We start from the raw sequence: 144179 nt of genomic DNA on the forward strand, positions 1-144179 counted from the left end.
ATATAGTAAACCTGAGGAAGACTCAAGATGCTGAGCACCTTGCCTGAAGTGGGTGGCATAATTAATTTGTGAACGGTGGAGCAGGATTCAAAGGGGGCTCTGTGTGGTTCAGTGACCCACCCTCACCAGGCTAAGCTGTATGCGTTGGATTACCTCTATGGTCCCAACCTTTCCCCTTTGTCCTCTTTTCATAAAAAATACTTTTCCAACCCCCTTGACTCCCTCCAAATGAAATTCATAGATGAGGCAATCTAACTAAACACCTAATTTTTAATAAAGTGTACAAAATGTTTTAAAAGGACAGTTACTTACAATACAGTATATATTTCACATGTACGTGCTTGGCATGACCACACTGTTACATGATAATGTAGCTGTCAGGTGTACATGCTTGCTTTATTTTTTTATAAAATAATTTTATTTATTTCTTTGTTTTTGCTTGTGCTAGGTCTTCATTGCTGCTCAGGCTTTCTCCAGTTGCAGCTGAGTGGGGGCTATTCTGTAGTTATAGTGCTTAGGTTTTTCACTGTGGCGGCTTCTCTTGTGGAGCACCAGCCACTAGCACCACCCGGGAGTGGTTGCAAACAGTACCACCAGTACTTGGTTGCCCCAGCAAAGAGTGCTTTTGTGGTAGACTGTGTCGCTGCCTCCAGTCCTTCAGCCCTTTGTGACCTATTCCCTTTGCCTTGTAACTTATTAATGTTTGACCACATGACCTGCTTGAGCCGAAAGAATGAGGTAGAAGTGACAGTGCAGCTGGAAGCCTAGGCCTTGAGAAGCTTGTCTGTTTCTCCTAGCTCTACTGTGTTTCTGTCATTCTCACGAGAAAAATGTGCCCGAGCTGGCCACTTGGTTACAGCAGGAGGCTGAGGCACACGTGGAGAAGAGCTGAGTCATTCTTGTCAAGGTGGATGCAGATCACCTAGACAATGACTTAGCTTAGGTAAGATTAGAGAGCTGAACCCCTCCGCTACAAGAAATCGCTGAGATGACAAAATGGACCTGTAACAGCTTCTTTTGCAGGCATTCCAGCAGAAGCTCCAAGTCATCTGCCCAAACCCAAGCCAGTCTATACGGTTCTTTGTACTCTCAAACTACAATGGACTAAGGACTTCCCTGGTAAAAGTGGTTAAGAATCTGCCTTCCGATGCAGGGGATGCAGGTTTGGTCCCTGGTTGGGGAACTAGGCTCCCACATGCTACGGGGCAACTAAGCCCAGACGCTTCAACTAGAGAAACCTGCATGCTGCAACAGAGAACCTGAACTTCAAAGACTTAGCACAGCCAAAAAAAACCCCAAAACTACAATGGGCCAAAACTAAGGATGGTTGTTTTCCCAAAGGAAAACCGGAAATCTGTTAGAGAAAGTAGAGAAGACAGTCAGAGAACCACTACCAAATGCTTCACCCATGTTCTATGCAGGAGATTTAGGGACTTAGGGCTTTTTATCATGGCTTCATCCATGTTCTCTGCAGTAAATTTGGGGACTGAGGGCTTTTATCCAGAAAGTCAAGGAGTAAGACTTCCTGATCTCCATAGGAAGATCACCAGTTTGTCCTCTGTTCAGGGTGGAGTACCAAAATCGATTGTTTCTTAGCAGCATTAAAGATCATGCTCTGAGATGGAAATGTGACAAGGGTCTGTCTCAGAGTCCTGCTAAGACTCGAGCTTTTCTCTACTCAAGGATTTTTGTGTACAAACTAAAAATATTATGAAACAATAAAATGAAACATTAAATTAATGCTCATATGCATGGCCTCTCTAGCAAAGAACCAACATATGCTATTTAACATTTTGTTGTTCAGTTGCTCAGTCATGTCCGACTCTTTGTGACCCCATGGGCTGCAGCATGCTAGGCTTCCCTGTCTTTCACCACCTCCTGGAGCTTGCTCAAACTTATGTTCATTGAGTCTGTATGTCAGTCAACCACCTCGTCCTCTGTCAGCCCCTTCTCCTCAGGGAGCAGGTTCAACCCCTGGCTGGGGAACTAAGATCCCATGTGCTGCAACCAAGACCTGGTGCAGACAAAGGTGTAGTCTCCAAAGGAGAGTAGAAGCAAGCCTGGAAGACATTTAAAGAGGCAGAGGCCGGCATTTGAGAACATATTTATTAACCTCCCACCCCAAAATTGGTAATTATTTCTAGTGATATGATTTCATGAATTCAATTGCAAATTTTGCAAACAAGCCTTTAAAAGATTACAGATATGTACCTATAAGCCAAAACTTTAAAAATAGAGGTGTTACTGCTAATGTGAATGAATAATTAGGGCTTGAGATACATCCATAAGTACCATCAACAGCAGGTCCTGAAAGTTTCCTAACTGGAAATGTAGAAGTGCAGATAATGTGCTCCAGAAATCCATGCTAGAGAACTTGAAAAGGGGCATTGTTATGTCAAAGACCAGATGCTACAGGTGCAGGTGAAGATCTGAGTGAAACTACTGCATAAAAAGTGCAGGAAAAGAGCAGTATTTCTAAATTAATATACATTAGTATTAAATGAGTGAGTCTAAATATGTATGAATAGCATCATTTTTTTTTACATACTATCAGTTTAGTTCAGTCGTGTCCGACTCTCTGTGACCCCATGGACTGCAGCACACCAGGCCTCATTTTCTATCACAAACTCCTGGGGTTTACTCAAACTCATGTCCATTGAGTCGGTGATGCCATCCAACCATCTCATCCTCTGTTGTCCCCTTCTCCTCCCGCCTTCAGTCTTCCCTGCATCCGGGTCTTTTCCAATGAGTCAGTTCTTCCCATCAGGTGGCCAAAGTATTGGAGTATCAGCTTCAACATCAAGTCCTTCCAATGAATATTCAGGACAGATTTCCTTTAGGATGGACTGGTTGGATCTCCTTGCAGTCCAAGGACTCTTAAGAGTCTTCTCCAACACCACAGTTCAAAAGCATCAATTCTTTGGCACGTAGCTTTCTTTATAGTCCAGCTCTCACATACATACATGACTACTGGAAAAAACATAGCTTTGACTAGATGGACATTTTTCGGCAAAGTAATGTCTCTGTTTTTTAATACGCTGTCTACGTTGGTCATAACTTTTCTTCCAAGGAGTAAGCATCTTTTAACTTCATGGCTGCAGTCACTATGTGCAGTGATTTTGGAGCCCCCCGAAATAAAGTCTGTCACTGTTTCCACTGTTTCCCCATCTACTTGCCATGAAGTGAAGGGACTGGATGCCATGATCTTTGTTTTCTGAATGTTGAGCTTTAAGCCAACTTTTTCACTCTCCTCTTTCACTTTCATCAGGAGGCTCTTTAGTTCTTCGCTTTCTACCATAAGGGTGGTGTCATCTGCATATCTGAGGGTATTGATATTTCTCCCAGCAATCTTGATTCCAGCTTGTGCTTCTTCCAGCCCAGCGTTTCTCATGATGTACTCTGCATATAAGATAAATAAGCAGGGTGACAATATATAGCCTTGATGTACTCCTTTTCCTATTTGGAACCAGTCTGTTGTTCCATGTCCAGTTCTATCTGTTGCTGCCTGACCTGCATACAGATTTCTCAAGAGCAGGTCAGGTGGTCAGGTATTCCCATCTCTTGAAGAACTGTCCACAGTTTGTTGTGATCCACACAGTCAAAGGCTTTGGCATAGTCAATAAAGGAGAAAGCAGAAATAGATGTATTTCTGGACCTCTCTTGCTTTTCTGATGATCCAGTGGATGTTGGCAATTTGATCTCTGGTTCCTCTGCCTTTTCTAAAACCAGCTGGAACATCTGGAAGTTCACGGTTCATGTATTGTTGATGCCTGGCTTGGAGAGTTTTGAGCATTTCTTTACCAGCGTGTGAGATGAGTGCAATTGTGCAGTAGTTTGAGCATTCTTTGGCATTGCCTTTCTTTGGGATTGGAATGAAAACTGACCTTTTCCAATCCTGTGACCACTGCTGAGTTTTCCAAATTTGCTGGCATATTGAGTGCAGCACTCACAGCATCATCTTTCAGGATTTGAAATAGCTCAATTGGAATTCCATCACCTCCATTAGCTTTGTTCATAGTGATGTTTTCTAAGGCGCACTTGACTTCACATTCCAGGATGTCTGGCTCTAGGTGAGTGATCACACCATCGTGATTATCTGGGTCATGAAGATTTTTTTGTATAGGTCTTTTGTGTATTCTTGCCACCTCTTCTTATTATCTTCTTCTTCTGTTAGGTCCATAACATTCCTGTCCTTTATTGAGCCCATCTTTGGATGAAATGTTCCCTTGGTATCTTGAATTTTCTTCAAGAGATCTCTAGTCTTTCGCATTTTATTGTTTTCCTCTATTTCTTTGCACTGATCACTGAGGAAGGCTTTCTTATCTTCCCTTGCTATTCTTTGGAACTCTGCATTCAAATGGGTATATCTTTCCTTCTCTCCTTTGCTTTTTGCTTCTTGTCTTTTCACAGGTATTTGTAAGGCCTCCTCAGACAGCCATTTTGCTTTTTTGCATTTCTTTTTTTTGGAGGGATGGTCTTGGTCCCTGTCTCCTGTACAATGTCATGAATCTCCATCCACAGTCCATCAGGCACTCTCTATCAGATCTAGTCCCTTAAATCTATTTCTCACTTCCCGTGTATAATCATAAGGGATTTGATTTGGGTCATACCTGAATGGCCTAGTGGTTTTCCCTACTCTCTTCAACTTATGTCTGAATTTGGCAATACGGAGTTAATGATCTGAGTCACAGTCAGCTCCCCGTCTTGTTTTTGCTGACTGGATAGAGCTTCTCCATCTTTGGCTGCAAAGAATATAATCAATCTGATTTCAGTGTTGACCATCTGGTGATGTCCATGTTTAGAGTCTTCTCTTGTGTTGTTGGAAGAGGGTGTTTGCTATGACAAGTGCGTCTTCTTGGCAAAACTCTACTAGCCTTTGCCCTGCTTTATTCTGTACTCCAAGGCCAAATTTGCCTGTTACTCCAGGTGATTCTTGACTTCCTACTTTTGTATTCCAGTCCCTTATAATGAACATCTTTTTTTGGGTGTTAGTTCTAGAAGGTTTTGTAGGTCTTCATAGAACTGTTCAACTTCAGCTTCTTCAGCATTACTGGTTGGGGCATAGACTTGGATTACTGTGATATTGATTGGTTTGCCTTGGAAACGAATAGAGATCTTTCTGTCATTTTTGAGATTGCATCCAAGTACTGCATTACAGACTCTTTTGTTGACTATGATGGCAACTCCATTTCTTCTAAGGGATTCTTGCCCACAGTAGTAGATATAATGGTCATCTGAGTGAAATTCACCCATTCCAGCCCACTTTAGTTCACTGATTTCTAAAATATCAATGTTCATTCTTGCCATCTCCTGTTTGACCACTTCCAATTTGCCTTGATTCATGGACCTAACATTCCAGGTCCTATGCAATATTGCTCTTTACAGCATTGGGCCTTACTTCCATTACCAGTCACCTCCACAACTGGGTGTTGTTTTTGCTTTGCCTCTGTCTCTTCATTCTTTCTGGAGTTATTTCTCCACTCTTCTCCAGTAGCATATTGGGCACCTACTGACCTGGGGCATTCATCTTTCAGTGTCCTATCTTTCTGCCTTTTCATAGTGTTCATGGGGTTCTCAAGGCAAGAATACTGAAGTGGTTTGCCTTTCCCTTCTCCAGTGGACCACGTTTTTTCAGAACTCTCTACCATGATCCGTCCATCTTGGTTGGCCCTACATGGCAAGAATCATAGTTTCACTGAGTTATACAAGGCTGTGGTGAATGTGATCAATTTGATTAGTTTTCTGTGATTGTGGTTTTCAGTCTGTCTGCCCTCTGATAGAGAAGGATAAGAGGCTTATGGAAGCTTCCTGATGGGATAGATTGACTGAGGGGGAAACTGGGTCTTGTTCTGATGGGTGGGGCCATGCTCAGTAAATCTTTAATTCAATTTTCTGTTGATGGGTGGAGCTCTGTGTATATATAGTATATATTACATACTATAGATATTGACTATTTCATCACAACCATTCATGTGTTTACTGCAGTTACATAATAAGTCTTGAAACTGGGTAAACTAATTTCTCCTACTTTATTATTTTTCAAAACTGTTTAGGCTATTGTAGTTTTCTCACCTATCCTTATGAATTTCAGAATAATATTGTCCAAATCTACAAACATCTGACAAAGATACGCTGTAAATATGGGTATAACTGGCATCTTTACTAAGTTGAGCCTTCAGCTATTTTTATCAGTCGTGGCTGGTGGTGGTAGTTATGTTGCCTTTTGGATTTTTAACCAGACAAAATCTTTGCTGCACTGCTAAGAGTCATCTGTGGTCATAACCTTCAAAGAGTGTAAGAGTGAAAGTTGTTCAGTTGTGTCTGACTCTTTGCGACCCCATGGACTATACAGTCTGTGGAATTCTCTAGGCCAGAATACTGGAGTGGGTAGCCTTTCCCTTCTCCAGGGGTTTTTTGCAATCCAGGGATAGAACCCAAGTCTCCCCCACTTCAGGCGATTCTTTACCAGCTGAGCCTCAAGGGAAGCCCAAGAGTCATTTCATCTCCTGGCTATATTCTTACGCAAGGAGGGTACTCACGGATCCTAAGGTATTAAGGCTGAGGCAGAAAATAGGTGAGCTTACTGCACAGGGTCCAACAAGATGCCTGTCAACCCATCCCGTCTCCCACTCACTCCCAGGAGAGGGACCTCTTAGCCTCCAGCTAGCTAGGGACAGGGTTTAGGGGCATGACCTCCGCTCCAGCGGCCGAAGTTCCTCCTAGGCGCGTGGGGGCGCTCTAAAGTGGCTGCAGGTCCAAGCGGCGCTCTTTCTCAGCCTCTTTGGTCCGGACTGAGGCTTTCGGGACGGCGGTGGGAAGATGGCGACCTCCAGGGACCGGCTTGGAACCTTGGAGGCAGAGGGGAGCTCAGGTCGCCAGGGATACTCGGGAGTCGAGGTGGTGCTTTCTTCTGATCCCGCCACCCCCGCCCCGCTGTGCCCTCACGGTGGGTCCGCGTCTGGGCTCTGCCTGGCTGTCGAGCGCCAAGGGGCGTGGTTAGCCTGAGGGCGCCTGGGGCATTTAGGGCTCCCAAATTTTTATCTGCCTCTCTCTCCCACTGAGTATAGTTCTAGAAGACGCTCCTTCCTCGGGAAGTTGAGCTTTTCCACTTACTTAAGAAACCTTCAAAGAAGCCTTCCTGTTGTGATTTTGGCTCCATCGCGGTGACATCTTTTTTAAAGGGACGAGGCAGAGGCTAGGCACAAAGGATGTGTGTTATTGAGTAATTCCCAGTGCCAAGTACTTGGATATTTCATTTGTTGATTTGCTTTATTTTTAGTTAAAAAAAAGTTAGGGAGGCGCGAAATAATGAATTCTTGCTTAGAAACCAGACCCAGGTTTTCTCTAACTCGCGGAGAGAGAGTGTGTCCAAATCTAAAAGCTGAGGGTTTCACTGAAAAAATAACTGAGCGGAGGTAACAGTTGTTCGAACTCTGTTGTGTCAGGACCTAGACGGTTCACCATGTGGACTGCAACTGTACTGGCACTAGCATTTTCTTTCTGGAGAGACTGGTTTTCAAAATATATTTCCTAAGTAGTCGGTGCCTGAATGTTGTGACTTTCGGTAAAAAAAAAAATATCTATATCTATATCTATCTCAAAGTATTGCATTTAAGCTCAGAAGGTAAAGCGTCTGCCTGCAATGCGGGAGACCCGGGTTCGTTTCCTGGGTCTGGAAGATCCCTGGAGAAGGAAATGACAATCCACTCCAGCACTCTTGCCTGGAATATCCCATGGACGAAGGAGCCTTTTAGGCTACAGTCCATGGGGTCGCAAAGAGTCGAACACGACTTCACTTTCACTTTCATCCATAAAACTAAAACATTTTATTTAAGGTCGGTGAAAACTAGAAATTTGAAATTTGATTGATATCGACTGTTTGACATGTTTTTTCTCTTGGAACTAGGACCTACTCTTATGTTTGTAAAGGTGAACCAAGGGAAAGAAGAAACACGGAGGTTTTATGCCTGCTCAGCTTGTAGAGACAGAAAAGATTGTAGTTTTTTTCAATGGGAAGATGAAAAGGTATATCACCTTTTTGGATATATTTATTTATTTTTGACATGTGTGACATTTTGTTGAGAATGTATGAGATAAACCTCTTAAGAGATGAAGATACCATGTTTTTTGGTCCAGAGATTGGAATTTATATTTACTTTGAACTTACTCTATTGATGTCTTAAACTACTGTCTCAAAGAATGAATTTCCTTTAAAACTTTCTGAGGTATTAATATTGAGTTTGCAAATATAGATTTCTTTGTGAAGAATGCAAGTCATGATCATTCCAGGAAATGTTTTAGAAAAACCCTTTTTGGGAAGTGTTTGCATCAAAGATCCTTTTTTCAGCTACTGGATGGCTGAGGAAGGCACTTAGAGATACATTTATGAGCTTGGTATCCTCTTGGCTCAGTGCCAATTCAAGTTTCTGAAAGTTTTGACTAGAAAACTTTCAGCTTTGTTAGGTTTATTGGCAAACAATCTGTGTGCCACTCTTTTGTAGACTTGTTAAGATCACCATGTGTGAATTAATCTCTCAGTGCTTCAATACGTTGTTTACTATTTGAAACTGCTCTAGAGTTTCCCCAGGTTAATGTCTTTTGTTTTCCCCTGAAATGAATGCCTGTTTACCGCTTTGAGCTGCTTGAGTTTCTGGCTTCTTGGTGTTTGAATATGATACCACTTTTTCTAGGATATTAGCCAGTTTGATGATTTACTAAGTGGGTTTTGTACTTTCTTTCAGTTGTCAGGAGCCAGACTTGCTGCCCGGGAAGCCCATAACCGAAGCTGTCAGCCTCCTTTATCCCGATCTCAGTGTGTGGAAAGGTACTGATGGGATGTCACTTTTAATTTATTATCCCATTGTTGATTTTTTTCGCTGTGCCTTCAAGTTTACTTTAAGTAATTAGTGTATTTTTGTTGTGGTAAAATGTATGTTTAACATTTGCCAGTTCAGTTGCTCAGTCGTGTCAGATTCTTTGCGACCCCGTGAACCACAGCACGCCAGGCCTCCCTGTCCATCACCAACTCCCAGAGTCCACCCAAACCCATGTCTATCGAGTTGGTGATGCCATCCAACCATCTCATCCTCTGTCGTCCCCTTCTCCTCCTGCCCTCAATCTTTCCCAGCACCAGGGTCTTTTCAAATGAGTCAACTCTTTGCATGAGGTGGCCAAAGTATTGGACTTTAAGCTTCAGCATCGCTCCTTCCAATGAACACCCAGAACTGATCTCCTTTAGGATAGACTGGTTGGATCTCCTTACAGTCCAGGGGACTCTCAAGAGTCTTCTCCAACACCACAGTTCAAAAGCATCAATTCTTCAGTGCTCAGCTTTCTTTATAGTCCAACTCTCACATCCATACATGACCACTGGAAAAACCATAGCCTTGACTAGACGAACCTTTGTTGGCAAAGTAATGTCTCTGCTTTTTAATATGCTGTCTAGGTTGGTCATAACTTTTCTTCCAAGGAGTCAGCGTCTTTTAATTTCATGGCTGCAGTCACCATCTGCAGTGATTTTGAAGCCCAGAAAAATAAAGTCTGACACTGTTTCCGCTGTTTCCCCATCTATTTCCCATGAAGTGATGGGACCGGATGCCATGATCTTCATTTTCTCAATGTTGAGCTTTAAGCCAACTTTTTCACTCTCCTCTTTCATCAAGAGGCTCTTTACTTCTTCTTCACTTTGTGCCATAAGGGTGGTGTCATCTCCATATCTGAGGTTACTGATATTTCTTCCAGCAATCTTGATTCCAGCTTGTGCTTTCTCCAGCCCAGCATTTCTCATGATGTACTCTGCATACAAATTAAATAAGCAGGGTGACAATATACAGACTTGATGTACTCCTTTTCCTATTTGGAACCAGTCTGTTGTTCCATGTCCAGTTCTAACTGTTGCTTCCTGACCTGCATACAGATTTCTCAAGAGGCAGGTCAGGTGGTCTCATAGTCCCATCTCCTTCAGAATTGGCAGGTCAGGTGGTCTCATAGTCCCATCTGTTTCAGAATTTTCCACAGTTTATTGTGATCCACATAGGCAAAGGCTTTGATGTAGTCAATAAAGCAGAAATAGATGTATTTCTGGAACTCTCTTGATTTTTCGATGATCCAGCGGATGTTGGCAATTTGATCTCTGGTTCCTCTGCCTTTTCTAAAACCATCTTGAACATTTGGGATTTCACGGTTCACATATTGCCGAAGCCTGGCTTGGAGAATATTGAGCATTACTTTCCTAGTGTGTGAGATGAGTGCAATTGTGTAGTAGTTTGAGCATTCTTTGGCATTGCCTTTCTGATCACGTGGACCACAGCCTTGTCTAACTCAATGAAACTGAGCCATGCCATGTGGGGCCACCCAAGATGGCCAGGTCATGGTGGAGAGGTCTGAATGTGGTCTACTGGAGAAGGGAATGGCAAACCACTTCAGTATTCTTGCCTCAAGAACCCCATGAACAGTGTGAAAAGGCAAAAAGATAGGACACTGAAAGATGAACTCCCCAGGTTGGTAGGTGCCCAATATGCTACTGGAGATCAGTGGAGAAATAACTCCAGAAAGAAAGAAGGGATGGAGCCAAAGCAAAAACAACACCCAGTTGTGAATGGGACTGGTGATGGAAGCAGGGTTCGATACTATAAAGAGCAACATTGGATCAAATCAGATCAGTCTCTCAGTCGTGTCCGACTCGTTGCGATCCCATGAATCGCAGCATGCCAGGCCTCCCTGTCCATTAACAACTCCCGGAGTTCACTCAGACTCACGTCCATCGAGTCAGTGATGCCATCCAGCCATCTCATCCTCTGTCGTCCCCTTCTCCTCCTGCCCCCAATCCCTCCCAGCATCAGAGTCTTTTCCAGTGAGTCAACTCTTCGCATGAGGTGGCCAAAGTACTGGAGTTTCAGCTTTAGCATCATTCCTTCCAAAGAAATCCCAGGGCTGATCTCCTTCAGAATGGACTGGTTGGATCTCCTTGCAGCCCAAGGGACTCTCAAGAGTCTTCTCCAACACCACAGTTCAAAAGCATCAATTCTTTGGTGCTCAGCCTTCTTCACAGTCCAACTCTCACATCCATACATGACCACTGGAAAAACCATAGCCTTGACTAGACGAACCTTTGTTAGCAAAGAAATGTCTCTGCTTTTGAATATGCTATCTAGGTTGGTCATAACTTTCCTTCCAAGGAGTAAGCATCTTTTAATTTCATGGCTGCAGTCACCATCTGCAGTGATTTTGGAGCCCAGAAAAATAAAGTCTGACACTGTTTCCACTGTTTCCCCATCTATTTGCCATGAAGTGATGGGACCGGATGCCATGATCTTCATTTTCTGAATGTTGAGCTTTAAGCCAACTTTTTTACTCTCCACTTTGACTAGGACCATAGCCTTGTCTAACTCAATGAAACTAAGCCATGCCCGTGGGGCAACCCAAGACGGGCAGGTCATGGTGGAGAGATCTGACAGAATGTGGTCCACTGGAGAAGGGAATGGCAAACCACTTCAGTATTCTTGCCTTGAGAACCCCATGAACAGTATGAAAAGGCAAAATGATAGGATACTGAAAGAGAAACTCCCCAGGGCAGTAGGTACCCAATATGATACTGGAGATCAGTGGAGAAATAACTCCAGAAAGAATGAAGGGATGGAGCCAAAGCAAAAACAATATCCAGCTGTGGATGTGACTGGTGATAGAAGCAAGGTCCAATGCTGTAAAGAGCAATATTTCATAGGAACCTGGAATGTCAGGTCCATGAATCAAGGCAAATTGGAAGTGGTCAAAGAAGAGATGGCAAGAGTGAATGTCAACGTTCTAGGAATCAGCAAACTGAAATGGACTGGAATGGGTGAATTTAATTCAGATGACCATTATATCTACTACTGCGGGCAGGAATCCCTCAGAAGAAATGGAGTGGCCATCATGGTCAACAAAAGAGTCCGAAATGCAGTACTTGGATGCAATCTCAAAAATGACAGAATGATCTCTGTTCGTTTCCAAGGCAAACCATTCAATATCACAGTAATCCAAGTCTATGCCCCAACCAGTAACACTGAAGAAGCTGAAATTGAACGGTTCTATGAAGACCTACAAGACCTTTTAGAACTAACATCCAAAAAAGATGTCCTTTTCATGATAGGGGACTGGAATGCAAAAGTAGGAAGTCAAGAAACACCTGGAGTAACAGGCAAATTTGGCCTTGGAATACGGAATGAAGCAGGGCAAAGACTAATAGAGTTTTGCCAAGAAAATGCACTGGTCATAACAAACACCCTCTTCCAACAACATTGCATAGGAACCTGGAATATTAGGTCCATGAATCAAGGCAAATTGGAAGTGGTCAAACAAGAGATGGCAAGAGTGAATGTCGACATTCTAGGAATCAATGAACTAAGATGGGCTGGAATGGGTGAATTTAACTCAGATGACCATTATATCTACTACTGTGGGCAGGAATCCTTTAGAAGAAATGGAGTAGCCATCATGGTCAACAAAAGAGTCCAAAATGCAGTACTTGGATGCAATCTCAAAAACGACAGAATGAAGTGGCGATAATTATATTAACAGTGTTGTGCAACCATCACACCACTATGTTCCTCACCCCAAAGAGAAATTCTGTCACTGTTAAGTAATAACTCTCCATTGCACCTTCCTCCAGTCTGTGATAACCTCTGATCTACTTTTTGTCTCTATGAATTTGACCATTCTGGGTACTTAAGATAATGGAATCATCCGTATTTGTCCTGTTGTATATGGCTTATTTCACTTAGAGTAGGGTTTTCAAGGCTCATCCATGTTGTAGCATGTATCAAAACTTCATCCTTTTTATGGCTGAATGATATTCCTTTGTATATGTGTACCACATCTTGTCTATCCATCAGTGGACACCCAGATGTTTCCACCTTTTGGCCGTTGTGTGTAATAGTCAACACATGTTGGTGTATAAATAGTTTGAGTCCCTGTTTTCATTTCTTTATATATATCTCTAGGAGTAGAATTACTGGATCATATGATAATACTGTTTAGTTTTTTGAGAAATTACCAACCCGTTTTCTACAGTAGCTGCACCATTTTACATCCCCCCCAGCAGTGTAGGCAATGGCACCTCACTCCAGTACTCCTGCCTGGAAAATCCCATTGGACGGGGGAGCCTGGTAGGCTGCAGTCCATGGGGTCGCTACGAGTCAGATACGACTGAGCGACTTCACTTTCACTTTTCACTTTCATGTCTTGGAGAAGGAAATGGCAACCCACTCCAGTTTTCTTGCCTGGAGAATCCCAGGGACGGAGGAGTCGGGTGGGCTGCCGTCTATGGGGTCACACATAGTCGGACACGACTGAAGTGACTTAGCAGCGGCGGCAGCAGCAATGTAGGAGGGTTCCAGTTTCTGCATGTCTTTGTTAATGTGTACTATTATTATTTTTTGCTAGGAGAGACATCCTAGCCGTTGTGTAGTGGTATGTCATTATGCTTTTGATTTTTGTTTTCCTTCTGTATTAATGGTGTTGACCATCTTTTCAAATGCATTTTGGCCATTTATATATCTTCTTGGAGAAATGTCTATTCATGTCCTTTGTCTACTTTAACAAGGTCATTGCTGTTTTTGTAGTTGAGCTGCAGGAGTTCTTTATATGTTCTAGGTGTGTGTGTGTGCATGCATGCACTCAGTCGAGTCTGACTGTTTGTGACCCATGGACTGTAGCTCGCCAGGCTCCTCTGTCCATGGGATTCTTGGACAAGAATATTGGAGTGGGTTGCCACTCCAGGGGATCTTCGCAACCCAGGGATTCAACCTGAATCCCTTGTGTCTCTTGCATTGGCAGGGGGATTCTTTACCACAGGAGTGTATCAAAGGGTCTCATCTTTCAATTTTTTTTGTTGTTGTTGTGTGTGCTTTTGTTATCATAGCTAAGAATCATTGCCAAATCCAGTTCCATGAAGATTTACTGTAACCTTCTTTATTGAAGTAGTATTAATAAAAGAACTAAACAAATTTTTTAAAGCTATAACATCTGTCTTTAAAAATCTACATTTTTAAAATGTTTTATTGGGTTAACTGGAATTGAGTCACAGGTTTAATTTGTTGGTAAACTTGTGAAGAAAATTCATCCTTTCCTTTGTGGTAGGCATTGTGCTGTATGTGCTGGGAGATGCTTACAAAGCCTCTAGTCTGGGTTGCTGATGACAAACAGGTTTTCACTCTCGTGACAGCTCTTTCTGGTTACCTGGGCTGCTGTGTTGAGAAGGATTCTGAAGTCTTGTCTAGGTTAAGTGGAAAGGATACTGGGATCTGTTAAAAATGTCTTCCTGAGCTTTTAATAGATTTTAAAGTCCTTTGATGGAGGTGACTTTTTTTAAGATAACTCGATTGCCCCTTAACTACAGTACTTAGTCATATCTACTTAATTTACGGGAATTAACTTGGTATCTACTTAATTTATGGGAATTAAATCAATAACGAAAAACGTTGAAAGGAGAATTAATGAAAATTGGGTATCACTGAGCCAGGCATTATGTGAGGTGTTTTCCATGAGAAGTGAAGTGAAAGTCACTCAGTTGTATCCAACTCTTTGCGACCCCAAGGACTGTAGCCCACCAGGCTCCTCTGTCCATGGGATTCTCCAGGCCAGAATACTGAAGTGGGCTGCTGTTTCCTGCTCCATGAGATACTATTTAATCCTGCCAAGGTGGTTTACTTAGATGAAAATTGAGGCTTGGAGAAGTTAAGTTAACCTCATCAACTTCATACTACTAGAATGACTGAGTGGTGACTCAAACTTATGCCTCTCTGATTCTGAAGTGGTATTTTTAAGCATATAGTTCAGTTGAGTTCAGTTAAGTTGCTCAGTCGTGTCCGACTCTTTGCAACCCCATGAATCACAGCACGCCAGGCCTCCCTGTCCATCACTAACTCCTGGAGTTTACCCAAACCCATGTCCATCAAGTCAGTGATGCCATCCAACCATCTCATCCTCTGTCGTCCCCTTCTCCTCCTGCCCCCAATCCCTCCCAGCATCAGGGTCTTTTCCATTGAGTCAACTCTTCACATGAGGTGGCCAAAGTATTGGAGTTTCAGCTTTAGCATCATTCCTTCCAATGAATACCCAGGACTGATCTCCTTTAGGATGGACTGGTTGGATCTCTTTGCAGTCCAAGGGACTCTCAAGAGTCTTCTCCAACACCACAGTTCAAAAGCATCCATTCTTCAGTGCTCAAACCAGATAGTAATTAATATATGATGTGTAGTAATTTAATTTAAGGAGATTTAAGAATATAAAAGTTATATAGAGATATATTATTATGAGGTTATTGTAACGAGATAGAATAAATGCAGAAAGTAGAAAGTAGGAAAGCATCATTGTGGTTTCTCCTTTTGAAGCCATCACTTTGGTCATTTTCTAGTACTTCTGGCCTTTTTCCTGTGCAAAGGGGTTGTGGTCATAATGTGTACTTAGTTTTGTACTCAACCATGTCACTTTTAGCTAATAAGCATGTATTTCATGTTATTGCATAAAAATATTGGTGATTCAGTTAAACTCCATAAGAAAATTTAGATGATCTTCTTTCCTTACATAATAAGATTTTAGCCTGGAGCTAAACCACTGTGCAAATCTTTGTACTGCCAGAGTATGGATTTTGATACTGAAGAATTTTTGAAATGCATATTTCATGATAATTAGAAATAAAAACACTGGCTAGAATATGAAAATATTAAAATTTTTTCAAAAGGTTATTTCCTGGGGGCCATAATTTCATCTGTTCCAGTGCTGATTATTGAGAGCTTGTCTTAAATCATCTGTGATCCAAAACCTCAGATTTTGTTTCCCAGGCCTCTGTCCGTTTATCTATCCTTCCATCCATCCAGTCATTTATTCATTCTTTGGCGAGGACTCAAAAAGAACTTAAAATGCTAGTAATAATGGAGTTGAGATATATTTAAAAATAATACAGTTCAAAGAAGAATGTACTGTGTTGCCAGTATTCTTAGAAAAAACTGGGTATTTTGGAAGGTCAGAAGCTTTACAGATTACTTGTGCCTTCACTAACTGATTTCAGTTTAAGGATATGGTATTTAAATAGGTTTTGGAGGATTGGTAAAAGTTTCCACTTTTTAAAGTGTAGTGTCATTGATTTTACTGTATCACTTTATAGCTGATGCTCTTATGCTTTCTTATTTGCTTGCTACAGAGTGAAAAGTTTGAAATTAGTCATTCTTCAAAATTAAAAATGTTGCCTTTCTAAAACCAAAGCTTATTAAATTACCTGTTCTATGCTATTAATTGCATATTCTTTTAGTGTGTCTTCAGTTTGAGACTAGCAAATTATTTTTGTGTGTAATGGACCTAAGGATGACATACTATTACTTGAGATTATAATTGTTTTCTAATTTAATTTTATACAACTCATTTGTGTTATCTTATTAAGTAACTATATTTGAAAGTGTTAAAATGCATTTAAACATTATATCTATTCTATAAAGCACACTTTTATCTGTTACTGTGACATAGCATTAGCTTTTCATTGATTTACTTTTGAAGTTGTTAGAAAAGAACAATTGTAGTTATTGAGATAAATTGACCTTTGCTACTTGATTTTTATTATGGAACTGGCAGTGCTGCACAGACTTCTAAGTTCTACAATATAGGATTTGATAATCATTTTCCTAATGTTACTCTTTGAACCATGCTTTATATTTCATATGTGTTCAGCTGACTGATTTACATTTTGTGCCTGAGACTTGACTTTCCTTACAGTTTTTAGCTGCCTGGTATGTATTCTATTATGTAGTATGGTGGCATCTTTATCATGATCCCTGAAGTCTTAGAGAAGATATATTTTAATGCTAAAATCAGCATTAATTTATGTGCATCCAAATAGTTTTGTTTAGTTGATAATTCATTTGGTTATATTTTTTTCAGAGCTCATTTAAACTCAGATTTTCAAGGTCTGCTATTAGGGAAATGCCATAAACATAATTTGTCTACTCCTGGAAAGGCAAATGGAACGTCAAATGGAGATCAATAAAAGTGACATTCAGAATGCTAGCCTGCAGTTTGTGAGTCATGCTGAGCCGTGCAGCAGAATGAATTTCTTCTTGCCCCCGGGTGTGTGTAGTAAGTACAAATGAGGAGGGAGCGCTGAGTAATCCTTCGCTCTGGAGAGTCTCATCTTCTTCCTACCAAGCTTAAAAAAACTCTTATGTCTGAATGTTACATAAAGCCATGTCTTTGAATGATGATGTAATTTTGAATAGAAATATGCCTAAGATCTCAGTTGTTCTTGTCAAGAGAAGGTTACTAAACTAGCAATAAAAACTTTCTGAAGGATAGTTTTGACCAGACACAAAATATGTAAGTGGAGGTTCATTTAACATTGTTCTTTTTCTTTTCTTAAAAATAATTATACTAAGTGCCTTAAGATAGTCCCATGTAGTTAGTGAATTGCCACACTAGCCCCTGGCTTTGAACTTTAGTCTCTTCCTGGTGATTTGCACTTTCTCCTGCCTTCAGTTGGCTTCAATGGGTGTGTGATAGGCAGTCTTTTTGACTGTTTTTAAGTAGCAGAAGCTGACATATCATCATGTCTTTGGGGAGCTTCCTTTCTCCTTTTTCCTGTAAAGCCTTTGATTGTTTTTGTCATTCATTCAATGATGAGTATTTACTTCTCTGATATCAAAAGTGTGCTTCGGTTCCCAGGGCTTCTTCAGGCGGTGCTAGTGGTAAAGAACCTGCCTGCCAGTGCAGGAGTTGTAAGAGATGTGGGTTTGACCCCTGGGTTGAGGAGATCTCCTGGAGAAGGGCATGGCAACCCACTCTAGTATTAATGCCTGGAGAATCCCATGGACAGAGGAGCCTAGCGGGCTACAGTCCATAGGGTGGCAAAGAGTCAGACACAACTGAAGCAACTTACATGCCTCAGCTCTGTTGCTCTGGTTTGGTCCTTGACTGCAGTACAATAACTTTGTGTTTCGGGACTGAGTCATAGGATGATGGCAGTGACACTCCACCTACAGTCTGGCTGGTGGCAGTTTTAAATCATGTCTCAATATCCTTGATGCTAAAATATGAAAATATATGCATCTTAGAAGTGATGAAATAGGCTGATTGGATTTTGCTTTTGTGATCCAGTCTTTCTTCTAATGGGTGGGTTTATTTAGCCTGTTTGAATGGTAGGTACGATAGATACGCTTGGTCCTGGTTTTGTTGTATGATTTTTATTGCTTCTTTTTATTCTCTTTCACTCTATGGTCTGTGTTTGCTTTTATTTTTTTAATGTGTGTTCCTTCTGTATTTTTGTTTTCATGGTTGCCTTTGTGGTTTTTTAAACCAGATTTAATTTTTTTTTTATGTTGCCTTCCTTCATCTAAAAATGAGAAATGGTGACTTTATATATTTCTCCTTCTTCTGTCTTTCCTTCTCTGTAGTTACTATCTGATTTCAGTTGATTATTTCTTTTTAGGGTTAACCTCATACCTTTGATTATTGCTTATAGCACTTTTACTTGATTTTTCAGTTTTAAATTATATTTGGCCTTTGGCTCTAAAACATGAGAAAATCATCACTGTACTTCTGCTAACTTCCCCTTTCTCTTCCCCTTCTTCTGCTGGTTTTATTTGGATTTTTATTGTTTCCATTTTATACTCTGATACTCATATTTTTTTCTCATATTAGTCTGTGGTCAAATGGATTTAGTGCTGACTGACAGTCTACTGTTGTTTCATTTGGCTGAAATTTATCCTCCAGCAGTTTTAATTCTTTCATAAAAAAGGCTTTTATTAATTAAAAAATAATTTACATCAAAATATCCATGTGGCTATTGTGTGATTCCATTTATATTAAAACATGTATTAATCATAATAACTTCTTTTCTGTACAACTTTTGTTTTCCAACTAGCTAATAACAGTTTTGAGTTTATTTGTTTTGTAATGACTGTCTGTTTAATTATTTATGTGCTTCAGAAATGATTCAACTGCGAACTCTCTGCCTGTTGTCCGAACTCCCTCAAAACATTTAGATGTAGCATAATCTCTCAGCTTCACCTTCTTGAAGAAATCTGTCCTCAAACTTTCTGAACTGCTCCTGACTGGAAAAGTTGCCCTTTCTCCTTGACATCCAACTGACCAGCAGTTTCTGCATGAAGTACCCAGATTACAAAACCGTATAACCCGTATTCTTCCAAGTCCAAAAATATTTAATGCCTTTATTCTTTGTTGTTTTTTTTTTTGCAATTAGAAATTTAATCTCTGTTTTTTTCTTTTCAGTCAGTTCAGTTCAGTTCAGTCGCTCAGTCATGTCTGACTTTTTGCGACCCCATGAATCGCAGCACGCCAGGCCTCCCTGTCCATCACCAACTCCTGGAGTTCACTCAAACTCACGTCCATCGAGTCGGTGATGCCATCCAGCCATCTCATCCTCTGTCGTACCCTTTTCCTCCTGCCCCCAATCCCTCCCAGCATCAGAGTCTTTTCCAGTGAGTCAACTCTTCGCATGAGATGGCCAAAGTACTGGAGTTTCAGCTTTAGCATCGTCCAATAACAAAACTTGCTTCCTAAGGCACTTTTATCTAAGAAATTGCTGGGAGAAATATTAATAACCTCATATACTCAGATAACACCACCCTTATGGCAGAAAGTGAAGAAGAACTAAAGAGCCTCTTCATGAAAGTGAAAAAGGAGAGCAAAAAAGTTGGCTTAAAGCTCAGCATGCAGAAAACGAAGATCATGGCATCTGGTGCCATCACTTCATGGCAAATAGATGGGGAAACAGTGACTGACTTTATTTTTGGGGGCTCCAAAATCACTGCAGATGGTGACTGCAGCCATGAAATTAAAAGATGCTTACTCCTTGGAAGGAAAGTTATGACCAACCTAGACAGCATATTAAAAAGCAGAGACATTACTTTGTCAACAAAGGTCCATCTAGTCAAGGCTATGGTTTTTCCAGTAGTCCTGTATGGATGTGAGAGTTGGACTATAAAGAAAGCTGAGCACCGAAGAATTGATGCTTTTGAACTGCGGTGTTGGAGAAGACTCTTGAGAGTCCCTTGGACTACAAGGAGATCCAACCAGTCCATCCTAAAGGAGATCAGTCCTGGGTGTTCATTGGAAGGATCGATGTTGAAGCTGAAACTCCAATACTTTGGCCACCTAATGCAAAGAGCTGACTCAATGGAAAAGACCCTGATGCTAGGAAAGATTGAGGGCAGGAGGAGAAGGCGATGACAGAGGATGAGATGGTTGGATGGCGTCACCAACTCAATGGACATGGGTTTGGGTAGGCTCCGGGAGTTGGTGATAGACAGGGAGGCCTGGCGTGTTGTAATTCATGGGGTTGCAAAGAGTTGAACACGACTGAGCGACCAAACTGAACTGAACTGAAGTTTGTTATTAGTCTTTGTTAGTTTGATTAGTATGTGTCTCGGTGTATTTGTCCTTGGGTTTATCCTGTGTGGGACTCTCTGTACCTCTTGAACTTGCTTATTTCCTTTTCCATGTTGGGGAAATTTTCAGCTATAATCTCTTAAAAATTTTCTCATACCCTTTCTTTTTCTCTGCTTTTGGGACCCCTATAATTTGAATGTTAGTGCATTTGATATTGTCCCAGAGGTCCATGACACTCTCCTCAATTCTTTTCATTCTTTTTACTTTATTCTGCTCTTGAGGAGTTATTTCCACCATTTTCTCTTCCAGCTCACTGATTTGTTCTTATGTTTCAGATATTCTGCTATTGATTACTTCGAGTATTTTTAATTTCAGTAATTGTGTTGTCTCTGTATGTTTATTCTTTAATTCTTCTGGTCTTCGTTAATTGATTCTTGCATTTTCTCCATTTTGTTTTCAAGATTTTTGATCACCTTTACTATCATTATTCTGAATTCTTTTTCAGGTAGTTTGCCTCTTTCCTGTTCATTTATTTGGACTTCTGTGTTTCTAGTTTGTTCCTTCATTTGTGTGGTATTTCTCTGCCTTTTCATTATTATTTTTTTTTTTTTAACTTACTGTATTTGAGGTCTCCTTTTCCCAGGTTTCAAGGTTGAATTCTTTTTTCCTTTTGGTTTCTGCCCTCCTAAGGTTGATCCAGTGGTTTGTGTAAGCTTTGAATAGGGTGAGGTTTGTGCTGAGTTTTTGTTTGTTTGTATGTTTTCCTCTGATTGGCAAGGCTGAGTGAGGTGGTAATCCTGTCTGCTGATGATTGGGTTTGTATTTTTGTTTTGTTTATTGTTTAGATGAGGCCTCCTGCACAGGGTGATACTGGTAGTTGGATGATGCCGGGTCTTGTATTCAAGTGGTTTCTTTTGTGTGGGTTCTCACTATTTGATAGTTCTCTGGTAGTCAGGGTCTTGGAGCCAGTGCTCCCACTCCAAAGGCTCAGGGCTTGATCTCATGAAATGGGCTGTTGTCCACCATAAAATGCCTGTGGTACTGCACACAGTTCCTAGTCTCCAGGTTCCAGTAACTCATTGTCAGAAGATTGTTGGCACAGGATCAAAACCAAATTTCTCTGCTTAACTTTAAGTGCTCGAGAGATGAAGGATTCCTCTGAGTCCTCCAAAGTGCTGGCTTAATGAGTTACTGGTCTCTGTGACTCCAGCTCCAAAACCCTGTGGAGCAGCAGAAAAGCCCCCGAGAAGGGCACTTCTGCACACCAGCCTGTGGAACCCCAGAGGTCAGCAGGACAGAATGTTTTGCTGTTTTGCACGTGAGCTTCTCAGAACTGCCTCCATCAATAGTGCTAAGAATAGAGGAACTTTGTGGGAACATTTTTTCTTTTAAGAGGTAATTTTTCTTGCTAAGTATGCCATAAGAAATTGAAGAATGATCTTAATTTCTCATTTTAAAATGACTGTCTTACTGAGCCAGACTGGTTAACACTTCCAAGTTGGAATACATGGATTTGTCAATAAATTTAAAGGTGATAGTAGTCTCCATTACTATTAAGTTGTTTGAGTAATATATTATATTCACATTTTAAATGAATATTGATCTTTATCCAGTGGCTAAATTGGAGCATCTCAATTCTTACGAAATCGCTGATCCTTTTCTACTTTAGGTATGCAGCCAGACATAAATTCTAGCCAACATTGTACAGTTTTTTGTACCTTTACTTCCTCATACAGCACTCTTTGGGCTTCCCAGGTGGTGCTAGTGGTTAAAGAACCAGTCTGCTAATGCAGGAGACATAAGAGACACAGGTTTGATCCCTGGGTCGGGAAGAGTCCCTGGAGGAGAGCACAGCAACCCAATCCAGTATTCTTGCCTGGAGAGTCCCATGGACAGAGGAGTCTGGTGGGCTACAGTCCATAGGGCTGCAAAGAGTTGGACACGACTGAAGTGACTTAGCATGCATGCTTGCACGCGCAGCACTCTTTAAGAAGTAATACTTTTTGCATATTAAAACTGGCAAAAATCAAATGCCTTTAAAGTCACCAACTGAGACTGTATTGCTTTGTGTTTTGTCACGTCTTGAAGGTACTTGAAGTTTATCGAGTTGCCCTTGTCTCAGAGAAAGTTTTGTCAGAGCTGTCAGCAGTTGCTGCTGCCGGATGATGAGGAGAAGCATCATGAACATCAGGTAGTGGGTGATGTTTCTATCACCCAGTTAAAAAGGCCCAGTAAACTCCTCTATCCACTGGAAAACAAGAAGACAAATGCCCAGTATTTGTTTGCTGACCGGAGCTGTCTGTTCTTGGTAGACCTGCTCTCGAACCTTGGATTCAGAAGAGTACTGTGTGTTGGGACCCCAAGGTATGTGATAACAGTGTTTTAAAGGCTTCTCCCATCACCACTTTCTAAACTGTAAGAAAATGTAGTGAGTAGTTATTTGCTGTATAGAGGGTACAACGTGCAACCTTAAGTATACAGTGTAGTCCTTCTCTGAAGGAGTTTGTAATTTTTATTCCATTCAAGAGAAATCTTTCCAGATTTCTGATGTATGGTAGAAGATTCTGGTTTGAATCTTCAGTTATTTACTATTAATTCTAGAGTTTTCTGTTTTAGATGAGATCCAGCATTTAAAAATACTTCAAAATTGAAACTTTGCCTATACCTGCCAAATTTTCTTCAGTGTTTCATTGAAATGTTAGAAATATCAGGAGACCACTGATGGGTTTTTTGTTTGTTACATGTGACATTAGTCGTTTCTTACTAAATTTGCTTTCACTAATTGCTTTAGGTTACATGAGCTGATCAGGTTGAAAGAATCAGGTGGCACGAAGTCTAACATTAGAAGCCTTTTATTGGATATTGATTTTCGGTAGGTTTACAAAGTATAATATTTATTCTCCTTCATTGTGTTCTGTTTTTTTTTAATGTTTTCCTTTTACTAATCCTGTTATAATCCTTTACTTAATATAGAAGTAGTAATTGTTTATAAGGTATTTTTTCAGTTAGATAAACTCAACATGTAAAAGTGAAAGGCACTCAGTTGTGGCCGACTCTTTGCGACCCCATGGACTATACAGTCTGTGGAATTCTCCAGGCCAGAATACTGGAGTGGGTAGCCTTTCCCTTCTCTAGGGGTTCTTCTCAACCCAGGGAGTGAACCCCAGTTTCCTGCATTGCAGGAGGATTCTTTACCAGCTGACAGGGAGGCAGTAGGCTTTTTGCTAGTATGCTTCCTAAATTTTTTCTGTGAATGTATCTAGTTGTCTTTGGCTTATAATTTAGACATACATTTCTACTGAGTGAAATTTCTTCTTATATACTTACTTTTCAAGGGTAATTCTGAATTTCGTCTAGGATTTTGTTTTATCATAATGTCTTAAATGGGATAAGATGTGTATTTTAATATTTTTAATGAAGGATGTGCATACTACCTTTCACTGGGGGAAGCCTGGAGTGAAGGGAGTGCTAACTAGGAAATAGGTTCTGAGGCGGAGGCTAATTAATAAGCAAACAGATAAGCTTTGTGGGAGAGAATCAGAATTTAAACAGCACCTGATATGTTCGAACAAATAGATGAGACAGTGGACCACGTTTTGAGTCTTCCCTCTGGTTGTAATTGAGAAGATACAGATTTTTGATTTACAGCACAGGATGGCAGATGTGTCCATCCACGGACTCTCTGATTCTGTAAACTTGAAGCACTCTTCCTGTTTTCTGTAATTGTTTGAATTCTAGGAGTTCATGGTAAGTCTGTGAGACACCATGTCCTTAGTATATTTTTCTTGTTCTTGAGTGTATTGAAGGAATGAGTCTTTAAGTTTTTTTTTTAATCTGATAGAACCTATTTGGCCAATAGTCCAGTAGTTGTTGTGTTCTCTCCAGCGTTACTCAGATTCTCTGTGAAATTACATATGCTTTTTCTCCCTAAAAACAAGGCAGACAGAATTTTAAAGTGTAGAAGTCACAATAAAAAGTACAACTTTCATCATTTATTTTTCTTTAGATTTCCAGGTTAGCTTTGGGTTATCTACTGTAAGCCTGTATGTGTCTCAGAAATAACCCACATTTTCTGCAACTCATTCCTTATTAACAAGACGAGCACACTCTTTACAAATACCTATTTGATGTTAGTAATCTTTGGGAAAATGAAATTCCATGAGTGATAATACAGACTTCTTAAAGATAAAGTCAATTTATTTTTTTAAACTGAGATATAACTCATTTAAAATAGACCATTTTAAAGTGTGTATTTTAGCAATTTTTGGTATATTCACTGTTTTGTGTCTGCAATCTATCACCCATAATTGCAGAACATTTTTAATCATGCTAAAGAGAGACTCCTTACTTCTCCTGATAAGCTCCTTACTCCTCCTGATAAGCGTCAGTCTTCTTTCTTTCATTCGGATTTGTCTCTTCTGGATATTTTATATAAATGGAATCATGCAATATATGCCCTTTGTGTCTGACCTTTTTCACTTAGCATAATGTTGTCAAGATTCCTCCATGTCGTAGCATCTAAGTGTACTTCCTTTTATGACCGTATACTATTCCATTGAGTGAATATATCAATTTCTTTTTTAACTACCTTGTTTATTTCCTAAAGTATTATTAAATGATTATAAAGGTATTATTTTAAAGGTAGAAATTTAACTTCTGAATTCTTATAATAACATGAAATATTAACTATAACTGATATTTAGTAAATGCTTGTCACATATCAAACCCTATTCTAAATTCTTTGGTCCCCACAGTAGCCCTCTAGGATAGATACTATTAACATTCTCCTTTCCTCAGAACAGAAAACTGAGGTACAAAGAAATTAAATAACTTGACCAAAGTCACAGTCATAATTGTCCTATGGTAATCCTATGTTTAACTTCCTGAAGGACTCCCAAACTGTTTTCCAAGGTGACTGCACAGTTTTTCTTTCCCAACAGCAATATATGAGAGTTCCAATTTCTTCACATGCCCATGAACACTTGTTACTGTCTGTCTTTTTGAAATAGTATCTCATTGTGGTAATGATGTTGAGCATCTTTTCATGAACTTATGGCCAATTGTTTATCTTTTTGGAGAAATGTCTATTCAGTCATTTGCTCAATTTTAAAAATTGATTATTTGTCTTATTGTTGAATTGAAAGAGTACTTAATGTATTCTGGGTACTAGACTCTTATATATAATTCATAAATATTTTCTCTCATTCTGTGAGTTGTCTTTTCACTTTTATGTAGTCAAAAGTTATTCTCTTTTCTTTGGTTGCTTGTGTTTTAGGTGTCATACCAAGAAACTATTACTAGTCTAAAAGCATGAATATTTATACTTCTTTTCTTCTAAGAGTTTTTAATTTTTAGTTCTTACATTTAGTTAATTTTGAGTTAATTTTTTAGTAGGATGTGAGGTAGGGGTCCAGTTTCATTCTTTACATGTGGATATCCAGTTGCCTTGGCATCATTGTTTAAATGATTATTCTTTTCCCGTGGAATGCTCTTGGAACCTTATTGAAAACCATGTGACCATATATGTGTGGATTTATCTGTAGACCTTAGATTCTGTTCCATTTATCTGTGTCACGTGACCATGTATCTGTGGATTTATCTGTAGACCTTAGATTCTATTCCATTTATCTGTGTCTGTCCTTATGCCAGGCCCATGCAATCTCAATTGTTGTTTTGTAGTGAGTTTTGAAATTGGGAAGTGTATATCTTTCAACTCAATTCTTTTTTGAGATTATTTTGGCTATTGTGGGCTTATTACATTTCTGTATGAATTTTAGAATTACCTAGTCAGTTTTTGTAAAAAGCTAGCTGAGCTTTTTAATAGGAGTCACATTGAATTTGTAGATCAATTTGAGGGGTTGTTGTTTAGTTACTTGGAGAAGGCAGTGGCAACCCACTCCAGTCCTCTTGCCTGGAAAATCCCATGGACGGAGGAGCCTGGTAGGCTGCAGTCCATGTTACTAAGTCGTATCCAACTCTTTTGTGACCCCATGCACTATATAGTCCACTGGGCTTCTCTGTCCATGGGATTTCCCAGGCAAAAACACTGGAGTGGGTTGCTATGTCTTTCCCCAGGGGATCTTCTTGACCCAGAGGTCAAACCCACATCTTTCCATCTTAAGTGTTCTGTTTCATGAATATGAGCTATCTTTCCATTTATTTAGCTCTTCTTTAATTTCTTTAAACAATATTTTATAGTTTTCAGTGTGCAGGACTTGCACTTCTTCTTTAAATTTATTCCTAAACACTTCATTCTTTCTGTTGTTTTTGTAAATTAAATTTTAAAAAAATTTTATTTTGTGTTGTTCATTGCTCATGCCCTGATTTACTTGCTTTTTTTTTAAAGTTGCAATAAAATATACATAGTATAACATTTACCATGTTAGCCAGTTTTTTAAGTATACCATTCAGTAGTGTGAAGTAAGTGAAGCATATTCCCATCAGTGTGCACTGTTCTCCAAAACTCTTTTTTGCATCTTATCTGATTTACTAGTATTATTTTTTTAAGTTAATCATTGTCACATTAATTTTTAAAAATTGCTTAAAAAGAAATTCTAAGTCTTATTACTGGTTTACTTTTAACTTGAAAGATTTATATTGTGCTTTGACTCTTTTGCCTTAAATGCCATACCTTGCAGTTTCACCTTTCTTGAGCCTATAGTTAAATCCCCTGGTCTAAGTAGGGAGTAGGTAATGTAGATAAAGTTGTTTTATAACCTATGGAACACACAGATGCTTTTTTCTTTCTGTGTCTGCAAACCTCTGTGTGTTGCAAACAAAAGCTGAAGGTATTGAACTATGGTCTCTTGGCTTAGCTTCTTTGAAAGCTACTCTATTTTTGAGTCAGTTCTGTAAAAGGTCAGCACTGAGTGCTAAGAGAGAGCAGGTTTAACTGAAATATGTTACTAGTCAGAATGAACTCTGCCTGTTGCCTGTATTTACGTTATGATGGAGTGTGGGGTTGGTTCACATTTTTCACAGAGACCACAATTAAATCAGGGAAACATTCCTGTGTAGTATAGTGTGGCAGTAGATAGTTCCTTCGGCACTTTGAATTTGGCTTGTTGTTGCCCTACAGAAGGTCTTTGCAGAGCTGCAGAGAACCATCTCAACTCTAGGGCTCTGTGTATACGTGCTGTACATGTTCTTTCCTTTCCTTCCCTCCCTCCTTCTATTTATTTTTGCCTGCATTGGGTCTCTGGGTATGGGCTTTCTCCAGTTGCAGCAAATGGGCATCTTATTGCAGTGGCTTTTCTTGTTGCAGAGCACAGGTTCTAGAGTGCAGGCTGAGATGCTGTGGCTCGCAGTCTTAGTTGCCTTGTAGCATGTCAAATCTTCCTGGACCATGGGTAGAATCCATGTCCCCTGCATTGGCAGGTGAATTCTTAACCACTGGACCACCAGGGAAGTCCTAAATGCCCTTTTCTGAACATCTAAGATATGAACTTCATAAAGAGATGGAAATACCAGATCACCTTACCTGTCTCTTGAGAAATCTCTATGCAGGTCAAGAAGCAACCGTTAGAACCGGACATAGAACAATGGGCTGGTTCAAAATTGGGAAAGACGTATGTCAAGGCTGTATACTGTCACCTTGGTTATGTAACTTATATGCAGAATACATCATGTGAAATGCCAGACTGGATGAATCACAAGCTAGAATCAAGATTGCCAGGAGAAATATCAACAACCTTAGATATGCAGTTGATACCACTCTATAACGGCAGAAAGCGAAGAGGAACTAAAGAGCCCCTTGCTGAAGGGGAGAGTGAAAAAGCTGGCTTAAAACTCAGCATTCAAAAAAAGAAGATCCATGACATATAGTCCCATCACTTCACAGCAAATAGATGGGGGGGAAAGTGGAAACAGTGACAGATTTTATTTTCTTGGCCTCCAAAATCACCACAAACAGTGACTACATGAAATTAAAGATACTTTCTCCTTGGAAGAAAAGCTATGACAAACCTAGACAGTGTTTTAAAAGGCAGAGACATCAGTTTGCTGATAAAGGTACATATAATCAAAGCTGTGGTTTTTCCAGTAGTCATGTATGTATGAAAGTTGGACCATAAAAAAGGCTGAATGCCACAGAACTGACTCTTGAATTGTGGTGCTGGAGAAGACTCTTGAGAGTCCCTTGGACAGCAAGGAGATCCAGCCAGTCAATCCTGAATATTCATTGGAAGGACTGATGCTGATGCTGAAGCTGAAGCTTCAGTACTTTGGCCACCAGATGCAAAGAGCTGTCTCACTGGAAAAGACCATGATGCAGCTGTCTCACTGGAAAAGACCATGATGCTGGGAAAGATTGAGGGCAGGAGAAGAAAGGGGTGACAGTGGATGAAATGGTTGGATTGCATCACTGACTTGATGGACATGAGTTTGAGCAAAGTCCAGGAGATAATGAAGGACAGTGAAGCCTGGCATGCCGCAATCCATGGAGTTGCAAAGAATCAGATGTGACTTAGCAAGTGAGCAACAAGAAAAAGAAGATATGAAGTTAACATTTGCTAAGATGGATTTCTGTATGCTCCAATTTTAGCATGAAAGATGTGAAATTCTGTTTGGCAAACTACATCCAAATAAAGTTATATCAAAAAGCTGAATTTCTTAAGTTCATTTCGTGAACTAATTTTATTCAGCTCTTGATTACATTTCCTGTGTGTAGAACATGTTTCATACTTGGTAACTGGCTCTCATTTAAAGAGAATGAATGGCCAAATTAAATGGATGTCCTTTTGAGCAGTTTTCAAGTGTATGCATTTCTGATTGGTTTTGTTTGCCTTATTCAATGGAGAGAATAATTCTTTGTGGCCAATTTCATTTTAAGAGGGTAATGTTGAGTGCTTTTTCGTAATTTAAAATATGAATAATTATGCTCCCTTATTTGTGTTTGATGGAAGCTTAGAGCTGAAACCTTGGCTTTTTTCTCTCTCTGGCTCTGCCCACTGCTACTGAGAACATTTTGGACAAGTGTGCTGTGCTGAATTTTATGTAAATAACATTTTCTTTTTTAATTAAAAAAAATATCTATTGCATTGTGAAGCAGTGAAAAAAGTGGAGGGCGGTAGAAATACATTTAAAAAGGGATTGTACACTGGGATGACCCAGAGGGATGGTATGGGGAGGGAGGTGGGAGGGGGGTTCAGGATTGGGAACATGTGTACACCCGTGGTGGATTCATGTTGATGTATGGCAAAACCAATACAATATTGTAAAGTAATTAGCCTCTAATTAAAATAAATAAATTTAATTAAAAAAAAAATTCCCACTGTTGGTGGGAATGCAAACTAGTACAGCCACTATGGAGAACAGTGTGGAGATTCCTTAAAAAACTGGAAATAGAACTGCCTTATGATCCAGCAATCCCACTGCTGGGCATACACACTGAGGAAACCAGAAGGGAAAGAGACACGTGTACCCCAATGTTCATCGCAGCACTGTTTATAATAGCCAGGACATGGAAGCAACCTAGATGTCCATCAGCAGATGAATGGATAAGAAAGCAGTGGTACATATACACAATGGAGTATTACTCAGCCATTAAAAAGAATACATTTGAATCAGTTCTAATGAGGTGGATGAAACTGGAGCCTATTATACAGAGTGAAGTAAGCCAGAAGGAAAAACATCAATACAGTATACTAATGCATATATATGGAATTTAGAAAGATGGTAACAATAACCCGGTGTATGAGACAGTAAAAGAGACACTGATGTATAGAACAGTCTTATGGACTCTGTGGGAGAGGGAGAGGGTGGGAAGATTGGGAGAATGACATTGAAACACGTAAAATATCATGTAAGAAACGAGATGCCAGTCCAGGTTCGATGCACGATACTGGATGCTTGGGGCTAGTGCACTGGGACGACCCAGAGGGATGGTATGGGGAGGGAGGAGGGAGGAGGGTCTAGGATGGGGAACACATGTATACCTGTGGCGGATTCATTTTGATATTTGGCAAAACTAATACAATTATATAAAGTTTAAAAAGAAAAGAAAAAAAAAAAAAGGTAGCCTTCTCCAAACAGACATGAGAGCCTGTGGAAGGCCTGCATGCAGCCACCTGTATGCCAGGGATTGACTTTTTCACTCACTGTAATTTCCTTATGATCCATCCAAGTTGTTTGAATTTTTATTACTGAGTTATGCTTCATTTATTATTTTGTTTCTTATTATTGCCAAGTGATGCTCTATTGTAAAGAGATATCAGTTTATTCACCCATTAAAGGATATTTTGGTTCTTCCAAAAAAAAAAAAGGGGGATTGTATTTTTCCCTTGCTCACACAAGGAAGAACACCTCAATGATGGTTGATCTACAGCTATACTGGTCTTAATATATATGTAAATTAAATAATTGATATGGATATATTATCAGCTATTTGGGATTTGGTTAAAGAGGAAGACATTTGTTAAATAATGGTAATTGACATTGTCCCACAGTTTTTGGAGTATTCCTTAGGTTACAGTGTATAGTTTAAATATTTTCCGTTATTTAAGCCTTCTGTTTATTTCTTCAGTTTAAATTTATGTCAGCAGATGTACTAACAGTATCTTAAATGATATTGAGGGATATTGTATTGAGAATGGTGAACAGATGTTCTTCTGTCTGCACAGAATAAGAGGAAATGGGTTTAGATTACAGGAGGAGAAATTTTGGTTGGACATAAACCTAATTCCTTAATATTAGAGACATTGAGACATAAATCTTTATAGCTGGTATTTATTAAAATAATGATACCTGAAATCTCAGTATGTGCTTTATAGCTGGCATTGTATTAAACACTTTACATAATTATCTTATGTATTCTTACCTAGTCCTATGGGGTAGAAATCATTTTCCCATTTTGCAGATGAAGAAACTGGGGCTCAGATAGGTAAAATAAATTACTAAAGTTATACAGCTAGTAACTGAGAGACTTAAGAGTTTGAAACCATGCCCCTGACTCTCGAGCTGTACTCTTAGTCACGGTGTAATAGAAAGAAGATAAACTAGGCTTGTCCATTGTATTAAATACTCAACATGGTTGGTGATTATGCAGATGGTATTAAATAACTATCAGTAGAAGTAGACGCAAAGAAGTGCCTCTATCATGATTCGGTAAAGAAGTTGTATAAGTAAATATGTGTCCATGATTTTTTTCAGTCTTTCCACTAGCTTATGTGTTCTGTAGAAGGATGGTGTGGTCCTGTGTGAATCGTTTTTGACAAAACTATGAAAGTTCAGAATCCTATTGAGATGAAAGAGGTTTCTATATTACACAAAGAAAACCCTCAGAAGTCAGCAAGAAAGACATTAAGACCCATAGACATAAATGGGGAAAACAGAGATAGGCAGTACAAATAAAATTAAGGAAGAAAGAAATTTCAGTTTTGTAAGAAATCAAGTAAATGCAAGTTTAAGCCATAAATGTGATATGAATTTTGCCTAGTAAATTAGTAGAAATTATAATGTGTTAATACCCAAAGCTGGTGTTCCCATTCATTAGTGATTGCATTTTCAAGTACTATGTTAGAAGAATAAAATGATTCAATCAGTAAATAAATATCCTCTTTCCTGGCACTAATTCAGTAAATATGAAATGCACATAAATTCTTTTTCTTATGTATTAAGAAGCATATTTTATTAAGCTAATGTGCAGTAGACAAAAAAAACTGTATTAAATACCTTTTTTGTTAGCCACAGAAGAAAATAACAGCTATTGAGCAGAAATGTTGATTCAGTATTTTCCTTAAAGTTATTAGCTTTTAATATTAGAGACATATTTTAACTGCCAAACCAACTCAAGCTTAAAATGCGTAATAATCTATCAGGAACATAATTATTTATTTATAATCTTCTGGTCCATAGGAATATGTGTGTTTTTTGTGTATGAGTTTTCTGTAGTTTTCCCACTGACTTGTTAAAACTTGGGACCATAATCTAAGTTTGTTATTCATCCACTATTGTTAGCTTCTTGAGGTTTGGGGAAAGTATTCTTTATTTCAGAAACCTGAAGGATGATGAAATTGATTTTATTTAAGGTGTGATTTCATAATTTTAAAATTTAGTTTACATTTATTTACTATATGTCTGTGACCAGACAAGTAACTACAGTAATAAATTATTTTACAGGTATTCACAGTTTTATATGGAAGATAGTTTTTGCCATTATAATATGTTTAACCATCACTTCTTTGATGGAAAGGTAAGAGTTATGACCATTATCTCTTTCTTCTTTTCTTGTATTTCCTTCATTATTTTTCTACAGTCTCTCAAGAGCAAATGGTGACTGTTCCTCTATTTATTGATATTTACTTTTGTTTGTTCACTGAGTGTTATCGAGCATCTAGGGGTGATCATGTTATTCACCTTTCATGCATTTCACTGCTTCTTGGGTAAAGACCTACTTTCTCAGCAAGACCCATGTAGCTTTGTGTGATTTGACCCTTCTGCCCTCCAGCCTGTCTTCTTTCCGTTCCTGCTTTGCTATTTGTATTCAGGGCATATGACATTCGTCTCAGGCTGGCCTTTCCATCACAGGGGCTTTTGCCATGCTGTTCCCTCTTTCTTCCACTCCCTCTTTGCCCTGTTAATTTCACCTCATCCTTCAGAACCCTGTTCCAAGTTCCTTTCTCCAGCTTCTCCTACCCTCAGACAAGGTCAGGTTCTCCTTTGTAGATTTACGATACTGTAATTAAATAATTCTGTGGTTAGTTGTTTGATGTCTTCCTCTCTGATAAATTTCATGTCCTAGTTAAGGGGATTTATGGTTTTATTAAACTAATCCTTAAAAAATAGACAGTGTCACGAAGAGTTAACCCCAATATATGAACTCTAGGTGATAATGATGTGTCAGTTTAGGTTCATCACTTTTAACAGATGTCCCACTCTGGTGGGGGATATTGGAATAGGGGAGGGGTAGGAGCAGGGGGTATGTAGGATATCTTTGAACCTTCCTCTCAGTTTCACTGTAAACTTAAAACTGCTCTTAAAAATTAGCCTTAAAAAAAGGAGAGTGGCTTAAAAAAAAAACCTTCTTTCAGTATGATGTTAATAATGTCCTTGTGAATAAACAACATAGCAAGAACTGATATTTCTAATCTTGTTTTGAACTCTTTGTTAGTCCCATTACAAAATAAAATCTGTAACCAACAAGTAATCATACCTGACAGAAGGCTGGCCTAAAATATTTGAAATTATCAAGACTACCTGAAGCATATCCACACATGTGCTGTGCTGTGCTGTGCTTAGTTGCTCAGTCGTGTCCCACTCTTTGTGACCCCATGGACTGCAGCTCTCCAGGCTCCTCAGTCCATGGGGGTTCTCCAGGCAAGAATACTGGAATGGCTTGTCATGCCCTTCTGCAGAGGATCTTCCCAATCCAGGGATCAAACCCAGGTCTCCCACATTGTAGGCAGATTCTTTACTGTCTGAGCCACCAGGGAAGCCCGAGAATACTGGCTGGAGTGGGTAGCCTATCCCTTCTCTAGGGGATCTTCCCAACCCAGGATTGAACCGGACGTCTCCTGCCATTGCAGGTGTATTGTTTATTAGCTGAGCAATAAGAGAAGCCCATGTCCATACATATATGCATATATATTTATATTTTTTAAATGGTGAACTATGCTTAAGTATATATTGTGCTTTAAGATATTAACTGACAGACTGAAAATCAAGAAGACCAAAAGACCTATGCATTTAGGAAATGAAAGTAGATTCTAAATTGTTGGTTGGGATTGAAAAGTGAGTCTCCTGATTTAATAGGTATAGCCAATGAAGTACTCCTTCCATCAGAATCAATTTAGCATTGGGATACACATTCTTCAGCAGTGAAAGCTATGAAAACCAAGTATTGAAGTAAATAGCAGTTACAATTAGATGTATTTCACTGTTTCCTGAAGGGCTTATGTGGTTGATAATCAGCAGAATTTGAGGACTGATTAGATGAGCTTTAAGGAGAACAAGAAATTGAAAAATCACTTGACAGTAGATGAAGAGGGGCTTTTCACCTCAGACAGTGACAGTAAGAAAAGGAGAGGAAAGAAGTGGATTCTGAAGACATTTCACTGATGGAAGCCAGCAGACTTGATGTAATTACTATGTGTACACATGGAAATTATACCTCATTTGGAAAAAAAAGATGACTTGGTGATACCTGTGTTGGGGAAGAGATCAAAGATACCATGGGGCCATGACCTGGGTTCATCTTTCACTCTTCAAAATGCAGAGTGGGAAGTTTGTAAGTGACATTTGGAAATGTTGAGTTAGTGGGGCTGGCAGAACATTGACATGCAAGTGTCCAGGGTGGCCTCTTGGAATTGTGGGGCCTTGAGCTCGGGGGTGCTGTCAGTGTTAGTGACACAGATGAGGGAGTAACTGAGCTTCTGTTACTGCTTGATGGTAGTGGTCAGGTATTCATTTGTTCTTAATACTAGACCATGACTTTGCTTTTTATTTTGAACCATAAAGACGAGTAAAATTATATTTAAATATCTAACAGTTGGCCAGCAATTTTGTATATTTCAAGAAAGTAACACATAATTAGCATTTCTCTAGGAAATTCTGTGTAAGTTTTATTGAGAGTTTATAGAATTACATTGCAAGTTTCTAGAATAACCGTTGGAATAAGCTGTAAAGACTGAGCTCCATGTTTTCTTTCCTTAAAGAAAACAGTCATCCAACTCAGGCTCTCCTTTCTCTGTGTTTTAGGAGCAGCCTCTAAATAGCACTGCGGTTGTAGAGAATGATCTGTAGAAAACTATTGTTTAATGATTTTATTGTCTGCCCCTTTTCTACCTACTGGGAGTCAAGGTTTTCAGTAGAGATTACCATGTAATAATCACTAAAGTATTTAAGTGTCTACCAGGTGCCTGTCTGTGAAGGCATATAAGCCTTTGAGGCACCAAATACCTTTGAGGATCTAAGCCTCTGCCACTGCACAGCTCTCCACAGTTGACTGGATTAAAAAGCAGAAGTTTACTGTACAAGATTTTTTTCATAACAATATAGTCTCTCGAAAAATAAAAAATGTCATACACCTTAATGGTTAAGTTGGTTAAAGTGTATACAGAGGGTGCCTATTTAAAATGCCAGCCACAAGTCGCCAGTCCAGGTTCGATGCACGATACTGGATGCTTGGGGCTGGTACACTGGGACAACCCAGAGGGATGGTACAGGGAGGGAGGAGGGTGGAGGGTTCAGGATGGGGAACACATGTATACCTGTGGCGGATTCATGTTGATATATGGCAAAACCAATACAATATTGTAAAGTTAAAAAATTAAAAAGAAAAAATAAATGCCAGCCACTGAGATGAAGAAAAGAGTTAAGTTATTGTCAGCTTTGGTGGCATATGCAAGCATCTTATTTCCCGCCTTGTTTCCTAAGGTGATCAACCTTAGGACCTTCAGCCACTCAGAACAGTACACCTCACCATTGATTCTTACCTGGAAGGATACTCTTTAATGTTTTCTAAAAATTTGGTTAAGTGTTCAGGCTTTGTTTACTTTTTTTTTCCTACTTAAAACTCTTAGGGATTTGAAGGTTTTTCAATAACATCATCTGTAATTTTAGTCCTTGATCATGTAGGCAGGTTAAGGAAATGCCAGGCAGCACTTGAAAAATGATTAACCTTCTTGACACCATCCTTTGCTGTAGGACTTCCAGGAGGAAGTTAATACTTTCTTAGAGAAAAGAGATTAGGGTGTTGTGATTTTTCCTTTCTTCAATTGGGTCTTCTAAGTTGATTTAATAGTAGAACAAAAGTACATATAGGTTTATTAAAGTTTAAATGCCATTAAACTTTAAAATCTACTGTTTTGTATACTAAAAGTGTTGATTTGGTTTTATAGATGAGTACTTGAAAGCTACTACAAAGTCAGTAGACTGGAGCTAGTATTATAGGTCTGTCTCTTGTTGATCTTTCCAGAAGCAAAAAAGGGATAAATATACTGGACAGTTTTTAATGTTAACTTTGCAGTTACTGGTTCAGTTCAGTTTAGTCACTCATTCGTGTCTGACTCTTTGCAACTCCATGGACTGCAGCACACCAGGCCTCCCTGTCCATCACTGGAGTCTACTCAAACTCATGTCCATTGCATCAGTGATGCCATTCAATCATCTCATCTTCTGTCGTCCCCTTCTCCTCCTGCCTTCAATCTTTCTCAGTATCAGGGTCCCTTCAGATGAGTGAGTTCTCTGCATCAGGTGGCCAAAGTATTGGAGCGGCAGCTTCAGCATCAGTCCTTCCAGTGAATATTCAGGACTGATTTCCTTTAAAGTGGACTGCTTGATCTCCTTGTTGTCCAAGGGACTCTCAAGAGTCTTCTCCAACACCACAGTTCAAAAGCATCAATTCTTTGGCTCTCAGCTTTTCTTTATAGTACAACTCTTATATCCATACATGACTACTGGAAAAACCATAGCCTTGACTAGATGGACCTTTGTTGGCAAAGTAATGTCTCTGCTTTTTAAAATGCTGTCTAGGTTGGTCATAACTTTTCTTCCAAGGAGTAAGCGTCTTTTAATTTCATGGCTGCAGTCACCATCTGCAGTGATTTTGGAGCCCCCCCCAAAATGAAGTCTGTCGCTGTTTCCATTGTTTGCCCATCTATTTGCCGTGAAGTGATGGGACCAGATGCCATGATCTTAGTTTTTTGAATGTTGAGCTTTAAGCCAAATTTTTCACTCTCCTCTTTCACTTTCATCAAGAGGCTCTTTAGTTCTCCTTCACTTTCTACCATAAGGGTGGTGTCATCTGCATATCTGAGGTTATTGATATTTCTCCCGGCAATCTTGATTCCAGCTTGTGCTTCATCCAGCCCAGCATTTCTCATGATATACTCTGCATATAAGTTAAATAAGCAGGGTGACAATATACAGCCTTGACGTACTCCTTTCCTCATTTGGGACCAGTCTATTGTTCCATGTCCAGTTCTAACTGTTGCTTCCTGATCTGCATGCAGATTTCTCAGGAGGCAGGTCAGGTGGTCTGGTATTCCCATCTCTTGAAGAATTTTCCAGTTTGTTTTGATCCACACAGTCAAAGGCTTTGGCATAGTCAATAAAGCAGAAGTAGATGTTTTTGTGAAACTCTCTTGCTTTTTTGATGATCCAGTGGATGTTGGCAATTACTAAAAACACTTTAGTTAGTTTGTTGGGAAAATATGTTAGTAACACAGTTTCATGGCCTGGATAAGCTTTGTTATTTGTGAACTTGCATTTATTTACTTTTCATTTTTCAAATATGCCTGCCATTTACCTGGCACTCAAAAATACATGCGTGTTTAACTGGTGATTTGGGGCTCATTAAATTGAAATTATGGTGGTGGACAAACCAGATAGGAAAAATATGTCTTATTCATCTTTGTGTCTCCAGTGTTTAGTACAGTCCCTGTTTGTTGTTTGTCGTATAGTTTCTGTTTGTTGAATTGAATTTAGCATTTTAGATAGTCTTCATGGATAGTGAGTTTCTCTCTTTTAGGTTACTAAGTTTAGTTTTTTAATATAACTATTTGAAATGTGTAGTCCTCTGATAGTGATGGTATTTGAATTTGCAATTTTATAAACCCACTTATCAAGGAACCTGAAGATAAAATCTTACGAGGCCAAATGAGAGAGGCTTCAGGATGTCACTGAGGGACTCTGGGGTGATAGGGTGGGTGAAGTTCAGGATGAAGAGAGAGACTGAGCCAGTGCATTCTCCTTGAAGTAGGGCGAAGTACCTGACTCTAGTCCTGATTTAGAAATGAGTTTTTGTTTGTTCCAGGCTGCCCTTGAAGTGTGCAAGACATTTTTACAGGAAGATAAAGGTGAAGGAGTCATCATGGTGACAGATCCTCCATTTGGTGGCTTGGTTGAACCTCTGGCTGTTACATTCAAGAAGTTAATTGCTATGTGGAAAGAAGGTCACAGCCAAGGTGTGTGATTTATTATTTACTGCAAAATAAACATGTATATGCATCTACTTCCTATCACATATTAGCAAACCTTAGTGAATCAGAGCACTGAAAAAATACACATGCCTTGAGTTCTCTTCTTTGTTGAAAAATAGGCTTATTTGATGATGACTTCATCATGATACACTTAGTTTTATTCTAATTATGTGTTTGAAAAATGGCTCATAAGTAAAATGTTTGATTTTGGTGGGCATAAGGAGGCATTATCCGTGAACATTTAACAGAATATCAGTGAACTCTTGTCACTTATTTACTATTTACTAAATGGGCACTATGTTCCAGATACTGTTTAGGTACTGGAAATGGAGTGGTAAATGGACACTCACCTCTGCCCTCATGGACCTTATATTTCATCTTCCAGAAGCCTTACCCACAACTCCAGAAGGGCACCTAGCCTCTGGGCCAAAGCTCTGAACTATGCACAGATTTGTTGGGGAAGGCTGGCCATCAAGTAGCCTAGCAGCCACGCGTGGACACCTGACTCTAGAAATGGGTTAATGACTGGGGGATATTCAGCTTAAAGTGGCTTAGGACTTCAAAGTGTTTTATATAATTGCCTAATTAGTCAGTTTAATCATTTTTCAGTTTCCAGCCTGCAAATTGATAAATATAAGAGTGTCAGAAATTAAGTGATCAAGCCTCTCCATTAATTGTGCTATATAAATAGTGTGCTTTGGGGATAGGATGCAAATGAAATCTGAAAAGTGACTCATAGTGCTAAGTATCCTACTTATTTTTGGTTCTGAGGTCTACTTTTCAGAGTGGACAAGTCATTGTTGTTGGGGAAGCAGTAAAGAACCCTGTGGGCTTGAATTTGTTTCTACTGCTTATTAGCTGCATAAATTTGAACAAAGTGCTTAAATTTTGCAGCTTCGGTTTCCCCATCTATGATATGAGATTACTATATTAATATCTGACGCCAGGTGTTGGTAAAGAGATAACATATAAAAAAGTTCCTAGCATTGTGCTCAGCCTGTATGAGGTGTTCTGTAAATAATAGCTATGTCCACTGTCTCTCATAAAAATTAATTTTGATGGAATTGTTCATAAGAATCTCCCATGATTCAGAAAAGATGTATCCACCCTGAAAGCTGGCATAGTGAGTTATGGCAGAGATAAGGATTCAAATCTAAGGCCTTCTGCCTTCTGGTCTAGGAATCCTTCCACTGTGTCACAACCACTTTTGTGCTTCATAGTGAAACTCATTTTTTATTTCTCACTTTTTAGGTAATATCTTTGCCTTTACCTAGACCACAGTGATATGCATATAAAGTTAACTTTTATATACATACCCCGTGTAGCTGTGGTTAAATAGACGAGAATGTTTCCATTGACTTTGGGGAAAAGTCAAGTTGTAAATGGTACTTCAGTAAATAGTCTCTCCTTTTGTATGATTTAAATGTATTGAAGGATTACAGTTTCTCCCAATACCATATTTTTTTCAGTAACAACTCTCTTCTTTATGTTTTCTCTGATATCAGTTTTTTCTTTTCTGTTTTTTTTTTGTGATCCATTAGATAACAGTCAGAAAGAACTACCCATATTCTGGATTTTCCCCTATTTTTTTGAATCCCGAATTTGTCAGTTTTTCCCAAGCTTCTGCATGTTGGATTACCAGGTATAGTAAATATTCTGTTTTCTGGCATGGTTGGGAAGTAGATATTCTGCTTAAATAAATATTCTGGTAGGACTATCCATCAGTTTTAGTAAATGCAAACACTATAAGCTATAGGAGACACTAAAACTCTATCATATGTAACTTAGTGCAGTGGTTCCTGGTGTCTGTAATCTCTAGGGTGCCTATTAAAAATATAGATTTTTAGGTACCAAAATAAGCCTACTAAATCAAAATCAGAGGGTAAAGCTGTAAGAAAAAATATTTTACCAAGCTTCCCAGGTAATTCTGAACTCAGCCAGGTTTTAAACTAAATGATCTAATGTTTCACATCACCAGGAGAGTGGGCAGCACCCCAGGATCATCATTATGAACATGGGATTTCTCCATTCAGAGGTGGTAGAGAAGTAAATCACTTTTTCTGGTGGGTGGAATGCCTTGTACACTTTACTTTGTTGTCCAGAGGATGCCAGGAGCTCCAAGGAGGGGTTTGCCCAAAGTCGTGTTGAAACAACTAGTGTTTCAGAGAAGTGAAGATGCTGAGGTGTGAGTGTGCTGATTCAGGGCACTGACCAGACCTTCTCCGTCACGTCCCTGCCGTTCAGCTCGTCTGCTTTAGTGTCCACTCTCCTGGATTCATTTCCTTGAGTTCTGAGTTTAACCCTGTTGTTGCCATCACAGTGTGTGGTCAGCAAGTGGGCACTGTTTCTTCTTCTGTAATGACATTTTTCTGTTTGAGTTTTCTGAGCAGTTGACTAGTCTCTGATCAAGGTTTTTCAGCCCCCAAACTGTAAAAGTCTTCACTAGTCATTCCAAGCCAGCAGTTGATTCTTTTCTTTTATTAATTGAAGCATAGTCCATTTACCATACTGTGTTACTTTCAGGTGTACAGCCTAGTGATTGTATTATATTATATAATTTATTATATAATATACATTATATTATATGCAGATTATATTATATTATATGCTATTACAAGATAATCAGAGAAGGCAATGGCACCCCAGTCCAGTACACTTGCCTGGAAAATCCCATGGATGGAGGAGCCTGGTGGGCTGCAGTCCATGGGATCGCTAGGAGTCGGACACAACTGAGCGACTTCACTTTCTCTTTTCACTTTCATGCATTGGAGGAGGAAATGGCAACCCACTCCAGTATTCTTGCCTGGAGAATCCCAGGGATGGGGGAGGCTGGTGGGCTGCCATCTCTGGGGTCACACAAAGTCAGACACGACTGAAGTGACTTAGCATAGCATAGCATAGCATTACAAGATAATAGGTATAATTCCTGTAGCACTTGGCTCTAATCTTTGTACGTCCTGAAGATGTATACTATTATGAAAATTATTTAGAAATAATGTGAGAAACAGTGTTACTAAAAATGAGGGCACAGATCCTACCTGTAATTCTACTCCAAACAGCAAATATATTGTTGAAGTAGAGTTGACCCTTGAATACCCAGGGGGTTAGGGGTACAATTGGAAATCAGTGTATAACTTATAATTAGCCCTCTGTATTTGAACTTTCTCCATATCTGTGGTTCCGCATCTGTGGATTCAGCCAAATTTGTTTTGATAGTATTTACTATTGAAAAAGATCCATGAATAAGTAGACCCACACAGTTCAAACTTGTGTTGTTCAGGGGTCAACTGTATTCACTTCTAGTCTTCTCAGAAAATAGTTTTACATATTTGTAATCATAGCAGATGAATATGAATTCTGTTTCCTTCATGGTGCCTTATATAAATGTATGTTTTAAAATGTAGCTATATAATCTTATGCTTTATTATTTCATTAGCAGATTGTATTGTTATTCTCTCTTTTTTCAGACTTAAGAGGTTGCTTCCACCTTTAAACATCTTTTATTCATAGAATTTTTTAATATTATACATAACTCCCTTAAAATAAATTTCTAAAACTGAAATAGAGTTAAAAAGTTACATTGTCAAGTTTAATGGACATTTTCATGGCTGTTGAACCACATTAACAGATTCCTTTCCAAAACTGTGTAGCACAAGTCATTTTAACCTTGATTTCTTGAGCTCTGCTTTAGGCAAAATCTGTATCATAATTCTTCTCAAAGCTGGTTTACTTTCCTTTTTAGGGCATCCAGTTTTCTGTTGCTTATCTGAAGGATGCTTCTACTGTAATATGGACACTTGCAATGCAGAGATAGCTGACATATCCTAGAGATGTTAACTGAGCAAGCCATTTCTGGCTTCCAGGTACACCTGCTGCCTTTGACAGTGAATAATCATACAGTATAATGTTTGGCACATAGTAGGTGCCCTATACACATTGAGTGAGTAATTGAATGAAAAAGAGAATGAACTCTGGAGTTGAAAAGGAACTAGGTTTTAATCCTAGTTCTGGCACTTAATAACTAGGCCTACACATTTTATCTAACTCTCTGAAACTTATCTTGTTAAATGAGCATAGTAACAATATATCTGGCTCATAAGGTTTTAAGAATTACTTGAGATAATATCTTAAAAAGCTTAGCCTTGTCTCTGACCCACAGCAAACGTAGAATAAAGGTCATTGCTATCAGCATTGTTGAAACCATCTTGATACTGTCATCATTCAGATGGTCCCAGAGTCAGGGTAAAACTTTCCTTCAGGTCTCGTTTGTACAGCATCTGAGACATTAAAATTGTGAAACACATCATTCCTCAGAAAACTTTCATCCACATTTTGTTGTTGTTCAGTCACTAGGTCATATCTGACTTTTTGCAACCCCATAGATTGCAGCGTGCCAGGCTTCCGTGTCCTTTGCTATCTCCTCGAGTTTGCTCAAACTTATTTCCATTTTTTCACTGTGGGCAAGAGTTTGAAATGGTGAGGAGGCAGAAGAAGGCAGATCCAGGATAAGGCAGATGCCAGCAATTAATGTGGATTAACCAGTTATTGTTTGTTTAGACAGGCTGTGTTACTACCAAAGAACTGTTACAAATGTTGGAGTTTTAGTTTTGAGAACTAGTTCCAAGGTCCAAGTTTACTGAAAGTAGTTATATAACTCAGTGCACTGGGGGAAAAGGTTCTAATTAGATCATGTATATCAGACAGGGTGAAAGCAGTGTTTTCAATTAGAGAGAAAGCCAACTTTTGAGAAGAATTAGAATAAAACTATAAAACAAAACAAATCTTCATTTTTTTGTGATTCCTACTAAAGATAAGAACTACTGCCCCATTACATGCTCACTGGGAGAAGATTTTGCCAGATCTCCTGGGGCGAATGTAAACCTCGTTTATTGTACTTCACCTTTGATGGTTTTTCTGTTTTTTGTTTTTGTTTTGACACTTTCTCTAGACTTATTATTATCCTTTCCAAACCTTTTGCATTCTTTCTTTTTTTTCTATTGTTACTTTAGCTTCATTTTGTGGTAATTTTTTCCCTTTTATATTAAACTGCCTTCATCAATTGAAAAATTTTCAAGTTTCCTCTCCTCCTTCACAGATCTTTTCCCATAGACCTTGATTAGGCTTTCTTTCTGACTTGGTCTGAGATAATTATATGCCCCCAAACCACAATACAGTAAAACACACACACACACACACACACAAAATCTCTTTTTTCAGAAATACTTTTTAGGTTAGAGGAAGGCAGAAATGCTGCAAATCTTCATAAAATATAAATCATGTAGAATCTTCAGTGATAAAGTACTTGATGAATACAGAATAAATAGTTATCTAAGACCTAGAAAGGAAGGATTTGGTAATGAAAAGAAATTCTGATTTAGAGTCAGAAGTTTGAGTCCTAGCACTGCCTTTTAGAAGCTATTTAATCTTGAGGGAAGTTACTTTATCTTTCCAGGTCTCTGTTTCCTTACCTGTAAAATAAAATAATTGAACCAGAAAAGGGATGGCAGATAAGTTTTACTTTTAGACGTAAGCCTGATGAATTGTCAGTGACTTCCTGGAGAATTTGTTGAGAATACCATACTCAGTGGCAGAAAGTAGTGAGATTGATTAGTCATGTCTGCCACAGGGTCAGGGTCAGAGAGTGGTAGATTCAGGTCCTGTATTTACCATATCTGAGCTGGATCATCTCACTTCCCTTCCACCTGGAACATGCTATGATCTCTTGTTTCTACTTAGTCTGGGACATTTATCTGGATTGTTAAAAGTAGAGATCTTTGCTTTTCTGGTTTTTTTTTAAAGCTATCATTTAAAAAAATCATCCCATTAGAAAACAGTTTTTCGAGGCTGATTTCATGTTAAGAAATGAAGACACTTTGACAGGAATTTCTGAGAAATGATTGTAAATTATAAGGTGACAAGAAATTCTCAAAACTCAATATATAGTAAACATAAAACATTTAATGGATTTGAAGTGATGAATAACACACAAACATGTCTGTGTATGTCTCTGTATATATCTATATGTATCTATACATATGATATTTAAAATAAGAGGTTACATGGAATAAGGTTTTTAACCTTTTAGAAGTTCTTTAATCTTGAGGGAAGTCACTTTATCTTTCCAGGTCTCTGTTTCCTTACCTGTAAAATAAAATAATTGAACCAAAAAAAGGATGGCAGATAAGTTTTACTTTTAAACTTAAGCCTGATTAATATATTACATATGTAATATATATGTAAAAAACCTTATTGCTATGGCAGAAGTTGAGTGATGGAGCTGAAGAGTTCACTTGGGATCTTTTGAATATAATGAAATTAAACAACATACTTTAGGGAGTTCTGAAAATACAAGTATGTACTGTTTTTATTTAATCTTTATTTCCCAGCATGACATTTCAAGCATAGTAGGTGCAGAGTAATTGTCAACTTGAATGTCTTGGTTTCCATAGAACTAGTTTCAGTCTTGTGTTGCAGAAGACATTTGCTTATAGATAAAATTAAAAGTTAGGAATTGCAGATATTTTGTACTTTCCCTCATTTCTATACAGTACTTCATCACATTAATCAGTTCCATGGGAGAAATTTTCTATTTGAAAATGCCTCTCATCATCATTGTGAGTGAAATGTCAGGGATAATGATGGGAAAATGGTGTATCAGCTCTACCACTAGTGATATGCAATTTGCAAAATTGTGTTTGCTTTACAGCACTTCCATAGGAGGTTTATTTGTGTGGATGAAGCTATGAAATATGGATGTATGTTAGAGGTACATTAATTTACCCTAGCAGCATGCATTTTACATACCATATGTTTATAGTTAATTAGCACAACAAACCCACATTTAAAAATAATAATAATCTCAATTAGGTTATGCAAAATCAAGTAATCAACCACCTTCCTGACACACACATTCTCTGACTCCTTGGGTAATCATAAAGAAATTGTTCTTTTCCCCCCTCTCTTCCATCTGCTATCTATTCTATTGCATGGAGTATTCCATTTACTTAAAGTCTTTCTAAGATACTCTTTTCCAGCATTTGAAAATCTTCATAAGATTCTCTTGGAAAGAATTTTTTTTCTTATGACACTCATAAATGTTCAGAATATCTTTGTTGGATTTAATAAGGTGCCATATATTTATTGAGTACATTGAGGAAGTGCGTTAGGGAAAACTTATGAATTTAAACCATTTTAAAAGAAAACTACTTAAAGTACTGTTTTAAGGTGATTGAAGTAAAGTCTGCTTTTGTGTCTTAGCCTCTAATAGGTAACATATATTCATAGAATTTTAAAGTTGGAAACAAGCATAGCTTTAGCATAGGCTAACTTCCCAATATAATAATCCTCTCCACTAAATTCATGACAAGCAGCCATCTAGCCTCACTTGAATGCTTTCAGTGAGCAAAGTCCTACAGCCTTACAAGGCAACTCAATTTATTTAATAGCTCTAATCATTAGAAAATTTTCTCATATGGAGATAAAATATGCTCCCTATTAACTTCTAACCATTGGTCCTACTTCTCTTTTCCAAAGCAATGAAGGAGAAGTCTAATTTCTATTCCACATGACACTCCTTCAGTTATAAAATAGCCATCAGATCCTCCCAGTCTTCTCTTTTCTGAATAAACACCCCCAGTCTGTAAAACTGTAAGTCCTATTTATCCTCATTACTTTCAGTAGAAATGAACTGGCTTTATTAATGTCTCTCTTAAAATGTAGCAACTGAATGCAGAGCTTTGAAAGTGATCTAACCTCTTCTCCTTTCCTTGTTAATGATACTGTAGTTGTTATACTCCTGAGCAATCCAGCTGTAGACCCACACCTACTCTTACATGCTTACTCTAGACTGTGGACTCACTACGCTGACCTGTGTATGCTCACCATGCAGAACACTCTAGGGCTTTTTTCCTCACTGTCTCTCATTTAGTTGGGTCTCCTCACCTTGTACTTTTCTTTCCCCCCACTGCTGAAGCTTGTTAATCAGTCTTCCTAGATTTGTTCCCCTGTACATCTAGCCAGCAGTGCTACGGCCATGGGAGAACCTAGGAGTCTCCCATTAAAGGCCTCTCTTTCCATTGTGCTCAGTGCCTCCAGTTCAGTCAGTTCAGTCGCTCAGTCGTGTCTGACTCTGTGACCCCATGGACTGTAGCACGCCAGGCTTCCCTGTCCTTCACTATCTTCCAGAGCTTGCTCAAACTCATGTCCATTGAGTCGGTGATGCCATCCAACCATCTCATCCTCTGTCGTCCCCTTTTCCTCCTGCCTTCAATCTTTCCCAGCATCAGGCCATAAGGGTCTTTTCCAGTGAGTCAGTTCTTCACATCAGGTGGCCAAAGTTTTGGACACTTTGACAGGAATTTCTGAGATGCCTTATGCCTTATATTTTTGCAGTTCTCTCATTAAATAGCTAGCTTGTGAGTTAGTTCTGTTGTAAATTCTTAAGTGTAATCTTATGTAGAATCTATGCAATTTATTACTTGAAAGTTGGGATCTATCTTATAAAAATCTCATAATACTCTTGTGGGTGATCTAAAGCAGTGTTTCTCAAACTTTAGTGTGTGAAGAGGGCTTGTTAAAAATAAGATTGCTAAGCCCCACCCCCAGAGTTTGTGTTTTTAGGTCCTAGGTGGGACAAGAAATTGCATTTCTAACATGATCCCAGGTGATGCTGATATTGCTGATCCAGACACCACACTTTGAGAGTTAATGATCTGAAGAAAGATGGACTTAGTGGCTAGGTGGAATTCACGGCAGTTTTAAAACCAAACTGAGAATGTTTATGGTTGATAGGCTGGAGGAGGAGACGGGAGCCAGAAGCTGATAGGAATCATGCTTGTTGGTTTCAGTTTACTTTCCAGATAATCTGTAGAAAGGGAAAGTTGAGTTAGGGATATTAAGGAGAGAGGTGAATGCTTGAAGTAGTCATTGTGGGGAGAACTGTAGTTGATTTCCATCTGTGTCTCCATCCTTCTATCGCCAACATATGCCAGGTCCTGAATTCAGTGTTTTACATACACTGGCTCATTTAACTTTCACAGCAACTCTAAGGTAAGTGTTAGTAACCTCCTTTTCCAGATGAAAATGATGCAGGCTTGCCTGCAGTCATATAACAAGTGAGCGGCAGAGCCACTGCCTGGCCTCGACCTGGCTCTGTCAGAAAGTGACGGTGGAGGGCCAAACCAAGGTGGCACTGAGCCTCAGGGAGCTGAAAACTGACATGCAGTGAATGCAGCCTGAAAAACCCTAACCAAGCTGGCACAGACCATCAAAGGTGGAATTTTTTAACCCCCAAAGCTAAATTCTTAATTATTTAATAGCACTTCTTGCAGAGTCTGTTGCGTTGGATACAAGATTAGAGTTCTTCTCTTAATCCCAGGTAACATGAATTTGTCATAACAAATTTTAACTTTTTTATAATAAAATTTTACTCTCATGGAGTCCTCTCTGAATCTGTTGACTAATAAATAAATTCTTGCTTTTAAGAACTTATTGTCAAATGCTCTGATTTAATTTGTATCTTGGCATCAGTTTGTTCACTTATTGGTTAAAGAGTCTTAACAAATGTTGACTCAGTTGAGGAATTTTTATTTTAATTTTTTTTTTTTTTACTTTCTAGGTAGATTATGATAATCATGCACTTTATAAACATGGAAAGACGGGACGGAAACAGTCTCCTGTGCGTATTTTCACGAATATCCCACCTAACAAAATAATCCTTCCTATTGAAGAAGGGTACAGGTAGGATCATAGAGGGACCTTGAAATACATGAGTCACTGAAAATGAAGTTCCATATATCTGACACAAAAATGCCTTTCATATTGACTCATGTAGTACTTTTATTATTGTTAAATGTGGCCTAAAATGTTGTATTGAATTTAATTTGAATTATACCGAGTTTTTGTAACATGCCTTGTGAACTTTTATCTACCTTGTGAATCTCAATAGGTATAAATATATGCAGCTCATTTCATCGAGTCTTTCTTTTCTCCTTAGATTTTGCCCACTGTGTCAACGATATGTTTCTCTAGAGAATCAACACTGTGAACACTGTAATTCTTGTACATCCAAGGTATAGTTTTCTTTAGAATGTGTTTTTACTCAAATATGTTAGTTTTATTTTAGTTCACTAGTTTCATTACATTTGCTTAATGCTATTTTTTTAATATTATAATTCATATTACTGTATTAATGCCAAAGAATGTTCAAACTACTATACAGTTGTGTTCATTTCGCATGCTAGCAAGGTTATGCTCAAAATCCTTCAAGCTAGGCTTCAGCAATATGTGAACCAAGAATTTCCAGATGTGCAAGCCGGGTTGAGAAAAGCCAGAAGAACCAGAGATCAAATTGCCAATATTCATTGGGTCATGGAGAAAGCAAGAGAATTCCAGAGAAACATCTACTTCTGCTTCATTGATTATGCTAAAGCCTTTGACTGTGTGGATCACAACAAACTGTGGGAAATTCTTAAAGAGATGCAAGTACCAGACCACTTTATATGTCTCCTAAGGAACCTGTATGCAGGTCAAGAAGCAACGGTTAGAACTTAATATGGAACAATGGACTGGTTCAAAATTGGGAAAGGAGTACATCAAGACTGTATTCACAACAAACTGTGGGAAATTCTTAAAGAGATGCAAGTACCAGACCACTTTATATGTCTCCTAAGGAACCTGTATGCAGGTCAAGAAGCAACGGTTAGAACTTAATATGGAACAATGGACTGGTTCAAAATTGGGAAAGGAGTACATCAAGACTGTATATTGTCACACTGCTTATTTAACTTATAGGCAGAGTACATCATGTGAAATGCTAAGCTGGATGACTCACAAGCTGGAATCAAGATTGCCAAGGGAAATATCAACAGCCTCAGATATGCACATGATACTACTCTAATGGCAGAAAGTGAAGAGGGACTAAAGAGCCTCTAAAGAGGAGAGTGAAAAAACTGGCTTGAAACTCAACATTCAAAAATCTAAGATCATGAAATCCAGTCCCATCACTTCATGGCAAATAGATTGGGAAAAAGTAGAAGCAGTGACGGATTTTATTTTCTTGGGCTCCAAAATCACTGCAGATGGTGACTGCAGCCATGAAATTAAAAGACATTTGCTCCTTGGAAGGAAAGCTATGATAAACCTAAATAGCATAATAAAAAGCAAAGACATCCCTTTGCTGACAAAGTCCATATAGTCAAAGCTATGGTTTTTTCAGTAGTCATGTACGGGTGTGAATGTTGAATCATAAAGAAAGCTGAGCTTCAAAGACTGATGCTTTTGAATAGTAGTGTTGGAGAAGACTCTTGAGAGTTCCTTGACCAGCAAGGAGATCAAATCAGTCAATCTTAAGGAAATCAACCCTGAATATTCATTGAAAAGTCTGTTGCTGAAGCTCCAATACTTTGGCCACCTAATGCAAAGAGCTGACTCATTGGAAAAGACCGTGATGCTTGGGAAAGATAGAAGGCAAAAGGAGAAGGAGGCAGCAGAGAATGACATGGTTGTATAGCATCACCAACTCAATGGACATGAATTTGAGCAAACTCTGAGAGATAGTGGAGAACAGAGGAGCCTGCAGTCCATGGGATCGCAAAGCACTGGGCACGGCTTAGCAATTGAACAACAACAAGTTAGTGAATTATTGTTTATTAATTATATTTTAATACAGTACCTTTCTCTAATCATAAAGTACTGCAGGCTTTTAAAAATATTTAGTTGCCTTTATTATCATTAATAATCTTTGAGTTATTTTTATACGGTACTGTGTGACTGCTAAAATTATTAGTGTTTCAAATAAGGCACTAAATGAGGACTAAATTTTGTTGAGGGCAAAATTGTTTCAAATAAGGCATTGAATTATTAGATACCAATCACTGTTCTGATGAAGCAGCAGTTAATAACAGGACTTTTTATGTGCCAGGCCCTGTCTTAAGTGCTGTACATGGACTGAGTCATTTACTCCTCACACAGCACTAGTAGACAGAGCTTTTCACGGGTGGGGAGGGACTGCAGAGGACACGCTTCCTAGTGACATTGTTAGGGAGGCAGGATCACCCTTGGGATATTCTGTTATTTTAACTAAATCCAGTCAAAAAGAACATGTGAAGTTTAGTTGGCTGATAAGCACATACTATTCTCTAAAGGAAAGGCTATATTTTTATAACTATTGGAAAGTACATTTTTTATAACTTTATAATTGTATTACTGGTTATACTGGTTTTTTACTATGGTAGCATTGATTATATTTATTTCCAATTAGTTTAGAAAGTGTCTGTATTCTTCATTAAAAAAAAATTGTGCCCAAATGATACAAATTACAAAATGAGGAAAAAAAAGAAACAATTTTTTTAATTTAGAGATGCACACATAAGTGGAAAAGATAAAAACAAGGAAGTGAGCATCAGAAAAGCTAGGATAGGTGCTTCTCAGTGCGGAAGGAGGAATGCTGGACTAGAAAGGGGCATTTGGGGAAGTGTCTAGGGGACTGATGGTATTCTGTCTCTTGACTTAATTGGGTTCTTCAGTGTTCACTTTATAATACTCACTAAACTGGATGTATGCATTTCATGTACTTTTTAAGGTATGTTTTATTTCATAGTTTTTAAATTACCTAGATAGTAACCTCCATCCTTCTAAATTACATTTTCTCAAATATGAACGTTATTAAGGATTATGACAGATAGACTATAAAAACTATGAGTCATTAATTCTCTTGAAATTTTCTTTGAGTCCTTCTTCATGCAGTTTGGGTTGATTTATCTGGAGTGGACTTTCAAGATCATTTAAATAAATCCCCCAGTTTTAGTGTTAAGGAATCTGGGGCATTTGAGTTGAGTGGAGAAATGCATAAATTAAAATCAAAGTATTTAATTGTAAAGCTCAGGAAAGTGAGAAATAAGGAATGAATAATTTACATAGCTTTTAATAAGCCATTTTAATTTTTAATTATCAGACTTGATTCTTAATGACAAATTAATCATAATTTAAAAATTGTTTTTGTAGGATGGCAGGAAATGGAACCATTGCTTTCTCTGCAAAAAGTGTGTAAAGCCTTGTAAGTATTTAGACTTAGTGTTTGAGATCCTATGAAAACATTTGGGTTTTTCTTCATCTAAATAGAATTTTTATTTAACTGTATTGACAAAAGAAAAAAATTAATATAGAGACTTACATTAATTTACTTTCTTTTTAATTTTTACACTTATTAAAATGAACTTTCTCTTCTTCAGAGAGAGAGATGACTTTACCTTGTTTGGTTTGGCTTGTTTTAGTAGGATTTTGTATTGTTCAGCCAGTCCCCATTGTATCAGTGGTTTGTGACTCATTGCAGAAGGGTGGAATTTGTTGCCACGTATCAGAAAGAAGTTAGCTGGTTTATGTGGGATTCCAATCTCTTAACCTTGGCCTCTTTAGCCAAACTATAATTAACTAGGCAAAGCGATCACAATATTTGAAGTAAACACTATTCATACTTAGTCATCATAAAGATTAATCTAATGAAAAATTCTATTAAATGAACCTCTTCTAAAACCTAATTTTTTATTTTACAGCCTGGATCCACTGTAGCATTTGCAATCACTGTGCTCTTCCAGATCATTCTTGCAAGGGCCCTAAAGACGGCTGCTTTATTTGTGGTGAATTAGATCATAAACGGAGTGCTTGTCCTAACATCTCTACATCTAAGAAAGTTAACAAGTTAGTTGAATTCCTTTATTTACTAGAAAAAATTTTTCTTGTGTACAGAACAATCCACAAAAGTGTGCAATACCTGAAGGACCCATAAGTGCTAAATTAATTGTTGCTTTCAGTGTCAGGCATTGTTTGCATAGATGGGGAGGAAGGGTATCAAGGTGAGTCAGAGAGCTTAAGATTTTACAGGCAAGACCAGTAAATAACCAAAATATAAGGTAGAAAATGACTGACGAACTTTCCTGTATGTGTATGTAATATAGTAGTTACAATTCAGAGCAACATTATACCAATGACAGTAGTTGATTTAGAAATATTATTGGTATTTCAAATGGGCTGACTTGTGATTACATTTTTTTCTTTTTAAACTAAAGGGATGACATGTATTGATTGAGTTCTCTTGTTTTGCTGATGTGAAAACCAGATAGCTAAGTTTAATATTACATTAAAATTGAGATCAGGATAAAAATTTTGAGCAATCATATAACTTGTGATAAAAAAACATCTTTTAGTATTACAAGTGTTAGGTTGGTGCAGAAGTAATTGCGGTCTTGCATTGTTGAATTTTGCCATTTGATACTGAAATACATTCTTAAATAGATGTTACTTTATACATCCTTTTAATGCACATTTCTTTTCTTTTTTGCTAATGAGTTATTGTTTATTTTGTATTTATTTTAGACTATAGAAATGATATTAGACAAAAAAACAAATTTGAGCAATTCTTTTATTCGAGGTCAAAATGGGTTGTAAAGCAGCAGAGACAACTCACAACATCAACAATGCATTTGACCCAGAAACTGCTAGCATACATACAGTGCAGTGGTGGTTCAAGAAGTTTTGTAAAGGAGACAAGAGCCTTGAAGATGAGGAGTGTAATACAGCTGGTCGTAGGAAGTTGACAACGACCAATTGAGAGCCATCATTGAAGCTGATCCCCTTACAGACAAGTTGCTGAAGAACTCAACATTGACCATCCTATGGTCGTTTGACATTTCAAGCAAATTGGAAAGGTGAAAAAGCTCAATAAATGGTTGCTTCATGAGCTGACAAAAAATAAAAAAAGTAATTGTTTTGAAGTGTCATCTCTTATTCTCGGAGAAGGCACTGGTGACCCACTCCAGTACTCTTGCCTGGAAAATCCCGTGGCTGGAGGAGCCTGGTAGGCCGCAGTCCATGGGGTCGCTAAGAGTCGGACACGACTGAGCGACTTCACTTTCACTTTTCACTTTCATGCATTGGAGAAGGAAATGGCAACCCACTCCAGTGTTCTTGCCTGGAGAATCCCAGGGATGGGGGAGCCTGGTGGGCTGCCGTCTATGGGGTTGCACAGAGTCGGACACGACCGACGCAACTTAGCAGCAGCAGTTTCTCTTATTCTGTGTAGCATTTCTTGATTGGATTGTAATGCGTGATGAAAAGCAGATTTTATATGACAGCTGTCAATGACCAGCTCAGTGGTTGGACCAAGGACAAACTCCAGTGCACTTCCCAAGGCCAAACTAATACCATAAAAGGTCATGGTCACTGTTTGGTGGTCTGCTACCTGTCTGATCCACTACAGCTCTCTGAAGCCTGCTGACACCATTACATCTGAGAAGTATGCTCAGCAAATCGATGAGATGCACCAAAAATTGCAATGCCTGCAGTCAGTATTGGTTAACAGAATGGGCCCAGTTCTCCACAACATCGCCTGACCGCGTCACACAGCTGCTTCAAAAGTTGAATGAATTGGACTACAAAGTTTTGCCTCTTCCACCATATTCACCTGACCTCTCACCAACCAACTACCACATCTTCAAGCATCTCAACAACTTTTTGCAGGGAAAATGCTTCCACAACCAGCAGGCAGCAGAAAACGCTTTCCAAGAGTTGGTCAAATCCTGAAGCACAGATTTTTATGCTACAGGGATAAACAAACTTATTTCTCACTGGCAAATATGTGTTGATTGTAATGGTTCCTATTTTGATTAATAAAGATGTGTTTGAGTCTAGCTATAATAATTTAAAATTCATGGTCCAAAACAATTACTTTTGTACCAACCTGAATACTTGATGCTTTACTAACTACTTATGATTGTATTCTTTTCCATCTGTTTTTATTTTTTTGGTCAGTAGAAATTTTTTTCCATTAAAGCCCAGCCATTTGAATTCTGCCTACTATTTAAACTACCTTTTCCACTGAAAAGTGAAAATGAGAGTGTCAGTAACTTAGTCGTGTCTGACTCTTTGCGACCCCATGGACTGTAGCCTGCCAGGCTCCTCTGTCCATGGAATTCTCTAGGCAAGAATACTGGAGTGGGTGGCCATTTCTTTCTCCAAGGGATCTTCCCAACCCAGGGGTCAAACCTGAGTCACTTGCATTGCAAGCAGATTCTTTACCATTGGAGCCACTAGGGAAGCCCATATTGAATCTACTTTAAATAATTTAAATAATTTTATTTATTTACTTATTAAATAATTTAAATAAATTTAAATAATTATTCCCACTAAGTAATAAAGGGTAGAAGTGGTATTATAAAAATTAATTAAAGAGGTATATTGAGTCTTAGAAAATACTTCTCCTTATAAACCTTTAAGAATAGAATACAATCTCATAAAGTAGGGGTGATCTAGGGGTGTTTTACTATTTACAGTTTAATTCTAGTTGCAAACAGGAGTTGGTATCATGCTCAGCCTTTGATCCTGTGATTTTATGATACATGGAAACTGAATTTGCATTTTGGTAATACACTGTAGGCTCTTCCTTAGTTCTTAAATAGCTCTGACTAGTCTATTTGTTAGTAATATATTGTTTTCATTGAGGAAAATCATGTAGTATCTTTCAGTACTAGATTTTATCCATTTTAATTTAAGACCAAATCTTTTAGGACGTGGTATACCTGATAATTCTTGAATAATATCACCTTCTCTCAGAGAAGACACCTAAATTGTTAATGGTTATTTTCAGATATTGCTTTCAAAAAGTTTTTACAATGAATTGACAAGGCATGAACTTTTTACAATAGTAAAAAATAATTTTTATGCTTTTTTTTTTAGCCTATATGGCATAAAAGGTCTTTTCATCTTGTATGTTTCATAGTCGTCTTATGTTACTTTAGTTTTCCTTAGTGTTTTCGTTTGGTTATGAACTAGAATGATGCTGGCTCCCTCTTGTGGTTAGAGCTCGTTTTATCAGTCACATAAATACTTGTAATTTAGAGGACAAATATCAATACCAGGTCAATTTAATTTTAAGGCAAAATAAAACAGCCAGTTGATTTATGCTCAGTTTATCACTGTTTAAAGACTCTACCTCTGGAACATTTTGTTTATTCATATTACAAATGAGTATTTTCTTTCTGTTTTTGTTTACCATATCTTCTAGTGAAATCTGGTTCATGTTTAGTTCTTATCAGTGGATAAGCCAAAGAAAATTTGTTTGAATTTTGTATACAGGCATGCATAATAACATCATTGATTTTGCCATCAAGAGATTATACGTCATCACATTTGCTAAATCATCACTTTCCAGGACATTTTCCTACTTTAAAATAAATGGCTAGAAAAAAAGGAGACTTTTATAACATGCACAAAACAGAACGATGATGACTGTTTTGTTTTATTTTGAACTTAAAAGATACCCTAGTGCAAAATCTAAACACTTTGGAAAAATATTAAATTACCAAGCAAAATTCTGAGTAGTAGTCATGTGGAGCTACTAATAATAGCTAGTATTTATTTAGGAGTTACTATATGCGGAGCATTTTATATACCTGAATAATTTATAGTAGTGTATGTAGTATCAAGGTAAAATTAAGAGCACAGTTCCCTGAATCATGCTGGTTCTGCCACTTCCTCATAGATGATTTCTTAGCCTCAGTTTCTTTCCCTAAAAAAGAAAAAGTGAGGAGAAGGAAAGGGAAGGGTGATGTCTGTCTGTCTTGTCTGTCTCCCAGCTCCTTGAAGTCAGGTGTGCCCATTCATGTTTGTAATCCCAACACTTAACATGTATACTGAGGGAACCAAAAGAGAGGCTGGGTTTGTCCACTAGGAGATTATAGACTGTATATGAAGCTGCTTTCCCAGATTTTGGTCCTGGGAAGATCAAGAAGAAGCTTTCCCCTAGGACTTGTGGTGGTTTATAAGAAGGAGTCTAACAGTTGATATTGCTGGGCAGCCTTGGAAGTTTCCAGGTTTGCCAGTGCTGGCAGCCCCAGCCCACCCCTTTGTTCATGATATAATAAATGGCATGATTCTGCTAGCTTGGAGAAAGTGAATGAACAGACCAGTAATCTTTCTCAGCTATAGATTGCCTGTAACTTAGTTCAGAGAGCACCTGAAACAAAGGATCTGTTTTTGTTTTCTGGTATGATTTAATATTTTTTAGAGATTGACTTTCAGCTTATTCATTTTGAAGCTAGTCTTCAAGAGACCACTAAATGTGGACTTCCTGTATGGCACTTGTCAGGCTTTTAGGATACTGAGGAAAGGAAAATTAAGACTATAAGATGAGCTTCTGTAAGCCTTTTCAGAGCTGCAGCATTCTTCTACCATTGCTAACTGTCAGTGTATCGGTCTTTTTCTGAAATATGTAATTCAGGGATTTGGAGATAGAAGTGCTGAGTTGAGCGGTACAGATGTACAAGGGGAAAAAAAAAAAAAAACCCTCCCAACTCATTGGCTTGACTATTTACCTCTGTGGTGTATTCGTCCTGAATAGATTGTTCTAAATCTGTAGTAACCATCTTTCAAAGAAATTTCTTCTCTAAAACATTTTGCTTGGTCAGGACTCTATCTCCTTGTTACTGTGGTTAGGATTCTGAGGATTTATACTTATAATACAGTAAATTCTTTCCCTTCTGTTTTCTTATTTGGTTAGCTAGTTAATTAAACTTCAACATAATTACATAATTCACTGTGCTCATTCTCCAAAATAATTTAGCACCTTGTTTTTCAGAGCTGTCAGAAAGCAGAAGCAAAGAAAAAGCAATAAGATGAAAATGGAGACCACTAAAGGACAATCCATGAATCATACATCTGCTACAAGGAAGAAGAAAAGGAGAGAAAGAACCCATCAATATCTTTGCTCTTAAATGTCCAGTGACTGGAGAATAAGAAAGATTTATAGTGCAACCTTTGATGCCATTTTCTGAAAGTGCCATGTTGGACTTAAATTCTGTTGCTTTCAAAGGTATGCACCTTTCTAAGCTTGAAAATAAGGAGGAGGTATTTTGCTGGTTTATAGACACCCCCCCTTTATACCCTCCTCCCCGCCCCCCCCACACACACACTGCAGCCCCTCTGGAGACCTTCGCTGACTCACTAGCTTTTGGTGCCTTTTTTCTCTCTTTACATCTCTTCCAGTCATACTATTTTAGCCTCTTTTATCTGAAAAATGGGCACAGAGCATTCTTTTGCAGAAAGAAAGAAAAAAATAAGAATGAAAACCTGAGGTTTTGTTTACATTGAACATAGGAATATGTTGCTAGATATTTTAAATTAAATATTAAAATATTGTACAGTGGCTTAAATCTCATTTGTAAAGAGAAATACAGTGTACAGTTTTTTTTTTAAGACAGAATCTGAAGATGGAAAGAATTTTGACAAAGGCAGTCTAAAACAATTATGATTATGGTTATATTAATATTAAATATTTATTTTTCAACTACTCTTTGCAGTTATCCTTTGATGGTATAGAATCACCTAAATGTTTGTTGAATTATGACTTGCTCTGTCATCTTATTGTCTTTTAACTTATGCAGGATGTTTCTTTATAAAAGTTGTAGCAGAGGCAGTCTATTTTGGTGATTCAAACTCTTCTTTCCTATTCTAACACTTCCTGGTTGTATGTCTTTGGCCAAGTCATTCACTCTCTAGAAGCCAGTGTTTCTTATCATTATAACAGGGACAACACATCTCAGGTTTGTTTGTGGTTAAATTAAATGAGGCACATGCACCTGGCTCTCAGTTCGCTTGTTAGCCTGGAGAAATGTTAACAGGTGAAGATGGTAATTATCTGGTGGTCCAGGGTTGCAGCACTAAAGAGGAGTTTGAACAAAGAATTCCCCTCCCCATTTCTCTGCTAGGTATCTGACATTATCTTCTTCAGACTTAGTAGTTTTGAATGGCTTGTATTTGCATAATGACTCTCCTCTCTTTCCCACATGACTAATTTAGAGCACGTTTGGAGGCATCTCTACTTGGGCTTAGCTGGAGCCCTCTAAGTAAAAGTAGAAGAACTGTACTTCATCTTTTATTTAAATTCCACCTGGTATTTTACGTTTGGATGGTTTGGTACCTGCTGTGGAATCCTCACACATGGCCCTGACAGTGTAGTCCTGATAGATCAGGTGACATCAAAAGATGAGCCAAGCTCCTGGATTTAACAAGCATCAGAAAATTCTTCTCTTGCCCCATTTTTGTGGGTTGCTGTAGTGATAGGAGGGGCAGGTTTTGAGGTGATTGGATGAGATATGAACCTTGTAGAGTCATTGTAAGAGTCTCTCTGATTCAGGCATAGGTGTGGACATTGCCTGACTTTCATGGTGTCCATGATACTATGGTTAAAATCTATTGAAATCTGCCCAGAAACTCAGACACCTGAGGGACCGTGACTGCTGAAGAATTGGGTCCTGATGGCCAGTGGTTATCATTACCACGTTTTCTTAGTTTTAAGATACCATCAATTGTAAAGTGTGCTATTGATGGAATCATCTTTTCAGGGGGAAAACACCCTTATCTTTTTAATTGTATATATTAAGTTTTAGATGTATCTTATTTCAGAAATACTGAAATGTGAAAAAAAGCCCATATTAGTATTGAGCAAATAGGGTGTTACTTATAATCAGGAATTCTGTACTTAAAAACTTCGTTACCTTCTCAGAGAGTTAAAAATAGGAAGTTTGATGGTTTTGTTCTTGTGTTCAGTTAATGGTAATTTTAAGGACTTAACCTCTTTCTTTTCTCAGAGGATAAACTAACAGAATGTGAAAATGTCTCTGGCAGGTATAAAGTGTGATGGGAGATGAGGTCATTTGTTCTAATTAGGAATCTGCATAGCTGAACATTAAGATAGTTACTTAAAACAGCAGTAAAAGAAAATCCCTGAAATTTGACAGACAAACCTTTTTAAGCTTTTTAAAAGGAAATTTTTTTTTGGCCATGCCTTGTGGCATGTGGAATCTTAGTTCTCCCACCAGGGATTGAACCTGGGCTCCCTGCAGTGAAAATGTGGAGTCTTAACCACTGGACCACTAGGGAAGTTCCCGAAAAGGACATTTTTCTTAAATAATTGCAGCTAAATTTCATTCTGTTTCTTGTTTATATTACATAACGTAATGAAATATGACGTTACTTTGTCATATTTTTGTACTTCGTCACTTTTTGTCACTTTGTAGGCCCTGAATGAGATTAGATTTTTTTTCCCCTACATTTAGTGTGACATTTGGACTAATTTGTTTCTCTGGTATGCCTCAATCTTTCCATCCCATTCTCTTTTTTCTGTTTGGAATATTTCCCTCCATACAGCCATCTTTTAAAGTGTTACGGAGCCTTTAGGCCCTGGTCCCAATCCCACTCTCTCCTGGTGAGTTTGAGACTGATACCAGCTAAGACCTTCCTCTCCAAGCCGATTACTATTCTGCAGCACACTTGAGTCACTTTTTATGTATTATTCCATGATTGTATTGACAGCTTCTGTTTCCCCGAAAGGTTTCAGTTTCTTAATGTCAGTGCCCACTTCCTAGAGTCTCATGTCTCCTAAGTGTTGTAGGTACTCAGTAGAAACTTGAAAGTATGGAATTTTCTACAGGTTTTCAGGTGGTAGGTATATTAATTTGCTAGGGCTACTATAACAAATGTATTGGATGGCTTAAACAACAGTAATTAACTTTGTCACAGTTCTAGAGCCTGGAAGTTCAGGATAAACGTGTTGACAGGCTTGGTTCTTCTGCGGCCTCTCTCCTTGGCTTGCAGGTGGTTGCCTTCTCTCTCTGTCCTCACATGGTCTTTCTTGGGTGTCTCTTTGTGTCCACATTTCCTCCTGTAAGGATGGTCAGATTGCATTAGTGCCCACCTTAATGGCTTCATTTTACCTTTATCTCCTTTTTAAAGATGGTGTCTCTAAATCCAGCCCCTGTCTGAAGTACTGGGAGTTAGGTCTTCAGCATATAGATTTGGAGAGATACAGTTCAGTCCCTAACATTAGGCTTGCCTAAGATATGGAGACAAATTGCTCTTTTTCTTAGAAGGATTGAAAAAAAAAAAAACCTGGAGGCTGAGATGGTAAGGAATCTGCCTGCAGTGCAGGAGACCTGGGTCTGATCCCTGGGTCAGGAAAGTCCCCTGGAGAGAAGGAATGGCAGCCCACTCCAGTATTCTTGCCTGGAGAGTTCCATGGATGTAGGAGCCTGATGGGCCACAGTCCACGGGGTCACAAAGAGTTGGACACGACTTAGCAACTAACACACAACACTTTATTACTAAAAAATGCTAACCATCATCTTATAACAAAGGGATGCCACAAATCTTCAATTGTAAAGAAACAATATCTGTGAAATACAATAAAACATGGTGTGCCTTTGACTTAAATATAAAATGACAGCCTACGAAAGGTTGTGGTCTGATGCCACCTCCTTCATGATGTCCTCGATGGTGTCTCCAGTGAAACAGTCTTCTTTTGCCATTGAAATATAGGTGTGTGTTTGTGTGTCTTGGACTTGTTTTCAGGCACTTAAATCACACCCTGCACTACAATGACTCTCTGTGCTTGTTTCCCTCTCTAGCTTAGAAGCTTGTTGGGGCTGGGGCCTGTGGACTTCATGGTATACCTTCACTGGCTCCCTGAGCTGTGTCTTGCACACGGTGATGTCAGAGACAACCAGCTGCAGGACCCATGGCTGCCTTCCTTCTTCCACAAGCCTGGGAAGCTAACACAGTTAACTGGAAGTTAGTACCCAGGCTAACACTGTTCTTCACTCACCCAGTAGAAGCTCCTCATAAATCAGGGTTGGGTCATGTGAATGGAAATGGTCATTCATGCCTTCAAACCCAACTGTGCTGCCTAATAGTAAGACGCTAATACACTTAGAGCTGCCAAGAAAGAAAAGCTTTAAAAAAAATGCAAAGGAAAAATCTAATTTGACTTATTTGATGTGGTTTTAACTGGAAATTAGGACATGGATTAAATTACTTGAGGGTCAGCTAGAAGGTCATTGATAAAGTGACGGTAAGATCTCTACAATTTGATTTCAAGAGACTTAGTATAAATGTTAACTCTGCAAGATTGAGGGGGAGGGAAAGCATCAAAACTGAGCAAGCAGATCTCAGAGATTCAAGGGGTAAGTTATATCCCTTTAGCTGAACAGTCACAAGATTCTCACACTATTGCACAGCTTAGTACCCCTGCAGACTGCAACTGTGACATCCGTTTGTCTTTAAGAAACTAACCCTAATTAGATAGGCCAGTTTCTTCACTTGCAAATGTGGAGGTGAGGAGTGGGAAAAAACGAGATAGCCTAAACGTTCTACATGTTTAAAGAAGACAAAAGGAAATAAAAGTTGCTGCCTGTTAACTTTACACTTAATACATGAGCCACCTGAGTCAAAGAAAATGAAAAGTAACTCTGATTCTACTACCCAGAGATAACTGTCACAGCTTATGTGTATTTTCTTCCAAAAATAAGATTACTGTATAAATAGCTACAGACACTTTAAATTTTTAAAAAATAGAATTGTAAAAATAGTTTTGTAATCCTCTCATAAAGATGTGAACATCAGTTTATATATATAATGACAGTATTATTCTTAAGTATGGATATATTGTATTTAATCAGTCTTCTGTGGTTGGGCAGCTGTTTCCATTTTTCACTATTGTAAACAATTTGATGAATGTACTTACAACCAAATTTTTTCTTATTTCCAGATGGCCACATCTGGAACTTCACACCTATGATATTTCCTATGTTGTTATACTTATCTTGGGGGAAATTCATACTTATCTGTGAAGGTTTCATAATATGTAGGTAGTTACTCTCCTCTGTCTTGTAACACTGAGGGTATAGCTTTGTTCACAGTCCTTTTCCTGTGTGGTATGAGAGACCATATTCAGGATAAGTTTCAGGAAAGTGGGCATTCAGTTTTCATAAGATTGTAAAGCAGGTAGACAGTGGATTTACCTAAATGCACCCCACCATCTAGATTATTGCCATGTGTTAGAGGATGGAGAAGGTTATCATGAGACCCGGAAACCAGGCAGCCAGCTCCATATTATCAATGGATCAGTTTTTTACCAGGTAACTCACAAGTTGGGGTCAGGCAGACAATGATCTGGAAGCATTTGCAACTGCACTCAGCACCACCAAAGGAGCACTGCAACAGTTTTATATTAGTTCACCTAGAGAAACAGGAAGTGCATTCTGAAGTCAAGATTTATGAATGGGTAATTAGTCTTGGCCTTACCTAGTGGCTCAGACTATAAAGAATCCGCCTGCAATGCAGGATTTGATCCCTGGGTTGGGAAGATCCCCTGGAGGTGGACATGAAAATCCACTCACAGTATTCTTGCCTGGAGAATCCCATGGACAGAGGAGCCTGGCAGGCCACAGTCCATAGGTTGCAGAGTCAGACGTGACTGAAGCGACTTTAGCACTAGTCTTGTGGGTGCCAGGAATACGTCAGGGAAGGTCTTCATCATTGTTTGGGGACTAACAGAGCATAAAGGCCACCTGGGCCTAATAATTATTTAACAGTATTAACTGCAAAGCTCTTGATGACAGAGAAGTGATTTACCACACAGTACAGTCCTGGGTAGGGCAATGGAAGGACAGGTGGAACTGTACATGGCTCAAGGTGGCACTGGTTGTGCTAACAACTATACAACACTCCAGAACATTAATACCCGAAAATGCATTTCATTAATAACAAAAGCAAGTCCATTCTCACCTTGGGATACTGCCTCTGGACAAATTTGGGGACCATGCTTAATAGTTTGCAGAAAAAGCAAGGTAAAAGACCCATCTCTGAAAGGGAGCAGGGTAAACATCATGAGTTACAAACTGCCTGGCATAAAATATGCCTGAAATATTTGTTGCTGAATGAATTAGTCTACTTCTGTCACCTTTTCCCAGGGGCTAGATCCAGATAGATGGCAGGAAGATAGGGCTTATTTAGAGTTGAAGATCTTCCCACATTTCTTGTTTGAGCAAGTCAAAGGAAGTGAAAGGTAGATGGCTTTCTACCATAGATTTTAAGATGGAGAATCACAGGATGATAGTCACATTATTTTAACCAGGTCCATAACTTATGGGAACTTTTGAACAAGTTAACACGTTTAGATGTGTAACAAGAGGCATCAGATGGACACTGATTCACACAACCGCCCAGGCTGAGCCCATGTCCCCTGCACTTGTGGAGCCCAGATTCCTTCGTATAGTAGACGCTCCAATAGCTATGAGACAAATCCTGACTGAGCCCACGGTCCTCATTTATTACAATGCGGCTACTAATATCAGTAGTTATGAAGCTTAAATGGGACAAAGAATCAAGGTATTTGCCTATGTCGGAGATTTTAAAGCAGAACTCTCCTACGTAGGCTGCAAATTGGCAGCACTCTGAGTGTTCCATAAATCCTGGGTCCCATTCCGTACTGCGCTGTGCTGTGCTTAGTCGCTCAGTCGTTTCCGACTCTTTGCGTAGCCCCTAAGGCTCCTCTGTCCATGGGGTTTCCCAGCAAGAATACTGGAGTAGGTTGCTATGCCTTCTTCTAGGGGATCTTCCCAACCAAGGGATCGAACCCAGGTCTCCCGCATTGGAGGCGGATTCTTTACCGTCTGAGCCACCAGGGAAGCGCTTTTCATCAGTCTGGCTTGCTGCCTGGGCACGGTGTTTAAAGCAAAAGAAACAAAAAACCTCTACTGAGCAAGCAAGACTGAGGACCACCGGTTTGGAGACTGTTGAAGGGACTCTGGCTGATCGAAACCTCGCCTCCGTGCTCTCGCGAGGAAGTTCGGGCACCGGAAGTGCTCGGAAAGCGCGCGGCGGCGGCGGCAGCGCGGCTGGCGCGGGCAGGAAGAGCGGGAGGCGGAGACCGCCCGGGCCGCGTTGGCTGCGGTGGGGCACCTCGCTGGTACCGCCGCCGTCGGGGCTCTGCCGGAAGGGTCCGGGGCGGGAGCGGCCGCGGGGGCCCCCAGCCAGCCTCCGACTAGGGAAGTCATTGCAGGGCCGTCCCCATGTTGCGTTTCCCGACCTGTTTCCCATCCTTCCGGGTGGTGGGAGAGAAGCAGTTGCCGCAGGAGATCATCTTCCTGGTCTGGTCACCCAAGCGGGATCTCATTGCTTTGGCCAACACCGCGGGCGAGGTGAGTGAGCCGGCGCGCAGCCACGAGGACACCGAGCCCGGGCCACCTGTCTACCCTGCCCCTCTCTGCAGTCTTGCTGCATAGTCTAAGTGAATATAAGGGACCATACACAGGAAAGGTCTTTCGTATACCCATTTCGCGCATTCTGTGGCCAAGTTTTCACACAGCTTGACACAATCACACGGTCCTGCATCCCGGAGACTCTCATAGTTATTTGTTAAATGGGGCTTTTAAAGGCTCATGAATCACTTATGAGTTGACATAGTAGTGGGTCCACAGATTCCGCCCTTCGTTTACTTACAGTTCAGGCAGAACAAAGGTGAGTTGTCAGACTCGAGCTGTGAATATGCATGTCTGTAGCTGCCAAAGAGGATGTTTAAGAATCTTTATTCTGTTGTCCAGCATTCACAGTGTTGGTTGGTTGGCCACCTTCCATTAAAAATACCTTTAAATTGAAACAAAGAGTCATGCTTCACCTGATGGAATGTTCCTGATTCACTGATTCCTGATGGAATGTGCCTGAGTGTTGTCAGTATTTCTGCTGCTGCTGCTAAGTCGCTTCAGTCGTGTCTGACTCTGTGCGATCCCGTAGACGGAAGCCAACCAGGCTTCCCCATCCCTGGGATTCTCCAGGCAAGAGTACTGGAGTGGGTTGCCATTTCTGGTTCACATTATATTACACGTCATCAAGTGTAACCCAGTTGTAACTATCTACTGAAAGTTTCTAATTACTTGGCAGACATTTTGTAAGGAAACCTTCACCTTTGTGTCTTTACTCCTTTGTCCCTTTGGCAGGTGTCCTAATAGTTACTTGGCCAGGTGGGAGTTGTCTTCAGCCAGGCTTAGAAACTAGTTGGAAAAGGGAACTTAGCAGTAAGGGAAACGTAGCAGCCTGGAAAGTTGTGTTGATTGTCATGGCTTTGTCGCCAGGGTATTGATGTCTGCTTTCTCAAAGCCCTCTATGAAATCTAGTCTCCTTCCGCATCCAGAGTGTTCTGGAATTCTGTCATGGCTCTGAGAGGAGTGCAGTTCCTTCAGCCACAACTGTAGAAGGGAAGGGAAAAAATAGGAGCATCAGTGTGACCAGATGAGTAGGTATAATTGTGGGCACTTGTTGCTTCCATTTTCTTAGTGAAGAAGAAAGGGCACTGTTTAGGAGTGAGGATGGAGAAGAAAATATTGGACTTTTGAGGACGGAAGAGAAGTTTGAAGAAGCCGACAGGGCGAGTGGACTAGTGAATCTAATAGGATTGTTCTTCAGTGTTAGAAGGCACATGAGGTTCGTGGTTCTGTAGTGAAACTAGTGAGCACGGTTGTGTGTCTCGTCTGTTCAGCTGCGTGGGTGCAGGTGTGGTTGGGTTTAACCAGAGTTGTTGTGACAAAGGGTGACAAAAAGCAGGAGATGCAAGGGAGTCGAAGTTATGTACAAGAGAAATGATTGTAGTGATGAACTTTGGATTCTAACCTGATTACGTAGGGAAGTGACGTCATGTGTGGGGTGAGGGAGAATCGGTGGTAGACTCATTGGATTGTATGTCTTGGTGAGGTTGAAGAACTGAAGTTGGGTATTAGTCGGGATGAGCAGGAAAGATACAGACAGTGATGGAAAGTGGGAAGTTTGCAGCTGAAGTTTATGGCAGCATTTGTAGTTGTCGGTAATGACAGTGTAACAGACATGACCCTGGGAATGACTGAGGTGAGGCAGAAGCTGTGATCATTGAAGAAGAGGTAGTTGAGAACCAAAAGCCAGGACATTGTTGCTCTTGAAATCACCAAAAATGATGATGAGTAGTGTTGGAAGGCATGAATGAGCCAGTGCATGCGTGTGTGCTGAGTCGCTTCAGTTGTGTCAGACTCTTTGCGACCATATGGACTGTAGCCTGCCAGGCTTCTCTCTTTCTGGGATTTTCCAGGCAAAAATACTGGAATGGGTTGCCATTTCCTTCTCTAGGGAATCTTCCCCACCCAGGGATCATACCTGAGTCTTCTGCTTGGCAGGTAGATTCTTCACCGCTGAGCTGTCTGGGAAGCTGTATTCCTTTCTAAAACATAAGTCTCTTGTTGACATAAAAGTTAGGAAAATGTGTAGAGTACAGGGTTAAATTAGACCTTGTTTCACTCATTTCTTTGAAAATACCTTAAGTTCATTCAGACACTCTTGACTTTGAATTTTTTCTGATGGCTAAATATTATACTTGGTACAATTTAAAAAAAAATTTATAGTGGGGTTTAGATTTATTTTATTTTTGGAAATGGATGTTTTTATTATCTGCCATTATATCTGTTTTGTGTTAGGTTTTACTTCATCGACTTGCAAGTTTTCATCGAGTTTGGAGTTTTCCACCAAATGAAAATACAGGAAAGGAAGTGACCTGTCTCGCTTGGAGACCAGATGGCAAACGTAATGACAGTATTATAAAATATATGTTTTTGTTTTTCAGAAAGAGTATTCTGTAAAAAGAACTTATAGAAAGAATTTATTTTTCTTACAGTGTACTAGAATTCTAAATACTGATTTGGGAATTTTGTTTTTTCAGATGCTTTATAGTATTTTCATGGAACTCAGATTAATTCTGCCATCTTGTTTCATGGCAGAGATATCTCTAAAATGAAATCTGACTTCTTGGCAAAGATAAGTCTAACAGGAAGTTTTATGAGAATATACAGGGTACTTTGGTTTTGTTCTTTTGCTGTCTTGTTCTGTACTGTTTTCCCAGAGCTTCATTTGCCACTTACTAGTCAGTTCAGGGAGAAGGCAATGGCAACCCACTCCAGTACTCTTGCCTGGAAAATCCCATGGATGAAGGAGCCTGGTGGGCTGCAGTCAATGGGGTCGCAAGGAGTCGGACACGACTGAGCAACTTGACTTTCACTTTCATGCACTGGAGAAGGAAATGGCAACCCACTCCTGTGTTCTTGCCTGGATAATCCCTGGGACAGGGGAGCCTGGTGGGCTGCCATCTATGGGGTCGCACAGAGTCAGACACGACTGAAGCGACTTAGCAGCAGCTGCAGCAGCAGTCAGTTCAGAGCCACCATGGCCTTTTCTTCCCAAAATGTGTTTTAGCATTAAATGGGTGTTTCGTAAATATTCCCTCTGCACAATTGTTTACCTCACCTGAAGGACTGTCAGTTTTGACCCCCTTCCTTCAATTTCCATGTGATCTTACTCCTGTTGGTACCCTGCATGTTGTAGCTTATCATGCTACTGCTCTGAGGACTGAACTCTCCTCTTCCATGTGTTGTTACACTGACAGTCATTTGAGCTGCTGTATATATCGGGTCAGCACAGGAAAATGCTGCAAGTCATCTGTATCATTGGTGCCTAAAAAAAAACAAATTGTTTTTGTAAAATGATATGTATTCCTCCTTGTTGCCTCCTTTTTTCCCTAGATAAATATAAGTATGTAAAAATGCCCTGAAAGCCTGTCACTCTACAGATAACAGCTATTTTGGTCTATATTCATTTTGCTCAGTTCTTGTTTCTTCTACTGGAAAAAAAAAATAAGTATGTGCAAAATTAGAGAACTTGTGTAAGTAGTATTTTGAGATCTTGCTCTCTTCATCCAAAAACATCAGGATCTCAAAAATCATGAAAGTCAGTGTGTGTGAAAATGTATTTAAGTAAGTGATATTTTTATCATTAAAAAATGTCTTCTGTTTTTGGACAGTAAAATAGGGCTTAGCTTGGTAATGATTATTTCAAGATTGCTTTAAATTGTTTTAAAGAAGAGGAGACTTGGATTGCCTCTCATCTCACAGAGTTGTGTGTATTGGTATACAGTGAAACACACAGCCTTCTGTCTAGACGTTCTTCAATTTTATATGTTAGGAAGACATTAAAGACTTCTGTAGAGAAACGATACTAGATGATTCAGCCACAGTGAAAGGAAGAAGACCCATCAGTATTTGATATCCCTGTTCAATAAGGGTTAGAAATTAAAAAGAGGAATAAAAAACCTTCCCAGGAACCAAGCAGACGGAATCACTTTGTAACTTTCAGGTGGGGACTGGTATGTCTTGGTGATACAATATTATTGTTTATATGTTGATGTCTGTCTGTGTTTTCTGCTTGGCATCAAGGTTCCAGTCTAGAGGCTCTGAAATGTAAGATGTTCAGAACAGTACACAAGACAGGAGTAGGTTGCTCACAAAAGTCTGAGCATTTGAAAGTAAGTGTCGATACCAGCGTAACTGTATGCAAAGATACCTTTCAGTTTTTTACTTATTTAAAGGAAGGATTTAAGGGTTAAATCATTTCTATGATTATGATATATTTAAAATAGTAAAATTGGGCAAGAAATGAAATACCCATTTTTCTCTTAAAATTACACTGACTTATTCTGATTATTTCTTCTTGTTTTAGTTTTGGCCTTTGCTCTTGCTGATACTAAGAAAATTGTGTTGTGTGATGTAGAAAAACCTGAAAGCTTGCACTCTTTTCCTGTGGAGGCCCCAGTTTCTTGTATGCATTGGATGGAAGTGACTGTTGAGAGCAGGTAGAGTGATAAAGAAAAACCCCAGTGGTCCCAGTAGGATGTTCATGAAATTTTCATTTTTTAAATGAAAAAGTGGAAACTTAGGTGTATCTGAGTATTGAGTATGTGTATTTGCTTTTAACCTTTTGTCTTAAGCTTATCAAGATGAATTTTTTTAATGTTTGCTAGATTTCTTTCTCTTCTGGAAAAAAATCTGTTTTATTATTGGAGCAGCAATGCCTGAACGGCCAAGATTTTTCTTCTTGGTTATTTTTAAAAGTTTATATCAATGACTTATAGTTTCAAGTAATATTAGTTAATATTGCTGATTAACGAATTAAGGTTCTGTTTTTCTGTTCACCATATATTTCATCCTGGAACTTTGTGTTTCTGTGTCTGAGTACATGTTCTTCGACGATGAAAAGTGCTGAATTGAGCATTTTGTTTTGATGCTGAATGAGTTCTTTTTGTTTTTGTGGTCCCTATAGGTTCCTTATTTTGTGCAAATAGTTTTGCCTTAGTCTGAAATCAAGTACTCTGCCACGTTTGCAGTAAAGATAGCCTAAAGGGTCAGTAGGCTTAGTGAGTACTGAACATGAAAGTTGTTTTGGTTTTTTTTTGAGGAAATAAGATCATTTTCTTCTTGTTAGCTTTTCTGTTCTAATTAGGTTTTAAGTTAATATCAAATGAATTTGTAAATCCTGATTATTAATTCACAAATTTCCTCAGGAGGGGCTTGTAAAAATATTAGATAATAAGGTCTAGCCTGGGGTTTAAAATTCACTGTAGATAAAACAAGGATCAATCCATCATCAAATAATAAAGGTTGCAAGTGGTCATGTGAATTTATAGAGGAACAGAGTATACCATGTAATTTCTGTCCCAGTCCAGTTACCTGCTAAGTGTATTCCTAACACACTTTCTGTTAAGAGTTCAGAAATGTTATATGGAGATTCCAGGGTCTTTCAGGACACCACTTTTCACCTTATTCATTTCCGTCTGTATTTGGAGGTAGGATTGAAAAAAATGGGAGGATAAATAAAACTGTTTCAAAATACTTGGTGTCATCTTATATACACCAACTGGATTGTTACGTCTCCAAATGTGTGTAAGTCATAGAACCCATCATTACATCATGTAATAACTGCAGTGTTCTTTAAAAGTACTCTTGGTACTCCTATGTTCAGTGTTGGTTTTTAGAGGAAAGATAAGGAATCATAAATTCTCAGTCCATATCTGGTACTGATACTGAATACATATGGATGCATTTCATATGCTGAGAAAATTGTTTATGTTCCTCTTAACATAAAGTGGGTAGGCTGATTTTTTTTCTTTCAGAAATAAAGTTCAAGATAAATGAAGAATTTCCAACTTTTCTATTTCTTGTGTGTGATTGTTAAATGCCATACACAGTTTTACCACTGTAAAAGTCACTATTTTATTTGGTAATGTGTCATATGTAAAATTGGGCCTTTAAAAATTAATATTTTTTAATGGAAAGAGAAGTAGAATCTTTGTTTTTATAAAACTTATTTTTGTCTTATTTTCCCCTTTGTAGTGTTCTAACATCCTTTTATAATTCTGAGGATGAATCAAATCTTCTCTTACCTAAACTTCCTACATTGCCAAAAAAGTAAGTATCAGAGTTTAACTCATTAGAATTAATCTTACAGGTTTCTTTCTTTTACTTTTAATATTGACAATTTTCTCATGTGTTTTAAAAAAATGCATTTCTATTGAGAGTTTTTTACCCTAATCTGTTTGTTTTTTTTAGTTATAGCAATACCTCAAAAATATTTAGGTAAAGTATGCCTTTTTTGTTTTCAAGTAAGATAAATCTTTTATTATTTGAAGCATATAGTTGAAAGATAACCCAATTTATTTTTATATTTTAGTGAAGAAAATTCTGATGAAATTATTAAGCTTTTGGGAGATGTCAGGTAAATCTTGCAGACATCTTAAATAACAAGTTTTATTTTCTTAAATTTGATACTTTAGGCAGTTTTATACCAGAGTTCCAAAGATATTTTCTTTGTCATTTTATTTCATTGCTGACAAATACCTCTGAACAATAAACAGACAATATCTATTATTCACTCATTTTTATTGTATGACATTTGTGTCAAGTTTAATATTATGGTATACTTTGATTTTTAAAAAGTAAAGGAGGATAGAAGTGCTTAAGTTTCTGAAATTTAAATTGAAATCTTCAGGTTCTTTAAGCCCACTTAATATGTTTAGCATCAGGGCCATGATAAAACTGATGGCGCTTTATATTAACTGGAAAAGAGATGATTTTATTATTGAGGGTATATAAATACAATTGTTAAAATAATATATTCTTATTTTACTGTAAACTGAGGTTTTTTAGGCCGAATGAAATTTATGTTGTTCTTTAGAGGGGAAAAAAAGAACAAACCCAATGTAATTGAAACTTGGTGAATTTATTTAGAGGTTCAGTCTCCCTGCTAGGCAGCTTGAGTGTGCAGATTATATGAGGGCAGCAACAACTTGTATCTTGGTGTAAGAACTTGGTCCTCTCTGTTGTCCTCAGCTTGTTGCATTATTTTTAATCAGGCTTAATATTCTTGTCCTTGGAGGAAGCTCTGGTTTTATTGAGCTTTATGCTTATGGAATGTTCAAAATTGCTCGAGTCACTGGGGTAAGTTTTTCTTTAAGATTCTTTATTTTTGTCTTAGAATGTAACAACTGACTGATTTATGGAAAAGAATAAAACATTACTTTTTTTCTCAGTTTCATTTCTTGGATTTACTTGTCCTTAAATGTTAAGAGGATAATTTTCTTACTAAGATAAAATAGTGATATGATGTCTGTGAAGATCAGAGGTTCTTAGTAGAATTAGTCAAAAAATTTTTTCTTAACTAAAAGATTGCTATGGTACACTTGATTATGATTTAATGTTTTTCTAGCCTTGCGTTTAAGAGCTACCATTTGTGATTGGAATGTGATGAAAGTCATTAGAAGCAATCTTAGGCTCAGTCTTGGTCTTCTCCATACCTTTTTCTTATTCTTACAGTTCCCTAAAAGGATGGAAAATGTTGCAGGCTCTGTGGGCTGTATTAGTTCTCCAGCACTTGGGTGCATTGTTAGGGTCTGTGTCCGTGTCCTTGCAACTAAGTGGACACATGCCTTTATCTGCCACATACGTGGCAGGAGTTAACTGCTTTTTAGAGCTCTGAATTTTTGCTTCCTGTATTGTAAGCAGATGCAGTGTAGCAGTAACACTAAATATAATGGGGATTTGACTGTTTTACAGATTGTTGGTACTTGTCTTGCGTTATGTCTGTCAAGTGATTTGAAATCATTGTCAGTGGTCACAGAAGTTTCTGCCAGTGGTGCTTCAGAAGTTTCGTATTTTCAGGTGAGTATTTGAACCAGCAGAGAGTAAATATATATTTTTAAAGGTTTGATTTTTATTATCCATATCACTGGATTCTAATGGTCATTAAAACAAAAAATTGACTTGGAGCTTCTAAATCTTAGAGTGTTACTGGTGAATACCTTATTATTCCAATTGCTAAGCATAATTTTCATCAAAACAGTGTTTCGATGGTCTGTTAATGACCAATATTAACTTGTTGCTGTACCAGTTCATGTTTGTAACAAGTGTTTTCTTGGGATTTTGACCATAATAATAATAAAAGCTAATATTTATTAATTATTTAATGTGTGCCCAGTACTGAGTAATTCAGTATAATTTTATGTGAATCCTCACAGTAACCTAATAGATAGGTACTGTTATTATCCCCATTTTGTAGTTGAGTAAATGGCACGCAGAGGAACTGTAACTTGCTTGGTAAGGACTTGAAGGTGATGCTGGGCAGTCTGGCTCCAGAGCCGGGGCTCTTAACTAACACATCGCCTCTTGTGTGAGATGCCTACTGAAAGCCGGGGAAAACCTTTTCATTGTGTGCTGTTTGTGTCATAGACTGTGGAAACTGGGCTCCTACAGAGTATTTAGATGGTAGCTTTGCCTTCAAGAAAATCTTCCCGAAAATTTCATCTCAAATAACCGAGCCACTTAATCTAAGTATGTGTGAACTCTTAAACAAAAGTAGGACGAAAAGATGCAGGATGTGACGCAAATGAGGCCTTAGAGTTTCATTGTGTTCACAACAGCAGAGAGCTCTTGACTTCCTGCTGTTTGCTGGAACAGTTGTTCATGGTTGCTCTTCATCTTAAGGGTCTGTGAAAATACGATTTCCTGAATTGTGTTTGGTGCTATAGTAAAACAATTCACTCTTTATGTGGAAATTGTAAGAGATGATTTTAATAACAACTTTATTGTGATAATTCATGTACCTCTGTAATAGATAACTTGTATTTATTAGTAGCTATAATTCCTTAAAAATTTTTTAGATATTTGTGATCATTTTAAAAGTCTCTCATAATAGTGGTATAAATTAGATTATTACATTTATTCTAAGTAGAGAGTACTGCTAACTTAGAGGGGGTAATCTGTACATAGTTAGACGCTACAGATGAGAGAATCCTAAAATTATATTCTGTTATTTTTTAATTTGTTATACTGAAAAGGAGCAAAATTCTGAGGTAGTCTTTCTGATACATAGTTATACCTTGACTCTTCCTTAAAAGTAGTAAATATATCTGTTTGTGACTCACTTTAGTATTTTGATTTGACAGCTTGAAACCAATCTATTGTACTCTTTCTTACCTGAAGTAACTCGAATGGCCAGAAAGTTTACTCACATTTCAGCTCTTTTACAGGTATTTATTTATAGCTTGTTTTATGTGACTGTTTACTATAAGTTTCTAATGTTGTATAAATAAAAAACTTGAAAATCTTACTTTTTAAAGCCAACTATACATGGCAGAGGTGTCTAGTCTGATAGATAAGCTTATAATGTCCACTGAAACAAGAAAAAGAAATTTAATTGAAAATCTATTCCAACCCATCTCTATATCTCCAAAAGAAAAGAAAAAAAGTAGTTTAAATCTTTTTAAACATTCTCATAAATAAGATACTTTGTAATTTTAAAAGTTTCTTTGCAAATCAAATATTATGGAAAATAGTCATTCTAACAGCTTTTGAATATAATAAATACCCCCAATTAGCAGGTGATTAGTGTTTTAGTTAGTTGACTGTTTGGGCCAGGCCCAGCTGAAGGTTCTGTTGTTCTGGGCTAGGTTCAGCTATTCAGGCTGGTCTTGGTCGTACAGCAGTGGTCAGCTGGCTGGTCCAAGTATCTCTTAGCCATGATGGCTTTATCTGAACTCCACACTCCCCATTTCCCAACAGGCTAGATCAGGCTTGTTGGGTAAGTGGTGTCGACAGCGGGAGTGTCAGGAGTGTAAGTGGAAGCTTGCAAAGCCTTCTGGAGCCTTGGACTCAGTGACACTCGTGCTACTTGTCACACTGAGACACACGGCCAGCCCAAATCGACAGACTAGAGAAACTGACTATACACCCGGATAGAGGAGCTACAAAGCGCTGTGACCTTCTTTCTTCAGTCTGCCACAGTCACTAGTGTACTTCGTGTCAAAGATTTCTGGAGATCAGTATCTTTTTAAAAGGATACTGTTTGAAGATTGAATAGTTGACCAATCAGCATTTTAACAGTTAATGTACATAAAACACATCGTATATGTAAAAAGTTGAAAAATATCTATTTTACCAGATAAAAACTTAATTTGAGAATGTTTGGTAGTTAAATAAAAACTTAATTTGAGAATGTTTGATAGTTAAATGATTATCAAGTGTGAGCCATGGTCTCTTCTTTCTCAGGCTTAACTGAGTTAAAAGTGGTTTACAGTAAATCCTGGATTTCTTTGAGACAATTGGCAGTAAGAAGCATGTATTATTTAGTTAGCATATTGACTTAAATATTTTTTGCTACTTTAATACTTTTTCTTTTTGCTAATAGTATATAAATTTGTCACTGACGTGTATGTGTGAAGCCTGGGAAGAAATACTGATGCAGATGGATTCTCGTCTTACCAAGTTTGTGCAGGTGATGTAACTGGAGTTTCCCATGGAAGGTGTTTAGAGTGTATGATGTCCTTACTCAGTTCATGAGGGACATGAGAAAAATCGGTCTGATTTGTTCAAGGCTCAGATCATGGTTTCTTTGAGATGGCTTATCTAACCTCAGACTCTTGTCTCAGAGAGAGATAATGCCAGTCCTTCCCATTGGAAAAACTTAGGTGGGGACAGGATTGTGAAGTGGAGCTAATAGGATGTGGCGATTAAGGACAGTTGTTGGAAGAGCTGACTGGCTGTTTCCTCATAACTGCTATTCAGATAATCAGTTTAAATATGGATTTGAGAGAAGGTTAAAGGTAAGAAAGGGAGTCATGTTCCTGTGATTTTGAATAAATAATGCTTATTTAAAAACACTTATCATGAGTTTATCCATCTTTCTCTAGGAAAAGAACACAACCACATCAGTGCAAGATGAATTCATGGACTTGTTGTTGTGGGGGAAAGCAAGGTAATAAACTTACATTAGATACTCTTGCTTTACCTTCTCTTTTTAAAGTAATTTATTTCAAAAGCAGTTCATTGTAAAAAAAAATAGAAAATTCTGATGCACAAAAAGCAAAGAATAGTATGTATCTTTCTAGGCTTTTTTATTCACGTATTTATTTTCTATGTAAATGTAATCATTTTACATGTATGTACCATGTGTACATATATCTGTACTTTTTAAATGTATAAATTAAAAATTTTTATGTAGCTAAATCACTCTTTTCCTTTATTGTATTTACTTTAGCATTATTCTTAAAAAGATCTTTCCCATATTAAGCAGTCAAAGATCTTTATTTTCATCCAGAGATTTTTTTGGTGGTTTATGATTTTATTCCATTTACATGTTCCAGATATGATTTATTTGGTTGTATGTTGTGAAAGACATAACAACTTATTTTTTTCTAAGTGTCTAGATAATTGCCCAGTATAACTTAATGAGTAGTACATCTTCTCCTTACTGACGTGAATTACCATTTTAGTGTATAGCACATTGCTCGTGTCTATTTCAGTCTTTTGTGGACTTTAATATTTCCTGTTTTTGTCTGTTTCTCTGAGTACAACAAAGTCTTAATTTTTGTTGGGTTATTTCTTTTTATTTGTTTAAAATCTTTGTTTAAATTTGTACTTTGAAATTAAATGTTTTAAGTGATGCATTCAGATTTTAAATAGAGAAGACTAAAAATACTTTCTTTTTCATTCTAGTGCTGAACTTCAGACCCTCTTAATGAACCAGTTAACAGTAAAGGTGTGGTTATCTTTGTATTTTACTGGCTATGAACATAGTCTTAATTTTTTTAGAATGGCATATAGTATCTTGTATGCTAAATGGTATATTTTTTTCTCTTAATCAGGGCTTAAAGAAGCTTGGCCAGTCTATAGAGTCGTCATATTCCAGTATACAAAAACTGGTTATAAGTCACTTACAGAGGTATGAAGATGACGTAGAATCTTTTGGTGTTGCATCCGCACGTACTTAGCGTTGGTTTCTTTCTGAGCCTTCTTTTCATCATCTGGCATTCTCTGTTTGAGTGTCTTCTAGATGAAATTTTTGCCTTAGCATTTGAGGGGAATCTTAGAGTGCCCAAGATTTAAAGAATTGATAATAGTGACTGCTCTGTGAAATAACTTTCCAACATCTTTCCACCACCCTAGGCCCTATCTGGGCTTTTTTCTCCCCCAGACAACCATGAGTTATGCTTGAATAGGGCATATACCCTTTTTTGAGCAGTGAAATTAAGTTTGTTTGTATATCATTTTATATGTTATGTAAAAGCATGTTATATATTTTTGCATTTAAGTCCTTGGCAAGGTGTTGGTTGTGATTATCCTCATTTTCATAAGAAGAAACTGAAGTTCAGAAAGGGCATATGGCTGCCCCAAAGTTATTACGTGTCAGAGCCAAGACTGTTCTAGATCCTCAAGTCTCATGCCATTTCTAAACACCGCCACCTCAGTGAGGCGGCTTGCAGGTTGATGTTCAGTGTTTGACTTAGATTTTGATAGATTTCTTTTGCTGAGACCCCTGGCCCTACCCCTCTTTGAGCTGAGGGGTAGGGCTGTCTGTAGGGCTGTCGGCCTGCTCTCCAGTCCACACTGTGTCCCTCAGATGTGTTCTCCACAGTGGATCTGATCATGTTACTCTTATTAAAACTTCCAGTGCCTTCCCATTTCTTAGCACCCATGTCCTTGGTGGCCTTCTCAAACTTGGCATTTTTGTCTCCTACCTGGGGCTTTTGTACGTCTCTTGTGCTTTTTGGAACACTCCCGCTGTGTTCTTCACTTATATTTTCCAGCTCTCAGCTCAGATGTTCAGGGAATCCTTCTCTAATTCCCAGACTAGTTCAGGTTCTTCTCTTTCACCTATACCTGGTGTGTTTTCCTCTAAGGCATTTATGTAGTTGAAATGGTCTGATTATGAAATTATGAAACTGTCTGATTATGTGGTTATGACTCTCTCCCCCATTAGACTATCAGTGTTATAAGGACCCTTTCGTTTTGTTTACCATGAAGTGCCCATAGTGCCTGACCTGAAGTTGGGGCTTAATAAATATTTGCTCAGTGTTAAATACATAGCTGTTCGGTGAACAAGATGACCATATGACTATCTTAACAGTGCCAGGACCAACTGTGGGACATAATTTGATCTTATAAAGTTTAATCATGTGGCCAATTCATCTCACTAGTCATGACAACCAAATGATTCTGCTACAGTTTTTTGAAATAATTTTGAGAGCTAATAGTCTCTCATAGAAAGAAAATTAAAGTTACTTTCAGTTTTTATTTCTGAAAACTTAGAAATATTCAAGCAAGATGGTAGGTGCCTGCCACCATGATGACGGTGATGATACTAATTTATTTCTGCTCTGTTTTTGATAGTGGCTCAGAGTCTTTATTATACCATTTGAGTGAACTGAAAGGAATGGCTTCATGGAAGCAAAAATATGAACCTCTTGGACTAGACGCTGCAGGAATTGAAGGTGGTAATTTTATTTCTCAATAGAATGCTTTAAACTCACTTTACTTATTGGACAAATGATATTATTTATTTACTTCTTTTCAGATGCTATTACTGCAGTAGGTTCTTTCATTCTCAAGGCAAATGAACTTCTTCAGTAAGTATTGGGGATACTTGAATATTGAAATCATTGACTTGAGAATATTTCACTTTTTGTAATTGAGAACCTAGCAAATTGTTGTGATTTTCTTAAAATGAGATTTTAAGTTCTTATGAAAATTGCATGTTTATAGGATTAAAACAAACCAATAGCACAGTGACTGTAAAAATTCGCATGGTATTTTCCTATCTCACCCATCCTCACCTCAGGTCCTCTCTTCAGAGGGAATCCTTTAAACTCTTATAACTGTTTCTGGTTTTAGTTCTCTAGGTTACTTCCATATTTCTAAATTGTATGACTGTACTGCATTTCTTTTATTTATCAGTTTTTTGAAATTGTTCCTTTGTTTCTGTTGGTTTTTCCTAGACTCTCTTTGCTTTCTTTTTTCCTTGCACTGTCTCTCTTTACCACATTTTTAGGTTTTCTCCCTGTCTCAAGGGTAGCATCACATCCCTGGAATTCCCCTCTGTCCCTGGTGCCTCCTCTGTTAGCCTCCCACCTCACAACACCCGCAGCACCACCACCCCGCACCAATCTGTCCATTGGTTCCGGCTCTTGTGCCAGCTACCACCCAGGCGTTTTCTTCATTGCTTTCATGGGTTAGATCCTTACTTTCAGGATCTCCTCTGTTTCTTGGTTCATTTAATCACTTTGTGGAAAATGTCCTCCAATAACTTAGAAAACAGATGTGTAAGGGTAAGCTTTCTGTGTCCTTTTGTGTCTTTTCTCCTCCTGCCACACTTAATTGACGGTTTTGACTGGGTATGGATTATGAAGGGAGATTTATGTTCTCCGAGAGCTTTGAAAACATTGCTCTGTTGTGTTCTGACCTGTTTGTTGCTGATGGCAGGTCTGGTGCTTCTAATTCTCATTCCTTTGTATGCTGTTTTTTTTTTTCTTATCTTGAAAACTTTATTCTTCATCCTTGATACATTGAAATTTCACAGTAGTATTTTAAATGTGGGCCTTTCTATATATTGTACTGATAATAAAAAAAAACACTATTTTTAAGCTGAATTCTGTTGTATTACTATTTTGATAATTTCCTCTTCTCCCCCACTTTCTAAAACTAGATTTTTGTTCTAGAAATCTAGTTGGTCATATTAGACGTCGTGGATTGACCCTCTATGTCTTTTATTTTTACTCACATTTTTTAAATAGCTTTGTCTTTACTGTTTCTTATGAAGTTTTCTTGACTTGATTATCCAGCCCTATCATTCATCATATACATTTATTGTGCGTTTTTAACTATGTTTTAAACACTATTCTAGATGAGAGTATAGTAGTGAACAAAACTGATAAAAATCTTACCTTCATAGGTACTGTATTCTAATGTGATGAGACGGATAATAAAGAAATGGATAATTAAAATCTATAGCAGGTCAGATAGTGGTTTGTAGTGGTGGGAAAACCCTTGTAGGGAAGGAGGATCTAGGGTGTGCTGGGGTTAGAGGTGCAGTTTTTTGGTCGGGGGGACCTTGAGGGTGGAAGGAGTGAGGCTTGCTGATACTTGGGGCAAAGGGGACAGCAGGTATAAAGGCCTGGAGTTTGGAGCATGCCTGGCATACTTGAGGGGAACCTCCAGGAGCCACTAAGTGAACTTAACAAGAGTGTGAGCGATAGGATGAGTTGAAAGAGGTCATGGAGGATGGGCCAAGTTGTGTAGAGCCTGTAGGCCGCTGTAAGGACTTTGGCTTTTATGCTGGACATGATAAAGAATAACATAATAAGCTCTTACAGGCAGTCGGGGAACAGGATATGACCTAGGATCTTTTTGATCCCTCTTTTTATTTACTTAGTGTTGAGAATAGATTATATGAGGGCGAGGACAGAAGCCAAGAGAGAAATGGTGGTCAGAATCTGAAATGGTCAGAACTTGAATATATTTTGAAAGTAGAAATAAGTGGGTAAGAGACAGTGAAAGACGGGAAAACTAGTAGGGTAAGTCTTGGTGGTACGACTGTTGGGATGCTGGCAAGAAGTCACTGGAAAGAAAGCTGGTGGCTGTGGTTGAGTAGGATGCTTGAAATTGAGATTTAGAAGGCTCAGGTTGGTAAAGAGGGTCTAGGGTGTGAACTTTGGAATAAGAGCCCAGGTAGAATGGAGAGTGAGGTCATTGGCCCGAGCCATGCTGCTGCATGTTTTATTATGGCAGTCCTGTCTTTTAATTACTAAGTGTTTTCTTATTTGTTTACTCATTTTTCAAAGCAGCGCTCTTGCTCTGTAGATATGACATTTCATGGCTCTCTGAGGACATTAATTAGATTTTTTAAGTCTTTGCTGCTTCCTGAATTATCTCCTGTTTATATGTCACTTTGCTGTTTGTTTTGGTCTCTTGTTGCAAGCTTTCTTCAAAAACTTGATGCCCGATTGTTTACTCATATTTATTCCTGAGGCAGTTTAAAGTTGCTTGGAGTTACTGGGTGCAGGGTGGACCAAAGCCAGCACGAGTGCCAGCGCATGCAGGCCCGTGCTGTGCCCTCTGTTTCGGTTTGTCCTCCTTTGCCCAGCCCCAGACGTCATCGCATGTCTTCTGTTGAACTTGATGTTTCTAAGGACTGAGTGTCCCCGGGGTTCTGCTGGCTGGATGACTCTGTGCTGCTCCCTCTCTGAAGTGCCTCACATGTGGCCCCTGCTGGTGACCTTCACCAGTCCCCAGTCTTCTGTCTGCTTTTGAGATTTCTGAAACTTAAAAAAGCTTTTTTTTCTATCATCTTTTTGTATGTGAGTTTATAACATGTACACCCCTCCCCACTGTCGTTTTAATGGATTTTAGAATATAGATGTGTGTGCTCACAGAACGGAGCAGGAGGGAAATGACATTTCTTTTCCTGAATGTTGAATAATTTTTTGGTTCTGCATATTTGCAGAGAGTAAACATAAAATACTAAGTTTTCTCTGATCATGTTTTAATATGAATGAAAGGTCGTTGATTGAACTTCTTGCTCCTTGGAGATAAGTGAAATATAGCATTATTTTAGATTATAATGGAGAAACTGAGACAGTGAGAATTTTAACATTAGCCTATAACAGATCAGTGATTGCCTGGGGTTGGGGTGAACTGAGAAAGACAGGAATCTTTTTTTTCCCCCATTTTTGCTGCAGGAGAATTTTGATCGTGGTGCTTGGTAATGCAAGAGATGTCACAGTTTTTTACGTCAGGTGTTGTACTGTGTACAGAAAGGTTAATGATACTGACCTACTTCTCCAGTAGTATTATGAGACTTAATGCTTAGAAGGGACTTTGAGATTTAGGGGTAAAAAGGGCACATATTATTTGCTTAGAGTAATTATCTTACAGATGTGAGCTTAAAGAGCTTTTAAAAAAATGATATCCATTTCTATATTCAGAAACAGAAAAAGTGTAGATGACTTCCACTTATAACACTTAATCTTCAGGGCACATTTATGTAAAGCCCAAGGAAATTCGATTTTTGAGATATGTTACTGTAAGGATAAAAATATCAACTTCCATAAGTAATGTCTTATTGATATCAGAGGTAATGGTAGTGACATAGTATACATTTATAATAATGATTTTCTGTTATGGTTGATATTTTTTCTTCTTACTGATCAGTGATTTTTTTTAAAAAACTGAGAATAGTGCTGAAAACTGTTTTTGTTTTTTTTTTTTTAATTTCTTTTGGTTCCAAAGTTAGAAAAGGATTTCATACTTTACTGAATGCTTGGAGAGACTATTACAGTTTGTGGTAAGGCTGTTATGACCAGTTAGAATCTGAGTTATTTGGTTTATTTTTGAAAAGAATCAGGATTTGCTCTTTTGAGATTTTATTTTTAGCTATGTGTTTGATTTGTTAAATCTGTTCTAAAGCTTTAAATGTCATCCAGATAGGCTATACTAGAACAGTAAGGATTATTATATTCCATAGTAATTGAACAATGATATATGAACCTCATGTAATAATTTCATTTCTGATTTACTTTTATCTTTTAGAGTTATAGATAGCAGTATGAAAAACTTCAAAGCATTTTTTCGGTGGCTGTATGTGGGTAAGTTAATTGAATGAAGCATTCTTGTATTTTTAACACTTTTGAAGAAAAAATGTGGGAATATAAATTTGGAATATTCAATTACACTAGTAAAATTTTAAATACTTGTCAATGTAGAAAGAATAGTTTAAATGACCCCATTTATACACTTCACTCAGTTTAAGCAGTTTTCAACACATGGCCAATTGTATTTCTTCTTTATACCCTCCCATTCCCGCCCCCACAGATACAACTTCTAACATTGATTGTCTCTATCACTTACTGATAATTGACCTTTTTTTTTACTCTGTAATGTCTCTTAAGGTTCAAATAACATTTTTTAATCTCTACTTTGTATTAGGCACTGTTAAGTGTTAGATTTGGAGTGGAAAGGGGGAGAGAAAATAAGACAAAGCCTCTGCCTTGAATAGTTGAACTCCTGTTTTATACTTTGATCTTCTGTCTGTAGATCTGTGCCGTTCATTATGGTAGCCACTAGTCAATTATGGCTGTTTAAATTAGTTGAAATTATAATTACATATGCAATTCCTTAGTCATGCTAGCCGCATTTGAAGTGCTCAGGAGCTGCTTGTAGTTAGTGGCTGCCACGTTGGCCAGCACAGAACTAGAACATTGCCGTTATCACTTCTACTGGACAATGATGCCCTAGCTAAATAGATTGCAGGTGCACAGAGTCGGACACGACTGAGCGACTTCACTTTGACTTTTCACTTTCATGCATTGGAGAAGGAAATGGCAGCCCACTCCAGCCTTCTTGCCTGGAGAGTCCCAGGGACGGGGGAGTCTCGTGGGCTGCTGTCTATGGGTTCGCAAGAGTCGAACATGACTGAAGCGACTTAGCAGCAGCAGCAGCAGCAGCAGCAGTCCTTTCTTTGTGTCTCCGCATCTCTTTGCATTTGTATGTAATTAACAAATGGTTACTGACATGATATTAAATGTTTTAATGTTCATCCTACAGAGTGTGCGTATCTTATGTATGTAGTCCATTTGTACTGCTATTTTTGTGACCTCTCTTAATGTCTTTGAAATAATTTAGCATCCATTTCCTTCCAACACATGGAAAATTTAGTTGTAAATAGAATTTATTCCATAGTTCTTAAAATTCTAAAGAGTAAAATAGAAAGTAAATTACCTGTACTGTGCTAATATCCTTTTAAACAAATGCCCAAATCTTTTTTTAATTGATGTTTTTAAAACGTGACTTTTCATATTTGTTAGCCTAATATAATTGCTTTTAATAAAAAAATGAATGCAGTCAGTGGATGTTGACATTTAAAATTCTTGGATTTTTCTCAAAACCATACCAACACTAGCCAGAATGGGGAGCCAGAGTGTTTATCAGGCCAGCCTGTTTAATATCAGAGTTAATTAGAATAAATTGCAATGTTCAAATTAAATGAAACCTTAGAAGTGACTTTCTATTAGAGAAATAGTAGCTTGGTTTTACTTATAATTACTGGAGTAATTAGGCAGTTTATATTCTTATTGCATGTCCTAACTGTAATAAGAAGCTGCATTAGAAGATAAATGAATTACCACTCAGTCCTTATCATTAGAACAAAGCACACTAAATTGATCCCTGGGTCGGGAAGAGCCCCTGGAGAAGGACATGAAAACCCATTCTGGTTTTCTTGCCTGGGGAATCTCCCGGACAGAGGAGCCTGGCGGTCTACAGTCCATGGGGTTGCAAAAGAGTTGGACAGGACTTAGTACTAACAACAACAAAACAAACTGGATTGGAGAACTGGAGACCTAGCTGTAACTGGATGCTGCCACTAGTTAGCGCTCTAACCCTGGTTTGCTTTTTTGTAAAATGCAGTCTCCATGAAGGCAGGGATTTATTTATACTGCTTTGTTCCCAGTACCTGTATTACGCTCAGTAAGTAATTTTTGAATGGATAAATGAATGAATGGAACTAGATTATGGCTGGTTTTTTTTTCAGATGAATTAGAAGTCTGAATTAATTAAGAACAGTTTCTTAAAATAATCCCTATTTGCAGAATCATGTCTAACATGCTTTTTCCTGGCCAAACATTAGAAGCATATTCAAACACTATGCAAAGCACATGCAATATATTTCTTCACTTAGGTGGATGTATTATGTATAGAAAATACAGTATTGATGAACACGCCCCATGAAAGGACAAAAAGGGTCAACCACAAATATTAAAGAAGGTATATAAATACATATATACACATATATAAGTGTGTGTATACACACATAAATCTTAGTGCAAGCATCTTCATGTGGCAGAAAAGCCCAAGGGGAAGAAACACATCTGTTTGGCATTCTAAGCCTTTTGGAGGAAAGAAAGAATTGCCTGCACATTTTAAGAAAAGAAACATGACTAAGTCAGGAGGGATTCCTGCACACGCAGTCTTTGCTAAAGGCAGCAGTTTGGTTTGTTTGTCTGGAGTGGTAATGGGTTGTATTGAAGGAGAAAAGGAAAAATGGTTTAAGATGGCTATATCAACCGTTTTGAGCCTAAGAATATAAATCAAATTCTTCACTCTGTAGTTCTTAGAAGAAAAATAAGTTTTCCTTGGTGACAAGAAGCTGTTGAAAATAGAAAATGTAGTCCAGTGAAATACATTTAGACTTGAAAGGCGTCTATAATTAAAATTATGTTTGGAGTTTCCCTTTAAAGATAGTTTTAAACTTTATATTTTCAGCAATGTTGAGAATGACAGAAGACCATGTACTTCCCGAACTGAACAAGGTAGTATATAATAGTATTTTTCCTATATGTGTTAATATTGCCCTGGTTGAGCTCAGCTGTGCTGGTCATCTTAGTAGTCTTATGCAGTTATTGTTAAGAGATGTTAGGCTGTAGGCACAAGAGAGATTCCTAGTAAGCCCTTTTTTTTAAATATGCATGTTTGATATTTTTTATCTCACAGTATACTTTTATTATGGCTAAGCTTACCATTTTCATGTTTGTATAAGATTTTATAGTCTGTATAACATAAGGTATTTGGATTGCTTATTTTAACTTCCTAAAATCTTAAATGCATTTTTATTTTCCTTGAAAGTCTAGTATTTAGATATTAGTACCTATGTTCATGTCTGGTGAGTACCAGTTTTTTCTGACTGTAATAAGGATTGCTACTGTGACAAGTAGCAATGGAATCTCCTTCTCAGAATATCTTACAGAATAGGGCAGAATTCCCTTTTGGTTCCTGCAGCTCACTCATTCTCACCCCTCCCCAAAGTGTGATTCAGATAGATTAGGTGGTTTTCAGTTCAGTTCAGTTGAGTTCAGTCACTCAGTCCTGTCCGACTCTTTGCGACCCCATGAATCGCAGCACACCAGGCCTCCCTGTCCATCACCAACTCCCAGAGTTCACTCAAACTCACATCCATTGAGTCGGTGCTGCCATCCAGCCATCTCATCCTCTGTCGTCCCCTTCTCCTCCTGCCCCCAATCCCTCCCAGCATCAGAGTCTTTTCCAATGAGTCAACTCATCGCATGATGTGGCCAAAGTACTGGAGTTTCAGCTTTAGCATCATTCCTTCCAAAGAAATCCCAGGGCTGATCTCCTTCAGAATGGACTGGTTGGATCTCCTTGCAGTTCAAGGGACTCTCAAGAGTCTTCTCCAACACCACAGTTCAAAAGCATCAATTCTTCGGCACTCAGCTTTCTTCACAGTCCAACTCTCACATCCATACAGGACCACAGGAAAAACCATAGCCTTGACTAGACGGACCTTTGTTGGCAAAGTAATGTCTCTGCTTTTGAATATGGTCTCTAGGTTGGTCATAACTTTCCTTCCAAGGAGTAAGCGTCTTTTAATTTCATGGCTGCAGTCACCATCTGTAGTGATTTTGGAGCCCCCAAAAATAAAGTCAGCCACTGTTTCCATTGTTTGCCCATCTATTTGCCATGAAGTGATGGGACCAGATGCCATGATCTTAGTTTTCTGAATGTTGAGTTTTAAGCCAACTTTTTCACTCTCCTCTTTCACTTTCATCAAGAGGCTCTTTAGTTCCTCTTCACTTTGTGCCATAAGGGTGGTGTCATCTGCATATCTGAGGTTATTGATATTTCTCCCAGCAATCTTAATTCCAGCTTGTGCTTCTTCCAGCCCAGCATTTCTTATGATGTACTCTGCATATAAGTTAAATAAGCAGGGTGACAATATACAGCCTTGATGTACTCCTTTTCCTATTTGGAACCAGTCTGTTGTTCCATGTTCAGTTCTGACTGTTGCTTCCTGACCTGCATATAGGTTTATGCATTAGGCATAACATAATAAATAGCCTTAGACCATGAAGAGATCTCTAGCTGTTGGAGTTGCTGATTGGAAAAGTGGGTTTAAAATACTTAATACATGCTTGTCACATTTATTGTTATATAATTTTTTTTAAGAAGCTTTTCTTTATCTTGATTTGTTTTCTTTATGTTCCTTTTGGATTTGATAGATGACTCAGAAAGATATCACATTTGTTGCTGAATTTCTTACTGAACATTTCAATGAGGTAGGAAATTGGCATTTCTATAGTGCTTTTTCAACAATAATTACAATAAATCTGGACAATGGTAAGAAGTAATCAAATTTAATCCAGTTTAAGTGACCTTATAGCAATTATGTATGCTTTTTCAACTACTGAACTAATTAATGGCAGTACTTATTTATTAAATGTAAAGCATATAAATTGAACTTTGTTTTTGTGTCTTACCATCCACAGAAGAAAAGAGTAACTGCTACTAACAGCTTTCTTAAAAAATAGAGTTTTTGGTTAAAATGTAAGATGATTTTTTTCTTTAATTAAACTTTATTTATTCTTTCTAGGCTCCAGATCTTTATAATCGAAAAGGAAAATACTTTAACGTTGAAAAAGTTGGTCAGGTATGGGCTCTGGATTGAATGTAGTTACTAATTTTTTAAAAATTAATTTTAAAACATTAGCAGTGTTAGTCTTTATTATACAAAACTTTCTGAAAGTAGCATAATGCCAAATTATATAGTAGCCCTCTCCTTTTACTAAAATCACCAAAGAGTAGCTTTAAACTTTTGGGGGGTCTTCGAACCCTTTATATTAAAGTTATTGAAAACTCCCAGAGAGCTTTTATGTGGGTTGTGTCTATGAATAGCATATATTGTTAGATATTAAAAATTAAACAGAAAAAAGAATTATTTCTTAATTCACTTAAAAGAACAAACCCTCTTTTCATTACATGTTAAAATGGAAAATAACTATTTAACAAAACAAAATTATGTGAAGAGTGACATTGTTTTATATGTTTGCAAATCTCCTTGATGTATGGCTTAAGAGAAGGCAGCTGCATTTATTCTGTTGTGATATGTTGTTTGATCAGAAAGCCTGGTTTTATACAGGTGTATAGTTGGAAAGGCAGAAATATTTTAATAGCTTTTTAGAAAATTGTGAATATTCTTTGATACTACACCAAATTCTGACAAACAGTAGTATCTTAGGTTAGTTCTAGTGTGGAATCTACATTGCAACAGTAGACTTTCCATATTATGATTCATTAAAATTTATTCATCTGCTTTTCACTTTGGAAGGATCTTGTTACCCTGTGGTTGATTTTGTAATATCATGTATTGATCTTTGGGAAAATACTGATTCACTGAATTACAGAGATCTTCCGTAGGCTGAAACCTTTCTTCATGCAGTATCCAAAAGTCAGATTTTGTTAATATCATTACCAATCTCATCAGACAATCTTTAACTACTATGAGGCTGTCAAGCACATAGTAGCAGATATGGGTTTTCCAAATTTTTAATTTTTGCTTGAACGTTTAAATTTTATCACTGACAACAAATACTGTCAGTCATTTTGCTTAAAGTGACAGGATCCCTTTCTTTAGTTTCAAGAAAATACCTGCCACATACCCAAGAACAAATAATCAGAGTTTGCCTGCCAGTCATTCTTTTGAGTAAAAATGGAATTGCAGGAGCAACAAAGACGTGCCTAGCTTGACTCAAGTGCATTTGCATAAATGCTTTTCCTCATGGTAACTGTCATGCTTTGGTATGCAGCGAAAGTGCTTTATTCATACTCAATTCTGTCTCTCAGAATATTAAAAAGATTTTGTTGAGATTTAATAAAATTAATAATTTTAATAGCCTTATCAGAGATTAGTGAAACTGTATGTGGCAAAAAGGAATCCAGTGACTACTAGCATGGTTTGATTCTTGGTGGCAGTGCCAGCAGTTGTCCCCACCTGTGCTTTTGACCACCAGGGCAGATGTCATGACAGTGGAAAAGCAAATAATAGCTTTATACCATTATAGAAATAGAAATGACCTCATGGATCTTGGAAAGCATCTTGAAGACTCTCTGAGTGATGTGGACCACACTTTGAGAATTACTGCCATGGAGTAGATTGACAGTTGATAAACAGTTGAAAATTAATTTATAAACTTGAATATCTTAAGTTTAAAATATGTAAGGTTAAAAGTTCTATTTTCTATGAAAATAGAACATGATACTTAAACTCAATTTATGATTTCTATGTCTGTTGCATTCTAATCTTTTAGTAGTCTGCACTTTGTTCAGTAGCTTGGCATTTAGTAAATTTTGGTCATCTCACAGAATAATGTGGTTTCAGAGGACTTGAAGTAAAAATAACTTGAGTAGAATAGTGTTAAATATAAGCAATTTTAGAGCCTAATTCTTTGGTTTACAAAGCTGAAATGTCTAATTGTCTATTTCTAGTACTTGAAAGATGAAGATGATGATCTTGTGTCACCCCCTAACACAGAGGGAAACCAGTGGTATGACTTTCTTCAGAACAGCAGCCACCTTAAAGGTATTTCATGAACCAAGCAGATTTGGGCCATGTTCATATTTATTTGAGACCAGTACCTCAGCAAGTATACTTGCTGAATACTTATTTAAGTTCTTTGATTTATCTTTTTGTGTCCATTTTATTTGATTAGAGAAACAGGAAAATAATAACAGGGTATGATATTACCATGTTCAAAAACACAGTATGTTAACTGTGATGTAGTAAGATTGCTTATTTTAAGTATTGTCTGTTATAAAAAATAGGATATTGGGAAGAAAACTATAGAGCCTATCAGAGAAGTCTGTTTAAGTCAGTTCCAATTTATTAGCTTTTAAAAGCGTATGATGCTTTTAACTCCTATAATGATGCATCACTGTATTCTCCTGAGGTGGCTTTTTTTTTTTTTTTTAACTTGTTATGCCTTTTATTCTCTGGACTGTTGATACGGTAAAATTTTATTAAGCCAACATTATTGGGGATGCAACACAAAATAGCAACCATTATGTATCAAAACTTCTCCATTTTAGATGAAAAGATGTTTAAAGCATCTATTTCTTGGCTTTCTCAAAGAGTAATTTAACCAAGATTTAGCTGTTTCTTAGATCCTTGGGGTAATAGCCACCTGCTGCTGCTAAGTCGCTTCAGTCGTGTTTGACTCTGTGCGACCCCATAGACGGCTCCCCCTTCCCTGGGATTCTCCAGGCAGGAACACTGGAGTGGGTTGCCATTTCCTGCTCCAGTGCATGAAAGTGAAAAGTGAAAGTGAAGTTGCTCAGTCGTGTCCAACTCTTCGCGACCCCATGGACTGCAGCCCACCAGGCTTCTCCGTCCATGGGATTGTCCAGGCAAGAGTACTGGAGTGGGTTGCCATTGCCTTCTCCCTGCTAACTTGAGAGCCTGTGTTTTTAACTGCAGTCAGTAATGATCTCTGCTTCTTTCTGTTTGCTGTTTATCTGAATGAGGAGTGAGTGGGAGAAGTAGAGAAATCTCAGGCATAGAACTTTGCTTGTTCCTCTCTTGATTTAACCCTAGAAGTCCGCATTCTTTTTCAGAGCAGAACATGTTTTATATTGCTTGAGAGTCTTCAAGATCACTAGAGAGATGTATTAACATAAGTTAGTATTGAATGGAGGGATAATAAAAGTACAGCTGACTCAGCTCATTTATTGTATTGAATCGGGATGCCCACGGAGTAAGGAACGATGCCTGGGGAGGCTGATAGCAGTGTGCGAGCAGTGATGGCACCAGGACCCTGTCACTGTTGGGTTCGTATCCATCCTGAGGACTTTGGAAAAAACTGGTCCTACCCTTTTTTCTCCCCACATCTTCTGTAGCTGAATAGAAAGGCCTAACCTTAGTTACAGGCCTCATATTTAACTTCAAATTAATTCCATCTCTTAAGATGTTAGAATGTGACTTCAGACCAGCTCATTAATTTCCCAGTTTCTTAGTAGAGTATGAAGTAGTACAAAATGTCACTACATATCTTTTAAGAAACCCTTGATGAAACTTCTTCCTAGAACTTTGCAAAAATCAAGTGCCAAATACTCAATGTACATACCTTCGCAGGGGAGGTGAGAGAGTTGGTGTCACATGTGGGTGAGAGTGGGTGTGCTGGAGGCAGGGCTTGGGGACCTGCCCTGCCACTTGCTGGTGTGTGGCTGCGGGCACATTGCCTGACCTCTCTGTGCCCCAGTGTTCTCTTCAGTAAAGCAAGGTGATCACAGTGCCTCCCTCAAAAGCGGTTGTGAAGATTCAATAAGTTGATCTAAGTGGAGCACTTAGGATAGTGCCTGCCACATAGCACGCAAGCAGTCAGTGTGCATTTCAAGTGTTTTTACTCAAAACACTTCTGACTCCAAAGTGAGAGTATTCTTTTCCTCCTGAGATTGTCTCTGATACCACCTGGGTATCCCACACTTCCGTTATGACACTAACTCTGCAGAGTTAGCTCAGACTCCAGGGTTCAGGGCTTAGTCCCACAAGACTGCCCCCACTTCAGAGTTCTGTCACCAGGACTGGGTTCCCAGGTTACCCACATTTCTGTTCCACTTCACTACAAATTTGAGGGTTCCCATAATTCAAATTTAATACTTTGCTAAAATGGCTCACAAAACTAAGAAACACTTGACTTACATTTACCAGTTTATTATAAAGAATGCAATTCTGGAATAGCCAAGTAGAGTTGCACATGGGGTGAGGGATGGAGTGGGGGATGTGGAGTTTCCATCCCCTCTCCAGAGGCACACCCTTCCCAGCCCCTTAATGCAGGCATCAACCCAGAGGCCCTAGCTCTGTCATCTAGGGGTTTTGTGGAGTTTTCATTATGTAGGTGTGGTTAACTTACTGGCCATTGGTGACACTTCATATTTTCCCTCCATTGTCCTTAGGATCCCACACTGTATTGAGTTGTGTCTTCTTAGTCTTCTCCAATCTACGATAGCTCCTCAAATCTTTCCTTATCTTTTTATGACCTGATTTGATGAGTACTAGTCAGGTTTTTCTTGGGGGCGGGGGGTGCACAGCGCTTCCCTGGTAGCTTATATGGTAAAGAATCTGCCTGCAATGTAAGAGACTTGGGTTCAATCCCAGGGTCAGGAAGATCCCCTGGAGAAGGGAATGGCAACCCACTCCAGTATTCTCGCCTGGAGAATCTCATGGGCAGAGGAGCCTCTTGGGCTATAGTCCATGCAGTTGCAACTAAGCAACTAACACACACAGTCATTTGCTTTGTAGAATGTCTCTCAGTTTGGGTTGTTGATGTTTTCTCATTGTTAGAGGGACTCAATGCTGACTTCTCTTTTCTACCTGGTTGGGGTATGGGGCTGAAAGTTCCAAGCTTCTAATCGGGGCTTGGTCTTTATGGTGACCAACCTGCATCCTGAAGCTATCTAGGGGCTCTTTAAAACAGAGGATGCTCCTATCATTGTTATCACTCAGGAAATTCCAAAGGTTTTAAAGAGTTCTGTCCCAGGAGCTGGCAACAGAGGCCAAGTATCTTTCTGTGATACCACAGCATCTGTCACCTGTTGGGAGCTTAAAATGTTAACATGATTAAAAACTCCTTTATCCAGCATAGCTGGGGCAGGAGGTGCTATGAGGGAGGGCCAGTAGAACACAGTGGAAGAGGGTGGGCTTGGGAGTGGGACCCGGGCTTGATTCAGAGGTCTCACTTCTTGGTCATTCTCACACTGGGTGATTGCCTAAACCTCCTAGGGTTCATTTTTTTAAAGAAAATTAGTAAAAAGTATGATACTTATTTTATACAGTTTTTATAAACAATAGAATTAACAGATATAAAAAGAATCTAACATACTTGGTGTCAGTAGTTGACAAATTATATATTACTTTCTACTGATAAAAGTACCCTTTTCAGAAATGAAGAGCTTATTTTCATAGCACCAATTTCTTATCTCCTCTTTTTGTTTTCACCATCATACTCTTCCAAAGTGATACTGGGTTGATATTGTTACACCGTTGTGGCAAAGAAGAGGGAAGAGTGAACTTATTGTATGTCTTCTGGTTTTCAAGTCATCCTTTTCTTCTTATAGCCTTTTCTTCTTATTTTTTGGTGGAAAAATAAAAGAATAGTAAACTGCCCAGACTCAGCTTGTAGTAAGTGTGGTGGTTTTCAGTGGGCTGGCCGCCAAGGATGTTGCAGAGCAGGAGGCCTTGGTCGTTTTTAGTGAGTTTGTGTGAAGGTACAGGAGAGTGGCCAGGGAGAATTCCACCATCAGATACGCTGTGAGGGCTGGCTCTAACAGTAGGTTAGTTTTGCCTAACTATCTGGTTTGTTATAGCTTTTTGTTTTTTGTTTTTGTTTTTGTTTGAAACCAGAAAGTCCTTTGCTGTTTCCTTATTATCCTCGAAAATCATTGCATTTTGTGAAAAGGCGGATGGAGAACGTTATTGATCAGTGCTTGCAAAAGCCAGCAGTAAGTTTGAAAGAAATGCATATTTTTGTATAGGAGCAAGAATATCTACAATATGTGGCTCGTTTATGTAAATTATTATTTACATAATTCTTAATTATCATATTTTTATATCTTTATTAATCATAATTATTAAGATGAACCATATGAAAATGCTGATACTCAACTGTTTTTGACTAACAGAAGTGGCAGTTTCATATGATTCACCCTAATAGTTCCTCTTACTGTTGGTTTCTTACATAAATTAAAAAATAAATACATGGTTATTGAATATGTTGGCATCTTTAGTATTTTATTGATCCCCAGAACAAACTTATTATAAATGATCTTAGTTACAGAGCTGATCTGTCTGTTAACTGCTGAAGGATGGATGATTGATGCTGTGAAACTTAAAAGAGATGGTTTTTCACCTGCCATCACTTATCTCCAAGGTCCTTTGGCACTCAGAGTTTTCTCTCTTCTTTACTGTCGTGACTGTCATTAAAATTTCTTGCATGAAGGTTTGGTGACATAGATGAATTTTCACTAGACTTAAACGGTGATGATCAGTCACTTTCTGTGGAGTATTTATTTCTGTGTATGTACATGCTTTAATTATATTTTTAAATCTTATTTAGGATGTAATTGGAAAATCAATGAATCAAGCAGTATGTATTCCATTATATAAAGATAGTAGAAGGTAATTCTGTTTACTTTTTGGGTGGTATAATTCAACAGCCGATTAAAATTTTTCTTACCTTTCTTTTCTTTTGTTTTAGTGAGGACTCCACACGTAGACTATTCAAATTCCCTTTTCTGTAAGTGTGTGTTTCTTCCCTGTCTTCTGTGAACAATGCAGTTTTGTTGTATAAATTGATAGCTAAATGTCATGTTTTGACATTAACTTTTTTCCTTAGGTGGAATAATAAAACCTCAAATCTACATTATCTTCTTTTTACTATTTTAGAAGATTCACTTTACAAAATGTGCATCTTAAGAAGACATACTGATATTTCCCAGTGAGTATTAATCTGAAGCTTGAATCAAGGAGATAAGATTCTAATGTTTTTAATAATAAAACATACTGCTTCCCTCCCCTCCATTTCAGCTTTTAGTTAAGCTCCTTTGACTTTAGACTTGCTAACTTAACTCTTCTAAGTCTTAGTTTTCACATTATTAAGGTGGTAATGCCAAATTAGGAAGCTGTGTAATCCCTTTTAATTTTAGATTATTTAATTTTGTACTGGTATATAGCTATTACATATAGGATTTCTTTAGGCTTAGGGAAAGTATAACAGCAAAACAGTTGGTATTATATCTCGTGAACTTGTGGAACTTCAGAATTGTATTTGGGCTTCCCTGTAGAAAGGATTTTTCCCTCAGGTTTAGTGTTCAGTTCAGTCTCTCAGTCGTGTCCAACACTTTGTGACCCCATGGCCTGCAGCACGCCAGCTTGCCTTTCATTTGAGAATGCAAATAAAAGTTTTGAAAGATAAATCATATTCAGAATGTCACTAGGATCTTAAATGGTTTTAAATCTAAACCAAAGGAAACTTTTTGAAACCAAGATGTAGCCCAAGAGAAATAATTTGGGTCTGTGGCCATACCACCCTAAACGCACCCAATCTCATCTGATCTCAGAAGCTAAGCAGGGTCGGGCCTGGTTAGTACTTGGATAGGAGAAATAACTTGGTTGTCCAAACATCCTCATTTTGTAAGGTATCTTGCTGCTTTGGTGACTGTGAGATTTTAAACCAAATTGTAATTTTGATGTTAAGTTTGTCAGGGATTTGCATTAGTTATCAGTATTCTAGAGTGAGTGTTATAGTATTTTGGTCTGGGGTTTGGTGATTATGTAAATGTAATGACAGTCATTTTTTTTTCAAGCATATATAGATTATTGCCTATCCAAGTTGTTCTACAAAGTCTCTCCCCACCCCTCTTCTTTCTTCAAGATCTGTAAGTAATGGACTAATTGCTGTTAAATTTGGGAGCTTCACGTATGCCACAACTGAAAAAGTGAGAAGAAGGTAAATCTTGAACCTTGTCTGGATGAGCTGTTTATATAGTAAATACAAATATAGGAATATGGTTAGAATCAGTTACAGTGATGATATTCTTAGGCCTTTGTCACATGCAACATAGGGTGGCTGGGTTGGTTATGTGTTTTATACTCAGAGGGTGATTTGACATACAGTTGAAAAGAACCTTACTGGCCTACAGGAATTTCGTAGTATGGTTTCCTACAGTTAATACTTCTGAAGTCTCTGTCCCCTAAGAAAGTAATGGGATTGCAGGGGGCAGATGGCTAAAGGTCTTCTTGTGACCAACAGGGATGTGGGGTGGTGGTGTCCTTCTTACTGCTCTGGGGCTTTCTTAGGTTAAGTGTAACAATACCGATATCATCTGGAGGCTTTGCAAGAGAAGGAGCTGACACTAATCCTAAACTTACCTTTTTCTTACTGTTTTCCATACATAAAGGAAGTACTTTGAAGTTGTATCTTTTCATATGTAAATCTTATTTTTACTTTTCATTCTAGTTAACTTTGATTACTCAATATGTTTATATGGTGTCATTCATAGAATTTCCAGAGGCTTAAGTCCTGACCATTGATGTCAAGAATTTTCTGGCACTGTGAACCAACCTCACAGATTTTTCTTTTTCCATGATTACCTGTTTTCAGGGCCTAGTTATATTTGTGAATAATCAGTACCATAGGTAATTGTGACTTTAGCGTAAACTAATGATATATTTTAAATGTTACTGCATAGAATGTCAACTTGACATTTTCATTGTCAGTTTTTGGTTTGGTACCAGTATAATGCTATATATATAGTGTTTTCTCGGTCATGATAACTTTGATATAACGGAACTTACTTAATTCTAGCACCTACAGTTGTTTAGATGCCCAGTTTTATGATGATGAAACAGTCACGGTAGTCCTTAAAGACACTGTAGGACGGGAAGGAAGAGATAGACTCTTGGTGCAGCTGCCACTGTCTTCAGTGTACAACAGTGAAGACTCTGCAGAATATCAATTCACTGGGACTTACTCTATAAGGTAACTCATATTAGTAAGGTTGTCTTTCTGATAGAACAGTTAAATGTTCTTTTTTTAAAATATATATTATACATTATAGTTCTTTAGGTATGATAAAGTCAACTGAGCAGAAGTACTTCTATTTTCTTAATTGAAAAAATACTGGCTTCAACAGCTCTCTTGTCCTTTTGCTTTGTTAGTAAATCAAGGATTTTTGCTGGAACAAGGTGGGGGATTATTTTGTGTGGAGAACAGCACTTCTGTTTTCAAGGATGACATTAGCCCTAGTTTGTAGTAGAATTATTTTATATTTGTCTTTAGTATTTTCCTTTCAGAATTAGGACCTTAATAGCCACAGAAGGGGTTCAAGGTCACTTCCAAGAGCTACCTTTAGATTGAGATTTAAGTAAGCAGATCTCTAATTTATTAATAAAATGAGTTCGTTTGCTTACCTTAAAAGTGAATCAAAAACCTTATTTTCTAAGGTTTCTGCTTTAATAAGATAATTTGGTCCATTTGGAAGTGCAGTGTTTTCATAGAATATAGTATCACAGCTTTTTTATACAATAGCTGGGAGAATTATGTTGGAAATGGGAATGTTGGTAGGAATCAAACCCTGATGCCATCCCTAGTAAACGAGGAGAAGAGCCTCGTTTCACTCCTAGGTCGGCTTTCTTCCCTCTCTAGGCTAGATGAGCAGCGTCATGCCATTCCCACCCGCACCATGCACTTTGAGAAGCACTGGAGACTACTGGAAAGTATGAAAGCACAGTATGTTGCTGGGAATGGTTTTCGAAAGGTGTCCTGTGTGGTAAGTGTTTACAAACTGTTACTAAGAGTAACATCAGTGGCAGGATCTGTAAGGGCCTCTCAGTGCAAACATTCTGTGATGTAAAGCTTTTATTGATTATGAACATGTAGTGGTCTTAGCTATTTAGGTCTCTTGTTCTAAGAAAGCTTACTAAGTAATTATTAACTGTTTTAGATTTTATTAATCTTGAAATTGTCACTGTATATGTGGAGTACAGAATGAAACCTGAGTTGAGTGATTTTGTTGTAAGTTGATGGGAAAATAATTTTCCTATGAAACTACTCTTCAGATTTCTGATTTTTAATATATAATATATTAAGCCATTTAAATTTTCTTTATTTGGCCTTTTCTTTAGTTAAGCTCAAATCTCCGTCATGTGAGAGTATTTGAAATGGACATAGATGATGAATGGGAGCTTGATGAGTCTTCGGATGAAGAGGAGGAGGCTGGTAACAAGCCTGTAAAAATAAAGGAAGAGGTGTTGTCTGAGTCGGAAGCAGAGACCCAGCAAGCTGGTGCTGCTGCTTCAGCTCCAGAGATGGTTATTAAAGTAGAAAAAGTAGACCCCGAGCTAGACTCATGATCTGGCTTGCCTTTATTTTATATGTTCTCATGTCAGGAAGGACATAGATGATGATCGAAGATGTGTTGGACCGCTTAATTTTCTTTACAAAATAAACAGTAAATTTTCCTTGAGTTTTTTATTCTGCTCCTTCTCTTAATGGTATAACCACTGTGAGAGGCTTTCTCCTTTTACCGAGATTTCTTTTTAATACTGGGTGCAGCTGCTGCTAAGTCACTTCAGTCGTATCCGACTCTGTGCGATCCCATAGACGGCAGCCCACTAGGCTCCCCCGTCCCTGGGATTCTCCAGGCAAGAACACTGGAGTGGGCTGCCATTTCCTTCTCCAATGCATGAAAGTGAAAAAATAAAGTGAAGTCGCTCAGTCGTATCCGACTCTTAGCGACCCCATGGACTGCAGCCTACCAGGCTCCTCCGTCCATGGGATTTTCCAGGCAAGAGTACTGGAGTGGGGTGCCAACTAGTGTTAAAGAAAATATAAATTGAATGTGAAGAAGTTTAGTCTTTTCTGTCAAAAGGTAGTATCAGGAATCATCCCTGTATCAGGAAGAGTTACCTTTAGTCATTCATCACTGGAAGTTTTGATGCATTTAGTACTTTTAAAGTGCAGACAACATTTATTTGTATTTTTCTGTCTTCCCTTTCTAGTTCATTTTAGAGCTACAGAATGTTTTCAAAATTACATTTGTTTTAATTAATTTATTTTTAATTGAAGGATAATTGCTTTACAGAATTTTGCTATTTTCTGTCAAATCTCAACATGAATCAGCCATAGGTATACATACATCCCCTCCCTTTTGAACCTCCCTCCCATCTCCCTTCCCATCCCACCCCTCTAGGTTGATACAGAGCCCCTGTTTGAGTTTCCTGAGCCATATAGCAAATTCCCCTTGGCTATCTATTTTACATATGGTAATGTAAGTTTCCATGTTACCCTTTCCATACATCTCACCCTCTCCTCCCCTCTCCCCATGTCAATAAGTCTGTTCTCTATGTCTGTTTCTCCATTGTTGCCCTGTAAATAAATTCTGCAGTACCATTTTTCTAGGTTCCATATATATGTGTCAGAATATGATATTTATCTTTCTCTTTCTGACTTACTTCACTCTGTATGATAGGATCTAGGTTCATCCACTGCCAGGGTCCAGCCCCCGTGGATCCAGGGAATTCAAAGCAGAGACGGCATCGGCGAGGATCAGGAAACAACTGCTTAATTAAACATTAATTAAGGATATAAAGAGTGGTTAAATAAGGATAGCTCAGTGAGGAAATTCAGTGGAGAAAAGAGGCTGAATAACTTGGTTTATGTGGAAAGCTAATAAAATTCCAAAATAAGGAATTTGCATCACCTATGTAGGCCGCAGGCATCCTCCTGTTCTCCCAAAGGAGAGGAGACACTAAGGCCTCCCCGGTCAGATTTTAGAAGCCCAGGCAAAATTAGTAGGCTTGATGAGCCTTCCCGCCCCAGATGGGAATTCAGCTGGAAGGTGAGAGAAAGAACGACATGGGGAGACCAAGTTTCCGTGAACAAGGCCCGCACTTTATTTTCCAAAGTAGTTTTTGTACCTTAAGTTGTGCATAGAGGATAATGGGCAAAGGGGCAGAGTCATGCAGGGACAGCAGTCCTTGATCCTAATCGAAGCCAGGCTTTCAAACTTATCATATGCAAAAGTTTAGGTGATTTACATCATCTTCTGGCCAGGAGGCCTGTTAACATTTTAAGATCCTTTCTTCAGAAAACTTATTTTTCTCTAAAGGTGATTATTCTAAAGTCAGGTGCCACCCTCCAAAAGCATTAGATAAAGTTGCATTCCTATAGGGCAAAGGTGTGGTGGGCTATGACAAGGAAAGAATTAACTCAAGGGTCCAAGGTTACAAACATAATCAATACACTGCCAGGGACACAGTAGGTAAGGGATATGGAAACTTAGCAAACATTGGCCCAACAAGTGAAAAACCCTTCACCAATACAATTTCTAATCAATCTTTTAACTGCTCAAAGGAATCTGTATTTAGACAGTTTAGAACACCTCATGCCTCTCACGGTTGGGAGGCTATGAACAATCACATGTGGCCGGAAGAACCTATTCAGGCAGGCTAGAGGACTTCCAAAGGAGTTTGTAGGTTGAAACACTCTTGTCACGCCCAGGAACTTTATTAACTGGAGCTGTAAGTTAACTCTTTTTTCAGAGAAAGGTGGTGGGGGACAGCCCCCCGTAAAGTCAGAGGTGTAGGTGAGAGCACAAAGCAGAAAGTAGGCAGACTCTGGTTTTGGGGGTAGATGCTCGAGAATTTCCAGGGTGACTCCTGAGGCTCGATCCCGCCTTTGCATATGCCAAGCCTCCTTCCTCATGACCTTTGCCACGGGCGGAGTTCCTCACGCTGGCTCCCGGCAATCCACCTCATTAGAACTGACTCAAATGTGTTCCTTTTTATGGCTGAGTAATATTCCATTGTAATATACCACAACTTTTTTATCCAGTCATCTGTGGATGACATCTAGGTTGCTTCCATGTTCTAGCTATTGTAAATAGTGCTGCGTGAACAATGGGATACATGTGTCTTTTCAGTTTTGGTTTTGGATAGAGATGGTGTATTTGGAAAGGTGATTTTTAGTATAAAAATGGTGACACAGTGTTTCAGAGGAGTGTTGGTAGCAGAGGCCCTATTGGAGTAGATATGAAATAGATGTGAAGTGAGGAAGTGGACACCACAGAAGTAGGCAAGTCTTGAAGAATTTTGCTGCAAGAGAGGAGAGAAAAGAGGCTGGAGACAAGACTTCGGAGGCTTTTTTTAAAAAGATGGATGCTCTGAAGGCATATTTATATTACCAGAGGAGTGATCCTCAAGAGAGACATTGACCATTAAGTGAAACCTTCGAGAAGGCAAAGGGCCAAGACCCAACAGCCAGAGGAATGGTCAGCCTCGGGTTGGAGCATGGTGTTCCTTCTACATTCACAGGAGTGTGTGGGGACAGATGCTTGTGGCTGATGGAACTGTGGGTACGACAGTTTTCCTCAAGAGATATTGTCTCAGCAGAGAGAGATGACGAGAGGAAATCCTTGACCTCAGAGGGAAAGTGAATTCACTGAAGAAGTGTTAGCATTGAAGGTCCACTGGAGATTTGTAGCATAAATTAATAACGAACCCAATTAATGGAATCATTTTCTCCTGCTGCTCAGATGTTGGGTGAATTAAGTGGATCTTTGGCTTTAATCTGGGTTATGGTTTTGTCAAACCACTGCAACAAGAAAGGGATGAGCAGCTTGGAGAAAGTAATAACACCGTGACAGGGTCAGTGGGTTAGAAGGTGGAGGACTGTGGGGTTTTAGATTCAGAGGGATGGAGAGACGGGTGTGGTTTGCAGTGAATGGTACAGAGGACAGGAACTGGGGCCATGGTGGCTGCTGTTAGGGATGGAGAAAATCACTGGGGCTCAGTAGGTCAAGAATTGAATGCTTGGTGCTTTTGGATGACTTATCCATGTGGCTATTCATGTAACAAAAATGACAGCAAGCAGGATGGAGAAAGTTACCCTGAGTAGGGTGCTGGGATCACCATTGCAGGAGGAGGAGGAGCTGACAGCTCTTTGAAAAGCTGCCTGTGCTCAGGGCTTTCAGAGGCCCAGGGGAGGATCTGTGACTTAGGTCACTTAGGAAGTTGGGAGGAAGCGGGGAATTGGACCCAGGCAAGGCCGGGCTCCCAAGCCCCACACTGACCTCTGGAGAGATTGAAGCAGAGCCCAGGGTTATAGAGGACCCAGTGCAGAATAAAATTATGAAGCCAGCTTGTGAGCACAGCAGTGTCTTCCAGTCCTGTATCAGCTGTAGGTTGGCACTGCCTCCATCTGGGAGATTTGACTAAAGGCCATGATGAGGAGCGGGGGGTGGGGGGAGGTCCTTAAAGCTGACTTTGCAGCTCTCCTCGCTGGTTCTGGGAAATAGGTGTTTGTTTCCCTGGGGGGAACAAACTTAGCACAGTGCTGGTCACAGAGAGAATCCTGTGGGGTGAGGATGCGGCCCAATCTGATGGCCTGGGAGAGTGGACCAGAGTGAGCCCTGCTCAGAGGCCCAGGGCAGGACCAGGGATGGGCAGGCACTGAAGCACCCGTCTTTCCCCTGGTGTGGGGTGCATTTCAGGGCCTCTCTGGTGCTGGGTGCTGTCCTGGGTCATCTGAAGCATGACTGGGAGGGGAGCTACCCTGTTTAGGGCTCCGGCTGTTTGAAAAACCAGGCAGTTCCCAGGCCCCCAGGAGATGGCACTAGGCTGCTTAGCAGACCCAGGAGGGCCTAGCCCCAGCTGGCCCATGGACCTTTGCATCTACCAAAGTGTACACAAAAATCCCAAGTGCTCAGGGCCAGATGTTCTGGGGCCAGGCCGGGCCAGACCCGAGGCTGGTTGTAATCAGAGGGTCTCTACCTGCACCTGCTGCCGCCCATCCCCCTCCTCCTGGTCTGCGTGCCTTTGGTTTTTCAAGGTTCTCCTGTGCAGAAGCCTGTCATGGAAGAGAAATAGTGTGGGAGAGGCTTTGTATACATTATCTCATATGGTTCTCTGAACACCTCTGCAACAAAGGAATTGCTCTCTTTAGTTCACAGAAAAGAAAAATGTTCAGAGAGGCTCCATGTATCCCAGTTACACAGCTAGTCAGTGTAACAGCCAGGATGCAAAACCCCAGGTAGCAATAATTGCTGCAGCTGAGAACTTAGTAAGAGCCAGGTGCCATTCCAAGCACACTGCACAAATAACTCATTCAAGCCTCAGCCCAGTCCTATAAGGAAAGTGCTGTTATTAGCATCGCCTCCATTTCACAGATGGAGCAGCTGAGGCACAGGAAGTGTTTGCTTGTTCATAGGAATCACACAGGCTGCAGGGGCAGGATGGGGATGCCTGGTGCAGCCCCCTTGCCGCCAACCGCTACACGTGCTGCCTTTCTGGGGTCTGTGTTCCACAGCCCCACTCTCCCTCCCGTGTCTTGGCTGCCTTGCCCCTAACCACGCTCTGGCCCACAGTCTTCCTGCAGTGGCACAGCCGCTGTGATGTCTGTATGGCACGACTGACAGTGATGCCAGGGCTTCATTCTCAGAGCTCCGTCCTTCATAATCACCATCAGCTCTGTGAGGAAACAGGCTGTGAGGGGAAGCAGTGCTGCCTTTCCTGCTGATTTGGGAATATGTGGGGGAACCCCAAATCCTGCCCCCCAAGGTCAGTGTAGTTTCCTCCAAGACAGCACTGCCCATGCCTGTGACCACGGCCTCTCACTTTGCCTACTCAGCAGGCTCATGTGTGTGTGTGTTCAGGATTCGCAGAGACAGAGCCGTGCTCTCCCCAGAAAGGTGACAGTGGGGAAGCTACCCACTGTATTTGTGCTGTGGATGTCCTCTGTCTCATTACCAACGTGTCAAGATATTTTGCATTTTGTTGGTCTACAGACTTCCACTGGGTAAAGGCTTCCATGGAAGATGGGAAGCAGGTAAGAAGCAGAGATGATCTGAATAAATACATGGCCCAGGCAGGGGGTGAATCTGCAGTTTGCAGCAGAGAAACCATTCAAAACACGAGATGCTTGGTGGTGAACACTGAGAGGGACTGTGTCACTCTATGGAATACAGACGAGAAAACACACTTGGCCCGTTAGTTGTGGGCTAGGATCGATGATAATGCAGTGTCGAGAAAGTAAGTTCCGTCTTATGTTTTCCCACAAAATAGCTCAGAGCATGATGTGTCAATTATCCCATTTACTCATCCAACATGTAAAAGGGACTTGAGGTGACAGTCTTGGGATGGAACAGGAACTGTAATAATGTAGTTTCCGTTCCATAGAAACAGAAGTTGGAGGAAAAGATTTGCAAATTGGCTCAGCAACTCGGTGAAAATGTGAGCCTTAGAACTCTCAAATGTCTAACCCAGTACTTTTCACTGCCCTTAGTTCCAAAATTCGTGTAAGCGTCTGTTTATGTTTAAATGCAAGACTAATTTACAGCTAGTTTGCTCTGGGCTGCACACTAGGTGTGTGACACATGCCACGTGGTCCAGCACACTTCTGGAAGCCGGAGGGACGGATGATGGGCTGCTGCCAGAATGTGGTGAAGATGATAGTTCACAAAATCACTGGTAACGGCAATGAAGACATGTTTTATGGGTTGAAGCAGAACCGAGTGGTGTGGCTCTAAGGGGAGAAGGGTGCAAAATGTGCCCACCTAGTTTGGAAGAATAAAGACTTGCTACCCCTCTGTTGGTCCCAGAGTCCAGTTCAAATGCTTTTCCAAAGCCTCCTTTCACTCCTCCAGCCCTCACCATCCCAGTCCCAGGCTAGCTGTCATCTCTGCCTCGAATCCTCACCATACCCGTTGTGTTTCCTGAGCACTAAGCCCGGGAGAGGACCTGGACTAATCAACCCCATACTGTGGGTATGAACTTGTCCAGCTGCCCCCACCCCAGAAACAGGGAGCATTGTTAGTTCCCTTTGTACCAAGGAGGACGGAGAAGCCCAGAGAGGTTAGATGATTTGCCTAAGGTCACACAGCTGGTGAGGGAGGGGTCAGCCGAGTTTCCTGACACAGTACATCTCTGACATCAACCACTTCCTCCCTTGCTTGTGAACAACAAACGTTCCACTTCTGGCAGGCGAACTCCTCCAGGGCAGGGACCCCTGCTGCCTGGTGGTAAATCCTCACTAAAGATCTGTGCCCTATTGGAAGCTCTGCTCTTGAAATTGATGTTATTCCAGCACTTTGAGTCCTATATTGGAAGCCACAGCGCCCCCTTGTGCCTGAGAAGTCTTAACTTTAGCGCCAAGCTGGCCAGCATGGAAGGTTCCCAGGGCTCTGGGCCAGGGCAGCAGAGCTGAGCCACCCAAGGTAGGAGGGGCTGCTCCCCACAGCTGCCACATGCGGATTGCTGAGCCTGACCTGTGGAAATGCCTCAGTCCAAGAAGCTCGGGCACCACATGGCCTTTCTGACTGATGCTGGGTCGCCGGGCAGCACTCTGCCAGGCCCAGTGGCCTAGGAAGAACATTCTAAAGAGGAAGATGTGTGGGAGGGTCCCCATCAGGAGATGGGGTTCCAAAGGTCGAAGTGGCCTGCAAGTTGGAGGATGGCTGAAAGGCCCTGCAGAGGGCAGCAGTTTGCTTGTCTCTGCTGTTCCTGCTGGGCTGGTTTCCTGACGTGGGTACAACACAGGCCTCGTGCTCTGAAGGGCTCAGGCCCAGTTTAATGCTCTGTGGAACTAATCACATGAGAACAAGCAAAGGCTGTTTACTCTGAGCTTTCCTGAGAAGGGAGGCAGTCTTGCCGTTGGGTAGAGACTGGAGAGCAGGCTGCAGGGCTGGGAATGCTTCAGAGGGAAGAAGAAGGAAGGCTGCAAGCCTGACGCTGACTAGAGGCAGTGGGCCCCGGAAGGCTGAAGGAGGCCTAATAGAAGCAGGACAACCTATGTGGCTGTTAGGAGTGTGTATTTGGCCTTATCTGGTTGGTCCTGAGTTGGAAGCAGGAACAGAAAGTAGGAAAGCTGTCAATTACTTCAGTTCAGTTCAGTTGCTCAGTCATGTCTGATTCTTTGCGACCCCATGGACTGCAGCACACCAGGCCTCCCTGTCCATCACCAATTCCCGGAGTTTATTCAAATTCACGTCCGTTGAGTCGGTGATGCCATCCAACCATCTCATCCTATGTCGCCCCCGTCACCTGCCCTCAATCTTCACCAGCATCAGAATCTATTCCGGTGAGTCAGTTCTTTGCATCAGGTGACCAAAGTATAGGAGTTTCAGCTTCAGCATCAGTCCCTCCAGTGAACACTCAGGACTGATCTCCTTTAGGATGGACTGGTTGGACCTCCTTGCAGTCCAAGAGACTCTCAAGAGTCTTCTCCAACACCACAGTTCAAAAGCATCAATTCTTCGGTGCTCAGCTTTCTTTATAGTCCCATTCTCACATCCATACATGACCACTGGAAAAACCATAGCCTTGACTAGATGGACCTTTGTTGGCAAAGTAATGTCTCTGCTTTTTAATATGTTGTCTAGGTTGGTCATAGCTTTTCTTCCAAGGAGCAAGCATCTTTTAATTTCATGGCTGCAGTCACCATCTGCAGTGATTTTGGAGCCCAAAAAATAAAGTCTGCCACTGTTCCCCCTGTTTCCCCATCTATTTGCCATGAAGTGATGGTTACTGATCATTGGCTATTGAAGCCGATTGTTGCAAGAAGATTCTTTGGCTTCCTGGATTGCCACTGTTGAGGTGGCCGTCTCCCTTCCTGCATAAATGGCTTATAGAAAGCAGATAGTTTCCTGGGCAGATATCCTTGATGAGTCGGTTTTCTGGGCAGGCTGCTGTAGGCTGCAGGTCAGAGTTCCATTTCATGCATGGTCTGGCCGTTGACTGTATATTCAGTTTCTCTCTGCTGTCACCGTCTTGAAATTCTTGACAAGAGGCCCTGTATTTTCATTCCATACTGCGACCTGTAAATGATGTAGCCATTCCTGTGTTCTTTGGACTTGTGACCAAGGAAGCTTTCATGATCTAGTTGCAGTTTTCAAACTTTTACTTAGAATTCAAGTTTGTGCTGTTTGCAAGGACTGAAGGCCTCCTGGTGAAGCCCAGGCACAAACACCCTGGAGAATGTCTGCCTGTTGATGAGTCTGTTTCATGTCTGTTTCATTTTCAAGCCTGCAGAACTTCTGCTGTTTTTTTCTGTCTTGGTATGGCGGGGGTCTTCTGGGCAGTAAGGATAGTCAGTGAGCCTGGCCTGAAACAAACATCTAACTTGGGTCACAGCTCACTAATTTAGATCCTGTTCATTTTAAATAGAAAAGGTTTGATCAATATTTGATGAAAAGATTAGCTAAGCAAATGCACTGTGCAAAAAGTTTGCAGGAGGAGGGCAATATTTAATCTGTCTAGAGCAAAATTTTCAAGGACCTAATCAACACTGTGTTATGCAAAACCAATGAATTACCTTATAAGCATAAAATCTAATTTCAATGCATTCTTTGCTGTTCATGTATTTGGAGGAGGTCATTGAGAGGTCGTGACCACCAGTTGACCTGTGCGGGGACCTTAGCAATCAGAGGCTCCTACCCCATCCCCTGTCCTTGGAGTCTACATTCTTCCCACTGTTTCCACACTAGGAGCTGTCTCAAGAATGCAACCTTGAGATAATGTGCTGTTGAGACCATTTGAACCCATTTAAGGCCTCTACATAAATTTTAAGACCAATAGACAAGTGTGGAAATCTGGGGCCACCCCAGACAAGCCTCATTTGTTAGCTTCCTTTGCTTGTTGAACTTGCCACCTACCAATCTGGAGCAGCTTTCTCTTTCTTAGTCTCTCCTTGTCCCCTCTAACCTATTAGGGAGTTTCTGATTTCACCTGGGGGAAGATCCTGAGTTTATTATCATGAAAGTGGCTCTGAATCCTCCTGCCTCTGGACATAGCCTCACGAAAGCGTCCTGAAATACTGAAAAGCCTTCTGCAGGGATTTGCTAATTTAGGCTTATTGCAAAAAAAGCACATCTTTTTCGGGTCCCTGCACCCAAGTGCTGAGGCGTTTCTGTACCTCTGTTACCCAAACTGCTCCCCGTTTCAGGTTTCCCAGGGACACCAACCCCACATGGGTTTCCCTGCAGTACTTTGTCCTTCCCTTCCTTCCTCACTGTGAGTCTTTCTGCCGTTGTCTCTCCTTCCTGCACAAAGACTGCCTTCTCCAAGTGGTCCCTGCCTTCTGCCCCTCCCCTACCTGGTCCCACTGAAAAGCTTTGGAGGCAGACAGAGCAGCCTCCAGGCCACACTCTGCCACTTAGTCACAATGAGAACTTAACCAGGCTACTTAACTACTCAGAGCCTCATCTTCTTTATCTGTGAAATGGGGACACTGATCCTAGCCTTCCTGGGTCCTGGTGAGGGCCAAGGGGATAACGTTCATGGAAAGGGATGAACTAGCGCTAGCCCAGCCCACACTCAGTAAACTCAGCCTGTGGTGGTGAATTCCAGAGGGTAATGCCATTCACCTCATTACTTTGGTTACATTTGTCTTTCTGGTGAAGGAAAATTTCCTTATTTATGTGTCACCTCAGACATCAGCTCTGGTTTCAATGCCCCCAAACTCAAAGGATGAAGACTTTTCTCCACTGAGGGTACTCAAGAGAAGATGCCATGGAGGCTGGCAGCAGCTGCCAACGAGTCCTGGCTTAACCTTTTGGGAAGACAGTACTATGGGCTGGAGCACAAGAGTGGCCTCTCAGGTGGCCATTTGCAAGGGGGCGGGCTCGTTTGCACACACAGTTTTGAAGGATTGTTTTAGGAGGAGTCCCTTTGCTCTGCAATCACCCATCTAAAGGAGAGGGATGGGGAATGGCACTGATTCATAACCAGAGGCGTGGGCACCGCTGCCTCCCTCTCTCCCAGGTTCCTCCTGGCTCTACCTTCTGACACTTTGGGTTTGAAGACTGCTGTGTTTGGCTGGTACCTGCATGGGGCAATGCAATCGTTTGCAAATACTTGGTGCTTACCTTCGTTCTCAGTGGCTAGAGGCACACAGTAAGTGCTCACTAAAATGACTTACCTGGCCACATGCCCCACTGCCCTGGTTACTTGGTGACCTTCATTTACCCTCCAGGCCTTCAATATTTGCAGTCTTCATGAAAGTCTCTGGGAGGCCTGAGGAACACCTGAATTATGGATCAGAAAACAAGACTGAGATGTAGTTTTTTTCTGATTGAAAAAAACTCAAGATCTTTGTTCCAGGGTTTTTTCAAACGCGAGTACCAGGCTTCTTATAATTAAAGAGGGAGAGGTGGGACCATAGAAAACACAAAACAAGAAGAGGTGTTTGACCGGCCCAAGCAGCCCTGCAGCTGTGGCTGCTGGCATCCCGTACTCCCTCCCACCACCCCCAGCGTCTCTTAATTCCTGGTCTGTACCTTCCTCTTTCTCAGCCAAATCCCCGGATCATGTTTTCTAGAAGCTTCCTGAGGGTGGGTACACAGAAATAAACTTTCTAAAATGTCTTATCTCTGAAACTGTCTTTGCTGTGCTCTGACTTCCACTGACAGGTTGGTTGGGTGCACACTTCAAAGTTAGAGATGGTTCCCTCACAGTTTTGAAGGCGTTGCTACCTTATCCCTTAGCTCTCCTGTTGCCAGTGACTTGTCTGTCATGTGTGATGACCTGCTTGTTGGTCTCGTTTCTATTTTCTCTTCTGGGTGCCTTTTGTACCCTCCCTTTTCCCCTAGTATGCTGAGGTTTCATGATAAGGTGTTTAAGTGGGACGATTTTTATTCATTTATTGAGCTATTAATGGACTTTCATCTGGAAAGTCATGCCCATCATTTACAAATGATAATAAAATATGCAGTACTCTCTGCTGTCAATTCAACAGGGCTGATGGACTCTCAGAATGCTTTCATTGCCGTTGTTGTTTAACTCTTTACACCTTTCGTGGCAATTCGGGCATGATCTGACAAAACCGGAAAAAATGAAGCAATACCTGTTTACTGTTCCGTTCAGGAGAGGTGTTCACGTCACTGATGAGCAAGTGTACATCCCGTATCACTGTCAGTGGGTATTTTCATCTGTGTTAGAGAGTGAGACCAAAGTCAGGCCACAAAGCTGTTGGACCTCACAGATACAGATACGTAGGCATTAATAACCTCGAAAGATATATAATAGTGACGTGTTGTAAAAAGGTAATAAAATGTGGTAAAGTAATTAGGAAATAATAGACGAGTATTCATTACATTTGCTTTTAACACAATTTACTTAACTGTAAGTTTATATAACTGTGAATAGTGGCTTTGCTTAGCAAACAGCTTAAGAAATTCCTGAAAATTTTAAAAATGTTCTCTCAAGTCAGAATGAGACAGTTACAATTCACCACTAGAACTGAATATCCTTCAGTTTGGGGACTTTAAAAAAAATGTTTCTTAATTTTTTTCTGCTCTTCAGTTTCTCAGTTCGCTCTCTCTGGAGTTCTTGTGGACTGATTCTCTTATTTTTTTTATCTTTCTCTCATTATTTTTGAAAGTCTTATTGACTTTTGTGTTATTTTTTGAAAGATTTCTTTCCTCAACTTTGTCTTCCAATCTTCTAATTATTTTTTATTTTTTCTAGCTTATTTTAATTTTGAAGAGCTCTTTCCTATTCCTTGATTGCTATTATTATTTTTTTCCTCCACCTCCTCCTTCGTATAGAGCTGCAATATCTTGCCTAATGTCTCTGAAGATACATGTGAACATCAGGTACGTGTGTGTGTGTGTGTTTAGTTTTTATTTCCATGCAGTCTTTAGCTTGACTTTGGACACATAGAATTCAAGATGCCCTTGATATATACAAGTGTGATTGTTAGCTCTCTGGGAATGTTCAGAAGAATGGACTAAATTGTAACATAAATTCAGACATTGGCCTGGGTGTGATGATGTCATCTAAGGACAGAGCAGAGAGCGGTCTTGGTAGTGCTCAGCTTAACACCCTGTTTATTGCCTGGGCACCCTGATCTCCCTATTCTGTGGTGTTTTTCCCCACCTCTAAGGCACCCATCACCTTTGCCCATGATGATATATTGAATCCATGCCTGACTGCCCTCTCCACTGAGAACAAAGGCTTCTGCTGTTCTGTTCTCTGATGCATATGGTAGGTGTTCAGTAAACTTCCTGGCATATAGCAGGTACTCAAAATACAGTTATTGAATAATTGAACAAATAAATGGCTATTTTCCCAATTTCCCTAGGAATGCCTGAGCCTGTGTCATTTCCTTCTTACTTCTGTTGCCATTTGATTCTCAGTGAATCTTAAAGCTGATTAGGACAGAAGTGGAGGCCGTATGTGGACTGTGAGTTTCCACCTGACCTTGGGTGGGGATGATGGTCAAGGCCTCTTCCCCAGGCTGAGGGGCAGAAGGAAGAAGTGGCTCCTCTAATCCTGGTTCCTCTGCCCAGCGCCTTCAGCCTTACTCTGGTTTCTGGCCCGTCTAAGGTAGGTGGGGAGGAGGAGCCCAGAGAGGGGTTCAGAATTGGTTTGCATTTCTTGGTAGGAATGGGGGCAGGAGGATCAAGACTTAGGCACCAGATTGATTTTTTTTTTTTTTTCAATCTGAAGAAAGATGCTTTTCTGTCTCTCCCATCTTTAACTTCTGCTGCAGCCAGCACAGCAGGTAGGGATCAAAAATGATTGACCCACAGTTTGGGAATAGAAATTAGAGACAGAATTAAAGTTTTAAAGATGGGACCGGGGGACTCAAGACCTCTTGGATCAAGAACCCTGTTCCTCAGAGCCACATCACTTTTATTTAGTATCTTGGCAAACAGAAAGTATCTGTTGTGCTATCATAAAATCAGCCTCCTGTATCCCTGGTCATGTCTCCCATTTGATTGATTTCTTTGAACTATCTTTGCTAGTTTCTTGTAGAAGGGGTATCACCCAGCTGGAGGTCATAGACTCACATATGCTTTGGGAAAACATCCTAGTGTGTGCACAAGCAGTGTCCTGAACTTGCACTGACCCGGCTTTCCAAGGTCCATACTATGTTTTTCCTCAGCTTAGCAGGGCATGACGACCCCGACTAATCAACCTGATGTACTTTTGTTCAGATTGTACTATATTGCTGTATTTTTCTTTTGTTCTTTTCCCATAGTGATTTCCTCACGGCTTAGCCAGAGCAACAGCCAACTGATTATTAACCCCTGCAAACTTCTCTGCCTCTGGCTAGATTTTCAAACTCAACCCAGTCTAACAAGGACACTATAAGAAGAGCTGAAAGGAAAATTTCTAGGGGCTTGCTAGGTAGGTGGTCCAGTGGTTAAGACTCCATACTTCCAGTGCAAGGGGTATGGGTTCAATCCCTGGTTGGAGAACTAAGATCTCACATGCCACATGGCAAGGGCAAAAATATATAATATAATATATGTGAAGTGTGTGTTAGTCGCTCAGTCGTGTCCGACTCTTTGTGTCCCCATGGACTGTAGCCCACCAGGTTCTTCTGTTCATTCTTGCCTGTCCATTCTCCAGGCAAGAATACTAGAGTGGGTAGCCTTTCCCTTTTCTAGAGGATCTTCCCTACCCAGGGATCTAACCCATGTCTCCTACATTGCAGGTGGATTCTTTACCTCTGAACCACCAGGGAAGACCATATAATCTATATTATTATATAATAAATATAAAGAACGCTTCCATTTTGGTGCTTTGCTGGTAAAGCTGGGCTTTCCTGTCGCCTTTTCTCCCCTGATCTGGACTCTGCATCACCTTTCTCCTGTGCATTGCCAGCTGCTCTGGAGCGGCTGTTGGCTCCTTTGCTAAGGAGGAAGTTCGCACCCCGAGCGCTCGGCCCCCTTGGTGACAGCTCCTTCAGGCTGAGCCATGCCAAGATGGGAACATGGGTGACCTCATTTCCAACTGGCTTCTCCACCACCTGTCTTCACAGAGCTGTCATTTTCAGAAGCTATAACTCTGTGACCCTTATGCTCTTAGTGGAAATTCTAAAGGCTGTGAAAACCAAAAATTGTTTGCTATTTATTTTTGTAACTAGCTTGGCATCAAAATATGACCTGAATTTGGTGGCAAAACCTCACCTGAATGGAGGCTATTAATAGCTCCACTGAGTGTGAAGATTTATATATTTTGGTGCAGAAATATTACTATGTCTGATTTTGTCATGCTATGTTCATATGTTTAATTGTGTGCTGTCCTGGATCCCCTGGGTGTATCTCAGATTGTGCCATACCAAACTGCATGAGCATTCTTAAATTAGAGTTTCCTGGATTTCGACTCACAGCTGATCCAGGATTTGGATATGGGCCGTGGATCTGTGTGTGTCCTATGATAGGGAGAAGGGGAGCAATGCCTCTCAGAGTCAGACAGCCTGGCTTCAGCCAGCACATACTGGCTGTGGGGTCGTGGCAAGCCTCGTATCCTCCTGGACCCTCTTCTCTTCCTCTGTAACATGGCGGCCATGACAGTGCTCTCACGGCACTGGGGCAAGGTCTGCCCTGGTTGCCTCACCACCTGCATCTCCCATCACATCCTTGCTGGTCCCTTTTCTTGGATTCATTCTCCCCGAGATGTCTCCACCTGGCTCCCACCCTGTGTTCTCTTAAGTCGCCTCCCCCATGAAGGCTTCCTGACCCTGAAAATGAGGCATGGTCTTTCCCTACTTCCATGCACTGCCTCTTTCTCCCACTTTGCTTCTGCACCTAGCACGTGTCTCCACCTGCAGTGATATTGTGTGACTATTAGTTTACTTGTAAATCGCCTGTCTCCCCCACTGGGAGGTAGGCTCATTCAGGCATGACTCTGGCCTGTTTCATGGCCATCTGCCCGGCAGGTCCAGCAGCCCTGCTGATGCTCAGTGAGGAGCAGAGAGGTGCCCAGAGAGAAAACAGAGGTGCCCAGAGAGAAGGGGAGTGGCTCCCTTGGATACATGCCCTCAGGGAGCAGGGTGATGATGGGTACAAGACCACGGGGGGCTCACCACGCCCCTGCACTCTGGGGTGCTGCCGGTTCATCCCTGGAGTTGGTGAGTTCTCCTTTTATATTTAGAAAGGATTGGAGGAGGCAGCAGAGGCTGCATGTGTTTGGGAGTGGGGGGTTCTGAGACAGGAAAATGGAAGGCAATTTTGGGTTTTTGTCAGGACTCAAGTGGAAGCCGATTAGATATTTCCTTGAAGGCCTTTTTAGTATGGATTTCAGGAAATAACTCAGAGGGGCATTGCACTCTGCCCACGCTGTGAAATCCTTGAAACCCTGGAGTTGGTCTCTGCTTTTGGCAAAGGCAATCCCCAGAAGCCTCCTGAGGGTATAGATAAGCCGAGGGCTCTGCGGGGAAGCCAAGCCTCTGGGTGCCACGGTTGCTGGAAGAGCCATTCTCTCTGGACCTATGTCCTTAGGTTTCCTGGTACCTGGACTGGGCAGGGTTCCCTGGGAGGGAGACTGTGTTTCCTGAGTCCTTTTGCAGGACTTGAAGCCTCTCCAGTGATGAAGCAGAAGCAAGTCAAATGTGCTTGGTGGCAGCCTGCATGTCAGATGATTCTGAAAACAAACTGAAGCAAATGCTGGACTTAACAAGAGAGCACTTGCCCAAATTTCAGGGCAGTGGGGTGAAAACTGAGAGCTCTTACACAGCGGGAGGGCAGTGTTTTAGAGGAGGGTCAAAGTGTTTAGGAAACATGTGACTGAAATTGGTTAATTAGAGGTGTGATTTGAAATATTGAGCCCAAGGGTCCCAGAATGAAATATGTTAAATATTAGAGATCTTCAAAATGTATGCACGATGCCAACACGCAGAATAGCCTGGCAGCCATGCACCTGCTATCCGGGTTTATAAAATTTCACCATTTTGCCAGATTTCCAATAAAAGAACAGTGGTACAGACACAGTTGGAGTCCCCTATGTACCCATGCATTTCCTCCCTCCCTCTAAATTTGGCTACTACTCATAGGTATGTTTTTATATTATTGATACAAATACTGTCTCCTTAAATAATTCTATTATTATATGTTTCTAAAATTCTATTTATTTATAATATAAAGTTTTCATTATGTAATAATATATACTATGTACATACATGCATTAGAAACTATTATGCCACTGCGTACAGCTTTCTGCAACTTACCTTTATGTTGTTCAATATTATGCTTTGGAGAGTTGCCCATGTTGGCCCACAGAGCTGTACTTCAGTCATTTCAACTCTGTAGAACATTCCATCATGTTAATACATCACAAGTTATTTATCCATTTTTCTGTGGATGGCCATTCTGAGACTGTTTCTGCCATTACAAACACTACTTCAATGAATATTTTCATGCCACATTCTTGTGCTCTTGTTTGAGTTTCTTCAAAGTATTTATCCATGAGCGGAATTGCTAACTCAAGAGGTCTGCAAATATCCAGCCTCGTTTACTTTTGCCAGATTGGTCTCCAGTCGGTCAACACCAATCTAGCCTCCCATTAGCTGAGTAGAAGAGTTCCTCTTGCTCCACACCCTCAGCAACTCTTCAGTGTTGCCCAAGCGCTTCACCCAGAAAGATGAGGGCTCTGGACTTTGAGCCCACCATGAGGGCAGACAGCTGAGGGCAAGCTGCCAGCAACACCCCCGGCCCCTGGAAGCTGAGGAAAGCGTCCGTCTCTTCTTAGAGGGAAACAGAGGCCACCCTCCGCCTTCCCCCAGCCCCATGGCTCACTCCAGTCTTGAACCCTGTGTGGAGCTGGCTGATCTCCATGGACCAAATCACCCCAGCTCCCTGTCCTCTGCCTTCCCCTCGGGTCTGACCTGAGTGAGAGGCTGGGACAGCAGATCAGGAGATGAGAGTAAACAGGTCAAGGTGTCTATTCCTGCCACCCCCTTCTTTGGCCTCAGTCCCTCTGGGCCACCTCCAGTTCATCCTACTTCCAGGGGTGCTGTTCTCTCCTCTCGCCCCTCTGGGCTTTGTGTGTTACCTGTTCCCCACTGCTACTGGTCTCACTGGCTCCCTTAATCAGCCTGCTTGTTATGAACAGTAACTAAACCCTTGGAAGTGTGCCATCTCCATCTTTCTCTGAATGATATTCTTTTTCATTTTTTAAAATAATTCAAATACTTATGAATACCATCCTCCATCAAGTTTTTCCATAAAAGGAGAAACAATGAGATATAACCAAGTGACACAGAGAGCTGAATCCAGCCTGTGAGCAACTGAGCCACCCCCCAGCCAGATGACCTTCCCACAAGGATTTAGATTTAAGCCCCAGCAAAGTGACCAATGATGTCACATCACAGACCATGATGTCACATCACAGACCCACTCTGGGGGGGGGGGTCTTGCAAATAACTGAACTTGTCAGTGTTAAATCTATGAACTTGTCATGGGGGGGTTGAGGGGGGGCACTGCTATACCTTCCTGAGAGGGTTATTGAGAAACAAGAGGAAATAGTCTAGGTCAATGGCAGAGAGGCCCATGGCTGACCCAGCCCCCCTGGATGAACTAGGAAAAGATGCCCCTTCCTTGGGTGCTCACAGCCCTACAGGTAGTCTGGCAGGAAAAGCCCTTCCTGCTAGGGGAGGAGGAGGCCCTTGTACAATCCACAGCCTATGCAACAGCATGCAATGGCCCTGCTGAAGTCCTCACCCAATGTCCTTGCCAATAGTGGTGAAGATACAGTGGCTCCTGGATTCAGACAGATCTAGGCTCAAGTCCTGTTCCAGTCTAGTCTACTCCAGAAAGTTCTGCGGCACATCCAGTGAATCACCTGAACTCTTCTTGCCTTGAAGGAATATAAACACAGTCTCTACTTTGGAGAGCTGCAGTGAAGATGGAATGAAGAAAATGTCTGTACTGTGTATGGACTTCCCAGGTGGCTCACTGGTAAAGAATCCACCTTCTAATGCAGGAGATGCAAGAGTCACAGATTCAATTCCTGGGTCAGGAAGATCCCCTGGAGAAGGAAATGGCAACCCACTCCTGTATTCTTGCCTGAAAAATTCCATAGACAGAGGAGCCTGGCAAACTACAGTTCATGGGATTGTAAAGAGTCAGACATGACTGAGCGACTGAGCCCAGACTGCACAGTGTAATATGTATACAAATGTCGGGCACACAGAAGGTGCTCAGTGAATGCTACTATTCTGACTTAGCTACTGTTATCTTTATGTGCAGTCAGCGTGGTCCTCATCTTTCCTTGCAGGTGAGATCTATAATTCTCACTGGGAGGGACTCATGTTAGGGAAGGGGTGCTGCCATCATTTGGAGTTGGTGCTCTGAGATAATTTTCCTTCTCTGAAATCCTCCTGCTGCAATTACCCCAAAGACAGTTTTTCACTCAGAAGACCAGCCTCAACATCATCACTTTTGCTTCTTAATGTCTGGCTCCTTCCTCTAAACTGTTCTCCAACCCTCCTCTCTCCCCCCTTCTCCCCTCTTTCTTCTCCGGTCCTTCCCTCTCTCTGTCTCCCCGTCCCCTCTCTCCTCTCTCTTCTGAGCAGCCTTCAAGCTGCACAGATGCAGTGCTGGGTCCGAGGGGAGAAGCAGCTTCCCTGGCTCCCAGGTCTCAGGGTAACAATTGCTGTTCTGGAAGGAAATAATCACTCAGCTTCTAAAGGGAACCTATGGCCTCCCCAGACCCATGCCCAGCCTCTGCTCTGGGGGGAGAGCTTGGCATAGCAGGAAGGGATGATGAGGAGGTCAGGAGTGTGTCCACTGCCCCACCCTACCTCTCAATACCCAGAATACACTTTCTCCTCCCAGAGAAGTCGGGTCAGGGTTCCCAGAGAGGGCAGTGGAAAGGACCAGGATGCTGGGAGCACATGAAGACCAACCAGGCCTAACCAGTCAGCATCCCCTTGACTGGGCAGCTGGTTTGGCTCCAGGTAGCATCTTGCAAGGTGAAGCCCCACAGTTTGTAATTGGTTCAAATTTATATGATCCAGTAGATGACTTTGTTTCTTGATGAAGACTGTTTTAGAAAGATCATAGTCATGTGGCTTTACTTAGAAGAAAGAGCACTGTTTCCCTAAGCAGCTGTGCTTGTGCGTGTGAATGTGTGGGTGTGTGTGCATGTGTGTTTGTGTGTGTGTGTGTGTGTGTTTGGGGGTGGGGTGGGGGAAGTGACTCCCTCTAGTGGGCAGCTGTGGTAACACTGTAAACATGAGCAGTGAGCTGTGGGTTGAGAAATGCAGAAATGTACGGAAGGAGCTGCAAGTTGACTTATTTCTCCTCTTGGGATCCCCTCTCCACCTCCACGCCAACCTCCACCCCCACCCAAAATAGCTTCCCTGGCAAATAGGCTCCTCTGCCCCGCAAGATACTTTATTTCTTTTCATTTTTATTTTATTTTGGAGTACAGTAGTTTTGTATAGAGCAAAGTGATTCAGTTATACATAGGTCCATTCTTTTTTCAGATTCTTTTCCCATGTAGGTTATAACAGAACATTGAGTAGAGTTCCCTATGCTATTCAGTAGGTTCTTGCTGACCATCTATTTTATGTGTAGCAGTGTGTATATGTTAACTCCAAATTTCCAATTTATCCATCCCCCACATCTTTTCTCTTTGATAATGATAAGCAGCCGTGCTTGTGCATGTTTTTGAAGTCTATGAGTCTGTTTCTGTTTTGTAAATAAGTTCATTTGTATCATTTTTTTGATTCCACATATAAGTGATAATATAATATTTATCTTTGACTTCATCTAATCCATTCATATTTCTACATATGGCATCATTTCATTATTTTTTATGGCTGAGTAATATTCCATTCTATATATGTACACATCTTCTTTATCCATTCATCTGTCAATGGACATTAAGGTTGCTTCCATCTCTCGGCTATTGTATGAACACTGGGATGCATGTATCTTTCTGAATTATGGTTTTCTCCAGTTTTATGTCCAGGAGTGGGATCGTTGGACCATATGTTAGTTCTATTTTTAGTTTTTTTTTTTTAAGAAAACTCCATACTGTTCTCCACAGTGGTTGTACCAATTTGCATTCCCACCAACTGTGTAGGAGGGTTCCCTTTTCTCCATAGCCTCTCCAGCATTTATTGTTTGTAGATTTTTTGACGGTGGCCATTCTGAGCAGTACAAGGTGATACCTCACTGGAGTTTTGATTTGCATTTCTCTAATAATTAGCGATGTTGAACTGTACAAAAAAGATCTTCATGACCAAGATAATCACGATGGTGTGATCACTAACCTAGAGTCACACATCCTGGAATGGGAAGTCAAGGGGGCCTTAGAAAACATCACTACAAACAAAGCTAGTGGAGGCTATAGAATTCCAGTTGAGCTATTTCAAATCCTGAAAGATGATGCTGTGAAAGTGCTGCACTCAATATGCCAGCAAATTTGGAAAACTCAGCAGTGGCCACAGGACTGGAAAAGGTCAGTTTTCATTCCAGTCCTAAAGAAAGGCAATGCCAAAGAATGCTCAAACTACCGCACAATTGCACTCATCTCACATGCTAGTAAAGTAATGCTCAAAATTCTCCAAGCCAGGCTTCAGCAATACGTGAACCGTGAACTTCCAGATGTTCAAGCTGGTTTTAGAAAAGGCAGAGGAATCAGAGATCAAATTGCCAACATCCACTGGATTATGGAAAAAGGAAGAGAGTTCCAGAAAAATATCTATTTCTGCTTTATTGACTATGCCAAAGCCTTTGACTGTGTGGATCACAATAAACTGTGGAAAATTCTGAAAGAGATGGAAATACCAGACCACCTGACCTGTCTCTTGAGAAACCTATATGCAGGTCAGGAAGCAACAGTTAGAACTGGACATGGAACAACAGACTGGTTCCAAATAGGAAAAGGAGTACGTCAAGGCTGTATATTGTCACCCTGCTTATTTAACTTCTATGCAGAGTACATCATGAGAAATGCTGGGCTGGAAGAAGCACAAGCTGGAATCAAGATTGCCGGGAGAAATATCGATAACCTCAGATATGTAGATGATACCACCCTTATGGCAGAAAGTGAAGAGAAACTAAAAAGCCTCTTGATGAAAGTGAAAGAGGAGAGTGAAAGAGGAGAGTGAAAAAGTTGGCTTAAAGCTCAACATTCAGAAAACTAAGCTCATGGCATCTGGTCCCATCAGTTCATGGCAAATAGATGCGGAAACAGTGGAAACAGTGTCAGACTTTATTTTTGGGGGCTCCAAAATCACTGCAGATGGTGATTGCAACCATGAAATTAAAAGATGCTTACTCCTTGAAAGCAAAGTTATGACCAACCTAGATAGCACATTCAAAAGCAGAGACATTACTTTGCCAACAAAGGTCCGTCTAGTCAAGGCTATGGTTTTTCCAGTGGTCATGTATGGATGTGAGAGTTGGACTGTGAAGAAAGCTGAATGCCAAAGAATTGATGCTTCTGAACTGTGGTGTTGGAGAAGACTCTTGAGAGTCCCTTGGACTGCAAGGAGATCCAACCAGTCTATTCTAAAGGAGATCAGTCCTGGGTGTTCTTTGGAGGAACTGATGCTAAAGCTGAAACTCCAATACTTTGGCTACCTCATGGGAAGAGTTGACTCATTGGAAAAGACTCTGATGCTGGGAGGGATTGGGGGCGGGAGGAGAAGGGGATGACAGAGGATGACATGGCTGGATGGCATTACCAACTCGATGGACATGAGTTTGGGTGAACTCCGGGTGCAGGTGATGAACAGGGAGTCCTGGCGTGCTGCGATTCATGGGGTCACAAAGAGTCAGACACGACTGAGCGGCTGTACTGAGCTATCATCTTTTCATGTACTTATTGGCCATCAGTATGTCTTTGGAAAAAAAGTCTTTTTATATCCTCTGCTTATTTTTTGATTGGGCTGTTTGTTTTATTGATATTGAGCTGCATGAGCTATTTGCATATCTCAGAGATTAATCTCTTGTTGGTTGCTTTCTTTGCAAATATTTTCTCTCATTTTGGGGGTTGTCTTTTTATTTTGTTTGTGGTTTCCTTTGCTGTACAAAAGATTTTAAGTTTAATCAGATTGCATTTGTTTATTTTTGTTGTTATTTTCATTACTCTAGGAGGTGGATCCAAAAAGATATTACTGTGATTTATGTCAAAGAATGTTCTGCTTATGTTTTCTTCCAAGAGTTTCATACTATCTGATCTTCTATCTAGGTCTTTAATCCATTTTGAATTTATTTTTGTGTGTGATGTTAAAGAATGCTTACCTGCTGATGAAGTACTTCCCCACCACTGATGGCTAAAAGCAGGTCCTGAAGTTTCAGGTGTCAGCTCTGTGGGATCAGTGTTACCTGAAGGGTAAAGGGTGAAGAAGACATAGAGAAAGTGATTTAAAATGTTCCTGGAAGGTGATTCAAACCCCCTCATTTATTCTTACTAACCCACAAGTCCCTGGTGGTTTCAGGAAAGATAGGTCCTGGTTCAGAGCTATGTTGGATTCCCAGCTTTGACCAAATCACACAGCTTTGTGACCTTGGGCAACTTAAACTTTCTGACTTTAGGTTCACTTGGGTTCCTCATCGTTAGTGGGAAAAATAAAACATAAAACATAATCACTAGACATTGCAGCGCTGCTTACAATAGCCAACACGTGAAAGCAACCTAAGTGCGCATCAATGGAGGATTGGATAAAGAAGATGTGGTACATATATACAATGGAATATTACCCAGTCATTAAAAAGAATGAAATTATGTCATTTGCAGCAATGTGGGTGGACTTGGAGATTATCATACTAAGCGAAGTAGGTCAGGCAGAAAAAGACAAACTTTGTATGGTATCATTTATATGAGGAAGCTAAAAAAGTGATGCCAAGGGACTTACTTATGAAACAGAAACAGACTCCAGACTTAAAGAACAAACTTATGGTTACTGGGGGAGGGTTATTTTGGGAGTTTGGGATGGACATGTACACGCTGTTATATTGAAAATGGATAACCAACAGGGACTTTCTGTACAGACAAGGAACTCTGCTTACTATTCTCTAACAACCTAAATGGGAAGAGAATCTGAAAAAGAATAGATACATGTCTAATTGAATCACTTTGCCATACACCTGAAACTGACACAGAATTGTTAATCAACTACATATATAGTAATGTAAGATATAAATAATTTAAATAATTATAAATAATTTATATATAATTATAAATAATTTAATTATAATTTAAATGATTCCAATATAAAATAAAAATTAAGTAGGAATGAACAAATTGTATGAGAAAAATCATGTTATCATTAGAGTTGCCATGAGGAGTGAAGGAAATAATGCAGTGAGGCAGGAGGTTACTTGGTGGGCATCCAGAATGAATGACTTCCCCTTCCTCCTCTGTTCCTCCTTTCTTCCAGAAGGAAATGTGAGACATCGCGATCATGATGTTAAGGCACTCCACTGAGCGGGTGGCTCTTTCTCTCTGGGAAATCTTGCTGCATGGATGTGTAGGTGGTGGATCAATATGTGGTAACACACTCGTGGCAGCAGCGAACATGAGACAGCTGTATCCATAGACGCTCTTGTTGCTCCACAAACTCTATAAGGCCATGATATTTGTTTCCCTTTTATAATGAGGAAACTGCAGCACACTTCCATCACGCCCATCCTCATCCAGTTATTGGATGCCTGCCACATGCTGGTTTTCACTAGTTGAAGGGGACGATGGGAGAATTTGCAGGAGAGGATGTGTAGGGCTAGCCCAGCTCCAAGTTCTTTGCACTTGCCCAAGGTGCTTCCAGCTCAAGAGTTGGTGGTTCCAACATTTGTAATCGGGAGTTATTGAATTCCTGCTTATTATTGTTGAGAAACATCAATAAGTTATTAACCAAAAGATGAGATAACATAAAACTTGATTTGTAAATAAAATTGGAAGGACAAGGGTATATCCAGGTTGCTTTCAACCTCTCTCTTTGTTCTTTGCCAGGTTCCTCAGGGCTTCCCAGGTAAGGAATCTGCCTGCCAATACAGGAGACGCAAGAAACGCGGGTTTGATCCCTGGGTCAGGAAGATCCTCTGGAGTAAGAAATGGCAACCTGCTCCAGTATTCTTGCCTGGAAAATTCTAAATGGACAGAGAAGTCTGGTGGGCTGCAGTTCATGGGATCATAAAGAGCTGAAGACAACTGAGCACGCATGCATGCAGTGTTCCTCAGGGTCATTGGTTTGGAATAAGCAGATACTTATCCCAACACATTGCTTTGGAATACTCTTTCTGGAACCCCATGGGTGTGAAACTAGCTCCATTGACATAAGCATCTAGGTGCTTTGAGATCTTCCAAATACAGTGCAGCACAATGGTTGGTGGTAAAACCTTGAACTATTATACCAAAGGACAAGGCCACTGGACGGGAGGGAATCATCCCCTCCTGCCTCCTTTTGTCAAATGATTTGGTTGCCATGGTGGTGGGAGTTGGGAAGGAGATTGAGTACACATTGTCATACTGGAACTTTAAAGCCTTTGTGGGAGTGTGACAGCTTCTCTTGTCACTGAGTCCACCTTGGCCTGGGACATGCCTGACCCTGGTAGATGCAGACCCCGGTAGAAGCAGAGTGGATGCTATGTGAATGTGTGATTTGCCATATGTGTGGTTTGACCAAATGGATTCTGTGTGCCTTTAAGTTGTTCCCCTGGTAACAAGCACAGAAGTGGGTCCTGGCAAGTGGCTGGTCTGCACTGGTGTAACCCTTCTCTTTTGATGTTTTAGTCTAATCTCTCTTGGTCCTTCCTTCCTCCTCCCAGGTCCTATTTTTAGACTGTTGTTTCCTCTTTGATCTGTCTGGGAGTTGAGGCTTCCTGCCTTGTCCCAAAAGATCCACTGTGAGTTTTTCCCGTTATGGCACTATGTCTATTTCCTCATGCCCACCACCCTCCTGCCTTATCCTCCTTGCTGCAATCAGGCAGTTATTTCTGCCCAGAGCTGGAGACAGAGTAGAGAGAACTGATGGGCAGGATAGCTGGCTGCTGGTCAGCGGCAACAGCAGGAAGATGGCGTTGTGGGGACTCTTGAGTCCATTTTCATGCCAAAGCACATCCTTCATGCTAAACTCCAGTGTGGTTCTACAGATGCCTGAGAAGCCAGCCCTGCCCACCCCAGCCCTGCCTTTGGCTTCATTCCTGGCTCCTATTTTCAATTAATCGAGAGAAGAAAGGCTGGTTAAAAACCTTTGGGGGTGGGCTGGTTTGAGACTGGGTGGTTGTATTAGTCTGTCCTATCCTCTCTCAGAGAAGTTTCATACAGGAAGGCTGCTGGCCAGTAGTCACTGCTATCATCTGCAAGGTTCCTTTACTGAGCGCCTTCTATGCATTCCACTGTCCTACATATCGTGGGGGATGCAGACCTGATCTATGTACTCAAAATAAAAAAAAGTTGTGTGCAAGAATAATGGCATATATAGATCAAAGACATACACCTGAGAGCTGAAACTGTAAAACTGTTAGGGGGAAACAGAGAAAAGCTTGATGACATTGGATGTGGCAATGGTTTCTCAATATGACACCAAAGGCACAGGCAGCAAAAGAGAAATAGAAATATTGAGCTGCATTAAAATAAAAAATTTCTGTGTTTCAAAGGACACAATTAGAGTGAATAGGCAACCTATGGAATGGGAGAAAATACTTGCAAATCACATATCTGATAGGGGGTTAATATCCAGAATACTCAAAGAACTCCTACAAAGCAAGAGCAGAAAAAAAAAAAATCAAACAGCCTGATAGAAAAAGTAGGCAAAGGAAACATCTCTGATGGTGCAGTGGTTAAGATTCTGCACTTCAACTGCAGAGGGCACAGGTTCAATCCCTGACTGGGGAACTAAGATCCCACATGCTTTGCAGCTCAGCTAAAAAAACTAAAAAGTAGGCAAAGGACTTAAATAGATAGTCTCCAAAGTAGATATAGAAATGGCCAATAACCACGTGAAAAGATGCTCAATATCACTAATCATTAGGGAAATGCAAACTAAAACCACAATGAGATACCACTTCACACCTATTGGGACGGCTACTATCAAAAAACCAGAAAATATGCGTGGCAAGGATGTGAAGAAACTAGAAAACTCGTGCATTGCTGCTGGAAATGTCAAATGATGCAGTTGCTATGGAAAACAATTCGGTAATTCCTCCAAAAATTAAAAACAAAATTACATTGTGATCCAACTATTCCACTGTGGGTACATAACTGAAAAGAATTGACGGCAGGAATCTGAAGAGACATTTGTACACTCATGTTCATAGCAGTATATTCACAACAGCTAAAACATGGAAGAAATCCAAGTGTTCATCCATGGGTGAGTGTCACATACACACAGTGTGGTGTATATATACACAGACCATGACATATGACTCAGCTTTTTAAAGGAAGGAAATCCCAACACATGCTACAACATGAGTGAACTGTGAGAAATTAAATAAGTGAAATAAGCCAGTCATGAAAGGACAGATAATGGAAGATTCCATTTATATGAAGTACCTGGAGTTGTCAAATTCATAGAGACAGAAGGTAGGATGGCAGTTGCCTGGGGCTGGGAAGGGGAATAAGAAGTTATCGTTTAATGGGAACAGAGTTCCAATTTTACATCATGGAAAGAGTTCTAGAGATAGATGGTGGTGACGGTTGCACAACAATGTGAACATACTTAATGCCTTTGAAAAGTACACTTAAAAATAGCTAAGGCAATACATTTAATTGATGTGTATTTTGTCACAATTAAAAAAAACAAACCTCTTAATTCTATGAAGTAGGCAAGATTCCCATTATACAGGTGACAAAACTGAGGCATAAAGAAGTTAGGAGACTTCCTTAAACTTACACAGGTAATAACTGATAGATCTGGGAGTTGAATCAGTTAGCCTGCTTCCTGTAAATATCCATATGGCCCATCCTCACTTGCTTCAGGGCTCTGCTCAATGTTCCCCCAGTGCCCCTTCCCCTTCCCTCCCTGCATAAACAGCTGTCCCTTCTCTAACACAGCCTCATCCTTGTTTTTCTGCTTTAGTTTATCTTCCTGGAATTTGCCATGACTTGAGTTATAATATACTTATATGGTTAATTTGTTTTACTTGTCTGTCTCCTGGCTTCATGATGACAGGGAGTTGGCCTTTTTGTTTACTCTGGTGTTGGTGTGCCAGGCATATAGCATGTACTCAGTAAATATTTGTTGAATGAATGAATCAGACATGTATTAGGTGTCTTCCATGTGCCAGGCGCTGGGAACATTAATATATCAGTGAAATCTGGTCCCTAGCCCCAGGCCTCCTGGCCTGGTGGCAAGACGGGCAAACAGGTAGATGTCCACAGTAGATAGAGAGGAAACGCACAGCCCAGCCTGGGAGGAGGCCAGGAAGGCTTCCTGGAGGAGGAACAACTCCCTGAGCTTAGTTATGAAGAACAGATTGGGAGTGTCCAGGTGAAGAAGAGGAAGAAGGGCTTTCTAGGTAGTGGGAATAGCATGTGCAGAGTCCCCAAGGCCTGAAAGAGTGCTGACATTTAGGAGAACTGAGTTAGTGAGTGGAAGGGAGGAAGAGGTTTGAGTGCTGAGAGCATCTGCCCAGGCAGATCTTAGCTTTCTGGGGGCCCCTGTTAAGTCTGGAGAGCTTAAGTTTGGAGAGCTGTTCCTCTCTTTGTCTCCTTTCCTGTTTCCTGTGTTCTAAGGGATGCCTTATAGTAAACCTATTCCAGCTTGGTGGGGCCTGGATTTCCATCAGCGATGTTTAGAATCACCATAAAAGGAATTCCCTGGGAGCCTAGTGAACTAAGGTCCCGCAAGCTGTGTCAGTTCAGTTGCTCAGTTGTGTCTGATTCTTTGCAACCTCATGGACTATAGCACACCAGGCCTCCCTGCCCATCACCAACTCCCAGAGTTTACTCAAACTCATGTCCGTTGAGTCGGTGATGCCATCCAACCATCTCGTCCTCTGTCGTCCCCTTCTCCTCCCACCTTCAATCTTTCCCAGCATCAGGGTCTTTTCAAATGAGTCAGCTCCTTGTGTCAGGTGGCCAAAGAATTGGAGTTTCAGCTTCAGCATCAGTCCTTCCATTGAATATTCAGGACTGATTTCCTTTAGGATGGACTGGTTTGGATCTCCTTGAAGTCCAAGGGCCTCTCAAGAGTCTTCGCCAAGATTTTGAACCACAGTTCAAAAACATCAATTCTTCGGCGCTCAGCTTTCTTTATAGCCCCATTCTCACATCCATACATGACCACTGGAAAAACTGTAGCCTTGACTAGATGGACCTTTGTTGGCAAAGTAATATCTCTGCTTTTTAAAATGCTGTCTAGGTTGGTCATAGCTTTTCTTCCAAGGAGTAAGCGTCTTTTAATTTCATGGCTGCAGTCACCATCTGCAGTGATTTTGGAGCCCTCCCCCCCCAAAATAAAGTCTGTCACTGTTTCCCCATCTATTTGCCATGAAGTGATGGGACCAGATGACATGATCTTAGTTTTCTGAACGTTGGGTTTTAAGCCAACTTTTTCACTCTCCTCTTTTACTTTCATCAAGAGGCTCTTTAGTTCTTCTTCACTTTCTGCCATAAGGGTGGTGTCATCTGCATAAAAAGTCATCATAAGTACAAACCTCACTGGGAAAGGGATGGAAACTGGCCTTGTTGGAGCAGCCCTCCTTGGGGTCTGAAACTTGGCTTGCCTTAGCCATGGAATCCGCACACCCGCCCTGAGTGGCAGGTAGAGGAGTGCGGCCAGCCTGCCCGCCTTGGCACCCTGGAACTACTGCTCAGTGTTAAGATCACACAGGTGGAAGAATTAGGACCTGAACTCAAGGCCATGGTTCCAGAGCCTGGGTGTTCTTGCAGCATGGAGGACAATGGACCTCCCCGTTCTTGCTCTTCTTGACTCCTCTGAGCCCTCTACTGGCTTATGTCACTTGATTGGCCTCACCCTGCTGACCAGGGCAGCAACAGAGGAACCTTACTGAAGTCTTGGATGCAGACTACCACCTGGAAGTTCTTTCCAAAGCCTCTCAAAAGGTTGTAAACCAGGCTCACACTCTTCCTGGCTTCCATCATTGAGCCAGGCAGCAATAGGACACTGGGTTTAGCGGATACAACAGGACTCAGGTAGCTACCCTGCAGTGCAACCTGGGGAGGAATTGCTGTTTCTCTTGGGATGCCTGTGTGTGTCTCCTCTGCCAGAGAAGGCTGTACCATGCTACTGGCACTCACAGCAGAGCCAGGAGGCTGTGCATGGCCCTGGGGTCTTGGTGGTTCCAATAAAGGTGGTGGATGCAAATAAGCTTTGGACCCTGACAATCGCTGGCTCTAGAGCAGAGACAAAAGGTGGCGGTTGGGCATTTAAAACGCAGCAATAGATGGAAAAGTAAATCTCGTCTTGATGCCTGATGGGCTGATGGAAATAGCCCTCATTGTGTTTTCTGCGCTCTTTTCTCTCTGTTTTCTTGACACGGGTGCATTTCTGGAAACTTCCCACCTGCACTCAGAGAGGGAGGGAGGGAGGTCAGTCCTCTGGGTTTGTGTGTCTGCACGTGTTTCTTTCCAGGGAGTGTTGGTGCCCCATTTATGTGTGTGTGTGTGTGTGTGTGTGTGTGTGTAGCAGGGTGGATCAACGTCACATCACTGGCAGATACATTTCTGCCTTCCAGAAAGTGGGTGAACCAAATGTTGGTTTCCCTGGGGAGGGAGCCATCAGAGCTTTGTAGTTTATTGGGGGGTGAACTCTTAGTCACTGTTTGAGGAGGGAAAAGGTCGCTGGATGATGTAGGACGACCCTGGTCTCACTGCTATCACACACATCTGCTTTCTAGAGGCTTCCATTTTGCATAAGTGTTACCTGCATTTGTTTTTTCCCTCTAGACCACAGCCTTTCATCTTTGTGCCCCCAGAGCCAGTTGTGGCTTGGCCCAAGTAGGTAATAAATCAATATGTGTTGAAAGGATGGATGATTAAATGGTAAATGATGGAGGCACTTCAGTAATCGGGACCCTAGTGTCTGAGACATTGTTCTCAATGTTTCCATGTGGCCCACGCAGGAGTAATGTTGATTCTGAGGAGTTTAGTTGAGAGTTTTGAACAGGCTCCCCAAATCAATGAGGATGCTATTGGAGCTTTCTTGTTTTCCTACTAAATTGAAAATTCTCTGCTCTTGTCCCATCAATCTTCATTGAGGGACAGAGTCTGGCCTCCTGTAGAGTGAGAGGAGGCTGTCTGACTCCATCTGATCAAAGTCCTCAACAATGGACAGCCCAAGAGCCAAGGGGAGTGTGGATGCAGGGAGTTCTGCGTGGAGTCAGGCTGAGCCACAGGCTTGGTTTGCAAGTCAGTGGGACAAGGAGATATCCATGAATGCACAGATTCTCATGAGCCTGTATACAGTGAATTTAGCATTCCAGACACCCAGCACCCTGCACCCTTAAAAATTCAAGCCAACAAATTCCAGGCTTCCTCTGTGACCCTGCAGGGTCTGTGCAGGTTAATAGTTGTCACTCTGGGTTATAATTATTGTGGATGCATGTATTCTCCATGCAGTGAGAGTGGGGGATCCTTTAAGGCAGGGCCCATGCCTGGTCTTTACTTTCTGGGACCTCACTGAGGTGATAGTGCTCCTGCATCCCCCAGTAAAGGTTAGTTGAATGAATGATGGAGCACCAGTTGCCTATTACCAGTGATTGAATAGATACTATGAGGGATATTAAAAATGACAGGAAATAGTAAGTTCCCTCAAAAACACTATGATCTATTGGCATAATGGATATGTTGGTTTGAATTTTAAAAAGCCCATGGAAGAAAGTTTTCACAATGTGATTCAGAATTAGACCAAGCAAAGGTGAAGTCCTCTTTAGACGTTAATTTATTGTTTCTTCCTTCCCCAGACAATGAAAGAGAGAAGAGAGAGAGAAATCAAAGAATTTCTTAGTTTCTGCTCAGGTTTGGAGGCAGCGATGGGATATTCCACATGTGATGAAGTGGGTGAAGGGAGACCCTGAGACAGAACTATCTTTTTTCTCTTTCTTGTATAAGGAATAGTTTTTCATGGCTGACATCAGAGATGAGTGAAAAGAAAAAAAATCTTATCATTCAGAAATAACCACTGTTTCTATTTTCTCTTTTTTAAAAAAAATTGTTTTTATTTTTTTATGCGGCTGAGCCAGGTTTTAGTTGCAGCCAGGTTTTAGTTTAGCCCTGCACTTCAGTCGCTTAGTCGTGTCTGACTCTTTGCAACCCATGGACTGCAGCACACCAGGCTTCCCTGTCCATCACCAACTCCTGGAGCTTCCTCAAATGGTGATGCGATCCAACCATCTCATCCATGTTCACATGTAAATGGGTTCACATTTACCAGCTGTGTGGTATGCGGTATCTATAGTTGCAGCATATGGGATCTAGTCCCCTGATCAGGGATTGAACCCAGGTCCCCTTCATTGGTAGCATGGAGTCTTAGCTGCTGGACTGCCAGGGAAGTCCCACCACTGTTTCTATTTTCATATAGTTTATTCTGTTTCATTTTTTTTCTCTCAGCTACTTTTTTTTTAAATGTATTAATCTGTATAGTTGCTTTACAAGATTGTGTTGGTTTCAGGTGCTCAGCTTCAGATTCTTTTCCATTATAGGTTATTTCAAGATACTGAATAGAGTTCCAGATGCTATACAGTAAATCCTTGTTGTTTTGTCTTTTTCACTTTTTAAAAACAAGACAGAATCCTTATTGTTTTTTGTTTTATGTGTAGGGATTTTTTTGTTGTTGTTATTACAAAAGCAAAGAATGGTCATTGCAGAAAGAGAAGAAAATGTAAATGAGAAAAAGCAAGAGAAGAGCGATTGCCTTTGGGCTCCCTGAAGGAACTCCAATGTCGGTATTTTGTTAAATTTCCCTTGAGTCTTCGTTGCTATTCCCCTTCCTTGTTTGGCTTCTGTCACACACACACACACGTAAATAATAAAAGCCCCGAAGGTTTCCCCCCATCCTGTTTTGTACCAAATTAGAGAACACAAATAAACAAATAAAAAGAAAGCAGAGATCAGTGGTCCAGGATCACCAGGTGTGTTTCAGAGCCCATGTATCTGAGTCAGGATTTCCTTCCCTCCCCTACTCCGTTCCTTTTCGTTCTTCTTTTATTTTTAAGGAGAAATGGGAACAAACATTGGGTTAGGTTGAGGCAGGTCAGAGGAAGATACAGAAAACCCCCCTGCTTTGCAACTTGTTTTCTACTTGGTGTTCACATTTACCAGCTGAGGAACAGAGTCACACTTAGGCTTGTCACTCACTTGAAGAACACTCTTCTCCTCTGCTTAAAAAAATCCTGAGAGGAGGGGGTGGGTTTATCAACAAAAGGCATGCTTAACTTGCTCTGGAAAAGTAGGGAGAAGGGAACATTTTGTCACTATCTTAAATAAGAATGTAAACAAATTCTTTCAACAACCTTCACTCATCCATCCAGGAGGGCTTGAAAGAAAGAAAGAGTTAGTCACTCAGTTGTGTCCGACTCTTTGCAACCCCATGGACTATAGCCTGCCAGGCTCCTCTGTCCATGGAATTATCCAGGCAAGAATACTGGAGTGGGTTGCCATGCCCCCTCCAGTGGATCTTCTAAACCCAGGAATTGAACCCAGGTCTCCTGCATTATAGGTGGATTCTTTACCAGCTGAGCCACAATGAAAGCCCAAGAATCTTGGAGTGGGTAGCTTATCCCTTCTCCAGGGGATCTTCCCAACCCAGAAATTGAACTGGGGTCTCCTGTATTGCAGGTGGTTTCTTTACCAAGGGAGCTATCAGGGAAACCTCACCAGAGGGCTTGGGTAGAGGGAAAGCAGGGAAGGGCTTACAAATGGGAAATACCCAGAATGTCCACGGGGGCTCTGGGCTGATTGAACAGAAAGGTTCTCAGCCATGTAGGACACCTGGGGAAGGTTTGCATGTCTCCATCCTCCAGAACTAAAACATTGCATATTCAGTGTCTTTATTTCACCCTACAACTCTTCTGTTTGGAGCCAGCTATTGTTTTAATTTACAACATGAGCCACTATCACTTCTGGAAGTATTAAATATTTTCAGTTCACTCCAGTCACTCAGTCATGTCCAACTCTGCAACCCCATGGACTGCAGCATGCCAGGCCTCCCTGTCCATCACCAACTCCTGGAGTTTACTCAAACTCATGTCCCTTTAGTCAGTGATGCCATCCAACCATCTCATCCTCTGTCATCCCCTTCTCCTCCTGCCTTCAATATTTCCCAGCATCAGGGTCTTTTCCAGTGAGTCAGTTCTCATTAGGTGACCAAAGTATTGGAGTATCAGCTTCAGCATCAGTCCTTCCAATGTATATTCAAGACTGATTTCCTTTAGAATTGACTGGTTAGATCTCCTTGCAGTCCAAGGGACTCTCAAACGTCTTCTCCAACACCACAGTTCAAAAGCATCAATTGTTTGGCACCCAGCTTTCTTTATAGTACAACTCTCACATCCATACATGACTACTGGAAAAACCATAGCTTTGACTAGATGGACCTTTGTTGGCAAAGTAATGTCTCTGCTTTTTAATATGCTGTCTAGGTTTGTCAGAGCTTTTCTTCCAAGGAGCAAGTATCTTTTAATTTCATTGCTGCAGTCACTATCTGAAGTGATTTTGGAGCCCATAAAAATAAATCTCTCACTCTTTCCATTGTTTCCCCATCTATTTGCTGTGAAGTGATGGGACTGGATGCCATAATCTTATTTTCCTGAATGTTGAGTTTTAAGCCAACTTTTTCATCCTCCTCTTTCACTTTCATCAAGAGGCTCTTTAGTTCTTCTTCACTTTCTGCCATAAGGGTCAGGTCATCTGCATATCTGGGGTTATTGATATTTCTCCCGGCAATCTTGATTCCAGCTTGTGCTTCATCCAGCCCAGCATTTCTCATGATGTACTCTGAATATACATCAGGGTGACAATATATAGCCTTTATGTATTCCCTTCCCAATTTGGAATTAGTCTGCTGTTCCAAGTCCAGTTCTAACTGTTGCTTCCTGACCTGCATATAGGTTTCTCAAGAGACAGGTGAGGTGGTCTGATATTCCCAAGTCTTTAAGAATTTTCCACAGTTTGTTGTGATCCACACAGTCAAAGGCTTTGGCATAGTCAATAAAGCAGAAATAGATGTTTTTCTGGAACTCTCTTGCTTTTTCAATGATCCAACAGATGTTGGCAATTTGATCTCAGGTACCTCTGCCTTTTCTAAATCCAGCTTGAACATCTGGAAATTCTTGGTTCATGTACTGTTGAAGCCAGGCTTGGAGAATTTTGAGAATTACTTTGCTAGAGTGTTGAGATGACTGCAATTGTCTGGTAGTTTGAACATTCTTTGACATTGCCTTTCTTTGGGATTGGAATGAAAACTGACCTTTTCCAGTCCTGTGACCACTGCTGAGTTTTCCAAATTTGCTACCATATTGAGTGAAGCACTTTCACAGCATCATCTTTTAGGACTTGAAATAGCTCCACTGGAATTTCATCACCTCCGCTAGCTTTGTTCATAGTGATGCTTCCTAAGGCCCACTTGACTTCTCATTCCAAGATGTCTGGCTCTAGGTGAGTGATCACACCATCGTGGTTATCTGGGTCATGAAGATACCTTTTTTGTATAGTTCTTATGTGTATTCTTGCCACCTCTTTTTAATATCTTCTGCTTTTGTTAGGTCCATACCATTTCTGTCCTTTATTGTGCCCATCTTTGCATGAAATGTTCCCTTGGTATCTCTAATTTTCTTGAAGAGATCTCTAGTCTTTCCCAGTCTATTGTTTTCCTCTATTTCTTTGCACTGATCACTGAGGAAGGCTTTCTTATCTCTCCTTGCTATTCTTTAGAACTCTGCATTCAAATGGGTATATCTTTCCTTTTCTCCTTTGCTTTTTGCTTCTTTTCTTTCCTCAGCTATTTGTAAAGCCTCCTCAGACAACCACTTTGCTTTTTTGCATTTATTTTTCTTGGGGATGGTCTTGATCACTGCCTTTTGTATAATGGCACGAACCTCTGTGTAAAGTTCTTTAGGCACTCTGTTTATCAGATCTAATCCTTTGAATCTATTTGTTACTTCCACTGTATAATCATAAGGAATTTTATTTAGATCATACCTGAATGATCTAGTGGTTTTCCCTACTTTCTTCAATTTCAGTCTGAATTTGGCAATAAGGAGTTCATGATCTGAGTCACAGTCAGCTCCTGGTCTTGTTTTTTCTGACTCTATAGAGCTTCTCCATCTTAAGCTGCAAAGAACATAATCAGTCTGATTTTGATATTGACCATCTGGTGATGTCCATGTGTAGAGTCTTCTCTTGTGTTGTTGGAAGAGGGTGTTTGCTATGACCAGTGTGTTCTCTTGGTAAAAAAAAAAAAAAAAAAAAAAAGCCTTTTCCCTGTCCAAAAAGGACATCTTTTTGGAGTGTTAGTTCTAGAAGGTCTTGTAGGTCTTTACAGAACCATTCAACTCCAGCTTCTTCAGCATTACTGGTTAGGGCATAGACTTGGATTATTGTGATATTGAATGGTTTGCCTTGGAAATGAATAGAGATCATTCTGTCAGTTTTGAGATTGCACCCAAGAACTGCATTTCAGACTCTTTTGTTAACTATGGTGGCTACTCCATTTCTTCTAAGGGATTCTTGCCCACAATAGTAGATTTAATGGTCATCCGAATTAAATTCACCCATTCCAGTTCATTTTAGTTCACTGATTCCTAAAATGCCGATGTTCACTCTTACTGTCTCTTGAATAACCACATTCAATTGCCTTGTTTCATGGACCTGACATTCCAGATTCCTATGCAATATTGTTCTTTACAGCATCGGACCTTACTTCCATCACCAGTCATGTCCACATCAGGGCATTGTTTTTCTTTAGCTCCGTGTCTTCATTCTTTCTGGAGTTATTTCTCCACTCTTCTCCAGTGCATATTGGGCACCTACCGACCTGGGGCGTCCATCTTTCAGTGTCCTATCTTTTTGCTTTTTCATACTGTTCATGGGGTTCTGAAGGCAAGAATACTGAAGTGGTTTGCCATTCCCTTCTCCAGTGGACCACATTCTGTCAGAACTCTCCACCATGATCCATCTATCTTGGGTGGCCCTACATGGCATGGCTCATAGTTCCATTGAGTTAGACAAGGCTGTGGTCCATGTGATCAGTTTAATTAGTTTTCTGTGATTGTGGTTTTCATTCTGAGGGTGTGAGGGAGCTTGGGGTGGAAGACAAAGATGGTCTCATCGTTCAATAAGTAGATTTTCACTTACTGCTTCCTTTTTCAATTGTACAAGGTTCTTCAACTCTGCCTGCTGCACCCCAGGCCAGGGTACTTCTCTACTTAACTCAATTTAATTAAATATCATAATTTAATTAAATATTTTAATTAAATTAAAAAAATGTTTCTCACTGCAATATGAAGTACAAAGCTTGTGAAGCCCAAATAGGGCTGCCACATTCCCCTCCCATTATTAACAGAAGGAATTTAATCAGGAGAATGACTGTATAAGTGATGGAAGAGCTAAAAGGTCAGACAGGATTGTGAGGCAACCCAGGGGTCAGCAATAACAAGACGCTGTTACCACCTCCAGTCTGAAGAGACAAAAGGGAGCTAGCACAACTCGAGCCCTGGGGCTTTGTGGTATCCGCATAAGCTGATTCAAGGTAGGGATATGGCCACTGCCAGGGATGCTGCCTAGGAGAGAGCAGAGAGGCAGAGGAGAGAAAGGGCTTCCGACTCCAGTGGCTTCTCGCCCTAGTCTCCTGTCAGTGTCTTCCACTGTCTAACCCAGTGTTTCTCAACCTTTCCATCATTATCACCCACCACCTCTTCCCCACCGCAGCAAGACTTTATAGACATTTTGTTCCTAGTTGCCTCTACCCTGTACAGTTTTCATATCTTAAATATACATCTGTTTAGGTACTGTATGTATAAATGAGCTTTGAAAGTGAAAGTGAAACTTGCTCAGTCATGTCCAACTCTGCGACCCCATGGACTACACAGTCCATGGAATTCTCCAGGCCAGAGAACTGAAGTGGGTAGCCTTTCTCTTCTCCAGGGGATCTTCCCAACCCAGGGATAGAACCCAGGTCTCCCGCATTGCAGGCAGATTCTTTATCAGCTGCACCACAAGGGAAGCCCTGGAATACTGGAGTGGGTAGCCCATCCCTTCTCCAGGGGATCTTCCTGACCCAGGAATCGAACTGGGGCCTACTGAATTGCAGGTGTATTCTTTCCCAACTGAGCCATGAGCTTTACACTAAAAGAATAAAATTTTTTCACCTGACTGCCCATGTCCTGGAAGCTGAGGATATGGGGGAGCTTGAGGGTGGAAGACAAGGATGGTCTCATTGTTCAATAAGTAGATTTTCACTCACTGCTTCTGTTTTCAATTGTACATGGTTCTTCAACTCTGCCTGCTGTACCCGAGGCCAGGGCACTTCTCTATTTAACTCAATTTCTTAATCTATCTTAATTTATGATATGATTTATGATCAAAACAGAGTTCTCACCTGTGAGAGCTCACAGACTAGTGTGAGGAATGGACACACAAAGAGGCAACACATATTTATCAAACTTTAACTCCATTTTGAGGCACTGGGTTGGCACTGTATAAATAGAGAGAAAAAGCCAGTACCTGCCCTCAAGAAGGTCACTGTCTAGAGAAAAAGGAAGACCAAGAGACAGGTGGTTACTATCTAGCAGGCCCAGGGCAGGACTGAGCTAATTGCAGGGTGGGGTCCTGTGGGAACACAGGGAATGGGCAGCCAGACTGGGAGAGGTGGTCAAGAGGAAATGTGTCTGAACTTAGCCTTGGTGGAGGACATTCACCAGATGGAGGGGAGCTGGGCAGGTGGGGACAGGGTGATGCTAGTGGGAGGTGGAAGGATCTTCTAGAAAAGGAAGGAGCATGTGCAGAATCAGAGTGACCTGTTACCAGATTCACACTCTAGGCCAACACCACCCTGTACCTTGAGGTTTTGGAGAAATATGTCTTGGATGGATGAATGATCAAATACAGATTTGATTTGATTTGATGATTTGAAGGCTGACAGCCCTCCTCCGCCACCGCCTGCTTCCTGCCACCAGCAAGTGTTCACTGCTCCTTGAGTTCTGCATTTGATGTTGTTGGGGTGGGCTGCATGTGAGCTCAACTGATCCAGGGAGACATAGGGGTTGCCCAATCCCAGTCAAATCTAGGGCAGGAAGGGCTTGACCAAACTTCTTCAGCTGAACATTAATGTTAATTGATATTTGAATGTTGGATGAAAAATTCCTGCAAAAACAGTCCTAGGTGTGTCATGAATACAGAGGGGGGGTGGGGGGAGGGTGGTGCTGTGCGTGGGTTGTTGCCTAGCTGTTACTTTTGACTGGTGTTAGGCCCAGGAGGGGGCAGGAGTATAGGTCACAAGTTGTTCACTCACTCAGTCGTGTCTGACTCTTTGAGACCCCGTGAACTGTAGCACACCAGGCTTTCCTGTCCTTCACTATCTCCGGGAGCTTGGCCTCTTACTATGCCCCTATTCTGACTTCCCCTGCACCTTGACTCAGGACTGGCTTGCCTGTTTCCTGAGGGACTTTCTTCTCTCTGCTTCCCTCCCTATTCCCAACTCATGTAATCACAGCTGCACCATGTAGTAAGCCCAGCAGGTGAAAAGCTTGGCCTTAACAGAGGTGAGCTGACCACACCAGGCCACTCAGCTGGTGAAAGGGAGAGCTGGGTTTCAAGCCTTGGCCTTTTGCTTCCCAGAGTCTCTTCTCTTAGTAACTACCCTGTACCTCTCTCTTTCAAACACCGATTGAGTGCCTGTCATGCCCTGGGCTAGCCATGGCTGTCGTCTTAGTAATGATTTCATTTGTTTCTTTGTTTGCTTGCTGGGGCCTCTTTGCCTTGTTCACTGTCATGTCCCCAGGGCCTAGCTTGGTTCCTGGCCCAAAAAACACCTCTGGTAAACCTTGGCTGAAACCCTAGCACCATGAGGCCAAGGGTTTTTGCCTGTTTTGTTTTCTTGCTGTATCCTTCAGGCCTGTGCCTGACCCATAATAAACATTTGTTGACTAAACTAAGGAATTGAAGGAACAAATGCTGGAATTTGGAGGATACAAAGATGCATAAGCTTAGTCTTTGCCTGGGGAACCTCACCACTGAATGGGGGAGACAGGCATTAGCAGCCCACAAGTCTGAGATTTGTGACCATCAGGCTGCATGTTGTCAGCATTAAGAAGTATATTGATGCTTTTCCAGGGGCTTGGAATGTGGCAGGTGACAAGGCAGACAAAGACTCTGCCTTCTGAGAGCTTATATTCTACTGGAATCATGTGATTTTCACATTTTGAGTGGTGGCTTGTGGTGGGACCAGCATCCCTGCCCATGACAGCACCCAGGCCACCAGCAGGTGATTGGGCAGAGGCCTGCTGTGGGCTCCTGGGGACAGGGGCTTTGCTTCCACAGGTGGAAGGCAACACACTTGTCCAGCTGCAAAGGTGAGAGACTCACACTCTGGAAGACATGTGGGCACTCACAGTCCCCAACAGGCAGAACAGATAAGAAGTGACCAGGGTTAGGACGCACTGGCAAATGGAGGGGGGCCCCCAACACAGCACGTGGGCTTGGCAGCAGGCCCTGGATTTGAGACACCTTCTTCCTTGGTGACCTTGGCTCCACATCTCTGAGCCTCAGCTTCTTCATCTAAAAATGTGGGGGCCACAGTACCTCTTGGGCTATGGGGCAGGTTAATCACAGTAAGGGGTCAAGTCCTTGACATGGGGCAGCACAGGGAGTGTTTGCTTGGGTTCAGAAGTTAGGGATCAAGGTGGATCATCTTCATGGCTGCTGCAGGAAGGTGTGTTCTCTGCTAGAACAGGGCCAGGGAGCTAATGGATACAAGACTGGCAATCAGTCTCACCACCTGCACCGTTCATCACAAATTTACTCTTTCTTACTATGTATATATTTACATGTGGCACTTTAACTATTGGGGCTTCCAGGTGGCTCAGAGGTTAAGAATCTGCCTACAATGCAGGAGATGTAAGAAACTCGAGTTCCATCCCTTGGTTGGGAAAACCCCCTGGAGGAGGGCACAGCAACCCACTCTACTATTCTTGCCTGGAGAATCCCATGGACAGAGGAACCTGGCAGGCTATAGTCCATAGAGTTGCTAAGAGTTGGACATGAGAGAAGCAACTTAGTATGTATGCATGCATGCACTTTTACTATTAAATTCCAGATTAATCAGAAAATTACTGATTAAGTAAGCATTTAACAATCTATTCAATTTTAGCCTTGACTTTTCTAGGAAGCCTTGTCATAACACAGTGTTAGGTAGGTCAGTGCTCATGTACAGGGAGATTTTGATTTAATCAGGGTCCCCAACCTCTAGGATTTAATGCCTGATGATTTGAGGTGGGGCAGATTGATTATATTCTTTGCAGCCAAAGATGGAGAAGCTCTATACAGTCAGCAAAAAAAAGACCAGGAGCTGACTGTGGCTCAGACCATGAACTCCTTATTGCCAAATTCAGACTGAAATTGAAGAAAGTAGGGAAAACCACTAGACCATTCAGGTATGACCTAAATCAAATCCTTTATAATTATACAGTGGAAGTGAGAAATAGATTTAAGGGCCTAGATCTGATAGATAGAGTGCCTGAAGAACTATGGAATGAAGTTCGTGACATTGTACAGGAGACAGGGATCAAGACCATTCCCATAGAAAAGAAATGCAAAAAAGCAAAATGGCTGTCTAGGGAGGCCTTACAAATAGCTGTGAAAAGAAGAGAAGTGAAAAGCAAAAGAGAAAAGGAAAGATATAAACATCTGAATGCAGAGTTCCAAAGAATAGCAAGAAGAGATAAGAAAGCCTTCTTCAGCGATCAATGCAAAGAAATAGAGGAAAACAACAGAATGGGAAAGACTAGAGATCTCTTCAAGAAAATTAGAGATACCAAAGGAACATTTCATGCAAAGATGAGCTTGATAAAGGACAGAAATGGTATGGACCTAAAAGAAGCAGAAGATATTAAGAAGAGATGGCAAGAATACACAGAAGAACTGTACAAAAAAGATCTTCATGACCCAGATAATCACGATGGTGTGATCACTGACCTAGAGCCAGACATCTTGGAATGTGAAGTCAAGTGGGCCTCAGAAAGCATCACTACGAACAAAGCTATTGGAGGTGATGGAATCCCAGTTGAGCTATTCCAAATCCTGAAAGCTGATGCTGTGAAAGTGCTGCACTCAATATGCCAGCAAATTTGGAAAACTCAGCAGTGGCCACAGGACTGGAAAAGGTCAGTTTTCATTCCAATCCCAAAGAAAGGCAATGCCAAAGAATGCTCAAACTACCACACAATTGCACTCATCTCACACGCTAGTAAAGTAATGCTCAAAATTCTCCAAGCCAGGCTTCAGCAATATGTGAACAGGAACTTCCTGATGTTCAAGCTTGTTTTAGAAAAGGCAGAGGAACCAGAGATCAAATTGTCAACATCCACTGGATCATAGAAAAAGCAAGAGAGTTCCAGGAAAACATCTATTTCTGCTTTATTGACTATGCCAAAGCCTTTGACTGTGTGGATCACAATAAACTATGGAAAATTCTGAAAGAGATGGGAATACCAGACCACCTGATCTGCCTCTTGAGAAATCTGTATGCAGGTCATGAAGCAACAGTTAGAACTGGACATGGAACAACAGACTGGTTCCAAATAGGAAAAGGAGTTCGTCAAGGCTGTATATTGTCACCCTGTTTATTTAACTTCTATGCAGAGTACATCATGAGAAACGCTGGACTGGAAGAAACACAAGCTGGAATCAAGATTGCCTGGAGAAATATCAATAACCTCAGATATGCAGATGACACCACCCTTATGGCAGAAAGTGAAGAGGAACTCAAAAGCCTCTTGGTGAAAGTGAAAGTAGAGAGTGAAAAAGTTGGCTTAAAGCTCAACATTCAGAAAATGAAGATCATGGCATCCGGTCCCACCACTTCATGGGAAATAGATGGGGAAACAGTGGAAACAGTGTCAGACTTTTATTTTTCTGGGCTCCAAAATCACTGCAGATGGTGACTGCAGCCATGAAATTAAAAGATGCTTACTCCTTGGAAGGAAAGTTATGACCAACCTAGATAGCATATTCAAAGCAGAGACATTACTTTGCCAACAAAGGTCCGTCTAGTCAAGGCTATGGTTTTCCCTGTGGTCATGTATGAATGTGAGAGTTGGACTGTGAAGAAGGCTGAGCACCAAAGAATTGATATTTTTGAACTGTGGTGTTGGAGAAGACTCTTGAGAGTCCCTTGGACTGCAAGGAGATCCAACCAGTCCATTCTGAAGAAGATCAGCCCTGGGATTTCTTTGGAAGGAATGATGCTAAAGCTGAAACTCCAGTACTTTGGCCACCTCATGCAGAGTTGACTCATTGGAAAAGACTCTGATGCTGGGAGGGGGGCAGGAGGAGAAGGGGACACCAGAGGATGAGATGGCTGGACGGCATCACTGACTCGATGGACGTGAGTCTGAGTGAACTCCGGGAGTTGGTGATGGACAGGGAGGCCTGGCGTGCTGCGAATCATGGGGTCGCAAAGAGTCGGACATGACTGAGCGACTGATCTGATCTGATCTGATGTAATAATAATAGAAATAAAGTGCACAATAAATGTAATGTGCTTAAATTATCCCCAAACCATCCTCCACCCCACCCCTGGTTCTGTGGAAAAACTGTCTTCCATGAAACTGGTCTCTGGTGCCAGAAAGGTTGGGGACTGCTGGTAAATGTCATCTCAGACAGTGAACATTCCCTTGGGAAGCCCACTCACTCTAGGGTATCAATTACGTGCTGGGTGGGCACTGACCTGGGCATCCGGGTACCTGTCCTCCAGAAGCTTGTTTTCTAAAAGAAACATCAAGTAACAGATAAACAAAGAACTCTGCAGATGGTGATAAGTGCTTGGAAGAAAAACTAGACAGTGCAGGAGGAGAAAAGTAGCAAAGATGTGCTGCCAGGGTGACCAGAAAAGGCTTCTCTGAGCAGGTGGCATTTGAGCAGTGACCTGAATCCAGGGAGGGAGGGAGCCAGGCAGATGCCCAGCTCACAGGTAACCAGTCCACAGGGGATGTCAGGCCATGCATACAACAGCAGTGACTCAGCAAACACCAGTGCCCTGGGACTCGATGGTGTTAGTGACACTGAGAGCCTCTGGGGATGTGAGCAGCTCTAGGTCCCCAGCACAGGGCTTCTTGTAGGAAGGAAGAAGACTAGAGGAGTAAGATGGTGCAGTCATGTGGATGGGAGGAGAAGCTGGCTCCTGCACAGTGAGACCAGCAGGTGAAAGGTCATGAAATGGGAATGTGCTCAGCATGGTCAAGGGGCCAGTAGGCAAGTGGTATGCCAGAATGGCCGGGAGGAAAGCAGGCACAGCAAGGGCACAGTCAGAGGCCCAGATCTCATTACATCTTTTAGATCATGGGCAGGACGTGGGGTTTGTTCTAATTAGGATGGAAGCCACTGGAGGGTTTTATTAATAGGTTGCAAAAGGCCCATTCTGTCTGCTGCGTGGAAAGTAGGTGGGGTGCAGGGTGGGCTGTGATGAGAGAGGAAGCAAGGAGGCCGATTAGGAGGGATTGCAGTGGTCCCCAAGGGCTCATGGTGGTGGGCAGCAGGTGGTAGCTGTGACATAGGTGAGAGGAGGGAAGTCTGCTCAGACAAGCTCCTGAGTGGTCATAGAGCGAGGCTTGGGCAGGCAGGGCTGGTCAGGCCCCGTGTCACCATGTTGGTGATGGGAGTGGGGGAAGGGGCTGGCTGTCGCAGATCATTAGGGTTGTATGGATGCAAACTCCAGCCTCAGATGCTTTGCTCCTGTTGTCTGAGCCACTTGGTCTTCTGTGACTTTGTGACCCTACTTGGAGGTCAACAGTCTGCTGCATTTCCTCCAAGAGTTAACTATTGTTTGGTAAAGCCTGCCATAAGCAGGTGCCACTCTCTGGGGGCTCAACAACAGAAATGTGTTGCCTCACAGTTCTGGAAGCTGGAAATCTGAGATCAAGGTATCAGCAAGGTTATCTCCTTCTGAGGCTGACAGAAGGCTCTGCCCTAGCCTCTTGCCTTGGCTTGTCTTCTCCCTCTGACCTCACACCACCTCCCCTGTTTGTGTCTCTATGTCCAGATTGCCTCTCCTTATAAGGACCCCAGTGATACTGGGACTGCTGTTGTTGTTTAGTCGCTAAGTCACATCTGACTCTTTTGTGACCCCATGGACTGTAGACCACCAGGCTCCTCTATCCATGGGATTCCCCAAGCAAGAACACTGGAGCGGGTTGCTATTTCCTTCTCCAGGGGATCTTCCTGACCCAGGGATCGAACCCATGTCAGCTGTGTTGACAGGTGAGAGTTCTTTACCACTGAGTTACTAGGGAGAGCTCCTATATTGGATTGCTATGCTAAGTTGCTTCAGTCGTGTCTGACTCTGTGCGATCCCATAGACGGCAGCCCACCAGGCTCTGCCATCCCTGGGATCCTCCAAGCAAGAATACTGGAGCGGGTTGCCATTTCCTTCTCCAGGGGATCTTCCTGATCCAGAGATCGAACCCATGTCAGCTGTGTTTACAGGTGAAAGTTCTTTACCACTGAGTTACTAGGGGGAGCTCCTATATTGGATTAGAGACAACTTAATTCATTTTAATTTAGTCACCTCTTTAAGAGTAGCACTGTCATGTATACATTACTTTGTGTAAACAGATAGCTAGTGGGAAGCGGCTATATAACATAGGGAGCTCACCTTGGTGCTCTATGATGACATAGAGGGGGTGGGATGGACAGGGTGGATGGGAAGGAGGGGATATATGTATACTGAATTTATTTTTTTGGACTCCAAAATCACTGCAGATGGTGACTGCAGCCATGAAATTAAAAGACGCTTACTCCTTGGAAGGAAAGTTATGATCAACCTAGATAGCATATTCAAAAGCAGAGACATTACTTTGCCAACAAAGTTTCGTCTAGTCAAGGCTATGGTTTTTCCTGTGGTCATGTTTGAATGTGAGAGTTGGACTGTGAAGAAGGCTGAGCGCTGAAGAATTGATGCTTTTGCACTATGGTGTTGGAGAAGACTCTTGAGAGTCCCTTGGACTGCAAGGAGATCCAACCAGTCCATTCTGAAGGAGATCAGCCCTGGGATTTCTTTGGAAGGAATGATGCTAAAGCTGAAACTCCAGTACTTTGGCCACCTCATGTGAAGAGTTGACTCATTGGAAAAGACTCTGATGCTGGGAGGGATTGGGGGCAGGAGGAGAAGGGGATGACAGAGGATGAGATGGCTGGATGGCATCACTGACTCGATGGACGTGAGTCTGGGTAAACTCCGGGAGTTTGTAATGGTCAGGGAGGCCTGGCATGCTGCGATTCATGGGGTGGCAAAGAGTCGGACACGACTCAGCGACTGAACTGAACTGAACTGATGTCTGATTGACATTGTTGTGTGGCAGAAACCAACATATCATTGTAATGCAATTATCCTCCAATTAAAAACAAAAACAAAAACAAAAAACAAAAAACCCTGTCTCTAAATTTGGCTGTATTTTTAGGTACCTGGGAGAAGGAAGTGGTTTACACTTCAACATACGAATTTTTGCTGGGACACAATTCAGTCAGTAAAAAATGACCCATGAGCCCAGGATGGTGTTGGGTGCTGGTTAGCTGGTTCATCTAAAGCTCTAGACAGCTAAGAGGATATTCCTTTTCCCTGGGGCCTTTTCCTACAGGCTTGCTCCTCCCATAGCCTGGTCTTCCATTCTACCTCCTTCTCCCCGCTGAGCCTGGAAACCCCTCACAGGACCAGCCTGAGTTGCTGATTGTGGTCTGTGATTGGACTGTGATGAGACCATTGTTTATATTTTCTGCTGTCCTTCCTTACTCATTAGTCAAGCAGCCCAGTGAGTGGCACTTTTCCAGGCAGGGAGGGACCTGAGGTGTTTATGGGGCTTTGTCCGCAGGCACTTTCCCAAGATGTCAAGGCAGATCCCACAGCAAAGCTGGGCTTGGGGAGCATGAGAAACATGTGTGCCGGGTGGTTTTCCAGTGTTTGACCATCTTGGGACCAATATTATCCTCATCTTTTGTTGATTTTGGCTTTAGATGATCTAAAATTCTATTGTGACAAGGCAAAGTGTATAAAATAGTTCACCCAGTACCTGGTGAGTAATAGACCTGTAATGCATAGTACTGCTATTGTTACAATCTGCCTTCACCTTCTTTTCTTTACAAAAGGACTTAGAGATGGTCACATCCTCAGAGGCTACCAATTATGCTGATGCCACTGAGTCCCTGTTGAATCATCACTGTATTGTATCCATCAGAGGATTCACTACATACATAACGGTACAAAGTGGACATTTTTATCCTCATTTGACATATGAAAAATTGGAAACTGAAAGGTGCATTGACTTGCTCAAATCCACACAGTTACTAAGGGGAAGAGGAGGGATTTGAACTTAGGCATTGGAGCTGGAACCTAAAATGTTTTCACTACCTCCTTTTCTCTCCTTGTCTAAAATAAGGTGCTTACATCTTAGGTCTTAGCATTATAGCACCAGCCCAGATTGTGAGGTTGCAAAGAAGAAAAGGCCCTTTGAATGGTTGAAAGGAAAACTAATTTGGAAGACTTCCACTATGATCATTGGCTGTGTAAGCCAGAATCTTCTACTTTTTCCTCCTAGAAATTCACAAAAGTAAGATGACCAATAAAAATCCCTCTCTTTATCTCAAATC

The 144179-nt window shown here is 40.5% G+C and overlaps 2 protein-coding genes and 1 long non-coding RNA gene across 6 annotated transcripts; 2 read left to right on the forward strand and 1 right to left on the reverse strand.

Moving 5' to 3' along the window:
• Positions 1-6796: 6796 nt before the first annotated feature.
• On the forward strand, positions 6797-57627 carry ZCCHC4 (zinc finger CCHC-type containing 4). 4 transcript variants are annotated; one of them, XM_027544202.1, is made up of 13 exons: positions 6797-6946; positions 7907-8025; positions 8742-8824; positions 22459-22734; positions 23162-23242; positions 32488-32560; positions 38123-38273; positions 39830-39930; positions 47905-48026; positions 48283-48358; positions 51291-51342; positions 51839-51983; positions 56917-57627. In XM_027544202.1, the coding sequence occupies exons 1-13, from the start codon at positions 6820-6822 to the stop codon at positions 57050-57052; spliced, it is 1542 nt and encodes a 513-aa protein (XP_027400003.1). In that variant the 5' UTR covers positions 6797-6819; the 3' UTR covers positions 57053-57627. The 4 variants fall into 4 exon arrangements, with proteins under 4 accessions (XP_027400003.1, XP_027400004.1, XP_027400005.1 ...); XM_027544203.1 differs by lacking the exon at positions 23162-23242; XM_027544204.1 differs by lacking the exons at positions 22459-22734; positions 23162-23242.
• Positions 57628-59614: 1987 nt separating this feature from the next.
• LOC113894181 lies at positions 59615-62461 on the reverse strand. Its single transcript, XR_003511504.1, has 3 exons — positions 62261-62461; positions 60788-62040; positions 59615-60000 (listed from the first exon to the last, which is right to left on the reverse strand). It is a non-coding gene; the product is annotated as an uncharacterized LOC113894181 (long non-coding RNA).
• Positions 62462-64015: 1554 nt separating this feature from the next.
• On the forward strand, positions 64016-97150 carry ANAPC4 (anaphase promoting complex subunit 4). The gene is made up of 28 exons (XM_027544206.1): positions 64016-64315; positions 66611-66716; positions 68682-68814; positions 70352-70426; positions 70568-70594; positions 70689-70733; positions 71371-71455; positions 72071-72175; positions 73459-73542; positions 74700-74786; positions 75202-75266; positions 76007-76049; positions 76156-76232; positions 77681-77781; positions 77865-77916; positions 81875-81930; positions 84605-84651; positions 86356-86412; positions 86727-86783; positions 88619-88712; positions 92529-92626; positions 93241-93302; positions 93382-93420; positions 93520-93621; positions 94558-94632; positions 95491-95664; positions 96331-96454; positions 96810-97150. The coding sequence occupies exons 1-28, from the start codon at positions 64187-64189 to the stop codon at positions 97035-97037; spliced, it is 2427 nt and encodes an 808-aa protein (XP_027400007.1). The 5' UTR covers positions 64016-64186; the 3' UTR covers positions 97038-97150.
• Positions 97151-144179: the final 47029 nt, after the last annotated feature.

Source organism: Bos indicus x Bos taurus, chromosome 6, assembly GCF_003369695.1.
Source record: "Bos indicus x Bos taurus breed Angus x Brahman F1 hybrid chromosome 6, Bos_hybrid_MaternalHap_v2.0, whole genome shotgun sequence".
Taxonomy (NCBI): Eukaryota; Metazoa; Chordata; class Mammalia; order Artiodactyla; family Bovidae; genus Bos; species Bos indicus x Bos taurus.

Bases quoted from the DNA above. Each gene is read 5' to 3' on its own strand.
- ANAPC4 (XM_027544206.1), top strand. From the start codon at position 64,187: ATGTTGCGTTTCCCGACCTGTTTCCCATCCTTCCGGGTGGTGGGAGAG. The intron at 76,050-76,155 runs GTGTGGTTATCT...TCTCTTAATCAG, and splicing joins TGAACCAGTTAACAGTAAAG to GGCTTAAAGAAGCTTGGCCA. The intron at 96,455-96,809 runs GTAAGTGTTTAC...CCTTTTCTTTAG, and splicing joins TTCGAAAGGTGTCCTGTGTG to TTAAGCTCAAATCTCCGTCA.
- ZCCHC4 (XM_027544202.1), top strand. From the start codon at position 6,820: ATGGCGACCTCCAGGGACCGGCTTGGAACCTTGGAGGCAGAGGGGAGC. The intron at 8,825-22,458 runs GTACTGATGGGA...CACGTCTTGAAG, and splicing joins CGATCTCAGTGTGTGGAAAG to GTACTTGAAGTTTATCGAGT. The intron at 38,274-39,829 runs GTGTGTGATTTA...GTGATCCATTAG, and splicing joins GAAAGAAGGTCACAGCCAAG to ATAACAGTCAGAAAGAACTA.